This window comes from Acanthochromis polyacanthus, chromosome 10, assembly GCF_021347895.1.
Source record: "Acanthochromis polyacanthus isolate Apoly-LR-REF ecotype Palm Island chromosome 10, KAUST_Apoly_ChrSc, whole genome shotgun sequence".
Classification (NCBI taxonomy): domain Eukaryota; kingdom Metazoa; phylum Chordata; class Actinopteri; family Pomacentridae; genus Acanthochromis; species Acanthochromis polyacanthus.
In genome coordinates, this window is record NC_067122.1 from 15,406,343 (window position 1) to 15,539,724 (window position 133,382).

The window sequence follows — 133,382 nt, forward strand, 5'->3', positions numbered from 1 at the left end:
TTATCACCTATGTGTCCTCTCTGCTCATATTATAGCAATGAAGTGTTTTATTTTTATCCATCAAACCGCGTTTTTTTTGTGTTGTGTTTTCTTGTTTAATTATGTAAAAACTTGACCTGGTAAAGTCTGAAGTTCCACCAGCTAAGACGGAACCTAAGGCTGTCTTGTGCCTTTGCTCAGATATGATTTATTCTCTAGCAAGAAAAGATTTGAATAATTTTTACTGAAGGTAATCTCATGTTTAGCCTTTGGGAAAAGGGTAAAGGCAATCTTACTTGCTTTGCGAGATTACTCGGCCACGGCAGCACTAATTTAGATGCAGGGAAAAATCCAGCAGTGGAGCAATTTCCAGGTATCAAGTCTTCTATCATGTCCAAAAGACATATTGATTTATTGGATAGAATGAGCCCTAAGCCTGTAGACCAGCTGCAACTCCGAGGCAATTAAAGGCATATCCCACCTGCATGGCACACTGGTGTCCACAGATAGAAAAGATGCTGGGAATGAGTGTATGTTCAGGAGGGCTTCAACGGTGTACACTTTTCTATAACACCGATCAGTGTAGATTGTGCAAGCTGAGATACAACTCTAAGTAACAACCCAGTGTTCTCTTTACCTGTTGGCGGAATAAGTCAGGCAAGTAGTCGGAGAAAGAAGAAAGTCTGACACATATTAAAAGTATATCTTAATATAAACATTTTATTCAGTGCATTTTTGTGTATACAACAAATAATAAACAACTGGAAGTTATCAGACAGCCACAATGTCCGTCTGTGTATGTTGTTTTATCAGATTTAGCCTGGTAGTTTGGAACACATGATCCAACATGGGTTAATACACATAGCCTATATCATGCAGCCCTAGACCAGAATTTCCCTGCTTTCTCCCATGCAACAGATAGGTTCACCTAATACAAACCACCTCCAGAGGAAACCAAGAAAAGAAAGTCTCCCAGAAGCATGTACCAGAAAGAAGTTATGTAGCTGAAGGGAAGAGTACATAGCCCACAAAAGGGGTCCTTTTTGTACATATTTGTGTTTGTACATGCCCTGTGCAAGAAAGGGAAGATGTTCATTTTTGTATGCTTTTGTCTTTATTCTTTCACGTTTACAAATATGACGTGTCCTATAAAATGTTAAGCCACCTAAAAGTCCACAGTATTCTTTTTTTTTAATATAGAAAATATTGTCACCACAATAAGTTACTCAAACACATAACAAGCATCCTGGGAAAGGGGGTTCTCACCATAGGAATATGGTGAACTGTATCAGTCAATAGAGGTCGACAAAAAGGGTTGGCTGGGGGAGTCGAAGTATGACACAAGCACAGAGGGAGGAAACGGATCACGAGGACAAGAGCTAGAGACATTGTGACACAGTGGTAACAGAAGGGAATGGGGACAGAATAGTCGTTTCATACCTCGGTCATCGAGCATATCAGCTAAAAGCACAACATGAAGCACGCTGCCAACTCCAAAGTATTTAAAATCTTTTCCTTTGTCCATTGTTCTTTTTTCCCCCAACGAAATCTTTGCTTTCTTTCATCAAAAATGTACAATGAAAAAAAAATCCAGCTTTGCCTTTATACTGGCTTGGTTTTCAGCAGCTTAAAGGGACACTCTTCGTTCTGTCTTTGGTTTGCTGGAACCCTTTTCTACAATGAACAAAAATACAAATACTGAACAATGGCAAGGGAAGAGAACAAGAGGGGACAAAAAACAAAACCAGTTATCAAATAAAAAGCTCTCAGCTAATTCAGAAAATTAGCGAAAAACAAGGTGCAGCTGTGGCATCTCTAAAATGAAAAAAAAAAAACAAAAAACAAAAAAACGGAAAAACTGCAAGAGAGCCACACTGTCCCTCTATATTTCAGGTCAGTTGAACATAGGCTTCATTTTCCCATGCTAGAGAGCTCAGTCTCTGAGCGTGTGCACTAGGACGCAGAAGAGCTACCATCTGGCTGGCCACAGTCCCAGCAGCACTAGGCTGTGCCTCACCAGGGAGTTTATAGGCTTTGTATTCACAGAAGCATGGATGAGACAGAGATCAGGGCTTGTTCTGTACCACTGCAGCCTTGTAGACCAGCACCATTTCTGGCTGCCCTGAACACCTGCACGTCTACCTTCCCATCCCTGTCTGACAGATGCACGACTGCTTGGTGTTTGCATGACCTAAGAAAAGTTATCGTCCACAAAAAATTAAGTGAGAACAAAATAAGATAAAGATGAGCTAACTGGTATGCGATCATCACCAAAAGAGAATGACCAAGATAATAAATAAATCTCAAGCCCAAAACAAAAATTCTCATTCATTTCTTTTTGAAATTCATAATGATCTATGTGCTGTTAATTCTTACGACTGATGCTTTTTTTTTTGTTTTTGATGATGACTGACCAGGATGGTACCTAGCTGTTTTTACTGATGTTGTCTGGACGTTTTATGTGTGGTTTGTTGTCGTCGCTAGTCCTGAACCGCTGATCGGAGAAACAAGTCTGCTTGGATTCACGCTCTGCTAGAGGTAAGGTTTCGTGGTTCGGCCCCAGGCCTGGGTTTGGCTACCGGGTTACGTCGACTCATTCTGGCTCACGGCTTTTCCTCCGTTGAGGACGGCTGAGGCACTCCGACTCTTGGTGGGCGTGCCGCTGCCAGAGCGTGAGAACTCTGTCAAGTCATGAAGAGATGGCTCTCTGTACATCGCCACTGTGGAAATGCAAAGTAAGGGACAATCAGAAAAACTGACATTATACGTTAAGCACACAGAACAAAATTATAAACAACAACTGTGACAAATATAGACTACATGCAGGAATAAAAAACACTTTAGTGGAACTCTACTCTTTTCGGGTGTTTAGGATATATCCTGATGTTGTGTAACATGATATATTTTAACTGCATGACAGTGTCTTTGCATTTAATAAGCTAGTTTCTTAATAGCTGTAATAAGTCAGCCTGCAAAGCTGTCAGTTTATTCACACTTACAGCAACAATTACATTTTCTCTCTGGTGGTCTTTATGATTTAGGCCAGGTCTCTGGGGAGACCATCTCAGACTTCTCTCCTGGGTGAAATACTCCTTCAACTGGTGAACAGTCTGCTGGATCACTGTCCTTCTGAAGATCCATTTCTGGAGCTTGAATAATTTTTAGGCTGATTTCTTCACATTTGCATCAAAAACTGATCTTTTACACTCCAGAGTTTATGGTTCCATCAGTAAATACTAGTTCTTCAAGAAAGAAACCAGCACAGACTCTGATGTTTCCACTTTCTCCATACTAATTTTCTACTGTCGGGTCCATTTAAGTGAAATTCGGGCTCATGCAAAAATAACACACTTTCAAAAGCATGTTCTTTTGCAATTTTTATCCTGACTGTCTTATTCTTTGAGCTTAAGAATGATCTCTTCTGTATCCTCCTCTCTATTTGCTGAGCTCATTTTGCCATTTTCTGATACCACTTTAGAACTCAAAACATTGTTTAATCTTTTGACTTTAAAAGCTGAGCTGAGACCTGAGAGTTCACTTAACGCATTCAATTTGATTGTTTTTCAGGAAACTAACATATTAGCAAATATTGAATTTCGTCTCATGTTAACACCTTTTCACCTGGAAACAGCCTCTCATGTTGTGTTTGCACTAAAATAGCTTCAACAGCTGCGGCTGTAACTTCTTCAAAAGAAGCATTTCAACTGAGAAAATATACCATGTATGTAAGAACTCCAAACCTACCTGTACCATTTGTCCACGTGACTAAACAGTTGCTTCATTTTAATGTCTTTTAGTTTATCACCTTTTTTCAACTTAGATTACTTTATTATATCAGCTAATTATACTAATTTACAACTTAGTAATTTAGTAATTGTTTAACCTAAATGCCATTAACTCACCTTTTTATGTCAGTAGTAAAGCCGACAATTAACAAACTTAAAATAATTAAGGTGGAGCTGTTGACATGTCTGTTAGATTGACAATTAGATCATCTCCAACTGTGTTTTAATTCCATTTACTGGTATGCTCACATTATTACAAGATTTACTGATTTGTTTTAGTAGAACACATTTGTTTAGAGCTGTGCTTAATGTGTTTTTCTATGGCTTAAATATCGTTTTTTTTTTTTAAATATATATTTTGTGAACCAACCTCATGAACCTCACAGAAGACTACCGGACTGTCCAATTACTTTTTACAGCCACTGTCTAGTCTCCTGCAAACTGCTGAATCAAGAGATCCCAGTGGACTAGCTTGGTGCTGAAGTTTAAAAAAATCCCATATTCAGAGCACAGCATTATAAATTCAAGACTTGCTAGTGCTTTAGCTTTGCTGTGTATGCAGTATTGGCCCAATCTGCATCTCAGCAGCCTCCTTTTCAGAAGAAATATCAGTAATCTGAGGTTCACGGTCTTTGGTTTCAGGATGTTGTCAACAACCTTCTGCCTAGAATGCTATTTGATGTTCATTCCTGAGGGAGTCTGTGGCTGAAACAGCAAACTCGGGCCTTCAGACACTTCACTTAGACCAGCATTTTTTTGTTACAGCAGCAATCCAGAGACCATCCTTGTGTACACACATCAATCATTGGCAGGATTTTGCTGGAAAACTGCTGATGATCAGTGTCGGTCTTGCTAGTGACAGTACTGTAGGATTATAATATCACCTCAACACAATGCTGCTTTTCATTTTTAAGCACTAATCTCCAAAACAACTTGTAATTTTTCCTCCACACAAACCTCCCCTTGTTTTCTGCGACAGACGCCTCTTGACAGACTACACGCTCTCCAGATAAAGGCAGCGCTTTGTCTCTTGCATCGGAGCTTCCTGTAAGAATTTTAAGAGGATTTTCCTGTTTGGGTTTGAATGACGGGAGCTGAACTTGGTTCATCCAGAGGAAGACAGAATGAGAGGCTGTGGGCTGAGCCTCTCAGACTGGAACCAGCAGAGTAGTGAGTAATGCCTGGAGGAGATGCCATCACCAATGCAGAGACAGCTTCTTAATTGGTGCCCTGTAACACCACTGCCTCTGAATTTTTATGAGCTGCTGGAACAAATTCTCCTTTATTTCTCTTTCTCTCTCCTTACTGCGTGGAGCTCTTTCTGAGCCACTACCTACATCTGAAATTTAAATAATGCAAAAGATTTAATAAATATTGTGCATTACTGGCTCATTTGAAGTTTGTCCAAAAGATGGGGTATTACGGCAAAAGTATGTTTTCAGTTAGTTTTTCTCCTTTTGGATTTGTTGTTGGACATCATTTTTCTACTTTTAGATAAAATGCACAAAAGGCAGCTAAGGGCCATGGTGTTTGGTATCTGTTAGAATTAGCGTCTCACCCGGCCTATATCTATCCCTGTTATTCAGCTTCTTCACTTTCTCAGTATTTCTCTCTCAGCATAAAGCAAGGCAATCATTCTTTGGGTATTGCTCTTAAGTGTGTTTGAGACCCCCTGGATGCCCCGTTAAATGAAAGTGAAAAGCTATTATAGCGATCTCAGAGGGCAGATATGGATTCTTAATAAGATGCTGGCTGGAGAAGCTCTGCCAAAGACGCAAGAAGAGGCAGCAAATGGAAGAAACGAGAAACTTGACTCCAAAAGTGGAATATTCAACACTGCAATTACTTTTGGATTACTGAATGAAGCCCTTGATAGAAAACCAGGATAGTTCCACAAAAATATAGAGCACAACTTTCACTGCCTTTAATATGACGACGATGGATCTGACCAGAAATATTTAATGTTAAAAGTCAAGTTTTGTGGCTTCAGTGAACAAAAGAATAGTTTTCACTGACCTTCTCTGTAAAGGATGATTTGCATCTTAACAACTGTGCTTATTGATTCTGATACCAATTTTTAAGAAACAGATGGGTTATTGCTATGACAACAGTAAAATCCTCCTTTCACATTGATACATGAACAATAATAATAATCTAACGAATATGTTATACTGTATTATCTGCTAACAGTCACAGGAAGCCTTTTTATTCTACATATTCTATTTTTTTACCATATTTTCCTGAATATACTTTCACAGTAAGTAACTTTTTCAATGCAAGACTTTCACAGTGTGGTAGAAATACTCCTACAATATGACTACTTCTTCCAAACAAACAGCAGTTATATATGAATTAAGATATGAACTATGTTTCTAACTAGTCAGGTTAGCCCAGCCACAGTCTAACTGCCCTTTAACAAATGTGGTGACGTAGGTTAGTGGGTGTGTTGTGTGAAGTGAGTCTCTCCCAGTGTGCGACAGAAAAATACCAGCAGAGTGTGAGAGTCATAGCGTTGCTACAAAGTGTAATAAAGTTAATGTAGTCAGCTGCACTGTGCGTCAGTAAACTGAATAGTTGCAGAGAATGTTGTGTTTGTTGTCACAGAAGAGAAATAAAGACTGGCTCTTCCTGTAATGGTAGTACACCGTCCTCCTGTTTTCTCTTCAACAGATTAATTGTGTCAAATGTTACTAGCAGAAATGCAGAGCTAGAGAAGGTAATCGTAACCATAGCGACAGTGGTTTCTTTTCTGGTTTCTTCAGTATTTTGAAGTGTAGCCTTGACTTTTTGTGTTGTCTAGGATAGAGACACAACAAACACCTTATTAACTACAGGTCTGACATTCTCAGTAAATCTACTCAACGATTGGTGAGCTGTTAGCTATTAGCAGGCGAACAGCACAAAATGTATGATGGCCTTCTTAAATGCTACTGCTGTTCTGTTTGGATGCTTGAAACTAATTAGTGAGATTTGTTCAGGAACCCATGAGCAGACTTAAAATAAATATTTCTTAATGATTTCTTTGTAAGTAGAATGTCAAAGTGGGTCTTCAATGTCCAACCTTATGTAATAATATACTGTACTGATAATTATATTCCTAATTAGTGTCATCATTTTAAATCACAATATTCTAAAACAATTTGGTGTGCATTTAAGTAATGAAGAGATAATTCGGTGTTTGTTTTTTTCATCACTGTAATGGACTGCATTGTTGTTTCTAATATTATGCACACCCAGCTTCCATACAGAAGTTGTTAAAAAGTTGGAATCATCTTTAATGTAACGCACTCCAATACAGAACCCCATTGTGGCATCAATAATAAGTATAAATTACTTTTCTGACCATGTTAGCAAAAACTGAAAATCTATAAGTTTTCTGTAAATAACAGTTATGATAGAACTGTTGTCTTGGATTGCATTAGATTAACCAGGCATACCTCACAGAGGAGCCAGTTCACGTATGTCTGCATATTAAAATATCCTTTTTAATAATGGACAGTTGGACTTGTTTTACCTAAACAGCAGGCATCATGATGTGCATGTCTGTAAAACGGTGTATAAAAAGGGCCAGATGGTGGATCCAAACTGTACTCGGCAACCAACAATCTAAAGAAACTGCCCTATTTTCTGTATTGTTTGAGTATTTTGCTCTTCAAGCCTTTTATATCTTACCGAGAAAAAAAAGATAAAAATAAAAAAAAAACAGACCCAGAATGTTCTTCTCTTTTTCTTCCCTGAACAAAACACAGACTCTCTCTCTGTCTCCTCTCTGTTGACAGGTGAATCTGTGTCTTGTTGAAGATGAAAGGACTGTGGCCTTTTCAACAGAGAGAACAGAACCATTTCTCCCCTCTCTCCTCCCTGTTTCCTCTGTTGTCCAAAGCCACACTCAGCATCTGGATGGGTGGGGTTTTCTGTGACTTTAATGAAAATAAAGTCCTGTCTGCTGCCATTCAAAGCATTTGAACATGCGCCTATTTGCAAACAATGGCTGAACCTCGTTTTGCACTGTGTTTGCGGCGAAGTGTGACCGGCCAGAGCAAATTACTGAATAGGCACATGTCAGCATCTCTCTGGAGAATGTTAAATGGCGTAGTCGTGTAGAAAGCAGCTAATTTAGTCTTTAGCTAAAGAATCTCCATGTGGCCCTCAAGTATTAAGCGGATGAAAAAGAAAATGAGGAAATTTAATCAGAGAAAAACTAGTTGTTCTCAGGTCTCCTACTGTGAGAAACAATTCCCTTGCCAACTAGAATAGCCAAATGCCTGAATAGTCAGAGAGAAGTTTCTTAACAGATTATGTAATTACAGCAACTTCATCCTTGATGCTGAGAATTGCATTGTTTGAGCAGCCAATATGCTGTGTTATAACTGCACGACGATTCGCCAAATGCTTTTGGAACCCCACCAGCGCGCACACACACACACACACACACACACACACACACACACACACACACACACACACACACACACACACACACACACACACACACACACACACACCTTTTCAAAATCCGATTGGCTCATAAACATACTTGACAAAACGTAACTGCTTACGTTTTTTGAGTCTAGGAGTATGAATACACTGTTCCCATCTGTAAATATCACATCTCCCCCTTCTCTATGATTTTTTTCACAGCTTTGAGTTGCTATTAAGAACAGCTTTGAACACATGAGTGGACAACACATTGCACAAACCAGCTCTGATTGAGCACAGTCTGAATACTGAACAGTGAAATGTGAAAGAGAATCCAGCTTGCTGCCTTACCTTTTAGAGGTTTGGGTAGGAAATGGGCTGCTGGCTTGTTCTTCTTGACATGATTCCCCTTCATGATTTCTCCTTCCTTGTTCAGTCCGAGGTACCAGCCCCTGCCCGACTGCTGCTGCCGGTATATCATGGAGGAGTATGTCACATAATAGTTCTCGAACACCGACTCCTTGAATTTGCACTCTGGTGTAAAGTGTTCCTGGAGGAGGGAGGACAAGATACAGTGTACAGTTGTTGTTGGACAGTAGTTCACAAGGTTCCAAGAGTCACTGACATCCTGTTATGAATAGAAGCAGCTGAAATGCAACAGTTCATTACTTGAGAGTGCAATTTAATAACGGTACATTGCGCTGCACATCCAACACACACTAAGCCGCGCAGAGCGAAGGGACAGTCTCGGGGCTCAAGTTCCTGCTAATGTTCTAAATCTATTCATTCCATTTACTGTAGTGAATAATGTAGCACTTTATAGCATAGATAACAGTGATATGAAAGATACAGAGGAGCATTAATGAAACATACTGGCAAGATGAATAGTGCATTCTCATTTGGTTCCAGCTGTTAATTATGTATGGGCAGTTCATTATCTTTGAGTTTCGTCCATTTAAGACTTTGCTGGACAAGAGCTTTTACTACTGTCTTTTGACTTCTTCTGCTTTGTGTTCAATGACCTTTAAACTACAAAAAATGATTAAAATGCTTTCAAAAGGTGCAATTAATAGGATTACATGCAATCCGTATGCACTTATCACATGCAAGGTTGCCCATCTATCTTTTTATGTCATCAAGGCACCTCCTTGTCACTTTTGCTGATGTACTGGTTGCAGGTTGACTCCTTAAAGACATGCAAAATTCATCTTCCAGACTCCACACTGTGCAAGAGTTCACTCGCCCTTTCTGTTAGAATCCCAAGTTTCAATGGGATTTTGCCATTAATGCTGCAACGCTGTGACTGAGGTTTATTTCCCCTGACGCAAGATTTTGTGTGGGTGTGGCAGTGTATGTGTGTGTGTGCGATTAGGTGTCTGAGTGTGTATGTTTGTTCAATTCATGGAGCTGCTTGGGCAGTGTGCCTGCAAAACAGAGTACAAAACTAATCACTTAGAAGACAACCGTCCCAGAGAGAGATTGAGCGACCGTGTGTAAGACGGTGCATGAGGCAACTAAAGAGAAGTGAAGTTAGTCAGCAGTGAATTATTCTGCTTTAAATTCTTCTTCAGAGGACAGTTTGCAAATGAAAATATGCAGAGTATATGCAAACAGCACCGTAAAGCACAGTTACAAACAGCTGGAATAGCTAGTGGCTGGGACTCACAACGCGTATTGTGAGCTTTCTAAGAAGAAGACGTGTGGATACCTCTTTCAGGTCTCACTGGGCTCAGTGCTAACCTAATTAAAAAACCTCACATTGGTGGGAGTGAAGACGTGTCCCCCGGGCCAGAGACCTGCTGTGAGATCATGACAAACAACATGCCACTACCAGGCACAGAGTCATCTATAACAGCCTCTGTTTTTTTTTTTTAAACAGTTTAACAGCGTCACTCTTCATGTGCAGCAGTAATCGGACTTCAAAAGACTGAACGAGGAACGAGGCTCATGTCTGATGATGTGCTTTGCTCTTCTATTGAAGCCTTTGTATGCAACACAGCTACAACATACAAAAGCTATGTAATAGATTGGAAAATGTTGAACTTGTTAAAAGACCTCCACCACTTTGTATTACACCTTTTGTCACATCAAGACACAGAGCCCACTCGAGACACAAAGCCTACACCCACCTCTGGTAGCTGACACTCATTTATCATCCCCTCTCCCTGATCTAGCCGTCACAGACCAGCCCTGACAAAAATCTCTGACAGAAACATCGCTGAAGTGACAGAAAGCTTGTAACAAACCATCTCTGTAGGAAACATCCTGTTGGCTCAGTCCCAGTTCTCTGTTAAGCCTCAACATCACAGGGGTACCAAAAACTCAATTTGAATTACGGCTAAGCTCATCAAGGGGGCTGCAGAACCATTCGGCAGCTTATAGTCATGGGTCAGTAAGAAATCTGTCCTCCATATGATGCTCATTACAGACAAGACTGCTTTTAATCCACTTAAACAAAAGCTGAAGGGCTGGACAAGTAAAGTGACGATGCATTCACATAAACGTTCATACTTGTATCCAATCTCTGTCCTTTAGGTGCTACAGCGAAACAGCAGCAGTTGCTAGTGCAGGGAAAATAACATGTATGTATGTATTCATGTATTATGTAGTGCATTTATTTATTCACCGATTGCAATTGTTCCTCCTGACCATAAAGGCTACTGGGTCATTCCATCTAAATCATTAAATTTTTAGAACAATTTCTGCCCAACCATCTCTGATTGTCTGAAATTTTTATAGCATAAAATATGGATATTTATAGAGATATTTGTGAAGTTTTAGTCCGCTGTGTCAAATACAAATGGCCCAGAAACCCAGTTTACAGACATCGTTTTGCACATTTAAATTGGAAGATGTGTCTGAATGAGTAGAACTACTCAAGGTAAAAGCTTGAAATTTCCACAGTTCAATAATTTCATTTTATTTTATAGTTAATATTTCCTGAAATAGTTTCGTTCAAACACAGCCTCAAATTTCAATCTGTTAAAAAGCCTGCTAAAAGTGGGTCAAAGGGCAGTTTTAAAGGGAAGTTATCTCCGTAAGTGCTTGATATATCAATTTAAAACTTCACATATGCTATTTTAAATATCAGTTTAGGATTAAAAGTTTCAGGGGAATCGGAGGTGGTTGAGCAGAAGGCCACTGACGATTGAGATGGAGCAACCCTGCTAGGAGAGCCTTGAAACACTTTGTGTTAAGTGATGGAGGACAAAATCCACAATTCTTCAAGACTCCTACCTGCCATTCATTTCTGCTGTTTGCAGACATTTTAGTCCACTGATGTGTCAGCCTGTCCATCCAACAATATGAAGGCTGTTGTCCCATGGGCCATGAAATGTAGATGTTATCTGTACTCATATATTAGATATCTTGCTATCCATTTAGCAAATCATATTTTAAAGGTGTCAGTGATATTAATGACCTTTTGGCGTTTCTTTGTCAGCATGGTCAAGACAAATATTAAATATTTTGCTTTGGTATATTCTGAAATGAGCAAGAAAGCAGAAAGCTAGACATTTAGGACATTCAAGCAGCATTTCAGCCTTTGCTTCGGTTAGAGCAACATATCTGTAGTCTTCTATTTGCATATAAAGGGCCTATTTAGGAAGTTTTGCAAATCCCTAAACAAAATGAAGTAGATGCCCATTACAGCCCATTACTGGAAGATTTCTGTTGCTTTTCTTCTAGATCTTGGAGAGGATGCAAGACATTTTCCATGATAGACATCAGTTTGTGCAGCATCTTCCTCTCCAAACTGTTGACAGCTCCAAAGTAGGTCCAGCACAGAGCCTGTGTTTGTGATCAGTGTATTCAGTTTGTTTGCATCACCAGTTCTGATGTTTATGCCCGCCAGATTTCAGCAATATTGCACTCGCAACAACAAGAGTGGTAAAAAAAAAAAAAGAGACAAAGATTTGCAGTGTCTTGGTGAACATATTAAAGGACCTAAGCATCCTCAAAAATACAGGCTGCCTTGGCCTCTAGTTGCCTAGGCAACGCAGCATTGTCCTTCCAGTGTGCTGTTGAGATACACCTCTAAGTTATTTGTATCCCTCAAATTATAGTTTTATGGAAAGAAAGTCAAGTCAGCCTCAGAGTAACTGTGATCTGCGTGTGCACAGCAGCGTTCTTTTTCTGTGTGTTAGAATGGTAATCTAGTCTTGATGACAGGGCCTGTTTTTAGCTTTTTTGAGGGGACCTATGCACAATGTTGTTTGGCTTCCACCCATTCAAGCACTCATGATTACACGCCAAATCTGCATCATATTCTATGTACATATAAATGAAACCAAATTCTGCTTTTGACACATGAAAATTTATTTTAATTAAAGGACATTAGCTACATGATTAACATCAAAATCAAAACAAACATGCCACTTATAAAACATTAACCAATAAAATACCATATCTGCTATGGAGTTATTTGTGATGCCGGTGCCCTCCCTCCACTAAGCTCTGTCTGAATATCCGAGGCGCTAACACCCTTCAGCTCAACAACATGCCTGATGCTGTGAAAAGGGGGAGGGGGTGAGAAAGCTCTCCAATTAATGTTGAGGAGACACTGCACAGAGAATGTAGTAGCATCACGCTCTAACCAGCTAAAACAACACGCCATTGCTCTCAAAGTGTGCACACAGCAGACTTATGTTTGAAAGGCAGTGAACAAAATTAACCCTTTTAACTACTGAACAACTGTTATTTTACAGGTTTTCAATGATTTGTTAACACTCCACGTGTCTACATTAAAAATACGTAATTTTATAAACGTGAATTCATTTTTTTAGAATGTTTGGCCATCAAAATTTTTTTTTTTTTTTACTGTATTTGAATTAGCAACAAAAATGTTATTGTTCAATATAAGACATTTTCTAGTAAAGTCATGGGAAAAAATGTGTAATTTATATATTGATTCTACATAGAAAACTGTACATGATGTCCACATCATGAATCTGCATTTATTGAAACAATTATTCACTCTTTCACAAGCTGTGGCCATAAAATGACACTATATTACTGTGCTGAAATCAGGTAAAAATATGTGTATGTTTTTACAGGTAATTGCTGCTACTGTCACAGTTTCACAGATTTAGTAATTGTATGTTACATTATTCTACCATTTTAAAACTTTTTTTGGCGCCCTTGCTGCCAGATTGTCACTGTCACTTTTTAAAGACATATTTTAAAAATAATAATAATGGTACTCACATGCACAGAAAGCTTAGGTCAAGCTGGAACAAGAAGCATGAATATTTTTTCCATGTTGCTGATGTGTTGTTTTTACTTTTTTGATCACACAGTAAACTGGTTTCCTAAGTTTTCTCTCTTCTATCCTCTGGAAGACATGTTTTATTTGTAATATTTGGTCTTCCGTTGCTTTCTTAATCTTTTCCTTCCTTAATTGTTGATTTCTCCAATGTTCACCTCCATCATTATCTGAGTGTGTTCTGCCTTTCTTGCTATATGAAGTCTCTTGCTCAGCCTGATTAGCAGCAGCACTTCTTAGAGAAACTGGGCAGCTTCCATCTCAGTTATGCACGAGCAGCAGTTGGAAGCAAAACAACAGGCTGCTCTCGAGCCAGGAGTTCTGTTCTACCTCTAATAATGAGCTTATGTGGATTTGGCTGGTTACACTCCTCCTGGAGATGAATAAGAGTCTATTGATAAACAGACACATACAGATAGATACAGGCACAGTTAGAGCCAAGATGGAGGAGCGGCTGCTGGCCATTACTGCTGTGTTGGAGTCGGTCTCTGGACAACAGGCTATCTCAGACTGACACAAGGAGGGGCCAAAATGGCAGGGGATCCCCATTTCTATTCTCTGATAGACAGAAACATTCAGATTCTTTTGAATGGGCTCCAGTAGCATCTTCTTCACTCAATAGCGTCTCTATTGTTCACTAAAACCAATCTCCCGGTGAAAAAAAAATATCACATCACTTTAATCATGACTCCAGTGCCAGATGGAGCGAGGGGAAATCACTTTAGAAATAAAAAAAAAGGAGGACACTATCTGCATAGAAATAATATCTGTCTTGTCATCTCCCTCCCTGCAATTCTCTATGGTGGTTTGACTAAATGGACTTTTAATGATCCCATTACACTACTTGGGCTTTTCCTTGAAATATGCAGCTATGACAAGCCCTTGTCCAAACGACGCACAGCTGGCAACCTCGCTCACATAAAGTCTAGACAAGCAGTTTTGTAAATATTATCACATAAGTGTTAGTGTATATGGTGCTTTAAGGTGCTGATTCTCTTTCATGGAAAATGTGATGAAAGCTCTGGCGTGTTTGACACAATAAAGATTTAAATGAGCTGCCTAATTACCCCTGTTGTATAAGTCTGTTACCTGTTCTTTGCCCTCTGTAGCTGAGAGAATATTTGCACTGCTGGCGGCTCTGTAAAACCTTTCTCCTCATTTTATAGGAATGAAATAGGCAAATTCAGTCCATCCCTATTCATACCTCTTTTCTAAAGCTTCTGTGTCGAGGGTGAGTAATGTTTTTTTATATATATATATATATCTGACTTTGTAGACCTGTCTGCCTGGTAGACAGGAGCAAGAAAGAGAGCAGAAGGACAGAGAATTGAAAGCTTTAGTGTCTTCTATTCATGTTTTATATCAGCTTCGGTGTTTAACCTAATACAGTGCCAGCAGTGACATCTATTTTTACCTCCCACTTTCTATTAATTTTACAGGATTTGTTGGTATTCACAGGGTGCCGCACATATACCTGTGTGGATAAAAGGTGTTTCTTGCAATTGAATTTGGATTCCATTGTACAGTTTTCATTCTAATAAAAACTATTTTCACATCCAGAGTTTACAATTTAATGCCATGAAAATACTTGCAAAGTTAAAACAAGTATATCTAACGAGACATCAGGACATATCTTGTGTGAATTAGAGCTGTAGAAGCATGAAACTTCTCCTAAGATATTCTCGCATCCGTCCTTCTCTTCTCTCTGCTCTTTTGACATTTTCTGTAGTGACAGGAATGCAAATGTTGTTTCAGTACAGTGTGTTCACTAGAATGCAAACAAGCTTATACAAATGCATAAAAAACATCTTCAATGTCAGTCTCTCACCTCCCGATGATGCTTATTCATGCAGAAATGCCTTAAACACAAATTAATTTACACTTGCATCTTATCTCATGGACAAAGGTCAAGCGGAGGCAGAGAATAGTCCCATGTTTTACAACGAAGGGGAATCCCGACAGAAGTTATGGCCCGAGCTCTTTACAGTCAAATAACTGCCTATAGGAAGGCGACATTTAAAGGCTGATGAAATGTTAAGCATGGTGTGCTGATGATGTTTCCCTGCCATTCATAAAACACATGGACTTTGCATGCTTGCACGGCCCAACTGGGAAACCTTTTGTACTTAAACACACAATTATGCAATTCAACAGCGGTAAGGGTAACTGTAAAATGAATATTCCATTAGCAAGGCAGTTATGTCAAGAAAACACTATCAATTATGATGCACTCTCAAACTGTATTCTGTTGGCTTCAGGGGAGTAATTACAGCCTAGCACTGCTTTCCTGATCCAATCAGCAGGAGGAGAAATACGAACATAATGGATCTGATCTCCTCTGTAAAAATATTGGCCAAATTTTTCACAAGTCAAGCCAAATCAATGCTGCGCACGGCCCCATGCGTATTCAGCTGCCATATCGAAACTGAAATGACACCAATTATGCCAATACAATCAGGGCTGAGTGCTGTTCTAGTTTCTTTGCAGCCACATTGCTACTTGTGAGAGTCGGAAACACTGGCCAGTGAAGACAAATCTTGCAAAAGCTGACTTTTCAATGCCCCGGTCTTTTCAATGGAGTGGAAGTGGATTAAAAGGCACATTTTTTTTCTTTTGCTAAAGATGAAGCACACTCATAGGGTTGGGTTGTTTGGGAGAGCTTTAATCTGGTGGAAAAGACCCTTGCAAATACCAAATACAAATAGGCACACCCACACACGGTACACATTCACTCCAGGAGCACATACACACACAACACAAAGTAGTTAATGACACAGCTCAGTGGAGTGAAACCTTACAGCAGCGGTTATTTACCAAAGGCATTGTGCTTGCTAAATAGCTGAAAAGGCATGGGTGTGAGCCAGCTACATATCCAACAGGAGTGGACTAAAACAAAGATGCCTATTCCACAACAATATACAGACTTTTTTGATACTGTCTGTAATTTTATTTGTGATTATCCCACAAACAGACAAGTAACATGCTGTTGTTTTATTCTGAAGAATAAAATACATGCTTTTACACCTTCCATGTTCATTATACAGGGCTGCAGTGACTAAAATGAAGCCTTGTTTTGAAGGGAGATTTAAACCTAGACTTAAAATCGGACAGAAATACATTAATTGACTAAATAAAGTGCATTTTTTGTCTTCTCTTGTGCATTATTCAGATTAACTTTCTTCCATTTCAGACATTTAACTGGTGCTAAATGCATATCCACAGTTGTTTTTTTTTTTGTTTTTTTTAAATTGACTGGCATTGTGTTGAAACTTATCCAGAAATCTTTCCATATACTGGAGGACCACTGTAAGGATTTAACTGGCACAGCATTTTGGGCGCAACAGTCTGTAAACCTCAGTGTTCCTCTGATAAATATCTCCACCCCGAGAGCCTTTAACTCTACATTGTACACACACACTCACACAGAGCAGTCTAGACGAGACTCAACTGGAGCCTCAGTGACTCACACTAATTCAAGTATGACCTACCAGGAAATTAATAACACCACTTCAAAGGCACCTCATGAGATATGTGCACACCACTTCGCTCAGGATCTAAAAAACATACTCATAAATCTAAAAACAAATCAAAAAGCTTGTTTGAGTTTTTTCAATATTAAAAGGGCAGTGAGTTGGTTACTGAGTTTTTGCAGATTGTCTTGGATAATAGATAATGCTTATGCAGTTCTGATGCAAAACTTGCTCGTCTGCTTTTGTAAAAGTAGACGGACAAACAGGAAAATAGAGGACAGTAAAGTAAAATACATATTAATTGGTTCTTCCTCTCCCACACATTGACGCTGATGGATGAATATATTTTCACTGGTGCATTTTTCCTCACCCACACATGTGCACTCTTTTGCTCACTCCTCATTTTTCTCACACTCTCTCTTTTTTCTTGGTGTATATTTTCTGCCCCTAGATGTACAGAACCCACAGTTATGTACAAACAAATTCACACACACCAGATGTATATGTGAGGCAGCACAGTCTGTGCTCGAAAAGCCACTCAGATTAATGCCATCCAAGTAAATGTTTAACATTACAGTAAACCTAAACATGAACATACATTTACTGTATAATTTAGTGCACATTATAATTTGCATCAAAATTGTGATTTTTTTTTTTTAAAACATGCAAATCACGAGTCCTTTTTTTATTATATTCACTCACCATTCAATCACATTTCCATTCATTTATGCACTTACGTACACACATGTAGAATAGTGGGAGAAATGTTCACCGTAGAAGCAGCACTGCTTTCCCCACCCAGAATACGTCATCTGTTGTCTCTCTACTGTTGATAGGGATTCTCCCCTCAGTGCTGACCTGCTATTGGCTGGCTTCATGTGTGGCTTGAAGGCAGCACTTTACCATAGCAGCAATCCCAGCAAGACAGGCGCTAATAGGCAGCCAGCTTCACATTCAGTTCAATTCTCTCTCTAATTTAACTGCAATAGAAAGCTCTACAACCCATCCCCCCACCCCAACTGCATTTTTCCAATTTAAAACACATACTAGTGTGTACTAGGGCTGGTGTTTACAACCGCATAGATGATATAATGTATGCAGCCAGCAGTATTACATTTCAGACAGTAGATTTTTATGCTTGATTTACCCTTCTCTATTTGACCAAAATGATTTCAACCAAAAGCACAAGAGAATGAAATCCAAATTCATTTTCATTTGTTTCAAGATGAGCTTGGAGGAAAGGATATATTCATGATTGCAATGAACAATCTGATTCTAGTATTCTCTGAATCCTGGTTCTAGTTTTTTGCTTGTAAAATCCACCTTTATACTAACAAATTCCACGTATGTATCATTAATCAAAAAAATGGCAGTGAGGTAAAGTTCAGCTACAGAGTGTTATTTTTTCAGAGCAGATATCAGAAACATATTTGAAACCTCAGATCATCGTAATGCACACAGTAAAAGAGAAAAAAGCATTAAAATGTAAAAACTAAACAAGCAATACAAAATTAATTAAGCTAATTAAGCTGCTTTTTCACGGTGTCTACATTGTTAACAGTCATAAATTCCTATAGGAGTAAGTTGAGAAGCCCAGCTAAGAGAAACACAGCGACTGTAGCTCACTAATGCGTACAGTCCTTGGACTAAAGGGAAGCTCCGAGTGCAATCATGAGGACCTTAATTTTGTAGCTGATGAGAGGACGCTTTTTCCTTCGTTTACTACAGATCACTAAATATGTGAAAATTCTCTGTCTCATCTTGAGATGGGTCAATTTTGAGGTCCTAAAGAGATGCATAGCAAAACTGGGTATTATCTGCATGGGAGTAATTAGGTATAAATTCAAAGTACTTAATTACTAAGCATATAATGGGCAAACAAAATAGGACCCACATTATAACCTTGTGGTACACCGCTAGACAGACTGTGACAATGCATAATTAACAGTATTCAAGGGTGATTTTATCATTTGCTAAGAGACATTCAACCACTCCAGGCAGTCTTACAATTTTTCACGATCCACAGTATGGAAAGGTACACCGAGATTCCAACCTTGACTATTCTCCTGCATCTCTGTGCATTCTGATTTTACTGGAGACTCAGCACAGAACTGTTTCAGGGAAGTGCAACAAATGGAAACAAGTCTAAACTTCAACAAGAATATAATGTCCATCTACTCTTGTTTTACGCTGCCTGACATCCATTTTTTCCCCCCTAAATCTTTGGCAGTGAAAGACAGTTAGAAATAAAAGAAATACTTGTACTGCTGCTGTTCTCTGCATGTATTTCCTTTGCCAGAAGGACCCATCTACTTTAACTGAATCCTTCGACTTGCTTCATATGCTTCATTACTGACACACATCAAACTCATTTCATTAAAGTCACTCACTGGGAGCTGTGGACTGGCAAAGATGTATGTTAAATCAGCATATAAGTGTGTGTGTGGGAAGGAGTTGAAGGAGTATGTTTTATTTCAATTATTCCTGTATATTCCCCTCAGGCAGCTTAGTGGGAGCAACACCCATGGATCTGTTGTCAAACAATCGCTACACTAGTATGTAATTACAGACAGACCATGCAACATTTGCAAAAGGCTACCGTGATTATGTTGTCATTCTTCTAGTCCTTCAAATCTTACATGAATGAGCTCTTTGTTTTTAAACATAGTTATCTAGAAAGGACTTTTCTTTTGATAGAAATGAAAGAATAATTTAATAATAGCATTACATGGACAACAACTTAGAGCTCTTGTGTCTGGGTTTAGTGTGTCAAATAAAAACAACAAAAACAGCTGTGATATGTTTCAACAATTTGCAGTATAGGAAAATACAGCCAGTTGAATTCAAATTATTGACTGAATGCTATTGATCCCTTTTAGAGACGACAACTAATTTCTCCAAAGAGAAGCATTGAGAGTGGACCAGGGACAGTCACTGAGCTAAAAAATACTGTTTAAAGACTTCTATTACAGTGATTCAATGATTTTAAGTCATTTGTTACAGTGATTATGTAAGCAACAGTGTGTGACTAAAGTCTTTTACTTACATTTAACACTGAATAAGTCTGTCTGTTTGCACTGATTCGGCTGCAAGTAAGGTTCAGGTTACACTTCATTATCAGTGGCTCACAATTTAGCTATTCTGCGAATAACTGCATTCTACCTTTATAACGCTGCTTCAGCAGTTCCCAGCAGATCAGTCTCCTGTTTAGTGTGCCTTGTCTTTTGGTGCTGTTGTTTTTTTGAACATATAATGGTCATGCATTTTATTATTTAGAAACTGACTTCTTTTATGTGTCCTTGTTGTTTGTTGAGCTACCTCCTATTAAATCTGACTGTATAACTATTTGAAAATCACTGACTTAAATGCCTTTCATTTAATTAACGTGAAGTGAAAACATTAAACCTATGATGCCAGATAAATGACTGAAAAAATAATGTTTAAAATTTTGCATTTCCAAATAAAAGTTGCACTGAAAAATAAAATACAAACATGTAAAAATCTGTTTTCAACAAAAGGTTAATTTTCCACAATTGTCTGTCGTCAAAAATTTGATTGCAGGCTTAGTGTTTTACTTCATTTAGATTTTAATGATTTTTTTATTTTTTTTGCTGAGTTTTGTAATCGCAATCAGCAAAAATTTTCTTCATGCCAATCTTTTTATGCAGTGGTTTTCTGTTTCAACTGCTGTTCACTGTTTTGGCAAGGAAGGAAGGTGTTGATAGGAGGAGTTAGTGAGAACTTGATTTCCATATAATCTGCATAACATTTGCATACTGCAAAAAGAGCATCTTTCTTCCTGACTCCCAGTCTGCCTGAAGCATGCATGTTCTTATGTGTAATGCATCCATGCTGGTGGAATCTGTCTGACAACATTTGACTAAATTGGGATCAAATGTAAAAGAAAGTGAGTGTTTCTGTGACTTGCTGCCGAGTCTAAAGGCTGCTTGTAGCTCTCAAGTTTGATCAGAGCTTATTGCCTCTGCCCCCTGCTGCTGCCACCTGCCCTCACTTACTTTACAGATGGGACAGTTGATCTCAAATGAGTGTCAGGCTGCACAACTATGCAACTAACCTCCATGAGTATAAGTAATGATTTTAAGTGTTTTTCTTAACCATTGTGTTTTTTCCCCACATAGATTGGGCATGGACTGGGTTAAAATTTACCTTTAGCCAGCTTAATAGTGTCAATCTGGTTTGTTAGCAGCCTGCCTTGTGCTTGCTGACCCTACTGCTCATGCTACTGCACTAAACCCAGATGTGCCGGGGTTGAGGCTGCCAAATATTTTATATGTTTACTAAAGCTTGTACAGCAGCAATAACACTGGCCTATAACATCTAAGGGAATAGCAAGACTACACCGGGTGAGAAACTTAGATGCCGTTAACCATACATTAACTAACAAAGACAAATTTTCTAACGTTAGCTCTTGTTCAAATGCCAAACCTGCAAGCTGTTAGTTAGGGATATCCTAATCAAAAAATGTTTTGCTCCTGATTGAATCCAAGTTATTTAATACTTAGTATCTGCTAAGAGTCAATAAATTTTTCTAGATAATATGGATAATAATTTAGATTAGCTGTCATACTTGGTTGTTCCATCAGGAGGAGCCTCCTCTGGGTTATTACTGTAACGACTCAAGGAGGTGGGAATTTACCATTTAGAAGTTTAGCCAATAAAGGAGCACTGTGACAAAGACTTCTATGGGCCTTACTGACTTCAGGCCAGAGAACAAATGTTACAAATAGTAGGAATTGATTAAGAAAAGTTTTCCTACATCCCAGTAGAATATCTGATGGTCCTTATTGTGGCTTTTTTTAAAAAAAAAAATTCTGCATAACGACAGATTTAAACCAAGAACTTGGCGTAGTCTTTGGCTGATACTCATCAGTTTAAAAAAAAATCCTGTGATGGAAACCAAACCTAACTGTGGGATGAAGCTTGTTGCATACATGGTAATAAACTTTAACCCAGTTCTGCTGTATGTGAGAACAACAACAGTGATAGAAAGTAGACTTACATGCAGCTAGGAAGTTACCTTTGAGCTCAAAGGTCAACGATCTTGTCAGGCAGAAAGCTTCAGACAGACAACAGGTCAATAAAAACAACATCTGCTTCACAGTATATAAACTATGTCTGGGTTATCACATTCTCTTCAACCCCTTTTCATCAACATCTACCACGGTATATGTATGTAACATCCAGGCTGCAGCATTCCACACTGAAAACTCCAGCTTTCTGACAGTGCTCACCTCATTTCATACAAATGTTCCACCAAAACATTTCACCTGTATTTTGCAGGAACACTGTTGCTGTTCCCTTATAGAACACTGATAATGAGGTGCAGCCAGACCATTCTGCAGAACAGAATGGTCTGGTTGTACAAGACTGCCATCGTGGTTTATGAAACTGACGAGTGAAGGATGAGTCTGGCTGTGAACTCGAGAACATTACATACAGCCATAGAGCAAAGACTGGTTAATCACATGGTAGTCACTCCCTAAAACCTGCTGTATCATCTATTTTACTCTTTAAGGGACCACAATTTACAAAAAAAAACAAAACAAAACACCATACTGTTTCAAATGAGACTTGCAAAGGGGGATTGAGACCCTAAATTCATGAGAAAAATGTTTACTGGCAAAACAAATCATATCAGAAGTAATCATTTATTTTATTAATTTCTATGCAGTCAGACTCATTTTTGCAGATAGTGGAGTTACCCCGTGCTGGCTGTTAAAATTGAGGATGATGGCACTTCTCGTGCTGGTTTCGGGCTATGTCCATCTTTTAAATATGTTCTACAAATAAAAATGAAAACCCCTCTTCCTGAAAAGTAAAAGTCAGCATGAAAACACTTACATCAAAATGAAGTCAAGTCTTGCAAAAATTCTTTCTGTAAATATGTTAAATAGAACTTTTTTCTTGGAAGATATGATTTGTTTTTATTTTTCAGAGAAACTTTTTTTTGTGCCAATGCTTTTTCAGTACCAGTACTTTTTTTTTTCACCAAAAGTGTCGCATTGCCATTGTTTCCTTTTTCAGTTCAGGTTTTATTTTCAATGCCAAATTTTATTTTCATTCCCAAAATTTCAAGTCGCTGTTCTGGCTCTGTATAAATCTGTTTATTAGGGCATGTGTGCTTGAGAGAGTAAAATCAGAGCAAGAGAAGAGGAGCCAGAAGGCTGTTTTGTCTTCTTGCCTTATCACATTACTGCCCAAGTGTATAACAGATAATTTGTCAGTAGCAGCTGCAGAAAAAAGTCACAAGATCATTAGGTTTTGTTGTTGTTTTGTTGCTTGTTGCTATCAATCAGGAGACCTTTACCGTACAGAACAATCTTTAGTAATTTGACTATAAAGACCGTCTGTCAACAGTGAATGTGTTTGTCTGCATGCCCTCTTGATGCACAATCAACCAGCCTGTCAGTCTTTGCACCGATGCCTGCCACACAATGCAGTGGTGGCATTTGGGGGAAAACGACGAACAGGGACATTGTTCGGCCCGCAACTGAATTATTCATAACCTTGCACATTTAATCAAAGATGAAGAGCCAGCTGCCACCATCAGATATCTCACTCCTTAGCCTGCTTACACAATTCTTGACTTTTTTTCAGGGCATTGAATTAGATCAGAAAATAATGTTCTCTTATCAGACGTACAATGATGTTGTGTCTGAGTGAGAGTAAATCACCTATTTCCACATATAATAGGGACAAAAGAAAAGCACATCAAGCCAAGTAACTTCTATTATATTAAAGCGTCTATATTTTCTCTCTTGTGTATTTGTTGTATTCCTTTGACCTGCTCGCATTTTACAATTCACATGTCTACCAGAGCACCAACATTCTCTCTGCATACACCTGGACTAGAAGGTCAGTCTCAGTGATTTAGACCAGCATCCCATCCAACACACATTTGCTCAAAAACAAAAAGTATATCAAAGGAGACACTTACTGATGTGTACAGGAAGCCCTCACTGTTCATAGCCAGATAAAGTTTGGTCTGCACCCCCTGGATGGCCACCACTCGCAGCCCCACTGGAATAAGGTTGAACATGGCTGGAAAGAAAGAACACAAAGAATGAAAGGATTAACAAATGGGAGTTTGTTTATCACACTTATTATATATATATATAAAATAAACAATTCATGCAGTTACTAAAAATTGTAATGTGGCTAACTATGCAGCATTCAAAAACGAGGTATTATGATAGTTATTAGTGAACTGTATCTCAATGAAAAGAAGAGTGAGTTGTCAAACTCCATCACTAATACAGATACAACATAAGGTCAGGGAAACACTATCTCACAAACAAATGCACAAACTTAGAAGGTAGAAAGAGAAATGATGTTAACAATTATCAGTATATTGTAGAATTATACATATGACTTGAAAACAGAGGCTTTTAAAGTGTTGCAGCTTCATGTAAATCCCTGACAATACCGGCTATGTTTTCTGGAAATTGTAGCGCAGGAGGTGATTTCAAACTGTTCTTGGTCAGATAGTGAGATACAGCAAATAGTGCAGGACATCTGGTGGTGCATTTGGTACTTTTAATCACTGAGAATCTTTCCGATAAAATAGCTACATGGCATTGGCACCCAACAAAGCCACCGTATGCTTTGTGGTTTTAGCTATGTTGTCGCAATGCCGTTTTGTTGCACATCTCGCACTAACACACACACACACACACACACACACACACACACACACACACACACACACACACACACACACACACACACACACACACACACACACACACACACACACACACACACACACACACACATAGCCAGCTGAATGGAAGTTGTTTTTCTCAAAGTGCCAGCGGCGGCCCAGCTGGTCAGTGAGGTACATCTCACCCTAATTAGTGTCGCCTGTACAGTATGTGAGTGTGTGTATTTCATAAGGTACTGAACCCACAGGCTGAATAGAGGGAAGCACATGAACGTCCACCTGAGAGTCTTTTTTCCGTTCCAAAAAAAAGGGAAACTTCAGCTCTATTGTACTGACTGTTCCATGATATTACTCCCAGACATTAATGTCATCACCACTGCTGTGAATTTTTCTCGTGTCCGTTTATAGCACCAAATACGGTAAATTATGTCCACAAAAGCGTCCTTACAACCCTCTTGATTCTCCCTTTAGAGTGTTAGGAATGTATGCTGTTACATTATAGGGACTTCTGTATTTAGGCGCATGTGAGAAGAGAAAATCTCACATTGACACGTCAGTTAAGCTGTGAGTCAGTGTGTGCTCTTACTATAGGTCCTCTTGTCAACCACTTAGTAGATCCCTATCTGCAGGCTCCTTTGAGCAAAACGTACTATAGGGGCTTTATGTTGGACTGTTTCATTTGCTGTTATCGCCTGAACACTGCAGACCTTCCTTCTCATCAGGCTTTCATTGTAAACAGCGGCCAAAGGACTGCATAATATAGTTATCTTGTGGAGTAAGCTGGTACTGCCAGCATTTTCTTGGTTCAGTGTGACAACATTTAGTACCTAGAACCGCTCGTTCTCTAGTCGTCTGTCTTTACTTGCTCTCTAACTTTTCCTCTCTCTCTGTTTGTTTTTATTTCTGTTTGCTTCTTCAAAAGCCACCTGAAGGGTCTTCTTATATTCTCATCCCTGGTGACTCATTTGAAATAATATATTTTATAGTATACAACGATAATGACAAAGGAATGGCAAAATTTTGAAGCGATTTAAAAAGCCAATGATTTGTGCTTGTTTGCTGTTTTAGAATGACTTGACTAAAGACGAGCAATATTTCTAAAGCATCTGTCAAAACAAACGCTGCCTTTGTCTAGCCTGTAGTATAATACTGAATAGCAAGCATTCTTCATTTTGTTCCTCACTTTCTTTATTTATTTGTTATATAATCAGACCTGCTGTTCATTTCTCCTGAACAGGGTTTCTGTTAACTGACGCGGGTTTTGAGCGGTGGAGGGTCTGTCACTCACCCTAAATTCCCACTTTCAGGTGCAGTATGGTTGAGTTTGCAGTGTTATCAAACTTCAGCTCACACTAAAACTGCTCCATCTCTCAAACACATAGTTAGTGACAGTCACACAATATTGCAGCTATCAAAACGTGGCTCCCAGGGGAAAGTCAAGCATCTCTGTCTTGAAGCTTTTGAAATGACAGTTTGGCGAATCTTCTCTTGGAAAATATCGTTGTCGAAGGTGCCTGTTTCTGACACTCGATGCTACTAGTAAAGTCTCAGACAGAGGACCTATTATTTGCAACCGCCACAGTATTTTTGAGATGTATTTGACAGTAGTCATGTGCATTTATTAAGCTGACACACTAATGATAGACAGACAGAAACAATGACAGTAAATATTTGGGTCGTTCTTACTTTCCTGAGATGCACAAGGAACGGTTAAGAATAATTATTTATTAGCATAATTACTTAACTAGTTCACAGCAAATACATCCTCAATAAATGTTTGAATGGTCTCAAGCCACAGACAAGTGAAAGCAAATTACTATTGCAACTGAAGACGACACCAGAGCAGCTTTTTCTACTTTTTCTTATGTTCTTGAATACTGCAATGCGGAGGCTCAACAATTTCTTGCCAGGAATTCAGGTTACAGGGTACAGATGGCACTATCGGCAAACTTTCTCCACAGCCATTGTACAGATTGATCCATCTCGGCTCTGCTGTAAATAGAGCTACAGGGAATGTGAAGAATTGTTTTCATAAGAAACCTCTCCTCACTACTCTGGTACACCAACAAGATTTGCAGTTTTATACATGTATAAATTCAAATCTGTGTAAATACATTTCGCACTATTTTTTCCTTGTTTGTAGCAAGGTTTAGATTTGATGATTTGATGTCTCCCCCTCTCTGAGATATGTCGCTACGTGAGCAGTACTTGTCTCTATAATTGCACCCTTCTCGCTCTGCATCGCTCTCCAGAGTTTTCTCCCTTGACACTCCCCCACCACGATGCGCACGTACACGTCTGCACTCTACTTCATTTCAGAGGGATTACCAGCCGGTGCACTGATGGAGATTTTCAAGAGGGGAAACTCAATTACTTCCTGGCTCCTAGAAACACCTGAGCACACTGAAGAGGATGACAGGGCACCCACCCACTTGCAGACCTTCCGTAGTGCAACACAGACACATGGAATAAGACAACTGAAGAGGCCTGAGGGACAGTTTTCACAATTGCATTCGGCCTGTCTCCGTGCTTCAGTTCTACCTACTAACAGCCGAGGAGTCACGGCGAATTCGCTGTGACAATAAACCTGAAGGTTCCTAACAATAGCTAGTAGCATTCCAAACGTTTGTCATATCTGTTACTCATTCTGGGAGCTGCATGCCTGCAATTAGAGCAGCCTGAAGCTGACAATATGACAAAGCATTAGAGCCTAAAAGTGACAAAGCATTAGAGCCTAAAAGTAAGCTGTTGTGACAACATTGCATGGCACTTCTGTAGTCTGATTAGTGTCAAATTACAGTGGCTCTTTGGTTGAGGAAGTTGGATTACTTAAACAAAACAAAAAAAACAGGCTGAATTTGTTAAATAATGTAACACTGATGTATTCAGCTGCCAGGACTTTCAATGTAATTTGGTTGCACAGCAAATATCTCATCTCAACTATACATTAGTAGACATATTTCTGTTGTCCACAGTATCTACAATCTTGCTGACTATGAATTGTTATATTTTAACAGATTTTCAAATCTTTGCATTTGAGTCTATTTACAAAGACGAGGGTTGAAAGCCTTGAAAGAGTAACATCTCGGACAAGAGTGAAAATGGACTGCATTTTGAACACTGAAACAGTATCCTCCTTCTTCCTCAGTTGCCTCATAGTTCTGTCTATACCCAGTGGGTTTGCTTACTTGTGATGCAACACAAGAAAATAGCTGATACTGTATAAACTGGGAGAGAAATCAGTGGGATTTTTTGAGACTTGGATTTGTTGTTTCTGACATTGTTTTTTCCCTAATGAAAATGTCATGAAAATATCAAATGTCTTTATTGCTGCAGCCAAGCGGTCAAAGTCAGCCTGTCGTCTGAGCTAACTCAAAGCAACGATCAAATCCTTACTTCTATGTGTGTGTGCACACATTTGAGAAGGTCCTCTCCCACCATCACAAGACACCAGTAGCTCCAAGAGGACTGCGCTCTCCGTCACCATGGAGACTAGCGCACCCAGCGCCTAACAACGCTATTTTTGGAGCAGTGCAAAGAGCTTCACTCTTTCTCCTTTTTCTATTCAGCAGCACTCTTTAATTTTCTCCTCCTAAACTACTTTGGTGCCAATGCAGGCCAATTGCTCTGCAAGTCTGCTGAAAAGTTAGTCCATGTAGACATGATGGGTGGGGTGGTTGCTGTGTAAAGCAGAGTATAATGTAAGATTTAATTTCATTATCATTGTATGGTGTTTAACTTTGTTATTTTATCTAGGAAACACATTCATCAAAGTTACAAGGTGGTGATCTACAGAAGACATCCCGCTCTCACAGAGCGGCTATTTATACTTGAAGCACACACAAATAAATGCAGAGGTACTAAATCAAAAACTCCCAGAAATGTTTCTATCTGCTTAGTACTAGGATTACACGATATGTATTACCTGAAACCTGCTTCAGTTTGTCATGTACATCTTATTCTTCCTCAGTATTATTCAGAATCAAGTGAATTTCACCTTGGTCTCTACCACTGCAATGTTCAAACCTTTAGATAACATCTAGTATTGATTGCACTGACTAATTACAAGATGCATTTCTGCTGCATTTTTACTAGACAAGTGCTTAAGCTGTTACTCTTCCATTGATCTTCTCTTTAATCTACTGGAAAACAAAGCGCTGGTGGGTGTTGTGGCAACGATAGAGATGCATCAATACATAGTATAAGGCAAAACAGGCTCTCACCACTTAGGCAGTGTGTAGGAGAGTAAAAAGCCTGTCATGATCTGTGTTCAAGTTGGTATAGAATGACTTTGACTGGATAAAATTAAACAACTACTCAGTGCATCACCACTTAAATGCAATGACATAGACACACATAGTGTCTTTCTCTGCACTGTGGACTACTTAATAACAGATGTGCAAATAAAAACAAACACGTTGGAACATTTTGAACGCTGTACAGTGTTAAATTCAGAAGGAAATGAAACTTAAACTACTGAAATATAGAAGTGCTCCACTGCTTCTCTTAAAGTAATTAAAGGGGCATGAATTTGATGCTGACACTTTGTTAGATGGCATAGCTTGTGCAGGCCTGTCTGCACTGCATGAAGTTTACAGTCAGAGTAAAAAATTAACTCTGAACTACAGTACATCAAGCCAATGGATGTATAGTAAAAAAAACACAACAATGGAACCAAATATTGGATTTAAACTTACTGTAACCATTGTCCTCCTCCTTTGTTCCATCAATGGTTCCATCTGCCTGCAGCTGCAGGTGGAAACCTTGTCGACTGTAGAGCTTCGTCACAATCCCCTTCAGCTGGGGCTCTGTGGAAGCAGAGGGGGAACACAGACAAGAAAATACAAGAATGAAACCACAGACTGTTAGGCAATGTCATTTGTAGCTTTCTAATGGGGCAGTTTGAAGCTTGAGGTTTACTGCTTCACATCAATTCAGCAGTTACTGAAGCCACAAAAATCCATTTTAGTCAAAGAGTAGTAAGGTTGAGCAGAGGTGGGACAAAGAGGAGCACTTAGGACAGCTGATCGTGATGGACTGAGACACTTCTGTCAGTCACGCAAACAGAACTCAAAACAAACAGCAAAGACAAGAAAAAGAAGATTCGCCTGTGTAGATCTGACCCCTCATGTGGAAAAGAATGTCATTTTGTTGCAGCTGTGTGTTGCTGGATAGCTTTCGAGCTGGAATCATTAGAAGAGTTGCAGTTTAAGACATTTTCGCACTGCCTTGAAATGTCATGGTGGTTCCCACTTAATGGAATCAAAGTATTTCAATGGCAAAATACTAAGAACTAGAGTTCAATCAATGCTGCTGTCTCCACAAGCAATGACTATTGGCAAACTGTCTTTTCTCTACATTGGAACAGAGGTGACTAAAAAAAGTAGCCCCAGTTGCTTGGCAAGAGATAAATAAGACTACAGATGGACAAGAGCCAAAAGTATCCAAATTAAAAATGGCTTTGGGAGCATGTGGTGGCTCAGTGGTCTGCAGTGGCTGAGGGAAATTTCCTGCATGTCACCTCTCTTTATCTCTCCTTGCTTCCTGTCACTTTCTACTGCAATAAAGGTGGAAGAAAGGTAGACAAGGCAATCATGGTTTTTAAAATTATGTAAATAAAAATGTCAGCTTTATTGAAATCTGACTTCCAATTCACACAAGAATATAAGTGAATTAATTTTGAAAGTATAAAGCTTACTAAAATTATCTGGAAATGGGAGAAATTCAACTTGTCAACAATAGCTGTCATATTTAAAAACACAAACAGACTAATGATAAGGATAATGATAATCGCATTACTGTTAAAATGGGCAAAATCTGAACTGTTATGTGCAGCAACAGCAAAAAAACAAGCATCAGTGGGTCTAAAAGACAATAGTTTTAAGTGTTAGTGTGGGTTAGGCTGTCTGTGTCACATCGGTGTACGATAAGAGCTAAGTGCTCTCCATTTCTCTGGTTACTATCCCTAGTGGAGTGTCCTTTACTGTGGTTAACCACACCTTTCATCTATCCTTTCATCTCACTTATCTCACAGCACTGCCAATTCTAGTATGCTAAGGTTACTTGTGCTGCACAGAAAGTTCATCCAGCCTCTAAACTGGGGATATTGTCACGATTTTGATGTGAAACTTCGATCAAGTTATGACCCTTATGCAAACCAACAGTAGCACGAAGCCTTGTGTGCATCATTTCTACAGCTGCACACACTCAGACAGAAACACAGCAGAACATGATCATGCACGCACAGCATTATATGACAATGCACCAAACCGCATATGGACAATACTGTATTTCCTAAAGATGGCAGTTCTGTGTGCTTTTAGCGAGCTATCATGTGTAAGTCACACACAGACAACGCCTGCTTCTTGGCGCTCGTTGCTTCCTCCACAGTATAGAAATGGAAATTGGAAGTGAGAGGGGTGCAAAAACTGTGGGATAGTTATACTGTTACATAAACATGCACCCTAACCATCAGGTGTATCATACAGAGTTATAAAATAGCTTGAAAATGAATAATGTAGAAAAGATGGAACAAAACTGTGGGGAAAAGGAGAAAACATAGAGATGTATATTGTAAGACTGTGTAGTCTTTATGTTGTCAGACATCAAGATACTGACACTCCTGACAAAAGGTAAGCTTTGGGCCTGACTACGATGTGATCAAATCAGCTTTTACACTGGATTTGTGAGGGAGTAGGTGCTTTAGGCACTTCTGTCACTGCAAAAATATGAGTAAGAACGATCACACCAGACTCACACTCACATGTCTAGAAATACAGCAACTCACTGTGCTTATTGTAAGAGTAGAACTATACAGTTACAGTATTTCTAGTTTTATTTCTGACCATCAGGTACAGCTTATTTCTTCTTACCTGCCAATGTTTTTTCAGCTGGATAAATTTCAGCAACAAAGAACTTGGCAATGCTATGCGGGAAATATAATTTTGGAGCTAATTGTGAGATCTGCTTAAAATTTTGAAATAAAAGTTAGGACCTGCTTATTTAAATGTGTGTGCCAACCTGTACCTGTGTTAGTGATTATGAAACTATAAGCTGTTTAAGCTATTCTCTCCACAGCATAAATAGTATTAATCCATTTTGGAAATGGATATTACAAAAATTTGACTTTGATGAAGTGATTATCCACTTTCATTTGAACAATGAACCATGGTTTGTAAGTTACAGCAAAGTTTAAGGTGATTCACTTAATAAACATTTGTGTATATCTAGTCCCAGCGTGGATTGAATAAAGGGACAGTGAAGGATTAGGCATCCGTTTAATACATCCCTCAGCGCCAGAGGTGACTTCTCTGTGGATAAACTTGATAAGGAGCCTCATTCTCTCAGCAACTTTGCCAGAGTCATTAATCTTTCAGGGGAATTGAGCAGCACTTAGTACATGCTATCTTGTTGCACTGATTTTTCAATATAATGGCACCTTAAAATAGATGAAAAGTTAGCGATCAAGAGGATAAGAGGCTGATGAATTCGTACAACAGACCTGGTCGTCTCCTTCGCCTCTTCTTGGAACCAAAGAGTTTGACCCGTGAGAAAACGTTCAGTCGGCTGGGTTTTTCACAGCTTCCTTTGGTTTTACTAGGGCTGCTAACGCAGCGGCAGGCATTAGACTTCTCCCGCTCCCTCGCCTGCCTTTTCTGCCTGATGAGGGAGCTGGCAATCGCTGCCGCCATAGCCAGTTTGGCAGCGCTCTGGAGAAAACTTCCAGAGAAGCGTGAATATAATCACCCCCTCTGAATCCAGAAAACTGGATTCTGAAGGAAAATGTCCAACAATCTGAGGCAACAACGATGCGTAAAATAAAGAATTTGCAAAGTGCACTCAACAGTGTAATGGAATAGTCCCAGAGGTGCGGTAAAGCCAGTTAGATAATGTCCAAATGAATCATTTTTGTCATGAATTTAGACGTTATTCAGGAAATGTCCGTTGTATCTCCGAGAAAAAAATGAAATGTAACAAAAAATAAAAAGCAAACGTTCCACTCGAAGCTTTACAAAGACTTTGACCACAGCACGCTGCATGTTCCTCCAACTGTATCATTTTCTCTGTGGCACAACAAATACGCACAAACCCAGTCCCGGTAAGCGGTTTTGCATCCCCCCACTACACTACATGGCCGCGCACATGGTGGTCGTGCAGGCAGACAGCCGTGAATGGAGCTCAGCGCGCAGCCATAGGATGGAAACACCTGTTTGCAGACGCCGGCAGAGTGTTTGCGCTGCTCTTTATCTGGTTTCTCTGATCCCTTGCTGAGAGGAAGACACTTAAAGCGAGCTTTGGAAACGCAACGCAGAGGACGTTCACGAATCACTACGGAGATTCCATTTGTGTTTCTCTCTTTTGTTGAAGCAGTGCAGCGCAAGGTGATAGCAGGAGGCGCCTCATTCTGGATCAGGATCCGAGCGCAGCGCAAACACAAAGTCAGCTGTACTGCTGAGAGCATCCCACCTACAGCCTGGAGAGTAAGCGGTGGGGAGGAGGGAGAGGACGGGGAGTCTAACCAGGGAGACACAAACTCAGCCAGTGCGCACAGTTAGACAATGAATATCTGCATACAGGCTGTCAGGTGCGATAATTCATATTAAATATCAAGGGAGGGGGGCACGGATGGTGTGGGGGCGGGATGGTGGAAAAATGGAGAGAGAGGAGTGCTCAGCACAGATTTATGATCTTTTATTTCACAGGAGTGGACAAAGTCCCGGAGGGGGGAAAAAAAGCTAAAAATGATGCAGCTCAGTTGTATAAGCTGCTTGAATTTTGGAAAAAGAATTTCCAGATTTTTATTCTAATGGAAAGCTGCCAGCTCTCCACCGTGTAGCTTTGATTTTCCTGTTTTAGAAACGTAACTAACGATAAAAACTAAACAAGTGTCAACTCATTTTGCTGCGAGTGTTAATGTGCTTAAGACTGACTCATCGTTAGAGGTCAGCAGTGATGTTAATGAAAAAATGAATTTGATGCAGCGGTAAAATAAAACGGCCTGATACAGATGGATTTATTAAGACGCCATATAATTATATGTATAGGCTAAATATTGTCAGCAACGTGTTATCTACACCTTTAAGACGTCTGCCAGCGTGTATAATAAGAAACTACTGATAAATTATGAATTTGCGTTATGAAAAGACTAACTTTTAAACGTGTTTTATGTATTTTTCAGCAGCTCCAGACTCCAGACCAAAGGTTATGTGATTTTCAAGTCTGATTTCCAGCCTCATCGCTCACCTGCTTTCACTCAACTGAGCACATTTAACAGACTAACCAATGGTGCCATCTACAGTCCTTAAGCAAAATTGTCGCTGGCTTTTTATTTATTTCCCCTTTTCTATAATGAAAACGAGAATTGCAAGTAACACATGTAAATATGATGTGTGTTTTTGTTTGTGCTGATTTTGCATCTTATGCTGAAATATGAGGTTAAATCTGAAATCTGCCTCAAAAGGAGTGCAGTAAATCCATCGAGAACTATATAAAACTAAGTAATATTATTATTTTTTAAAAATCTCCACGACGTGTTTTAAATAAACACAGTCGAATCGTTTTCACCAAACAGGGTCAAAACTCAGAGCAAATCAAGTTAAAGTCGTCAAAAGATTAAGAAAAAAAAGGAAAGTCTTCACTTCAGCACCATGGACAGCTACAAGAAGATTAACTCCAGCAGAGTAACGGCTAATCAACACAATAAATCACGACAATTATCATTATTAGAAGCATTGCAAAACATTTTAAAGAAAAAAGATGACTTGGATTTAATTAAACTTCAACATAATTCGAAACAAAGCCAAAAATAAGTGGTGCTTAAATTCCAAACCAAGCCCCGCAGCCTACCTGACACCGATTTTCTCAAGGGAAAAGTCATATTTTCTCCACAGCAAACTCCACAGCTGTGACTCTGGATACTTGCAGTGCTGGAGCAGTGAAGTGAAGACGAGCAGACTATATTCAGCAAAGTTCAAACCATTGTCAGACAACTGTCAGAGGCGTAGTGGAGGAGAAAAAGCATCGAGGCGTGGCCATCAACGGGGAGATCATTACAGGACATTAACGACATGCCATTACGACTCCTAGAATGCTCATTAAACATTCATTTCGAGGTCTTGTTGATCCGGCAAACACGGGCGTGTATTCAATGTATTGCTGCGCCCGGAGGAGGAGGAGGTGGGGAGCGCAGATTGGAGCAAAGTGAACGAAAATTCAGCCTGGAATTGTACTTCCTTCTTGGGGGCAGTGAAGACTTTGCTCTCATATTACAAAAACTGATGTAAAATGATCCGATAATGCGTTGACTAAACCGGTTATACGGGCCTGTCCACTTTCCACTGAAAAATATCGACGAGCAATCCAAGTGAGACAACAGCCTACATTAGACAAAGTGTTTTTCTTATGGCAATTCGCTGTTCTTTGTAGCTGGAGGCGCAGTTTGCTCAAATCTTTCAGTTAACACTGAGATTCACAAACATAAATAATTGCTCTTAAATTATTAATAATCCGCAACACAGAACAAACCATAAAGTTTGCTCTCGTGGTTTTCTGATGCAGATGTCTTTCTTTTTCGTCCATTTATGTGGGTAAAGTTTGGAGTGTCTCTTTGGATTAATTACAGACGGACCTCAAAATCAAATCAGCTTTTACTGATGACATCTGGAGTCTAAACTTAAAACTCTGAGAAATACAACAGTGTAGCATCGCTGACTGTGCACAGTTTGAACACTAGATGGAGCAAGTAGACTGGACATAAAGAACACCATGCACACTAAAGGAAAAACCTGAGTTTCTCTCAGTAATGTTCACATACGGTATTATTATTAAAAGTAACCTTTAAAGCAGTTGATCTAAACTTTTGAAGATTTAATATATATATATATATATATATATATATATATATATATAGTTTATCACTGGTTTAAACACATTAAATTAGATACTGACACTCTCTTTGCTGGTTGACAAAAATATATTTTAAATGGAGCTGTATAAAAATCTTTTATTTTAAGTACAGCTGTAGCAAAAAAAAGACCTCATATCTCAGTAAAATCACTATTATCCACTATTTATAGCTCATGTAAATACTAGTATTGGTTTCTGAGTGACTTCAAATTCTCAAGCTAAGTAGAAAACAGTGTAGAATCATTTACAAATACCTCATCCTAGGAGGTTGGAACAACAAATCAATAAGTTTACGCCTGCAAAAAATATATATATTTCACTTAAAGTAATAATGGAAGATGCTGAGCAGTCAGCCGTGCAGCTCATTTCTGCTCCTGTAAAAGGTTAATTTATTTTAGTACTTCTGTGTGGTGTGACTAGATGGAAATGGGAATTTTTCATGGGTCAATACCAATATATTGATTTACAAGGGATGTGGCTGAGATGGCATAAGGCACACTTCAATGATAAAAGCATTTGTTTTCCCATTTGCCATCAATGATGCGCTCCATATGGCTCTCCGTAATGGTGGAGAGGGGGTGACCTTTTCCAGAGCTGACTAACCTTTGACCTCACGCATTCTGAGAAAATGTGGCTGTAAAAAGGTTGTTTGAAGGGTGGAGTGGGCTTTATAGAAGCATTATCTCAAACAGGTAGCGCCATAGGATAATGTAGAAGTCACATCCATAATTTATTCATTTATGTGTTTATTTTTTTGCTGTGATGAGATGAGAGTGTTTACAGAGTCACAAACTATTACTTGTTCAGTCAACACTGCATAAGTTTCCCATTTCATTCCCTCCTGGATTTCACTGGATATGTAATTCTACGTACTAGAATGACTGAGATACAAGCTTATTTTTGATCAAGTTCTATGTGGAGCTGTTTCTTCCACTTACTGTGGCAGCATAAATCAAAGATCGTAATGTAGATTTCCCCCCCTCCCAAAGTAACATCAGTAATCTGTCCAATCTAGTGTTCTTTTCCTTAAAGATTATTTTTTGCTTTAGTGCCTTTATTGAACAGATAGTGAGAGTGAAGATAGACAGGAGATGTGAGAGACCGATGGATGTACCACTGAAGGGCCAAAAAACCTGCAGTCAAACCAGCGAGTGTGCTGCAAAGCATATTTTTACCCATATATTACACACCCTAACCAGACCTACTGCTTTTGGTTAATACTATCAAACATGTTGCCAATGTTGCCTTAGCTCTGCAGTGGTAGGGAAATGGCAGATGTAATTCAGTAGGTTGCAATGATAAAGAATTAAACTAGTCTTACATCACTTTAGGGTAAATTTGCATAATCTGACTTTAACTAAACATATCTGAAAATCATCTTGCACATCACATAATGTGTGACATGACATATAAACTCAATAGTAGTGCTCCTTAGAAAATGCAGCCATTCATACAACAGCACAGTTGACAGCATCTCTGTTTAATGGACATATTATATTCCTACTCCCAGATACGTGTTACGACTGGCACATATTCAACCTTTATACAATCAGATTTACACTGCAGCATACAATATCCCTGCCTGGTACCATCTAATACCTTTACTTCTGCCATGAGCAAACACAGACAGACAGCTCTCTCCCCTAATCCCAGGTTTTGCATCAGTTGTCCCTCTACTGATAAATCCATGCCATCGCTCAAGCAGACAGTGTGGCCCTTCAGGAGGACGACTGGGTTTATCACTGACAGTTTGGAAGACAGAGAGAGGTGATGAGAGTTAGGCTGCATTGTACAACAGTGACACTAATCAAGCATATAAGATGATACTAAAGAAACTACAAATGTGTCTAAGCCTGATAATGTCCCTCCTCCTGTTAGTGCTTTTCTTAGAAGCAACCGAGCTATGATAAGGAAGGTAGAAACAAAACGGCACACAAAGGAACAAATGGAACCAGTAAAAATAACATAAAATGAATAAAACAAACCAGACACCTTTATATTTATCCTAATTCTGGCAGTATTATTTTTGTTTGGAAGTCTCAGAAGAAAATATAGCTCTAGTCTCTCTCTCTTTTTTTTTTTTTTTTTGCCTTTTTGCAGGACTAAATTGGACTATGGCTATATTTGACTCATTTGAAGTCTGGATAGACTCAAGAACAATGGTGTCAGAAAAACAAACTGGCAGATAGGGGATAACACAGCAATCTATGTTTTTTTTTTTTTTTTTTTTTAATCCAAGTTCAAAACAGGTTTCTGTCTCCAAAAAGACACTCAAATAGAGAGTGACCTTCGTAACCAACACCTATAGACACAGCTAATAAGACCAGCCTGTAAAACACAAGGACACGTACAAACACAAAAACTGCCGGTGTGTGTGTGTGTCTGCGGTTTGGTTGCTTGTGTAGCAGTGTGCCATGGGTACATTAATTACTGTAGTGCCCCAGAATGCCAGTCTACTGTGGCCTCCCGGGGGCACCTTCACTGTGCTGTGCTCACACACATACATCTACACAGTGGGAGAAGAGTGAGAAAATAATTGAGAATAGCTACAAGATTTGACTGCATCCATCATCATGCAAATGCAATATGTGTAGCGTGTAAAATAAATTCTGCCCGAACCACAGTGTTTGAGCTCACAACATGCATACTAAATAACATTTTTATGCACTATATTAGAATGGTTGCATTAACAAGCCAAGACTGGATTTGCATTTCATGCAGTACAAATTTTAAGAGTAGTGGAAGTAGGAAAAAAGGCTGAGGCGTATCATCTACTTTACCTTATGCAATGAAGTGTTTGAAGCCTTCATACACACCTAAACATGCAAGGACCACTGAACTTAAAAAGACCCAAAAGTTCACCTTCTGCCCTTCCATGTCTGTCCACTAGAGAGCAGAGCACCAGAGAAGAAGGCAGAGATGGAATGCCAAGGTTGAGCACTACCATAACCTTTGTATTATTGAATATAACTCAACAATTAAAGCTATCTCCTCTTATTAATAGCTCAAGGCTGTCATGATAACACCCAGGGTTTAATGAATTTTTAAAATCACAGAGAAAATTGGCCTCCAAGGGCAGACACTGAATAAATGGGGTGGCTAACCTTGCTTGTCGTGCTTAATCGAGGGCAGAGTTGCACGCCAGGATTGTGCAGTTGACTACATCAAGATATTCAGTGTCACACCAAAATATTATCTTCACATCGTTGCAAACTGAAATAGCCTAGATTTGTAACCTTTTGATACAGAGTGAGGGGATAAAATTAAATTCTATCGGGGGAAAGGAATGATATCCTATAAGCTAAAAGGGTTGCTGCTCAAATCAGCCCTTTGGCAACGTTCTGCTGGCTGTCTGCTCTTTGTGTGTGCGCGGGTACAGTAAATCCACTACAACAGCAGCTTGCAGCATGCTAGGCCACCAGTGCCATAGTGATACCACGCGTTACCATGGAGACTGCACATACGTAAGAGGGTGTGTGTGAAAGATAGAGATAGAGAGGGGAAGAGAGAGCGTATGTGTGCCGAGAATGGGGGGTTGGGTGTTACAGAACAAGAAAGCACCATTTACTTAAGGTTCCAGCAGAGGAGGGGGCTACAGCACAGTCATGGCTGACTGGCAGAGCCGTGGCAACGATCGTGTGATCTGTCCCTTTCAAACCAGAGAGCTGTGTTCATTGCATGAAAGCAAGGAGTCAGTAGACTGAAACAGGAGGACATGATTTCCAGTATTTCTTCCTGTAATTAATTCAGGATGATGTCAACCACAAGGGCTCATCCAAGGAGCAGCTTCATGTCACAACATTTTATGCAGGAACACTGAAATAATCAGTCCATAGTAATGACTGATTTCATCCTGAGTCTGAAGTGCAAAAATGCTCTATTTTTGGAATGATTACCATCTATTGACAGACTTGTTTTTAGACTCGGGGGGGGGGGGGGGGGGGGGGGGACTTGTATTTTTAAACATCAGTGCAGTATTATGAGATGATCTCAGAGCTGAGTGCCAGTCTGCACCTCATTACGCCACCACCTCTTCTATCTCCATCCCACTTTAAACTGCTAAAACTAATTAGGAACAGGCAGAATGCCTAGCAATTGCCATCTAACCTCTCACCTTTTGTACAACAACTGTCTTCAAAGTCTTTATCTGCTGATTAGCATTGCCATATTTTCTCTCACACAGAGGGAATAGCTGCAGAGCTTTTTTGTTACCCTAGTGAAAGAACACAATTCCATTTCATATATCAATAAAAGCTAAATATGGCACTGAAACACAGAACTCAAGCAATTTCAGGAGCTGAGCATCTGCCAGACACTTTGTGTCTGTTTTTTTTTGATAATGATACAAATAGATGACGAGGTTCACTGCTGAATAATTTGCATCCATTAGGTATTTATTTGCAATCTGGACGTGCACAGCTAAGTGTGGGTCATAAAAACAGTTATGAGCATCTCTAAAAGCAGCATTTCAGTTAATCTTCATTCATGTGTGCCTCAACTAGTTGCACAATGTATGAAATAAATCTTTTTGTTACCTCAGTTGTTTTATTTATAGAAAAAATGCTGCTTGTCATTTTTTATTATTATTATTTTAACAAAGAGGGATGTAACATTCAAGTTGCAGTGGCCAGTTAAACAGTAACACTGAACATGTTTGTCTTTGGGATTAGACTAAATTAGCTGTGCCAGGTATGTGCTTGATCTACCTGTAAAAAAAAAAAAAACAACACAAAATTGAGCAGAGTAAATGCACCAGTGAATATATTTACACTACTTTGGCCTGTTTGATTTGTTCGTTTGACTCCATGTGAAGCACATACTGTACAAACGTGCATACATACTGTGGGCTTTCACATTCTTTGGCATCTGCTCCATTGTGCTTTAAAATGTATGTTTGCGCCTATGTGAATATATGTGTGTGTGTATAAGTTCCTAAACTGTAATGGCGTGGAGAATTCTCAATCACAGGCACCAAACGGTGTGTGAAATGGCCAGAGTTCAGACGGCAGCCTGCTCAGAATGACTAATGCTGCACCAGCACTGTGCTCTCATTACCCTGCCACATACAAGAGTGTGAAACTACAGGCTACACAGGCTCCCTATTTCTTCTGTCCTCTAAGCAGCTGACCCTTACTTCTCCTCAGACTTCAGAGATGGGGATTGTTGGGGATACTACTTTAGTAAAAAGCCTCAGACCTTGAAGCTCCAATCATACAGTTAAGAAAAAGCTGATTAACAAAGAATGGCATGCCTTGTTTGCCCCCCACGTGCACTGAGCCGTAATATGGATATAATGTATCGGTTATTAAAAGCAAATTGAAATGGAATAATTTTCTGCGTGCATAGGCCGTACTACCACTGCATTTGTGCAATATGTGTGGATGTGTCTCCATTGCATGACCCTGCAGTTCTCCGGTCCCACAGGGGGATTGTGAGTGAATCATAACTAGTGTTGTTGTAAGCCAGAAGGAGGTGGTTAAAAGCCCCTGTGACTGATTGCTGTGTACGGAGTCCTAGACAGTGTGAATATGTTAAACAGCAGAAGCTCTCACAGAACTAAAGCCACGGTATAATATTGATTTAATAAACAGGGCTCAGTTCAGGTTATATGGAAAGCAGTTTAGTTTGCAGAAGAAGCAAAGGACCAAATCGAAAGCAACTCAAGAATGCACATTTTGTACATGATATATTGTACACAGTTGTTCCTCATGAGCCCTGTTTCTAGATTAGCTGTGTCACAAGGCCTCCAATGCCACATTACCTTTCCATCAGCCAGGTAAGGCAGAACAAGTGTAAGATAAGATCATGCAGCATAATGAACAATATACACACATTTATTTGTGTATATAGATAACTCGATAATCACACACAGATACATACACCAGTGTACCCACAGGCAGCCAGCCCGCCAAATCTAATATGAGTCTCTAAATGCCTGTTATCAGAACAACATCCAGTGTCTGTCCTTGCCAGCATCACAACAGGAGTTAGCTGGAGGAGGAAATCAAGTGCAGGAGACGGTCCCTTGCCAAAATGGATGACTGAAGAGTCACATGTGTGAATCATACACGGTGAGTCAGTGGAAGCCCTTTGGTGAAATCTGTCATGGTGGGAAAGCTACAGAGAGACAGTGTTTAGGAGTTGAAAGGCCATAAAAACAAAATCTCTTTTATTCTCTTTCAAATAATCCCTCCTCCGTTACCCAGAACACACCCATTAAATGGGCTCTCATCACAGTGAAGAGGGACATCTGGTATCAAAGAGAAATCAGCGACGTGTGCTGCAGACTTTCTGAAAGTTTGTATTAATAACGCCATGCTAATTATACCCCGTCAAGCAAGAGTAGTCTTAGTCCCAGAATACAGTAAGTGCAGTGATGCTGTCCTACATATCCCTTCCAGTATGACACATCAAGTCAGGGGATGGAATGAGATTAAAGTCATCATCTCAGACACCAGCTGGCTTAAACTGTCTGCTTCTTAATGGAGACACAAAGCAAAGCTCTGAGACTGGCAAAGGAGCACAAGGCCGTGTTTGCTTTTTTTAAGAGTTACTAACTTTGGGCACATTGTCATCTTCAGCAATGGATACTTCCCAAAATGATGATGAAAGCAAAAAATGTATGGTGTCTTGATTTAGAAATGGATAAAAAACAGCCGTGGTGTTGATGAAAGCCTTTTGCCGACTGATTATTTTCTAGGTAGTTGCCATCCTGTAGCAATGATTTGTTTTGGTTATTGCCACTGATCTTCACCATAAACCAGATCTCTGTCCTCAGAATAACCCCATCACTGGTCTCAAGAAAAAACTGTGAATATTATGCAATGAGGTCAAATGTGCAGTGCAGTGAATTGGATGTGAACATTAATGAAGCTCATTTTAGTCTAGCCACACACTCTGGGCTTCTCCTGAAACCGATGCTTGTCCTCAAGGAAGGCACTGGGTGTTTGATTTCCCTGGCAGGAAAGTATGACGCAGTGATGTTTCATGATGCTCCCTGCTGCAGATTGGAGAGACGGGGTCTATGCAAAGAATGCTTCTTCAGCTTTTGTGTATACAGTATAAGATTGAATGATTGTATGTGGATCCTAAATCTATGGCGCCACACTGGATGTTAAAACGATTATGCATATTAACAGAAAAGACTGGAATGTGTGTAAACACGGCAGTGTGATTGCATGGTCTCACATTGGCATGGTTTATTTTAGTATACTTAAAAGCATTAGGTGGAACAGATCGACTAAGCTGGAAATGACACGACAGGAGACATGAGTCAACTGATGGGAGTGGGTGGGTAAATAGGTCATGTTCCCTACCCAACGCAGAGTATCCCACTTTTCACTTTCGTTCCCTGTGCTTGTTAGGGAAGTCGGCACACAGAGAAATCAATGGAAGCCTAATGACAATGGATGGGAGTCGACCAGTGTTTGGAGCATAACAGGTGGGAGGAGCTGTGCAGAGCTGATAGAGAACCCCATGGAGGTATGAAAAGGTAGAACAAAACACAGCAGTAAAGCAGAGATGGTTCTCTGTGTTCTGTAGCGGGCATGTGGTATGAAATGCAACACTATTTGACACTATTACAGAATAGCTAAGACTTATAAAATCATAATGAAGCCTGCAGTCATAATACAACGTTATCTAATGTCTTTGCTTACATTACATCGGAAGTGACTCAGGAACAGAGGTTATACAGACCATCTAACTAAAACAATATAAAATTCTTAGTTTATTTGGGGTGACACTGCAGATACTAACTGACTAATAAATTATCTCCATATTGTTATTTAAATGTTAGTGTGCGGCATTAAACTCCTGCCCTTTCTGCTTGGAAAAAAGTGCCTGAAAACGTTATTCAAGTTCAGCCGTTCTTCACAAAACCCTGCATTGGCACTGTATGTATATTGATGGCAAAGAACATTTCAGTATAATTTGCTTATTTCATGCCTTTAAGTGCAGGCATGACATTGACACATTAACATGTGATGACCAACAGTTGGCTGCTGAGTAGTAATGAATCCATGAGCAGTATGTTGTTAGAAATCAATAAACAGTTCAAATATAGATTAAAAGCACTACAAATGCTGTACTCAAGAACAAACTGAAGCAACATAACATAAGTAATGTGTTTGCCTTTTTGTGTGGCAAGACACGGTTTATTAAACACATATATAATAAGGGAGCTGCAGTCGCACAGCTTTTTTAAAATGTTTTATGAGCAAAAACAGAGGCTATTTTGATTCTACTCTATTTGATTTTTAAAATAGGGTGATTAAAAACATCTTATCTTTATTCTCTCTTCTTACTCTACATTTGAAAGAGTCCTCATGCTGGGGTTCGGACAATGGTTGGGCATTTTCATATTCCGTTGTGAACCATATTGTGCAGAAAAAATAAAAATGCACATTGACCAGCACCTGGACTTTCAGGTGGAATCAGCCATCAGGTGGACTTTCAACTTTAAGAAATTCAGAAACTTCACAAAATCATTTCAGTTCATTGACAACTTCAGCATAAGTAGATGCAAAAACTTGTACTGATTGCAAGCACGAAATAGCCACAAATGGAATGACTTTCAGAGACAATAGCTAATGAAACCTGGATAATTTTTACACTGGAAAGTACAGAGGTGAATAAGGACTCTCTAGCTTGTTGAGGCTGAGTGTTTTCCTTAGCTCCTCCTTCTACCAGGCAGTCAAATCACCCCTTGTGTCATGTAATAGATCAGAGGTCATGCTTTAAAACGATTGAATGATTGCACTGAACCCCTTGCTACCGACTGAAGGATCAGTGCAAATGACTGGAGGACAGATCATATTACTAAAGCTATGGTCCCCAAGCAGCACAGCTGCTGCTGTATTTTGTGTCTGGGGCTCAGTTAGCAACAGTAGCTGCCACAAACATGCAGTCATACTCAACAAGTGAGAAAAAGTTGGTCCAAGTGCTGCTCAGTTTGTCTCAGTACAGCTGTGTCAGATTTATACTGTCTCTAGTCATGACCTGTGAAACGCAGCATCATCCAGGGTCAATGTGTGTGTTCGCAATTGAGGAGATAACATGAGGAGATTAGGACATATTAACCAATGCTTTGGCAGTCAGGAGCACAGATTAGAGCTGGGAGGCTGCGTGACACTGGCCTGTTGTGATGATGGTTTACGTGTCATCATCTGCACCGCTGAAGGACTGCCTCACTGTCTGCCTGATTGCTACCCATTACATCATACTGAACATGCATCACAGCCCTGTGACATCCTACACACACACACACCAACAGAGCAGAACACGTGTGATATTCACCATTACACTGACGAAGTGTCTTCTTATTAAAACACACAAGACACATATAGTAGCCATTTTTTTGTTCACCATTTAGCATCCTGATGCATCATGAAGCTTGAAAACTGAGTCTTTTGGTTTTGTGTTTTTCTAACTATGATTGTGAGAGACTGAGAGAGAAAAGGAGAGACAGCTGTCGATGTATGCTGGCAGGGGCTGATGACATGTGCGATGTCTAATTATCTCTCCAGTCAGTGGATTAGCACGCTAACACTAATGGCTGCCATAAGGCCGTAGGCCCCGACAAACACACACAAACACAGTTGAACAAAACTCAAAAATGTAGATCAGATAAATTCATTCAGGCTATTCTTCTAATAGGAAAATGAGAGATGTGCTGTGTTTTGGGTACTGATAATTAAGGGGCTTGGTGCCATATAATATGGTTTGGAGGGGGAAAAAAACAGGAGAATGAGGTGACAGCAGAATGCACTGAGGTCAGGAGGAAGCTTTTGGGAAGCATTTAGCAGAGAGATCCATGGATGCTGTCTAAGCTGGACAATGCACGCATGACTGCTCATTGGTAGAATTTATAAAATCTGCCTTCACTTGACTCATTGTGTGCATGTATGTGTTTGCATGGCAGCTTACATTCACTAGCAATTTACGGCTGAGGTACAGCACAGCCACACAAATGCAACACCTCTGTGTTGTCGTTTATTCAGCCCAGTGCACCGGCCTGTCCCGCTTGATTGCTTGTATGCGTGCTGTAAAATTAGATTTCAGTCTATGATAATGACTCGCGGGCCTCCAGTTCTTGGCATACTGATTCAAGGCACCCGACTGAGGATGTGTGTTTTGTATGCGCGGCAGGGAAGGTGAGGAAGAACGAGGCCATGTGCGACACAGGCGCTCTACACCTTGATGGAGCTTGTTAAAGTAAAGGGCACGTCACGCCATACAGGCCAATTGAGTTACTTGTATCAGGAGTCATACAAAAAACAGCCACAGAAGGTAATGGAGAAGCACTGTACACCTTAGTGAACAGAAAATCATGCTGGAGGGAGCTGGAGAAGAGAAGAGGACAACCAACTGGAGAAGAAAAGGCTTTTTCAGACACTGCGAAACTTTTATTTTTATTATCTAACTGTTTATTATCTAACTTATTTTACAAAGACTTTGACAGTTACGATGTTTTAGGAGGCTGCTCTGCATTATTTAGTGCACCACTGAAGCTTTTATTGTGAAAAATTAGCTTTTCCTGTTTGAAATCTATCTTTTTTGACATATAGTTCATTTAAAAATGGGATGAATTCATGCTGTGATACTTATGCAAACCCTGATTTCAAAGAGCTATGGAGGGTTAAGCAAACAATCACATATGAATCACAAGCAGAGGTGCAAAATGCCAACGCAAACAGGCAATATGATATATTATCATAATCACTGAATATATAACTTGGCTCTTTTAGCTGTTTTCCTTTTTCTGTAGTTGCTGTTGCAAAGTTGAGGAGGAGATTGCAGAGCATACACATCACTGAGTCGGCATTAAATTAGATAAGGCAACTGTGGAATACCCTGGACACTTTCCAGACGTTTAACCACCATTGAAAAGGAAGTAAACAAAAATCTGTCTCTTGTGCAGCACATAAAAATACAACCCAAAAAGGGAGACAGGAGTGGGAAAGAAAGAATGTCTGGCTGGCACAGCATTTAACACTACTGTTTCAATTCCGATCCCACTCTTGACTAAATGTTCTTGAATGTCAGCTTAGCAACTTTTCTGTAGCATTTGGCAGCATCAGCGTACAGTACACGCTCTGTATGTGGAGGACAGCGCAACTTTTCTAGTTTTTAATCTTGGTTTCGTCTGGCTCCCTGGAGTAGCCAAGTCGTCTCGGGGGCTGGCAGGCGACATGATGGGAAAAATTGGGTGCCTGTTTGAATCCGAGCCAACATTAGCCTTGGCTGGCAGGGCGGCACATTACTTGGTTTCCCCTGAGATGAAAATGTAAGGGTTTTACATAACCCTGCCAGCTCCCAAGATGACCCTCCAACTGTCTGCATGTGTCAGAGCCAAGCTGGCTTCGCCCACGTGGTGGTCAGACAGTTCTGGTGTTGCCTGCACAGAAATCAGGAGCTCTAAGGAGCGTTTAAAATGTTAAATGGTCACAGTGGAGTTATTAGTGTCTTTCTGACAGTTATTGGTGTCATTAGGGCTCCACAAGTGAGTTCACTCACTGTTTCATACCAGCTAGCACAGGGATTCCAGTGGGATCTGGTTTGATGAATATTTTTTATCAACCACCATTCTCGTTGGAACAGATCCAACAAACATGGCTCAACTGTCAGTAATTACTGAATACAGTAGTAAGGAAACTGTGACAATGTAGTTGTGTTACTCAGGATTCAGTCTATTGTCTGAACTGGGGAGCAGTGACAGACTAATGATGGACTTTTGATGCAGATGGAGAAAAACTACATTTTTTGGCCAACACACATAATGTCAACAAACACAGGACTCCTTAAATCTGGCTACTACTACTGTTTCTTTTTTTGTGAGTAGGACATCTCAGTTTAAAAAATGAGACATTATGGTTCCTCTGCTGAGCAAACTAAGCAATAGTGATGCAGAATATAACTGATCTCAATCAGATCTTTGCTATTCCTATGACTGACCTATAGAAAAGTGCCTGGATGAGGTCTTGTTTCTAATACGCATCAACAGGATGCAGAAAATTTGCTAAAACAAGCAACTTAATGCCATCAAAATAAATCAGAAAATAGTTGAATTTCTGATATATATTTTTTTGATTGCTGCTTTTTGTCTCACAATTAAGTGCACAGAATACACATCCATTTTGTTTAAGCCTCAAGAGTAAACACTAAAGGAAATGAAGAGGGGGCAGTCTCTGCCAGTGAATGTCTGTGTTGTGACTTGGGAAGAGGAACAAGCTGTTGAATAACTAGCAGTGGCATGCTGCAGTGTTGGCAGAGGACCAAATACAGTACACAGTATAGTGTGGAGCCTATTGACGAGGACTGGTGTCATGTGAGCTACCAGACAGTAGTGGGGAAATATTGGTAAAGTAAAGCCAGAAAGTTAAACCTCCAAGATTTCCATGTAACCATTTTTTATTAAATGTACACTGAATGTTTCTTTTCTCCCAAACAAGCCAATATGCGGGTCTACTTGTATTTTTTGTCTTTCTCTAGAAATATTAATATTAAAAAAAAGGTTTGCAATTTGTAATGGCTTCCGACTGGTCTGGCAGCACCTGTCACTCGGTCAGAATCAGCACCTGAAAGTGGCATACAATTCTATAACTATGCTGCTGAGAAAAATTGACCTTCAGATACACTTAATCCCAATGGAATTAGGGATGCATGAATACAGCAACTAAATTCCGATTATTTAGTTTGATTTGTTTGTCCACTATTGAGCAACACATTGACGTTCTCCATTCTGGAGCTGTTAAAGAAATGATTAATGATGCGATGTTAAATTCACAAACCGAGATCTGGCCTGTTTATTATTTAAAGTATTAAGACAAGCATTTGGAAAGAGGGCTGGGTATGAGGGCAGGTGTTGTGGATAAGCTATAAGGACACCAAAGTAGCTAAAAGATGCCAGAACTGAAACTTTCACCAACCAGGAGTCATTGCAAGTGAGGGTATAAATAGAAAGAATATGATTTTATGCTTCTTGAAAACAGGATGCAGCTCTTTTTTTTTAACCGTTAATGCATTACTTCAGTCTCTTCTTCTCCCCAGTAAGTGACAGTAATGTGTGTATACCTGTAATCTGCATCCTGGCAGCTGTCAGGAGCCACTTTGCTAGCCTCCTATTAATGTTGTGCTGACTCAGCAGTGTGCCTCATTACCCCAATTAAATAGCTTAACGTTTGTTTACTCTGGGGAAAAGTTACACGCTGCTTGTGTCACAGTTACTTTACCCTGACTTCTCCACTGATTGTTTAGCTCAGATTTAGAACCAGACTGTAGTTGTATGAGGACTTTTACCGAATAAAAACAATACAACAAGTCCATTAGTGGCATAAGCTGGGATTTTAGTGTCAAGCTGGGTGAAGGTCCGTCAGGTCTGAGTCAGGCAGTGGGAGTGATGGAGACTATCTACATCAGGAAAGCTGCTAATGTGAACATGAGGGATAAAATACACGGGCTGCGATGTGGAATATAGAACAACATGTTCCATGTAAGCATGTTTTTGTTGCCTGGGGTGTTATAAATATGATTATATTGATGTAATGAATTAACATTTAGCGAGTGTTTTTTTTTAAATTAAAAGTAGCCTGAAAAGAAGCAATGAGAAAATATAACATATAATATAGTCTGGTTAAAGATGCATTCTGCTCTCTTCCGCTTTTCCTCCCAGTCTCTGCAGCCTTCTTAAGTGACAAGCTGTATGCAAATGATGGAAAAATCGTGATAAGGGAGATCATTTGCTGCATGTACTATATTTATGAGAGCGCTGTGCAGTTTATGGAGAGCATTTGACAGTTCGGGTTCATTTAAGAGAGATTTTTTTCAAATATATGACGCTACAAGTTCAAAATAATCTTTCTCACACTGTGGCTAGCACGGTGCAGATCTACAGTATTTGTAGTATGACATGGTGCGTATACATGTAGTATGCAGGACATGTAAATTCAGTCATACCGGACCAGTGCACTATATTTCTGAACAGCACACTCTCAGTCGCTGGCTCCTTTATATCACTTTGTGTGGCTGTTGCTAAATTTGCCATGAGGAGAGGACCCGAGGTGTGCAGGCAAATAAGGGAGAAGTGTTAATTAAATAGACAATGATGGAATGTAATAAGCCAGGCAACTTGACTCTGCTTCATTTCTCTGTCGGTCTCCAGAGTAGTTTCTTGTTAATGTTGTCATGCACACCCACTCCTGCTGTTTGCTCCTGCTTTTAGTTTAAGCCTCAGAGGAGTCAGAAATGAACACTGACTCAGCATTTCTGTCCAAATCTGAGAAAATATGGAAATGGAAATATGTGCTTCTGTTGACTTATGCAGTAAGCTGCTAACTACTTTGTGCTTACAGATGGAAATATGTCTCACACCAATAGAACATGCATTCTGCTTCTCGTTAGCATTTTGTAATAGACTTTGCTCCAACACTTTAATATAAATTTGCAATGTAGAATAAAACTCCTTCATACATGTGGGATTAGTCAGATTGGTCTTATTGTGGCTTTAATTTGCATTCATCTTGTTGTTGTCTGCTAAAAGAAATAAAAGTTTATACTTCAGGTGCACTCTCTGTCCATCTGGACTTAACTAAAGACACAAGCAGAAGTTTTATATAATGCAAAACTTCACACTCATGCTCTTACAGATGACCTGAGTGGTCAGGTAAGCACAGCAGAACGTACAGTGCTGATGTGACATTGACACTTTCTTGCTAGCCTGCTCTCTCTAGGCACCAAATCACATTATCATACACATGATTTATTCATGCATAGGCTATTTATGTATCGACTTAGACAAACAGAGTTGTTGCTTTCGTGCAGAACGACAGACGGCAGGGGAAAGAAAGAAAACTAAACTAGCTACTGTTGCAGTATGAATGCATCCTGTGGCTACATGTTTTGTGTCTTGTCAACATTGCAGAAAATGTGCAGGAACCGGCGACACACCACAACAGGATGCTTTGGTATAAGCAGCAACACTATCCTCCTGAAATGTAATTGCACCGTGTCAACTTTGCGGTGAGTCACGGCCATGCATTTTACTTTGGATGTGGAAAATTAATGGTGCTACTACTCATTCCTCTTGCACCTCTACTTACATTTTCTTGGCTGAGTGGACAAGAGATGAATTATTTTGTCAATAAGGCTGAAACAGATTAGATAGTGGCCTGAATGCTGAGCAACACAGGTGCAGGACCTCATTCTGTCTCTATGTGACGCATCACATTACTGATTTAGCTACTTTCTTTCTGAGCTCACTGTTGGTTAACAACAAAATAAGCTAATCGGCGGATAAAATTAGCTGAAGTTCAAATATCTACAATAAAAGGATAGAAACTAAACGCTGCCCAAAGGGTCAGAAGTCAACATAACAGGTTATTGTGTAACAAAATTGTGAGTCATATGTGATTTGCAGATGAAGGATCGAACAAAAAACTATGACCTGAGCCTTTTAAGGAAATGTTCTCAATATTCAAGTCATATTTTAAACAATGTTGACTTTCAAATAGGCGTTTAAACTAGCTGAGCTTGATGTAATTAACCTAACTGTTAATAGTGGTCATTAACAGGATGTTTCCAACAAAATTCTGTGCAAAATTCGTCATGATCTGAAACTAATGTGATGTTCAACCATGCGATTCAATTAAATCAAGTAGATATCTTATTTTCTTAAGTTCTTTTTATGTTTCTATCTGTCTGTTACAGATCAAGAAAGAAAAAAAAATGTTGTGTTCTTGTAATTTTATATGGGAAGGAGTGCAACTTTGGGAGATACCCAGATGAGTTGACAGACTGCTGAGGCCTCGTATTAGCTTCAGATAAACCTTCAAATATATTTTTCCACAGAGCGATTTTATTTCTGCAATGCAGTCAAATTTCTAAGTGGTTTAGCATTTTAAAACTCCTGTAATCTAAACCCAGTTACTGTGAGACAAACTTCCTCTTGTGTCTGCCACGAAAGCCTTCAAGTCAGTGCAGAGGAGGTCAAGATATCTGAAATTGAAAGTGAGGATTCAAATTTAAGGCTACAAGTGCACAATATAGCTTAATTCAAGTAGAAATATTCCCCTGAGTATATCTCCTCTAAATATCAGACATCCTACATAAGCCTTCTGTTTCTGTGTTTACATCTCTATAAGAATAGTTGTCTGTCTGTGTAGCCTGGAACTATAAACACAAAGTCTTGCAGCCGTTTGAATTATAGATGGATATTTACACAGATCTGCCTCCCAGGCACTGCCTTTTGTTTCTGCTAAAGAGAAATAGAACAGAGCCAAAGACAGAAACATAAGCAGAGGAAACTGAGAGGAGGATTTGAGAATGAAGAGAAAAATGAATCAGGAAGTAGTGAGACAGACTATGCCAGAAAGCAAACTGTGGGATTGACAGCAGGTAGACACAGGCTTGAGGATGGAGGAAACGTCCGAAGCTCTTGGCCTGAGGTGAACATGTGTCTTTATGCTCCCTGCAGCTCAGCAGAGATGAACTGATATGATTTGAACTCATCCTCCGAGGTGCTACAGTCTATCCACGTGCTGCCGACGTGTTACTCTGTCAAGCATATCTCTGGACATGTGAAACCAATATCTGGCTCTCTGTATCGGCCTCTTCAGTGCAGCACTGGGATCAGAAGAATTAGAGATTTAGGAGGCTGCTGTCTCTTTCAAAGCTGCTTAATGGAGCTCAGTGTTCATACCTTTCAGAACAGGTGTCAACAATCCACCAACTGCACATCCACTCCAGCTTCTCAGTGACACTTTTGTTTTCACTACTTAGTGTAACAGCCACCATTAATCTGTCCCTGCTGTAATCTCACCATATGGGGAAAACAGACAACCAACCCATTTCTGACTTCCAAGCTCCGTTGAACTAGCCTAGCCGCGCTAGACAACCCACGGCAACGAATTTAATTCTCTGCCAGGGTCGGTCTAGTTACCCTCGGTAAGCCTCGAGGTTGGATGCTCCTAAAACTGGCCGACGAATCACCATGAAGTGTAGAGTCAGAAGGCGGGCGTAACGAAGTGACGACAGAGGCGCGACGATTCTGACAGAAACAACCGGAAACAACTAGCCTAGCCGCGCTAGACAACCCACGGCAATTAATTTAATTCTCTTTCAGGGTCGACAACAGTTGTTGAGCTCCATTAGCACCGACTCTGAATAATCTTTCTGTTAACATGTCTGTAACATACTTGAGCTTCCCCCATTGACTGTATAAATAAGGCTTCACCGAACTCCCGCATCCTCTGATTTCCGGCACTCTAGGAACTACGTCAGCCTATTTGTTGCGCTGATTGGTTGTATACCTACCCAATTGCTGCAGAGTGATTTGAAAGACAACCTTTTAGCCCGCCTCCCTCCCTGTCGAGAGTTCCTAGATCCTTGCGTCTTCAGACCTGGGTCTAGCGCAGCTAGGCTACCATTGAACTATTTTTATAGCAAACTATTCTAGAATCAGTGAAAATCATTAGTAGGTGCAACACAAAGGAGTTGGAATGTTGTTGCCATGGTAACAGAGTGACAAAGCCAACATTCCCGCTTAAATCTCTCAAAGTATGCAAACTTACATCAACAAAGGCACCACTTTTTCGAAGTTTTCTGAGGTATATGCAAATATATCACCGTCTCCCCGAGTGTGTTAGTTTTTTAATGTGTTTGTTACTCCTTGTGGCAACTATATTAACAGACCATTCGACACTGTGTGTCTGTGTTTCCTGCTCCACAAAGGCTCTAATACAGTTTCCATTTGCATCAGCATTAATGACATCTTCATGAAGCACTTACGTAACAGCTGTAGTCTCCCCTCCTTCCTTTGTAAATTCAGTCACGTCCAACTGGAGCTGCAGACAAACTGAATAATACATCTGTACTTCTCTAGCCAGACCTCTGCTAGTATACCACTGCTTTATCTCACTCTCCCTCCCTCTCTTTCCTCACAAGGGCAAGTACATGTGCTCGACTCCTTCAGCGGGTGAAAAGAAAACTATCAACAGGTTAACTCACATCTAAGAGCAGGGAAACTTTCAGATACAGCAGAAGACAGACCAAAACATTGCAGAAAACATATCAGTAGTGAGAGAGTTCATCTCTTACCTATCAGGAAGTCTGCAAAGGAAAGCAATATCTACAATCTTAGCACTCTATTGCGGGACAGATGATAAATGAGGTTGTCAAAGAGCCTGAGTGCCAGACAGAGCAGGGTATGGTAGCATGCTTGGAGTACAAAAGTTTTCTATTTTTTCATTTTACTGCATGTCTTAAGTGGACAAAGGCCACTAGCATAAACAGTATGCAGCTATATTTTCATGCTGCTGCAACCACTAAAGCGGGAGAAGGAAACATAGGTGGGGGGAAGGTGAAGGAGGGAAACTAATATTAGGTAGGGAGAGAAGGAAGGAGATAAGGAAGGAATTAAGCAGTGGGCAGGCTGCAGCCACCAAGACCAGAGAGCCACAGGCAGAAGCAGAGGAAGCAAAGGGAACAGGACGGGGTTTGCTGACTTGCAATCTGGAGCTGAGCAGATCACTCTTTAGTCATGAATATAATACATAATCTTCTGGACAGGAAGATAAAAGAGTTTTGTCTTTTTTATTCAATGAGGCCAGCTAAGGTGAAAGCACATCCTGAAATTGCCTAGTCATTGAACTCATTAGGGCAGCAGCTGCCGCCATCTATAACCCCTTTTCTTTTTGCGCTTTGTTTTGGTCTGTGCATGCGCCTCAGGGTGGCAATGACCGAGTTAATGGTTCGGGGTAGGGAGGGGTGGGCAGGAGCTACAGATGCTATGCTCCTCAGTTCAACATGAGGGGTATGCAGGCAGACACGCACACACACAGTCACACAGTCATACAAACACACTGCTCTGGACTAAGCCCATGGAGAGACGCCGTCCTACCCGTTCTTTGCAGGGAAGCATTCCCCAGTCCTGCACCATGCTCACACACACAAGCACTCACACTTGCATTCGTGCACTGACACACACATGCTGGAAAGGGGCAGAAGCATACCAGATGCTCTCTAAAAATGGGACAGGAATGAAAGAGAACTTAGTTCGGAGGGGCGGAGAACTATCAGTTCACACAGAATATGAGAGAGGGGGGAAAACAAGACGAGAGTGGGCAGGGAGAGATGAGGAGCATCAGCAAATCAAAACAAGGAGGGGGTGCGAACAAACCTTCGGGCTCTGCGCTCTCTTTGTGGACAGCTTGCTTCAGCGGGCAGCAGAAGATTTCGTGACACTTAGCACGAAAGGGGGACCCTTTACTCCTTATATCCGCAGAGTGGATGGAGTCCTGCCGTAACATAATGTACTCCTGGGTACCTGGGGCAGCGTCATCCTGGACTGCGGTGGTGCCATAACAGAATGAACTGGGGTTAGAAAGCTCACCACACAGAAAACAAAAGAAAAACAACAACAGCAAAACCACAAGGCTAAAACACGGGCAAATCAAAACACATCAAACATTGGCAACAGCAATAGCTTTAAATAACGGTACTATAGCACATACTGACAGAGAGAGCAGGGAGAGAGAGAGACTAGAGGAGGACCAAAGAGAATAAGAAATAAATAGACAGGCTCAGATCAAGAACACTAAAAACAACTCAAATTAAAGAAAACCAAATTATAAACAGTGGGGGCTCCTTTAAAAATGTCCTTGGAAGCTGAAAAGGAAAAGTGTTAAAATAACACAAAGAAACGATAAAGGGAAAAAAGAACAATTGTTCAACATCGGTGTTATGGCAGGCTTTTAGCAGGCACTAAACCAGGAGATGCTGCACTTAAATGAGGTGATAGTATAGCTGGTAGAGGAGTATAAAGTTGCGGGATTGCAAGGCAGGCGTGCAGTCTTCTACTGAACATTCCAGGTAACTGAAACTCAGGTCAGGTGGTGATTGTGGCTCCTCTGTTCACCACATATCCACCCAGTTTACTGTATGAGTAGGCAAGCAGATGCAAACACATGCACAGGCCTCCAGGTCACACTGGAGCAGGAAAGATTTGCTTTCATGAAGTCATGCTTACTGTAAGCGACGCTAGCTTCTATAACATCGCTCTGCGTTTGTCTATAGGAATTCTGAGATCCTGTGAAAATCCCGGTGTTTCTTTCTGTCTGTATGTGTTGGACCTATTTGCATCTGTCCTCTTCTGGGCACAGTCCCTGCTTGGCTTCGATCATTGACCTATTTTCTCTGTGTTGATGGATTAGCTACAAGCGAATCAGCCCAAATAAACTGTATCTTCTTTTCCTAATGGATTTGAGTGCCATGCCTCTCTCTGACACATTTATGACTTAATGAAAATGACTATAGCGAAGACTGGTAATCAGTGGCCTCTATCAAACCACTACAATGCTTAATCCCTCTTTTATTCATGACATGTGTGACCAACATAATTATTTTCAATTTTCAGTACAATTTAGCTCCCCAGAAATATGCCATCATGAATGATATTAAAAATATACACACAACTCTTTTCCCCATGCATATAGTTATTTATGATGACCTGATATCAACTCCTCTCATGCTCCGATAATATCACAAACTTGTACTGCATGTAAACTTTGGTCTGCCGTATTCAGAGGTCTGAAACATGAATGGAACACAGCGCTGCCTTAGTTTCTACTCCTGGAAAATCACACTAAGCTACTAAATATAAACTAAAACATTACATACACAGACACCTACCACACACTGACTTCAGTGCTGTTGTATTTTTACACAGGGAGCACAGTGTCTTCTTCACATAAAAAAGATCAAGAAGCACACATGCTCTGTCTTTGTGACTAAAACACAAACAAAATACAGTTAAAAAAAAACTGCCAACAAATCGTAGAAGCGTCACAGGGATCCAAGTTAGTATTGCTTTTTCATGTAGATCTAGGAGCTACTGGACACTATGTGTACACACAAATGTATAGAAAAAGCTTGACAGTGACAAATGCTGTTTGGGAATCCATCCATCCGTTCTCTATACACCGCTTTATCCTCACTTGGGTCGCAGGGGTGCTGGAGCCTATCTCAGCTGACTCGGGCGAAGGCAGGGGACACCCTGGACAGGTCGCCAGTCTGTCACAGGGCTACATATACAGACAAACAATCACATTCACACCTACGGGCAATTTAGAGTAATCAATTAACTTCAGCATATTTTTGGACTGTGGGAAGAAGCTGGAGTACCCGGAGAAAACCCATGCATGCACAGAGAGAACATGCAAACTCCACTGTTTGGAAATAAGATATCTTAAAGCAATTATTAACCACTGAAATCCAAAGCCTCCTCTGTCTCTGTTTTATATGTAAAGAAAAAAGACAGGATTGTCAAATTTTCAACTAAAGTTCTGTGAACATGATGTGTGTGACATAACGTTCAGGAAAAATAGCCAAATAAAGCAATAAATCATGATATTAGATTAAAATCAATTTATTTTACATCCTCTTTAAGAATTCAACAAAATTAAAGTATCTGTTTTAATGATATTTGTTTTTTAAAAAAAAAGCTAAAAACTTTACATGAATGATGAAGTCACATGACAACAATTGAGAGATGCTGACTGGGTTTACACAGAGCAAAGATGAACATAGTAAAAATGCACCCAGCAAAATATCAGTTTTATGTAGATTACTTTTCTCCAATATTGGCAATACTTCTGTGAACTTGGAAAAAATTGTAGGTACTGATTCTAGTTAAGCCAGCAAATAATGAAAAAAAAAAGACTTCATGTGTAACTGTGTCAAACTGCAGAAGACATTTCTGAGTTCTCTCTAATCCTAGTGATGGTTGTGCCGTCTTCTGGGAGGTGCAGGACTTTATATTCTAGTTAAAAATGAGCCCACATTGAGTACAACTGTGAGAAGAGCAAATAAATTGGGTTTAGACGTCTAAACATGATCTCAGTCCTCGATGTACCATATGTAAATATATTGTGCAAACATTTTACAGACTTCAGGTGTTTAGATTCTTATCAGACAACACCATCCATCTGAAAGGTCTCAGATTTATTTTGCAGCATAGCAACAACCTGAAACACGGTCTTTTAGTCACAAAGAACACTGAGTTCTACAACAGGTAATTTTCCCCCCACAGAGCCCTGATCTCAATAAGCACTGTGTAATAAAACACTATGTTCCTGTACAATTAAGCTGCACCCTCAATTACATTTTAAGGCAAACACACTTATGGCTCCACCTCCGTAATGAAAGCTTTCTGGCTCTTTTCAGCGTGGAAGTATGGAAGTATGTTGTACTGGCATTTACTTACTACTAGTTTTGGACAAAATATATCTCTTTTAAAACGTAAATGTAAATGAGGTTTAGTTGTATAGGAAGGTGATTTTTCTGAGAAAGGGCTGCAACTCTGTAGAGTCAGTCTGGGATTACATGATGAGACAAGATGCTGTGACAGAATAAATACACTGAAGACCTTTGGCTTCCACGATAACGAAGAACAACCTGCCTCTAAATTACTAAGAAAGCCAACCTCACTCTACTTTTGGTAACTTCTGCACACTACTGTATTTTTTATGAATGAATCTTGGAATAGTTTGACTACACTGACCTACTGAATATCAATCTGACTTGAGTGGGCAGAAAAAGTCAGCAAACTTCTGCTCTTTATTGACAAAAACCAACACATTCACTATTAAAGTAACATTATTCAAAGCTGTCTTGAGAAAACATGGAAAGGGAAAAATATGATTGCTGTCGAAATTCCACCAACATTTTTATCTGTTTCTTAAACATCAAGGTCTGGATGCACCACTCTATCGTTTTGTTATAGGTGAAATAAGAAAGGACGTGACATCGTCGTTTGCTCAAAATACTAATGAGTGGAATTGTTTTGATGCAACATTTGCATGTACGGAAATGAGCACTGTCAATAAAATGGATACTCCACTGAAAAAACCGAGCTGCCTTACCGCACGATCCAAATCCTCTGCAAAACTTGAAATTTTCAGTGTGGAAGGTTGCTTGCCCAGAGGTCAGCATGTATGTTATGATTCTGTAGAACCCAGACCTGAATCTTAAATAACTGAACTTGCAATAGAGAACTGCAGAAGAGACAGATCAGGTGAAAATGATGTTCTTCTGATAAAAAGGCTGAACTTTTTGCACTCTATAACCTCCACAGTGCTTTAGCAGTGCCAGTAATCTGGGCCATAGGTCCTGAAGACAAACTGAAGCCTGAATGCTAATGTGCCAACCAGAAATAGTTTACTATCCTGTATGCTTGTTTGATGCAATCCTCCCTTCCTCCCTCTTGTGTTTACTCCATAAAACACACAAACTATCCCTCACCCGGTGCAATTAATCACCACATGCCTTTTCTCCTACAGGACCTATCAGTATCTCTGTGCTTCTTTCAGACTCCTGGATACTGTAACCTGCTACATTAGCACCCTCCACACCAACAAAAGATCCTGAAAACCCAACACATAATATCCATCGCAATCCCTTGCCAAGGAAACCACAGCAGCACTGAAAGCTTAATGGTGCTTGGGAATGACAGAGACGATGGAAGTTTCCTTCCAGGAATATGACCCCATTCTCTGCTCCTGAGGCACAGAGGTGCTGCTACTGTATTTGATTTAGTGAAATTCAGCTAAGACACTCTGCTCCTCTTAAACTGCACATAAAACAACAAAAAAAACTGTTAACCTGTTCCCATTTCTTTTTTTTCTTTCCAAACAAGCTCAAGAAAGAATGAATACTCTGTTACATCACCGCAGGCGATAAGGCACACTGAAACCACATCTTTGTCAGCAAAGAGTCAAACTTCAAACTGCCTACTGGCATTAACACATTCTGCAGCTGTTTTCTTGGTGTCATCCTCACAACCCTGTCTGCTCCTGTTTAAGTTTTCTTAACCAGGATCGCCGATGAGGTAGAAAATATGAGCCTGTGTGAAATCCAGGAAGAACAGACTCTCGAAAAAAACTTCAACAAATGTCCAATTCCATCCAGTGGAATATAAATGAGCCAGCTAATTGTCAGCTCAATAAAAATGAGTGACAGCGGGGCTACAAGGACAATGACTGGAGAGGGAGGTGGGCACCATCTTTTACAACTTTCATCCTTGCCCTGGCGTTGATGAAGAGCACATACTGGTGCTGAAGGAAGCCTGATGGATGCTGCAGCAGGGCCTGGGACCTCACTCTCTATCAGACCAGCCACTCAGAGTGAGGTGTCAACCAGGTTCATGATAGTTGGTGATCTATAGGCCCTAGTGCTACCACACTGGACCTTCAGCAGACGGCAATAGATGTCCTTGCCTCTCTGACAGGAGTAAATCTCATACTAAGGAGAAATGGGTACAAATAGAGAAGGGGGAGGTGGGGAGTCGGGTGTGTCTTGCTTCGGTTAGTTGCTCACCTATTTAAAGCCTCTTAACAATGACAGGACATGTTTAGGGTTTATGGCAACAGTATGGCAGATGTGCTATCTGTGTGTAGCGTAAAGCAAGTGAGGTGCAACGACCATGCAGTGCTTATGTTCAAATGTGGATGTTTTTTATGGGACAGGAGGAAAGCTAATGTGACAAAGCATCATCAGTGACACCCAGGCTCACAAATACCACCTGCCTCATGTTCAAATGGGGTTCAAGGGCATGTTTAATCAACTGAAGCACTGTCAAGTGCAGAAAAATGAACCACTCTTATGTATGTGGTGCAATTTGCGAAATTTACTCAAGTCACGGCTTTTATACATCAAGAAGGCAGAGCAGATTCATCACAGCCTGACGAATAGCATACTCACGAAATTAGAATCAGAATTAAGCACAGAAACAGGTCTGTAGCCTGAGGTTTGTGTTTCAGAAATAGCCTGGCCTCAATGTGGTTTTACAAGGAGCGGAATCTAGCACATTGTCTTCTGGGATGCCTTCGGTTCAGCGTGGCTCCATCTCAAGAAAGAATAGTTTTATTTTGGTTGTAAGTCACCTTGCAGGCAGCAGAAAAAGTAAGTCGAGTTGAATTTGAGGTTTTCTTTGAAACGCAGAATGAGCTTGCATTTTTAGTCATGCTCTCTCATCCTTCTGAGCTCATTGTTTGTCACTCTCTCTATCTCTCTTTTTCTTTCTCCTACTTATTCTACGTTCTTTCCCGTTTCAACCAGAGCCTTTACGGTCTGATATGGTATGTTTGAGCAAGCGTTGCCACCTTTTGTAATCAACACACTGATTGCTAGATAGCTGCTGCAATGACAATTTAATAAATATGAAACATTAATTTCATTGCCTTCATTTTTGGTTTATCACTCAAATTTTGAATATTGTTTCATTTTGTACTTATATTTTTATATTTAATTATTAATGCCTTTAAAGTGTAAAGAAATGTAAAACAGCAAGCATGTTTTCAAATAAATGCTTGCATGCTTGTGGGTAGTATATTCAAACTTATGTCAGGGTCTAATTCCATTAGTATAAAGAAGGTATGATCCATAAAAGAGCACAAGGGAAACAATTTTCACTAATGTTGGCAATTACTCAAATGCAGCACAATACGGCTCCAGCCCTGCTGAAGCAATTCATTTATGCCAACGCACAGTATGTAAGGAAGCTATGAATCTGCCTCGGAGGGCAGCTGGCTATCTCATTTTATTTATTCATTTAGAAATTAAGTTGTATGGAGTGGCAACATCCTCAATCTCATCTCAGACCTGAAGTACCTCATGGCACCCAGATAAGGGGGGTCCACTGAACTATGACTGAAAAACAGAATTTGATACAGCTCCATCACGAATAAATGTAACCTTTACTCAGATTTTATGTGTTTTCAGGACCTGGGATATACTCAAACATATTGAGGCTGACCTTGGAGGCACATTCAGATTATATAATGGAGGGGGAAATATGGACATGGAGCTCTTCTGAATAGAACCACTCCTACTCTGAATGATTGTCCCATACAGTACAGTATAAGCCCCATCATTAGAGGTTTGGTTGGTGTTTGTGACTACATGTGTCTGCGTGGTGTGCTTGCAGAATCGAGGAATGAGCAGGTAGGGGAGAGCAAGAGTAATACTTTTGCCTGTCAATATGGCATGTCTGCAGAGGTGAATGTTATGAAACTGCTGGTGGTGGCTCAGTGATAGATGCATACAGCACTCATATGAAAAAGTACTGAACCAGCATCAAAGAGTGGCCTTGCAGAGAGCCCATTTCGCCTCATTCTGACAGTATCCTGAGCTTCAGGATTAGTAGTCCACACTCACACTCATGTGAGTCCCCTTGATGAGTCAGAGATATACTGTATGTAGTATGCCATCTGTCTATGAGCATGTTTGTGGAGGGTTGGTCAGGGATGGGATGTACTGTATGTGTACAATGTCACACTGAAAAGAAGTCACTCAGCAGCACTGGAGATCATCCATCCATCCATCCATTCTCTATACACTGCTTTATCCTCACTAGGGTCGCGGGGGTGCTGGAGCCTATCCCAGCTGACTCGGGTGAAGGCAGGGGACACCCTGGACAGGTCGCCAGTCTGTCGCAGGGCTACATATACAGACGGACAATCAGACACACATTCACACCTACGGGCAATTTAGAATAATCAATTAACCTCAGCATATTTTTGGACTGTGGGAGGAAGCCGGAGTGCCCGGAGAAAACCCACGCATGCACAGGGAGAACATGCAAACTCCAGGCAGAAACCGGGGATCTTCTTGCTGCAAGGCGAAAGTGCTAACCACTACGTCACTGTGCAGCCCGACACAGAAAATAACTTTCCATAATAAACTCCAATGATAATATAGAGAGAAACTATATGTTTTTACCAATCAGTTTTCTTTAAAAAAAACAAAAAACTATGCTTCTTGTGATCTATAATCAAATAAAACAAATTGCGCTTCTGACTTTAGAATTGTCTCACCAAATGCAAATGTATATTTGTCATAAAACATTACAACACTGTGAAAATTTTTACATATCCTAGTTATGGTCATAGTGCAGGGTACAGAGTGTCTGGAGCAGGAAGGGTTAAGGGCCTTGCTCAAGGGCCCAAACAACAGCATCATTGGGGTTTGAGCCTCCAGCCTTCGGATCAGTAGCCCAGAGACTAAAGCGTTGAGCCACCATTGCCTCAAATAGAGTTGTTTACGTGAACTTATTATTTAATGTCCACAGGAATACTTGGCTTTCGCTTTTTTCTGAGGTTGTTCTCTTTGTTTTGCTGACGTGATGCAACCGCACTGGAAACTGCTCATCCTTTTATCTGAAGTTCCATTTAGAGGCCTGAATGCTAAATATAAATGAATACAAACTACTCTTGTTTCACCTTTTCACACTGAAAACTGTTTGTAACTGTTAGTAATGGGGCTTTAAATTCCTGCAGTTCATCAGCTGCTTTGAAAATATGCCAAGTTGAGAAAAATAAATATGAAGAGACTATTTGGGTCTAAGCTCGCTCACTCCCTCTGTTTTCCTGGCACACACACACACACACATACATACACACTCACACACACACACACACACACGCGTACACACACACACACACACACACACACACACACACACACACACACACACACACACACACACACACACACACACACACACACACACGACACACACACACACACACACACGACACACTGCCACTTTTTTCCTCTTCTTTTGTCAATATGCTGTTGTGGGTTTTTTAATGGCCGAGTGACAACATCCACCGCACATGCAACAAAACATGCAGACACTTGTGAAGAAGCTTGTTAGCATAAGAACAATGAAAAGCACAATGATTTTCATGGCAGTGAGTCAGACTTAATTGCTGGGACCTACCACGGTAAAATTCTCTTTTATTTTTTATTTATTTAATTGACAGTACGTGGCCACTGCAGGAGAATGAAACGCTGACAAAAGACAAAAACCCATGAAAAGAGCACATGAACATTGCCCACACACACATAAAAATGCACGCATTAGCCTATAAAACATTCTCACACACACACACAACCTCCATCCCTCTCATGAATTCATACGTGTCGTGGATATCGTGTCAACAGACAGGGATCAAACGCTCCTGTTAGTGCAGATAAATGCTAAAGATCCCTTTCAGTGCAATTAACAGCTGACAAGAGCGAATAGGATTGTAAAGCATATACTAGTGCCTGGTGATCATTAGGCCTTTGAGTTTAAGAAGACTGAAACATTGTGGGAGGAGGTTCAAGTGTAATAGGATCAACAAAGCCTGAGCAGTGAGTGACACCAAGTAGCTTATGATATATCATTTATCAAATCCGCTTCAGAGTCACGTATGATTCGTGTGTTCTATTCATGTCGACTCCGTGCTCGCTGCTGAACGTTATACAGTAAGGTTACGAGGATGGAATGACGTGTTCCTTGTCCATCACGCTATGGTTTGAAGGCATTTGAGAACAAATTTTATGATGTTCGGTTCGTCTTCAAGCAGGGATTTTAATAGGAAACATCTGTCGTCTTTTATGCTTAAGACGATTAGCACGTGTGGTGTCAACTGCCTCCTCCACAAAATTATTATGAACTAGTGAACTATATGCTTGAGGCCCCCTTGGATTTGCAAAGATTTACCGAAGGACTGACACTGTTACAGTGGATATAAAACAATCTACATGAAATCATCGTAGTCAATTCTGAACAGTTGGCAGTGTTTTCTATGAAAATCAGATTTACCTTGTTTTCCGGTTAAAACATACATTTTGTGATTAGTAGGCTATGGAGCCTTGTAGTGATTTTAATTTAATGAAAATGGTTGTTTGTAGTGTTACCACCTTTTCATTGCTTCATATTTAAAACCAGAATATTAATTATGTTTACCATTCAGAATGTGAAATCACTGAAACAAAAAAGTGGCTTCTGTTCAATATGACATCCGTAAAACTACTGAACAAAAAAAAAAGGATACCATTAAAGAAACAAGAAAGGAAGTCAGACATTGCTCAGTTTATTATCTGCAAAAGCTGGTTGACTGTATATTGAGGGTGAAGCAGCACATCTTTTACTTAATGCTGAAAAAATGTGTTCTGTATAGGCTTTAATAAAACTCTCAGCAAAAGTATAAAGAATGAACCACAATGGCAAATTGTTGATTCAGTAGTAGATTAGGAAAGATGCTTTGCTGGTATTATGGAGAGCTGGGCTCTACTTTTCTAAAATCCCACTTGATCGCATAGCACACAAGTAAACAGGCTCACAATATGTGACCTTAGCTGACAAAGACGGACTGGGTGAGAGAAAAACAGCCGGCACTGCAGTAGTGTGTAAACCGAAGTTTAAAGTTTGCAAAAGTCACAACTGTGTCCTTCACTGGTCCAGTGGTAATAGTGGCCTTAGAAAAAAATATTCACTGCCAACAAAACGCTGTCGTCTAGCGAGTTGCATAACAGGAGTCAATCTCAGTGCGAGACCTGCAGCTCAGAGCCAGAGAGGCGGTGAGTCCACACTGCTGGATCATGAAGCCCAGCATGACTGTCTGCCAGAGATGCGCAATAAACCCTCTGTAGAACCCGGTCTGTAAGAAACCAGCCATTAGCAGTGGACTAGAATCAGAGTTTCACATCAAATGTTGTTTAATGAATAATTTTAACCCACTTAATGTGTGCTTTCCTCTAACCCCAATAAATAATATTACAAAATGGAAACAGTATACTTGTTTTCTGATGTAGCAGGACAGCAGCAACAGTCCACAACTCGACTCTCTGTGTACTTACTCAGTGCACGGCTCACTAAGTGCACAGGCCAATTTTACTTCCATCCGTTGCTGAGAGTTAATGTGGGGTCAGCACATCCTACTTGAGCTGCTTAGGAACCTCTGTCCTCTCTGACACTGAACATGTAACACAATCCTTCTCTCTATACATCCTCCTCTTTCACATATCGGCCTGATTTCACGAAGCACCGATGGAGTTGAATTAAACTGAGGCAAAGAACAATGCAGGCACAGAAGATTCAGCAAACTTTTAATTCCCAAGCAAAGTCTTAAGCGCCACTAAGCTTTCACAGGTTGTGACAAGCTTCTTAATTAATTACTTTTCCCAAAAAAAGTCCTTGATCCAAGAACACAGTAGTCTCTGGCAAGGCAGATATGGGGGGCAGCTTCTTCCTGTGCCCCCTGCCAACCAGATCAGATCCCAGATGGGCATTGAAACCTCTCACGCTTCAGTTTATTAATGCATATTTACAGACTTTCCCGTTGTTCGGCTCAGAGAGGCAGCAGAGGGAGAGGGGGTGGAGAAGGAAAGTGGAGACGGATGGCATGTGCACAGTCTTAAAGAACAGGAGTAAGAGGTGGAGCAGAGAAAAGGAGGTTGACCATAAAATGCCATTAGTATGAGTCTCAGCACTACAGAGAATTTACTGAATATTTGCAGCAAACGCAAACATTGCAGAGTCTTGAAGTCTTTCATTAATGGCAGATCAGTGTTTGTCGGAAAAACAGCAGCAAAGAAGGAAATGAGAAGAAAGAGATTGTTAGTTTTAAAGTAGAAAGGGAGAAATATCAGTGTTGTTTTGTCACACATTCTGCTGCTGCCTGATCTGATCCGATCACTTCTTTGGATTTACTAAAGCTGACATGGCATTACGATGCACGATATTTTTTTGTTGTTGTTGTATTGATTGACTCTAGAACGATCAGCTTTGGGAAGCATTCCTTAGCAACAATCTCCCTTTTGATTAAATTAGCATATTTTTATACTTTTAAAAACATCAATGTTGTTGATTTTGTGTTGGTTTGAATATTCAAGTCGAGCTCTGAGCTTTTAAGTTGTTTCTAGCTCATGATTTTTTAAATGTGAGTTTGACATGATGCTTTAAGAATGTTTTAATAATGTCTTCATAATATTAAAAGCTTTCTTTATACAAGTAAATGCAGCCTGTGCGATGTATCAGTATAGACAATAAAATCCAGTATTATTTTAACAAGACGATAAGAACATAGAAGAACAAAATTGAGAGGACTTAACAATAGCTTTATACAATACAAGTAAATAACATAAAAATACAATTTCCAGAGTAAAAAGATTCCATTGGTATTATGGCTAACCCTCCTGCTATATTAGCAAGTGATGAACACACTGTCAGTTCCAATTGACCCAAGTCCCAACTAGCTTGGCCTTGATGCAGGATTACATAAAGGATTGAAATCCAGGCATTCAGAGAGAGGAGATTTAGGAACAGCTAACGCCAACGCTATCTGAATCATCAAATATACGGGATTAGTGTTTGATGGCTCAGTTTCCTGATGATGCATTTTGAGAGGGACAAAATCTCTTAGTCGTTTTGCTTGTGTTGATTTGGGAGAAAATCCAGGCATTTGTTATGCTTTGTGAAGGGGACTAAAGCAGGAGACTGTTTAAAAAAAAAGAGAGAAACAGGAGAAGCAGGAGGGTACGATGTTCTGTTCCCATCTCAACTCTCCGACGAACTGAACTGGAACAAATAAGGTTATTCCACAACAGTAGTCATTGTCTAACTTCAGTGACAGGAGACCTCAGTGATCCAACTTATTCCCTTGCTCTTCTACTCCTTGCATGTGCAGTTATACTTAAATTAAATGATTTTCACACATTGCATTGAAAATTTACAACCCAATCCAGTGTTTTGAAAAACTCTTTTATAAGTAAAGATGCCAATCCTTCATGCATTTTTCAAAATGTAATTTACTGTAACATGGAAAATTTACTTTTTTGAGCGAAGACGACTAGTTAATCTGACTGAATCACATCCAGAAGATATAAATACATCTTGATGCTGCAAATTGGAAAGTTTGGATTAACTAGAAGATAGATTATGTAGTAATTTTTGGTTTTGCAGACTCTTGGCAGTTGCTGCGGAAATGTTAAATCTCTCATTGAATTCCCTCCTCATCTCGTCGAAGAAACCAAAGCACAACGGATCCATCACTTTAACACTATTTTGAATATGGACTGAAAACATTTTGCAAGTCTTGTCATGTGACAATGGCCAGATCCTGTTCACTTGCAGCTGTTACCCTCCACGAACGTTTCCTACCACATCGGCCAAGTCATCCCAGCTGTTTAACCATCATGTGCCCAACACACTCCCCAAACCCACATACTCAAATGGTCAACCAGAAGAAAGCGGGTTCATGCAGACGGTGAAGGGTGACCACTGCTGGCAGTCATTGTTCAAAGTAAGGCCAAAATAGTTGTCCTCATATAATACAGTACAGAACAACCCAATGGGAGATTTGGTGCTCAGTGCCTCCCTAGATAGGAATGTATCAGGAGACAGAGAGAACAAACCATGTCAGCCACCATACTGCTATGTAGAAAAATGTCCCGTTGAAGTTGATGTACTACAAGATCACTAGAAAAGCCTTGCAAAGGTTTTATGTGTTATTTCGACTCTTATTAGATCTAAAATTAGATACAGATCCACTATGTTCCTCTTTTTAACACTTTTATGCTGAACCAGTCTGAATTTGTCTATAACCAATTGCTCTTTTTTATGTCTGTTGTATACATGAATCTTTTAGTGTCCAACACAAGATATCCACAGAAAAGTTGACTGTCTCACTTTGTCACCCCGTCCGAAACACTACACGACCTCTGAGGACGATCTGCCAGAACAATGGAAACGGCAACCTGCTCTGTGAGTTCTGTCACTTTGCAGCAGTCAAACTTGAGCTGCAGCACGTAACACCCACGTCACAGTACGACAGCAATGACTCCAATATCTGCCCTGCTGTTTACGGTGAGGTCACAGTCTCTGGTCATCTTGCCTTTCATGTTTCTCAGAACAGACCCGTGTAGGCGGCCTTGTCTTGGGAGTCCATCTGCCCAAAGTGCCCTCAGGGCATCTGGAGACTATGCATGTGTGTGCGTGTGCTTGTATGTCTATTTTTGTGAGGACCATTTTGCGTTTTTGTCTCGAGAGTGAGGAGTGAGTGGGACTTTTCTTTGGAAGTAAGGACATTTTGGATGGCACTGTTTGAAAGTTCAGACCTGGTTGCAGTGGTCAGGTTAGAATTAGGTGTAGGTTCAGGTTAGGGTAAAGGTTGAGCTTTGACATTTAGCTGTGACGGTTAAGAAGCTAGGGAATGCATTATGCTGATGAGGGTCAAAGATAAAAGTACAAACATGAGTGTGTCTGTGTGTGTTCGCTTCTTTCTCTGGATGTGTAAATGCACGTGTTGACAAAGCCATCATCCAGATTTTACAATGCCATGACCTATAGCTTGAAATCATTTGTGAGCATTGTCTTACAAGCAAGGTTATCTAATGGCATGAAACCCTGATTTGTATAAAACTATCACACAGGTGCTATGATACAGATATGTTGCTAGTTCAGTTTTGGACAGAAAATAAAACTAAGCACTAATGTTTTATGACCCCATTAAGCACTTGAAGTCAAAGGACAAACTGTTGGGTATTTTTAGATTTTGTGCACATTTGTACATTCAAGTCTGTTTGCTGATGGTGTGTGTGTATATTCCCTGGACAATGTGTGTTTGTTTAACCTGCCTTTCCCAGTGAGCCCCCCATGAGACATGTACACTGCACAGGTCTTATCTCAAGTGGCAGTTTCCCAGATTTAACACTGATTCACTCCAGCAAACACTGTCCAAACACATGTGAATGAAAGCACATTTTCCACCAACTTCAGGGCACAAACTTCCCGCCTTCAAGTACTTCAAACTTCAGCTGACATCTGTAGACATAAATTGATTGTGCCCACCTAGAATGTATTTAAAACAAGAGCCAAGTCCTCTTGAGGGGAGAGATATTGCATATTTTAGGAAAAAGGTCACCAACCGCTTCCAACCAAGCGTGAGAATATCGCTCTAATCTTTCAAAATACAGTGTGTTACAAGCAAAATGTTTAACATGAAACCTTAAAAGCAAACAAATGTTCTGAATGAAAGCTGTGCGATAAATAAAGTATGGCTACAAAGAGCTGCAGTTGAGTGCAGTTCTGGTTCTGACTCCCTACCAAGTTGTGGGCCTGTTTCTGTGAGTGTTTGCCGGGGATCGGCCGGGCATTAGTCGATGCTACAGGACCAGCATTTTACAACTACACGGAACCCATTACACAGTTGAGGAGCGCAGCAGAGGGAACGAGGAGGGGAGTGTAGGATTTAGCTTCATACCAAGACATGAATTATGCAGTCGGGCCATCCAGATATGTAGTTGTGTATCTTTTATAAATGTCTTACAGAGGCAAAGCAAGTTTAGATAACATTTCCTTCTGCCACTCAGTGCCACACATCTAGAGGGAAAAGAGAGAGAGAGAGAGAGTGGAAGAAGGAGAAGGGAGGGAGGGTGTTTCAGCAGAAGCTTCCAGCACAACCCGTGATAAAAACTGACATCCGAGAGCGATGCAGCCAAAAGAGTTCATTCCATCCGTCTTATGCGGGCACTGCACTTGAAGGATTTAAAAAATGATACATGGAGTAGAGTTCTCCCTCCCCACTCACTTTGATCCCAAGTGAGGGTTTTACAAGAGTCGTACTTGGTCATAAGCATAAATAGGCCAAAGGGCACCATCTGTGCAACTGTGGCATGGATGGAGGGGGGTCATCATGTTAAGTTCTGCAGTGGGTGGCCAATCAAAAACACAAGTGCTCTAAGTGGTCACTCGTTTAATCAAGTGTTGCAGCCTGTGATTTTAAAGAAAGTTCACGTGTGAGAGCTCCACGGAGGACCACGCTGCTGCTGTGTGAGTGTTCGTTCCTGAGTGCTGAGGCATCTGTACTTCCAGGTGTCTTTGTATCGACGAAGTGAAACAGAGACAAAAGAGAAGGAACGACAGTGCGCATGTGTGTGTCCAACGCTGAGTCAAGCTCCAGGCAAGGTTTACTATCTGGTGTTTACAGAGGCCCTGATCAGAGGGATTACAATTACACAGGAACTGCTTAAGACAGCTGCTTTACTCAGCGTTATCAAACCACCCACGCTCGCCATGCGCTGACACCCAACACACACACACACACACACACACACACACACACACACACACACACACACACACACACACACACACACACACACACACACACACACACACAACAAGTGGTAAATGGAAATCTACACCCGTTCTGGTATTTGCGAGCACTTGTAAAGGCAACAAGTGACTATCCAGGGTGCTGGTAGGTTTATTGGTGACATTTCTCCAGGGATTCCTGACAACCGGTAAGTCAAAGTGTCTGAAAAATAGCATTATTTTTCAGTGAAGTATCAAAAGTCAGATTGCTGTAGTACAGTTTCCTCTAGCTGTTCCACTTTAAGTGTGACAAAGCCCTTCAATTAGATATATATATAAAACGCAGAATACTGGGTTTAGGGGACTCGCGTCATAGTATTTGATTTATAGTTCAACATCTGCCGTGTTTATGTTGTTTCGTTCACTGTGACAGAGAGCGTCGATCAAGGTGAGCATATGGTTTGCTGTGGAAACGGTTTTGATAAATGCGCGTTACCGAGAAGCGGGAGAATTTCCTTAATGATATTCTAGCTATCAACAATATTTACTGGCACTGGAAACAGAAGCAGCTGACTCATCACAGGTCTTGTGGTTTGTATGTGGAGTCACATTATCTGCTAATGTGCGGTTACATATCTGAGGATTTGCACACAGCAAATGCATGGTATTTAAGCTGCATGCATATGATAGGATCCTCCTTAATTCACCACTCTGCGGTATTCCCTGCTCGTGTGGGCGATAAGCCATGAAAAAAACATGTTTTAATGAAAGAATAGCAATGCACTTTGATACCCAGAAATTGTGCAGCTAGGTTTTGATTTGGTAACTAACTGAAGCCTATGTAGCTAAACTGTCTTACCAGTTAAACCTAACAACTAATGAACTGATTATTTGCTGTATGTAAAATGTGACAGCTATCAGTTTCAACAGCTCCACATCTATCCAATAAATCAAGCATATGAGGAAGATGAGATGAGGTGACAAGATGTGAACATTTTTTTCACCACTGGAGAAACGTAAGTGATATAATGAAGTAAACCTACAGCATTGGGGTTTCAGGTTATCCAGCAACTATTTTTAACATAACACAAAAGCTGCCAAAGATCATGTGAGACTGAATGACAGCTCCAGGGAGGAACGTAGTGAGGCAAAGGAAAGCGCCAGTTGTTGATGATCCCCATGTGAAAAGAGTTCTGTAACTGAAAACCGCTTGTTACCCTGCTACTCGTTTTCCAGAACAGTCTACACTGCGGGTCTACAGGAGCAGCTGGAGTGTCAGACCGAAACGCTCCAGCTTCTTTCTCTTTTTGTTTTCATACGACTTCATTGATTTCATTTATGTATTCACCCATTGATAGATTGCTGATGGATGAATGACAGATGGAATGAACCAAATATAGTTCCTTGCTCACCCTCGCATCCCCATCCTCCTGCACAGGAAGATTACTGCACTCTTCCCTCATTAACGGGCCCACAGCAGCCTGGGCGTTTGTGTGTATTTGAACAGCCAACACTGATGAGCAGACAGCAAGGCCACAAAACACTAAACTGCTTCACAGTGTTGCAGATAATTGCCATGACAACATCCACAACCATGACAACGTCCACAGCTTGAAAGAGGAGATGAGATAGAATAGCTGGAACACAAACACTGCAATGTTTGCAGTGTTACATAAATCGACCCGATGAAGCAGTTTTTCCCATGGGATACGGCGTATAAGTGTGTTCGATACCTGTTTAATGAGGAAACATTGTATCAATTGAGCATTAATTGCTACATCATAACTGTCTGTTCTTATGAATATGTTGTTGAGTAGCTTGTGACTAGACTTCGCCTGCCAATTAGTGTCAGAGTTCATTCTTTTCAAAATGCTGCAACACATCCTTCAAAACATAAGGAATTACTGCACTTGCCATAACAGGATTCATACGTGATCAGCTATAGAAAGGTGTGTATGTTCTTGTCTTCACTGCAGAAAAAAACATGTACATCACATCAGCAAATACCAGAAGTAAAAGACAGTTTGTCTGCTGCTACTCTGCAGTAAAATCCTTGACAACCACACTATGGTACATTTAATATTTGATGGTCTTATATGAACAGCAAAGGGCTGTTTGCGGCTGGGTTTGATTCAATCACTGCAAAAGTGCATTTGTGCTGCATTCTAGGTGTAACAGACTGAGAGCAATGAGAGCAGATGTTGCTTTATTATTATTCTTTTAAGATTACTCTAAAAAAATATTGATGAGTATGCACAGACCAACCACTACTTCCTTATTATATAATATGCGCAAAGAATTACTGACCAATCTAAAAGCAACACATTTCACTATAAACTGATGTTATTGTGCATCTAGTCAGCCATTTGGTGGAGATAATGAGCTTACTCAATAGTTTTATAGGTCAGTTTACACTAACAGCAATGTCCTTTTGTTTTTACACAAAACCACGCAACACACTGGAAACAAATGCCACACTGCTGCACCAGACCAATGCAAATGGCACAGAGAGAGAGAGATTCTTGATACAGCATCCATTTCCTCATGTTATTATGGTTGTATTGCTACAGGGCCAGATGTCCTATTCATCTGAGATGAAGAGATACTAAGAATAAACCCAATATCCTCAGTGCTTCACGATATTACAGCATGCAGAAACTTCAGGAGTGCAGCGTTTCAAATTATGCAGCATGGCTCACATCACATGTGATCATCATTAACCACAGTTCTTGCTCTGAGTCACAGCCAGAATTTGACCTCATCCATGGCACATTGTGCAGATCAGTGGAAGTCATTACCAGCTCCAGGTCCATCATTACCAGGCTCGCTCTCTTTTTTTATGTAAATGCTTCAAGATCAGCTTCCATGGTTGGATAAAATAATTATTCATAATAATAATTATGAAATTCAATATTTTAGATTTCCTTTATTATGCGATATAACTGCAATTATGCCAATAATCAATTTGAAGTTTCTGATTTAATGGATAAGTGATGGTCCTAGTTGTATTATTAACACTGCAAAAAGTGCCTGTTGCAATTATTTTATTTGGAATACTCTTAAACATTCACTCCAGTGATAAATTGCATTTCCGTTACAGCTGTAGCAGATGGTGGATTAATCAAGTAGTTAATAAATTAATCTGCTGATATGTTAACACTTTACTACACTGTTGTATGTCAAACAAGTTTTTCAAATGTAGGAAATTCCTGCTTTTCTTGTTCTTACATTTTAGTAAATTAAATATTTTTGGGTTATGAATTGTTCTTAAGACACACCAAGACATTTGATAGCATCATCTTGGGCTTTAGGACATTATAAAAATTACACCTCCAGTTTATAACAATCTTGTGATGTGTGTATGTATATATATATATATATATATATATATATATATATATATATATATATATATAACTTTTAAAGTGAAACTGAGACAATACAGCATTACACTTAAGCTGAGTAGCATTCTTCTTAACAAATAAGTGCCTTTATTTACTTAAATTAATGAATTACAAAAAGATGACAGATTTGTTTTCTCAAAGTTTAAATTAATTTATCCAGTGTGGATTTCAGGGTTGTCACAGTCAGTAAATCCTCATCATCACATCATAATTGTCTTTCAGCCAAAGTTGTGGTCACAGCTGAATAGTATCCAAATAGCTTTTCTTTTCTTTTTTTGAATTCTACAACTAAATAATAGAAATTCTAAAAGAGTGAGAAAAGATCAGGTGCCCTTTTTCACACAACAGACGTCTGCCGGCAATCTGTGGTAAATGGCTCCATTAAGTTGTTCCGAGCAGAGGTTGTTGTTCCTGTGCTGTTCCCTGCATGGAGACTTTACATCACAGCCCTTATCAGCGTCAGGGCAGTAGACCTCAGCCAGCAAACACAAAGATGCTACCGCTGGCGATGGTACGAAGGAGCTTACAACTGTACGCATCATTTTCACGGACTTACAACTGGTGCTTTCCCCTGTACTCTATCGAGCTTAAATCTAATGCAGACTGGATTAGCCTCTGTCCTTCATATGACCCAACCACAAACACTCCATTATGGCTTGAGGCCCTAAAACCCATAGGGACCTGAGTTCAGTACATAAAGCACCTTTGCTCAAGTGCAATTCCCTTAACTGAACTTTTCCATGTAACTCTGATTACCGGGGTACGTCAAAAAGCCATTAGGGTCAAGTAGCCATTCTACGCTGTGAGCTTTTTGTGTCCTTCTTATCCTGTGTAGTTTTCATTGTCAGTCACTGTGTCTGTATAAATAATGAGAAAAAAACTGGACGTCAGAAAGGCAATTTAATGACGTAACTTGTACCGGAGCACAGCATGAGCTTTACAGCCAGGTTTAATAACATACGCCAGGAAAACTAATCAACAAAGTGAGCAGCTATGGTTTTCCGTGACCTTTCCTGCTGCTGGCCTGCAGTTTCACTATCCACAGGGGATTGTGGGTAGAGCAGCGAGAGATGATGGGAGGTGTCTGTCAGGATAGTGCCAACCAGAGACAGAAGAGGCAGACAGACAGATGGGTATAGACAGAAGGAAAGACAAGGCAACCTGGAAGAAGTAAGACATAGAATGACTGAAAAAGAGAAACAGACCGATTTCTCTCTTAGGGGAAAACTGTCTTTTGAGTATGTACAATATTCACCCAGAGTATCATTGTTCCATCTATGTACCTAAATCAAATCCAGATTTTAAGAGCCTGCAATTCAACAAGATTTCAAAATCTCCTGTTTCTTGCAAATGACCTTTGGAAAAAGAAGATGACTAAATATAACACCAGGCTACATGACCCCAAATACCAAATTCCTTTTCTGCCAAGTTGTAGAACCCACTTTTTTGTCCCACCAGCTGTCACACATCGGCACCTCAGGGGTCATCATGAAAAAAAGGCACCATAACTAGGTAATGAGACAAATACCCGAAGAGCAATCAGCACCACATCACTGCATCCATCATCATTCTCCTCATCCTTGGCATGCCTTCAGCTTACTCGGTGCCCTGCCTCCTGACCTGTGCCATAAACAGGTGTACCGACACTCTGTAGGAGCAAAGCTGTGAACATGGCACTCCAAGGATGAGAGCATGAAGACAGCTTAGCGACCAATCAATGCCTTAAATAAATCTGGTTCTGCAGTGCAGCAACTGACCACAACCTTGGGGTTTGACAGCTAAAATGGATGGTGGGCTGACGAGATTGTTGCAATTAAGCTTCTGACCTTAGGACATGCGCTAATGTATGGAGGCAGGAAAAGATATAGTGCACTGTATGTGCTGTTGAAGCTTAAAGTCAAAACAAAACATGAAAATTGCATTTTTAATCAGTCAAAACGATTTTTTATCAGAAGGTTAATTGTGTATTTTCTAGTTCGGTCCCTTTTTGTCCCAGTTTGCAATGGATAAATCCTTCAATTAATTCCCACTGTTACAGCAGGGTGAGGTGCAGGCTGCCAAGCGTCTCCTGTGACACATATGGACACACATTTGATCCCTCGATGCGTTCCCATCTGCAAACACGGACAAATGCATACTGTATGACAGGGTGCCGGCCAAGCTACAGCTACTCCGCTGCGTATTTAACCTTTTCCAGAGAGGGTGAGAATTTTCACAGCTAAGCCACCTTGGCTCCTGAAAACTATTTTAAAATTAAATATTTGGTTGACACTTTTTATTTTTAATCCCCCTATTTATCTCTTACGAAGCGTGTATAAACAATGATTTAAAATGATATTGTGGTTGTGGTGATAAGGTCACAGCTACAAATGAGGATCAGCGTCTTTGTGAACAGCTGTAACTACCAGACACAGACCCAGGGGCCCAAAAGGTCACAGGGCGTGCAGTGTGGAGCCTGCATTTGAAATTGCTTTTAGGATCTTTTTGTTGGATAGGCAATCAAATGATTAAAGAGAAACTTGCTCACATAATAAATAAAAGCCACAAATCAAGAGGGGCATTTTTTGTTTGCAATCTACAGAGAATAGTTTGTCGCTGCTTCAGTCACGTTTATCTCTCACTTTTGAATAATTCAGCAAACAGGTGAGATCATTAATTAACTAATCCACATATTCCTATGGCATCATAAATTTCCACAACCACGAATGGACATGTGTGGGCAACACAAAGAGACTGTGCTGCTCAATGCCGATGGGACATTTCCAGAGTTGCATGCTGTGTGTTACCGCACTTATACATAGTCAAGCCTATAGCCTACATATTGACCTAGATGGGAGAAAGGGGGGCAGCGAGAAGACTTAAACACTTTTCTCTGTCTGCTGTCTCAGTGGAAGCGTAGAGTCCTCCTTCTCCGACATACTTAGCCACTTAATGGGGCCTAGTAGATACGTGTTTGTGTATGTATGCGTGTGAGAGCGAGGCACGTTAATCCTACCTCAGCTGCCACCACCACGACCACCTCCTCAGCCACACAAGGCTCATTCGAGATGTGTTCTCGTTACAGTCAATTGCCCAACACGTGAGCCAGTGAATTGGCAGAAGAGGAAGGCTTCATAAGAAATTGCCTGCTGCTTTCAGCCTTTTTATAAAATGAGCTGAGCGCTGCAAATTTCTGGGTAGAGAGGGTGAGAACTGTCATAGCATGTAAAAGGCATAGTCCTTTGGAAGAACTTTTTCTTTGTAAGGTTAAAATGGTCAGTTTGAGCTTAACTGTACAAAGTAACTGGGCTAGTCGGATCTGGTCTAATCTGGGCCGGGTTGTTCTGGGTCTGTCTGTTGACTGTCCCCTGCTCAGCTCTGCCAGTCTGCACCCACAGGGCCTGTTATTTTGGGAGCTCAGCTGAGAAGAGATGACAACATCATGGACTGCTTAAGCTGCTTACATTTCCTCAAGCACTCCCAGTGCACCCTGGGATCTACACTCTGGTGTTGCTCCTGTCACTGTTGCTCCACATGCATTGAGCGCATGTGAACAGGCATCGTGTTGCACGTCCACGCACAAAGCATTTAAATCTGCACAGTTACACAAAGAAAAAAAAACATTTAATGGTTACCGTCAAATAGAGGGATGCCAGAGTGTGAACCATGAGGACAAGATTGTGGAGCTTGAAGATCAGATAATCTAAGAGATGAAGTGGCAGAAGTGGGAGGATGGATGTGTGTGTGTGTGTGTGCATTTGTGTGCGTAGGATGTTTACAGGTAAGAAATGCAGGTTTCTGATGAATGAGAGCCCAATTTATCTGTGCTTTAGAGACTTTTTTTCTTTAACTGCAGATATCCAATGTTAAAATGAAAATCTTCACAAGCACGTAGATTTTTGTGTTTAACTTTATGGAGTATTTTGCATGCATTCAACCTAAACTGCGCTTTCATTTTAACTTAAATTCAGTAGTGCTATTTTATTTGCTTGTTCGACCACTCTGGTTGTAACTTTCTTCAGCTGTAGCAAAGAAACCTGCAGCAGCTGCTTTTTCTTGATAACTTCATGAGTTTTTTTTTTAATTTATTTTGTAAAAAAATGCCAGAACCATTTCTTGACACAACAGAATCAAGTGACCATTAGTACTGAATACAAAGGGTTGCATCATCAGAGCATGGGTATTACAGAGTAATTTGCAATAAAACTAATGTTTGGAAGCAGCAATTTCAGCTGTGCAGAATTCAGTCAATGCCTTTCTTGCACAACTGCTCTACACTTGCTTGTTAGCAAATCTGCTCAATAGTTCCTACAGTGTCTGATATGCTATGCAGAGTGAAGGTAATAGGTTAACAGGGTTCAGACTGTGAACTGTCAGCACAGTCCTGCTTCCTTATGTGAGCTGATATTTTAACAGCAGGCGTCATCCCGCATGCCTGGCACAGTCCTCCGCAGTTATTACAGGTCACCCTGCACCCATACAACCAGCTCTGATGCAAACAGCACAGACAGGCCACCGTAAAACTTCTGGCCCAGGATATTACAAGCTCATTGGTCAGCAGAGTGACATAAAATTTGATGACATGAAATCAAAGTGTCGCTGAGAGAGGAAGAGGAGGAGTTAAGTATGTGCATTATGCTGAATCCAATATTGAAAGAGAAAGTTGGAGTGGAAGTGATGGGAGGGAAAGTAGACAGGCAGAAAGGTTTTCTTTCTAAAAAGGAAGTACTAATGTGCTGCTAGAAGTAGTTTGGAGAGATGACAAAGAAATGAGTGGTGGGAGGAGAGGTGAGGACAAAAAGTCTGAGGAGATGTTTTTCGAGGGCTATAGAAGTGAGATTGTTACTGGAGTGTTTTTCTTCTTTTTTTAAAATCTCAGAATGATAAATCGGTAGAGTGTCATTGGAATACACTCGAATAAGGTGTTCACTCTTAACTCCAGCTACTCATTTGTCGAAAACAAGTCTTGCTTTTTGTGCTATGTAACCCTCAACTTGCCTGGCTACACAAGGATTAAATTGAAGGAGAGATAGACAGTGAGATCAGTCACAGGTTATCTGTGCAGACATTCATCAGCATTCAGACTGCTGCTGGCTCAGACAGCATCCTAGAGCACAGCACGCTTCAAAGTGGAAGAGACAGAAAGAAGTGAGAGGAGAAAGCAAGAGAGGCTGAGCAAAACCCTCCAGCCAGAAGAGTCACATGAAGTAACCTTACAAGACCGCATGCACGGGCCTCTGCCATGCAAATCCTGTGCATACATACATTAACAGTTGCACAGCTTGCACAGGAAGATAATTATAAAGCTGCATATGTAAAGAGCGCGTGCTGCTCACATGTGAACATTGCTGCATTTTACCTTGTAGGAAAAATGCTAGCTGTGTTTTTTTTCTGTCTTTCTGCTACATCCTGAGATAGCTTTGCTTGTACTTCATTCTCTTATAAGCGGCCTCAGGTTTGGTTCTAACTCATCGAATTTTGTGTGCAGTGACAAAATAACTGAATCCATGTTTATTTAAAATGAATGCAAACACAACCCTCTGTCCTTGTTTGACTGAATTCATTTTTAGAAAACTGAGAAGCATCTCTGTTTTCCACAACAGCGGAAAGAGAATGACCTTGTGGAGATTATTCTGCATGTTACCGCATAGGGTGACTTCATTCATGCTCGAATATTCATGTTACCACACACGCCTGCAGCTGCATGCAAATGTATTTATATCCTCGCAAGCATATGCACACAGTATGCATACAGGCACAGATTCTCCTCATATGATTACAGACTCAGACAAGCTCACGCTCAGACTTGTTTCCTGTAATGTCTTCAGAATAAGCTAAAATTACCTGACTGCTCTTGTTGCATGTATTAGATGACATGCAGGAGCAGGGGGCCCCTCAGCAGCCCCACACTGCCCACACACAGCAGATGGGAAAGCCGTTAGGTCTATACTAGTTCCCACAGCCCCTGGCTCTGAGGGTTTGCTTTTACATAGTCTGAGGTAAAGGGTCAAACTTAAACCTTCCTTCTGCAATTCCTTCCACTCCTTGTTAGTTTTAAAGGCATTAGAGGAGATTTAATTTCCTACGACTTTGAACGTAGCATTCGCATGCGCACATACAACCTCTCCCTCACCCTCCTCTAACCTCGCCCCTCTAAACATTTATGAAGAAACGCCCCCCTCCAGAAACTTGCGTAGGACTCGTGAAGTTGTCTTTTACGGCTGGGTCCCCCTGGATCTTTATCTGCCATTATGTAAAAAAGATGAGCAAAACAAGTCGCCAGCTAACTACGAAGCTATACCAAAGCAACACATACAGAAAACACGTAAGTCCAAGGCGTACGTAATCTACGTAACTAGGGCTGTGCCGGAAGATTTTTGATTGACAGGAAAGGGAGCAAACCAAACGCCTCAGTCCGAGCGCTTTGATTGGCTGATGTTTTTCAGGTCCTGCTATGTCCACAGTTATTTATTTATTTATTTTAGTCTTTTAGAGACCATACATACAAGTCCACTAAAGGTCAGTATATTCATTTTATGTGAATCAGACAAATTAAACAAAAAAAAACATCCTCCATAATGCCTTTAACATCCTCATTTATTGGGGTCATTCCATGATAAGTCAGTCAGTCCCTGTCACCGACCTCCTCACAATGAACAGGGCTTTTTTTTTGTACAATAACTGTAATATTTTAATGATGCCATGAAAAAAAATATTACTGTCATACTAAAAATATTTCCAAAGTTGCAGGCAGGCCCTCATAGTACATAGGGAAAGTTCGAAGTTCTCCACTTTTTAATTCACATTATTTTTAAACTTCTTTCAGCCCTCGTAACTTAAAAAGTACAGTAAAGAACAATAAGTTCAAGATTTAAAAAAAAAATTCCTTTAAAAAATGCAACCAAATCAATTTTTTTCTATACCCAACTTTGAGCATCAATATCATTGGACAATTATTGGAAAAACTGCACTATGACATAGAGTAAAAGAAACAATCGTTGGTATCCTGATTGTGTCATCTGTTTTCTGATCATTCACTGGAGAAAATACTGAAAAAGTGTGTTTAGGGTAAACTTCTAAGGTTCATATCACCATGTGGGATAGGTGGTTGGACAAAACAAATCATAGCAAATGAAAGGACTCATTTTTACCTACATTTTGATACGAGGCTCATCTTCAAGCCATGATTCTGTGTCAAAATATGTATCTGTGCGGACTCACAGCAGACTTGAAAGGTATCTGCAGAAGTGAACAATGCTGCACGATTGTTATGAGAGGTCTTATGAACAATTTAAGATGTTCTGATAGTTGTCAACAGTGAAAACTGAGTAGCTTTCAGGTTGTGGGACACAAAAGTTTGAAAGTCAGAAGTAAGATTTTGGATATTGACTTGTACTTTGTACTTTTTCAGTGGTTTGCACTGTTGCCTTACAGCTAGAAGATCACCAATTCACCTCCCGGGATCATACTGCATGGGGTGTGCTGTATGATTGGAGTTGGGTGTCCCCTGCCTTCTCCTTAAGTCAGCAAGGATGGACTCCAGCCCCCCACAACCCCCCCACCCCCCCACCCACCAACCCAGCGACCCTAATGAGGATTAAGCGGTTTATAGAAAATGGATGGACTTGTACTTTTCCATATTTGTATACTTCTGGACGCCAGTGTTCAACAGCGTGACTCCGTTTCTCCCTAAACTTTAATGCTTTTCACTTGGAAGAAACCTGGGATGTCTGTAACCTCCACAAGATCCTTCAGAGCACCCACACGACTGCCTGTTAACAAGCCCCAACTGACATGATTCAGCATCATGTACGGCAGCTTCAGCGATGCCTGTTAGAAAATCTGCCACCGTCGGGTCATTTTTCTTCCATTTTTCTGCTTTCATCTCCCCTTCAATCAGCAGGCAGGGTGCCGTGACACAACCACTCATTAGTAAGCAGCAGTGGGCAGGCGGAGATCGCTTTGCAAAGACAAACAACTTAATTACTGGCGGCACAGCTTTAATAAGTTCAGCCCAAAATAGTTTGAAAAAGCGAGCAAGGAACATAACATCACCGGCACTGTAATTATGGCTGGGCTGGATTTTGATTTCAAATTTAAAGGGGAGGCGACAATTATTATGTTGCTGCTTTCACTCTAATGCTTGTGGTCTGCCGAGTGTGATGTCAACAAGTGTTTATATTGTCATGTTTATGAGCTCTCAATAGTTTGAGATTCATCTCTACTGGGCATGACTGTATAAACTATTTCCACATACAATGATTTACGTTCACGTTCTGACTGTAAGGAGCAATAAGAGCAATGTGCTGTGCTTCCTTTACACTCCCAGCCATGTATCTGTCTCAAAATGTGCTACAAAGAAGAGAAAACAGAGAGATGATTGAATAAAACACTTCTGCACCCCCTACACACCTGCTCGCATATGCAAATATGTACACATCCCACCAGGGTTTTCTGTTTTTTTTCAGAGCGGGATGAGCAGAACTGGAGCAGCAGTCATATAATCCACCATTATGTATTAGCTTTTCTCATCATTCCACTGTCTCTGCACTGTAGATTGCAGATCACTGGGGCCAGATTTATGCAGGGCAAATTTGTACTGCTTCTTTCATTGAATTTGGGCATGCAATCTGCTGTTAATTAGTGCCTGATTATTAAGGTAGTGGCTAATTACGCAATAAGGGACTGGGACTGCTTGACAACATCCAGTTCAGTGGGGTGAATGTGTATAAGAAGGAAAAAGCGTAGGAGAAAAATGCTCATTTTTTTATGTTGTATGATAAAGTTAAGATGTAGAAACATTTCCAAAGGTCACAATTCAGTCTCACATGAGAAACAAATGTTAGGTTAATTTTGGCCCGTAAATATAGTGAACTGAATGCGAGTCGGCGACCTGAGCAAAGAAATAAAATACAAATACTGCACTTTGGAACTATGAGATGTAACTTGATAAATTGCTATTAATGTTGATTTTATTTACATACAGTTACAGCAGTTTGCATACGCCTTAAAATTGAGTGTTATTTCATTTTCCATTCACAACATGAATATACAGTGAAAACATTCCATAGTCCTCCAAATGGTTTTAAAGTAATGCAATGGCATTACGTTTAATGAAAAAATCTGCTGAGCCAGTAGGCTGCCGCAGCGATTAGTGTGTGGGTTTGGATTCCCGTGTGGGTCAGGTCACTTGCTGCAGCAGGGTTAGTGGTTATCGCGGAGTAGGCAGCTTGATTAGCCTACAGGGTAAAAGGAACCCAGATACTTCCAAATGTGTGTGTATGTGAGCTCATTTGCATGTGGACTGTATGGGTAAGGGGGTATTAATGTGGCGCCCTTGCCAAGACAGGATGGAGACCCAGAGCCAGAGATAAGTGACCGGTAGAGCAACTCGCAACGATACTGAGCAGCCATCTGTCCCTCCGAGCTTTGCAGCGTGGAGCGCCGAGCACCCACCCACCCACACAAACACTCTCAAACACACCGACTCTACAAAATCACCCAACACATTAAACTGACAGACACTGTTTTATTTGCAGTGCATTTTGCACATCGTGCAACGAGTTCTCCTCTGAGCAAGAGCACAACTCGGAACCAATGAATGAACAAAAAAAAAATGAATGGATGAATTGAAAAACTCCTTTTACATTTTATGTGAATGGAAAGAACATTTTACATTCTGCCACTAAAGTAAAGAGATTGATTTGATAATGCATTTTAGCTATTTTTTTGTGCACGGAACAGGCAGATGATGGCATTGTGCACTGTTTAAATGGAAAGATGTCAAACTGAGAGTGACTATTTTTGGTTCTTTCTTGTTTTTAAGACAAAATAAGAAAGCAAAGAATTGCACAATGAAGTTCCCTGACCCGACAGACAAAACAGTATTTTTTTTGTTTGTTTTTTTTAAAATGTTTTTCTGTGTCTCGCAGCCAAGAAGCCATGTAAGTGTTTTGTTTTTGTTTTTTTAATGGGAATGATGACTGATTTTAGAGAAAGTGTGAGGACTGCCTCCACACAGTGTTAACAACACATTCTGTTCATCCTACCAAAAAATGCCCACGAGGTCCAAATGCGGTTTCTAAACAGACACACCAACATACACAGTACATCAAATCACTTCATAGAAGAGAGCGTCATGGCAGCTGCATGGACTTCTGCATTCACACATTCAGATTGGTATTGTTTGACAGGTTATTCATCTTTCTGGTATCAAGAAGCCTTCTGAAATATCAAACATTTAATTTTTACGAGGATCTGCTTGTGTTTACCTGTGACATGTGCGTGAAGGCTTACTATTATCGTGTGGAAATATGTGAGTGCATGCGAGTGTCGGCAGATGTTCACATTTCCTAAATTATTCACGGCCCAGTGTGGATGTGTTACATTTCAAGCGCATGAAACCAGATGTGAGTGAGATTACGCCATGTTATTTTGTAGATTTACAGACAAATGCTACCCTGCAGCAAAGCGTAGAGTAGAGTAGAGTCGAGAGTAGAGAGTAGAATCACTTTATTCATCCCAGAAGGGAAATTCAGTGTGTGTATGAGACAGAGTATGACATCCCTCTGCCTCTGGTCAGTGTAGGTTTAACTCAGACAGACAGGAAGCAGGAGAGAGGTTTTGGGTCTATACTGGCATATGTGGACACCTGCATGTCTTGTTAGGACACTAGGGTTGCAACTTATTATTTTATTATTGAATAATCTGGCCATTATTTTCTGTTCAAGATGACATCTTAAAGTAACTGATTTTGTCCAACTAGCAGTACCACAGACAGATTTCCAGTGGTCAATAGTATGAAACCTAAAACAAGCAGTAAATTGTCACCATTGCAAAGTAGGAACCGGCAAAAGCTTGGGTTTATTGCCTTAATTCTGCAATTAATCAGTTCTCTGTGATTTAGTCAACTGATGAAGGGACCAATTGTTCTCTTTGCACCAAACACACATACAGGCACCTCGAATTTAACAAAAGAAGCAATTAATGGAATATTGTTCTGTAGAAAAAGTAACTAACTTTTGGTCTCATTAGCTAGAATTGCCCCCTTTATGCAAAACACCTACAAGAGTTTATTTCTGCTAGTTGTCCACCAATCTCTGACGGCAGCTTGCTGAAACTTTTCACCCGTCTACCATGCAATTCTTTTTTCAGTTGCAAGATTTTGGATGCACTGCCTGTTTCAAATCCCCCACAACAAACTGTATGAGTGGAATTCAAATATTTCACTCCAGGCCCTTCCCTCCATTTCTCCTTTGTGATCTGTTCTTTGGTTGATTCGCTAGTGTGCTTAGCATCATTATCCTGTTGAAAGGTCGGCTTCCAGTTGACTTCATCTTCCAGCACTCTTTGACATGATGCAGAGTTCTTAGTTGAATCAATGACTGCGAGCCCTGCGGTGCCTGAGGCAGTGAAGCAACCCAAACCATGACATTTCCAGCACCATGCTTCATAGCTGATCTGAGGTTCTTCTCCTACAGAGCTGCCTTTGGTCTGCACCAAACATGTCTATTGTCACTGTGACCAAACAACTCTATCGTTCATTCCAGATGTCCAAAGCATGTCAATCCAAAAGGCCTGTTCTTTGCCTTTATGTTAACCCTCTGAACCCCAAGCAGCAACACTTTCCCCACTGTGGGCTCATTTTTTACTGCAATATAAATTCCTGCACCTCTATGGAAACAACACAACCTTGCACAACACTGTTACGATGCTATGAATCATAGAAAAGAAATAAAAACTAAAGTTGAATTTCTTCAATTTTTCTATCTTTTGATGTATTTTACTCAATTTGAAAAAAAATGGAATCAACATATCCAACATCTTACCAAGTGCCCACAAGTGATACTAGAAAACTCACGTTATAATTTTTCGTACCATAGATATTTCACAACTAACATTTTTATACATGCTAACATTTTCCATACTTCTCTCCTATCTGCTCAGTGTAAACACAACTTGCATGTCAGCGCAGTTCAGTCAAAAAGTCCCCCTATATTTGTCATATGACTGTTAATGAGAACTGAATCAGTCATAGCTTTTGGTTGTGCCAAAGAGTCTCGAATTAGAGTAATTATTTTTTAACAGGACATCTAGTATACAGTGATTTTGATCAAATATCACGACGTTAAGCTTGGATTTGATTCAGCCTCCTCACAAAAAGTCACGTCAAGTATGAATTGGTCAAGGTCCACAATGAAGATGAAAACTGGGGATTCTTTCTGTTTTTACAGTTCTCTGATAAAACATTTGGTGATTTTGTAAAGACAACATGCCTTTCTAACACACCAGTAGGTTTTGTGGTTCAGAGGGTTAATTGGAAAATTGTAGTTTTGCTCTAAAGTTGTTTTTGCAGAGCAAAGACTTGATTTTTTTTTCCTGACACACCTCCTATGCAAGTCATTCTCTTTGTAAACACAACCACTTTGATACCAACAGCTGCAAGAGTTAAATTTTGAGGTTCTTGGAGGCATGTTCTTCATCAAGTGGTCTGTTTTTGTGCTAAATTTGCAAGCTGGTCCCGGGCGAATTGGCAGACGTTGGATATGTACGCCACTTCTAGATGATTTTCTTTTGAGTGGAATGATTCATTTCAAATTATTTTAAATCTCTTCCCAGACTTGTTGGCATGCACAACTTTCTTTTCTGAAGGTCTGAGAGAGCTCTGTAGATCTTGGTGTACCGACACAGTCATCACACAGTCAAATAGAAAAGAGAGCGACAGACTCTTAATGTCTGGAGTTAGACAGACTGTAGCTGTCTAATCATTCAGACACAGTATGTGTTCCATGTGACTGATCAGGTGTTGTTCTATTACGAAAATGACCACAAAAGGTCATTTTTTGTGCCATTTGTCTGAGGCACTTTGTTTATTTATTTATTTGGTTGGGACAGTGCACATTAATGAACGCCTATTTTGCACCAATGGACGTAAATATGCCGGATTATAACAACAATTACGTCCGCAGTCTCTAGGTAAAAAGAATAAAAGACACAACAGTGATACATAGTACAACTAGAAAAGCACTCAGAGAGTGCAGACCTCCGCCAAGGATAGAGAGGAAAACAGGAAACCCATGCAATAAAGGATCATGAGCAGGAATCAAACCTGCGTCTCTGACACGGTTCTGTTTATGGATCACCTTCTTAACCAGTTGAGCTATCTGGACACCTTGCTCCAATTTGTTGGATGACATACTGACCTGTGATGTTTTGTCATATTTTGGACCACATACTAAAAGAACATACCAAAAAACCAGAATCCAGGATCCTTTCCGGATTGCGACCAAAATTAAATCAGCTCTTCCTCTTACCATAGTCTACATTCCCTGAAAATTTCATCTGAATCTGCCCAGGCGTTTTTGCGTTATCTTGCTAACAGACGGACACACAAACGCCGGGTGTCACATAACCTCTTTGGCGGAGGTAATAAGTCACAATAAAAGCACATTGCAAAAAGTGCACAAAGAAAACATAACAGTGAAACATGTAATAAAACATAGGACATTAGCTCGCAATAAAAGCACAATAGTTCAAAGTAAAAGGACATTACAAAGTGTATACAAAGAAGTTAAAGGTCAGTGGTCACAAGATTGGTTCACTTTCAGCCACTGTTTAAGGTGAGATTTGAAAGTTGGTAACATGGGACACTCCTTTATGGAGAGTGGCAGCCTGCTCCAGATCTTACTGGCCTTCACAGAAAGAGCATTTTGTTTGAAGGCTGCTTTTCTGTGTGTGACCTCACAGTCCCCTTTAGAGGAAGCCCTGGTCCTGAGACCACTGTGAGCCCTTCTTGTCAAAGAATATCAAACGTCTCATTGTCTAAAGATGTCCAAAACGCAATTAATTCCATGACTGTAAACACTAATCATATATACACCCCCTGTCAAAAGTTTTGAGACAGTTTCTAATTTATTTGAATGAGAAAGTGTCTCAAAACTTTTGACAGGGGGTGTATTTACATATATAGAGACAGCCACACTTCACATTCTCGTCTACTGAATATCACTGAACAACGAAAACCCTGCAACGTCTGGAGAAAACACTTGCATATACACAGGTTAACAGAAAAGGAGAGACGTCCTTGAATCTACTGCTACTTGGGGGGTTCAGTACAATCCTTGCTCTGTCAGATATGTTCTAAATGTTGCTGTGATACAAAGGTCTGAATGTGAACAACTGACCACTTGATCACACAGCAGACCAAACACAGAGACACGGTATAAAGGTCAGGAACACAACGGCTGGCTACACAACTACTGAGTATTAGGTATCAGTATTTTATTTAGACCTGGTGTACTCTTCTGCTCTTCTGAAATGACGCATATCTGTGTCTAAATAGAGGAATAAAATCAAAGTGGAATCAGAAATCCTGCTACAAATACTAATTCAAGGGCCCACAGTATGTGAAGGAAGTGAAGCAATTTAACATGGGTCCGTCCTAATTTTCCACCGTAACCTTTAAGCAAAGCTGAAGCATTTTGCCGTTATTGTGGGTAACCTTTTCATCTCGCCCACAGCACTGTTCATCTTCTTTATGGTAGCCAGTTCTGCTGTTATGGATTACTGTTAGATCACTGACTGTCGTCTCTCTCTCTCAGCTGCTTTCACACTCCCTCTCTTTATCCCTCTGCTTAACTCTCCATCTCTTTATCTCTCTCTCTCTATACTGCAGTGTACGCAGTCACTTGTCTCCCCTAATTACATTGAAAATGATGTGATCATTCACTGCAGAGAATCTCTGGTGACATGTGACAAAACAAAAAGAAAAATTTGTCAGGTAGGAAACTGAATCACACTACAGTGCAGCTGAAGGTACTGACTGTAGAACTACGGCATCGGATCAACCATTCCTTCAGTATCAAGTATTAACTCAAAATACAGCTTGTAAAAATATGTTTTGGCTCTGCTAATATTTTCTTTGTTTGTTTGTTCATATCAGAGATGTATGAGAATGCTTATTCTGGTGCTAATACTGTGATTTTTATTGCTAAGACTTTGTGTCAAGGCTGGTTTGTCTGTAGACATTTGGCGTTGCTGAGGTTTTTGTGGTTGTCCATATTGTAGTGCAGTGAAAATCAATCAGCTTGCATGACACTGTTTCTGAGTGTTGATTTGATACTCTTCTTTGGTGAGTTATGGAGGTTATATTCTGAGTCAGAAAGTAAAACACCGCAATCTAAAATCAGTGCACCAAAGTAAAAATTGTGCAACCAACATGTTGCCTAAAATATTCTCTACATTCACAAAATTTACCCTGTTAATGCTGCAACACATTATTGGATTACTGGATGATGATGAATTAATGTGGAGGCAGCATTTGACTGCTGCAGTTGTCTTGGTGGAGCTAGATTAAACTACGGTATACACTGCCGAGCAATGTGATCCAAAAATAAAGCTCTCAAATGACTGTAGTGGAGAAAAAGTTCATTGCTTCACTCTGAATTGTCAGGAAGCACAAGTAAAAAGTTGCCCAAATTGGACGTACTCAAATAAAGTACACAAACCTTAAATCACTACAAGGGACCATTTATTTAATGACACAATCCCGCCTTTTATTTTCTAATCAACTGTGCTTCTCATGGATTCTCTCTGGCTTAGAGCATGTGTTTGCTTGAGCATGTGTGACGATGTTTCCAAGAGTGCATGTAAGGAAGGTACCTCGGTATCTACCACCCATGACTGACGACTCCCATGCTTATTGGGGCTTTGTTGCCGTGGCAGCGTCTCATTATGTAAATGACGTCTCCCTGATGAGAAGGAGGCAGGCGCAGCCGTGATGCTCACTGCTCCAGACTGTGTAAAATTGGCTTCAGGGACCAGTGAAGGATCGTTGCTATATTTAGCAGTCATCTTAACAATGTCTTTCTTCTCCATTCTTTCTCACATTCTTGAAACAGAAGGCCCACTCACATTTAACACTTGCTTCATCTTTTTTTCACACAGCAAGTACTAAAACATGACTCCGTTTAACACACAAGCGCACACAAAGCCAGACTCCCACGTTTCAGTTGTGAGTTTGACATTTTACTACTTCAAGGTTTCGTGCACTGTGATTTTAACCGTCCACCATTTTATCAGAAATTCTTTTATCTTCCTCTCTCTGTTGAATATTTTTGCCCTGAATGTATTACCCTTCAATCCTCTGTCCTCATCAATGCTGAATGAATGAGCTTTCTCTGAGGAGCGGTACTAATGGCTTTCTGCTATAGATCATCTTTCATATTCCAGCTCCAGGGAAACTAATACTAAGTGCTCTGGTCATTCCTCACATTAGACGTGGGACAAAGACGTGAATCTGTGTAAATATTTCAGATTTAAAATGACATGCAGTTATAGCAGTCATAAAGGTTTTTCAGCGGTCTCTAAAGACGTCAGTGATGATATCCATCTTAATTACAAACCTAATCCACACCAGTATGAACTTTGACCTCCTCTTCCCTGTCAGTCAAGACACTTGGAGGCTCAAGCAAACACGTTATTTCCTGCATCCTCAGCCTTCTCTCGGGAGAACGTGTCCACATCCCCATTGTACTGTAGCGGCTATTCTGAGTGAGTGACCCAGAGATCAATGTAGTCAATAGTATTATCCTCTAGAGTGCACTGCAGCTTGGTGAGCGTAGAGGAGTCAGTCAGGACCTTAATTAATGAGCAGCGACTGAAATTGCTTACTCTTCTTCACGTTTCACAACAGCTACATGCTCGTGTCCACATAACTCACCGGCCAGTTACAGAGGGAATACTCACAAAAGGTGGCAAATAGTCTTGTGAAAGTCGGATGCCGCAGCTAAAACACAGGTAAATGTTGAACATTCGAGACTATGACCACTTGCTAAGGAATAGAAAAGGATGGTTGTCCTGATTAAAATTGCAAAAACCATTACAATTTACAATTTGCACCGAAGGATTCAACTGCGCTAAATTACTGATTAGAAAATTTTTCAATGCACACATTTCTGGCTGTCATTTGCATCCCTACAAAACTGGGTTTCTAATTTAAAGGTGGACCTACGATGAAAAATTAATTGTTGAATAAAATTCTGATGGTTAATATAAGCCATTCTGGTTTAACAAAACGATACGTTTCCTTTAACGGTCTTTGCAATACAAAAATACAAAACTTCAAGTACAGTTTAAACAAATAGCAGACATGGCACACTAAAAATAAAAGCAAAACAACTATATCCTTAAACCTGAACCTGTTCTGCTCATTCTCCACTCAGTGTGGATATCATTAACAGAAACTGCTGGCTGCTATTTCGTTCATGCTGACACACACTCCACTGGCACACAATGCAAAGGAAGAGGCACAGTTGGGCATTCTTCTCAGTAAGCACACCCAGAGCACTATCAGCCACAATGAAGAGCGGATCAGGCCGTATAAAGCCATTTCCAGCCTCTACAAAAAAATACAAAAAAAAAATCAATTTATCATCCCCAATCTACCCGTCCATGAGGTCAGGTCAGGATTTTGCCGCTGTTTTCCACACCGATGTTTCTTCTCATAGGCGCTGAGCACTGCTGAGGTGGAACACTGATGCATGCTGAAGTGTGGCCCTGCCTGTAACTTGCTTGTGAAATCAGCTGCAGGATTGGTAGAGAGCAAGAAGCGGGTAATCCTGTTAACTATTCTCTGCACGTCTGCAGAGGAGATGGTGGTCTGCTGCTCCGGTGTCTTCCTGGTGAATTGTACAACCTTGTCCAGAGTTAAGAAACTGCCAATCACAAATCTGCATTCCGCTCAAACCTCAGGCAATCATTTGCCTTCACCATCAGCACTACGGAGCCCTGCTGGCCAGTTAAACGCCGTCTCCCAGGCCCGCTCTGTTCCAGCCTGTAGATCCTGTTTATTACCACTGGTCCAGTCTTATCTCCTCCCTTTCTTACCTCGCTCTAATCCCCTTTATAATTTTCACCAACTTTAATTAGTTCATGTCCAGAGGAACTATTAATCCTTAGCATGATTTAAAATATAGAATGTATATAGAGAAACCTTTGAACACTACATGGTTTTAAGACCTTGACGGAAACATTTCACTGGTGTCACACTAACCAGAAAATGCCCCTCTCTTTAATCTTGAACTTACAGTAATTTAATATGTGCTAGTTCCAGCCCTGCTAGGTTCTGCTGCGGCTTCTACTATAACCTTGGGATACCGTGATTGCTCCTGTGACCTCTTTCTGCCCTCAACCTCAAATTGCTCTCCAAAGTGTCATACATGGCTGGTTGTAGTGGTGTTAAAAAAAACAATCAGCAATCTAGGTTTCACTTTCTGTATGCATGCAACAAACGTGATGAAAATGACTTGATGTATTTGCTACATCTTCTACATGCCTAAACAAAAACATCCACTTGAAGTTTTTCAGACCTTTAGTGGTGCCTTATGTTTGAGAGCTAAATGAATAAGACATCTCTGCAATTTAGCCCCCGAAGAACTGCATGTGGCACATAATGTACACAATCTGAAAGTGAGCTCAAGGTGGTGTGAAGGCTTCCAGACAAATGAGTCAGTGCTGCCACATGCTCAGTTGAACAGATGAACTCTTCCCTTCCTCAGATGGACTAACAGCATTTGATCTGCGGTGAGTCCATTAACACTCAGAGTTGGATTGTCACACGCCTGGCAAAGGTATTATGTGTGGAGGAATTGATTCTATTTGCCATTTGTCATCTCCATGCGATGAGTATAAAAAAAGAAACTACACAATGCCATTTAAGGTCGCTCCCTTCGGAGAAGCAGTAGAAAGGAAGCCAGATAAAGATACAGTTAAAGGGGCAGGTTCAGGTTCTAATGGCAGAAATGGAATATAATATACGTAAATGTGGTTTCATTCGTTTATCATTATGTGAAAACAAGACTTTTGTGGTTCTCTTTACCTTAGAATAAGTCTTTTATACCTGCAGAGGGAGTCCACCATGTTGTGCCACCATGTTTCTACATGAATCCACAACAGGCAAAACAAACAGGGGTTCTAGAGAGGCTTTTTCGTGTTACTTAGCATCCACCATAGGTTTTTGTCAAGCAGCAGTCAACAGGGTTAATAAAGAAGTATAAAAAACTGCAGTTCACTGAATGGCCACTTGAGGCTGGCTCCAAAAGTGAGTGAATCTCCATAGACTCCCATGTTAAAATGCCCAAGTTTACAGCAGACATAATCATGTTTACTCTCTGGTGCAGGAAACAGTTTTGATCTTGGTAGGTAATTTCCTTGTTTATGACAAATGTACATGTCATGAAATTATATAGAGGTCATCCATTTAAATTATATTAAGCCCTAAAGTTATAGATAATGAAGGGAGTGGCCATTTTAAGTGACAGATGGGTGCCAACAGAGAGGACAGTCCATTGCTCAGTTACGTTTGTGTAGCTCACCTCAGCTCCATGCCACCTCTTTGCTCATTACACACTGCAGAGGGTTCCTCCATCTTCATATATGGTAATTTGTTCTCCTACATGCTTGCTAGGGGAAGTGCCAAAGGATATCCAGGTAGTTGCCTTCTGCAATCTCACCACTAGTTGCCGCTAAATCCTACACACTGGGCCATTTTTTGCTGATGTCAACATTGTCTGATTTAGCAGATAAGAGGCCATTGTAAAAGCTGTCATGTCCTCCACCTCCTCTCCCATTAATGCTCTGAGCCAACATAAAGACTGGTAACCTTGACTTGGTTTACAGATGTGAACAGATATAGGAAAGGGTCAAGAGGTCCCGCATAGCTGACATCAGTGCAAAGCCTGGTGTGACATAGTTTAAATATGCAGCAAAGTCGGCCACCCTACTCTGACATATTTTACCGCGCTGGTCTTGCGAAGGGATATAATAGATTGTTACTGGTCAGTTTGACACACATACTCACAATTATGGGGGATTATCTTGTGATGAGATTAACTACTTTATCAGGGAGTGCATTTCTCAAAGTAAAATTGCAGTAATCCAAAACAATCCACAGGTAGCACATAATCCCATACCTATTTCTCCAAGTTCTAATCCACACCATTATTTCGATGAAATCATTCAGGTGTTGGAATTAGATTATTATCATGAGCCATGTTCAACATGAGTGGAAAACAGACAAATCTGAAGCAGACCATGGAGAGGAATCATTAGCTCAGAGTGCTCAAACTGGGGTTGGCCCTAATGATATCCAGTTCAGTGATTAGCACCACTTTAAGCTGGCTCTACTTAAGTCAATAGAAAAAGATATTTTACATTTTTTAGGCCCAAATTTGAGTATCAAAATCAAATACTCTTGCTTGTCCTCACAGCTACAGTGTCACGAATGCATAAGAAAAACATGTTGGCTTTTGAGATTACAGTAACACATAACAGTATCTGCTACTGTCTAAGAATTCTAATGTTTGCCATACAGCAGCTGTATTCAGCACAGACTCAGATGTTTTAACATCCACAGCCTTTTGATTAATGAGAATTAAAACTCTTTAGTCCCTCTGAGTGACAATGTTTAGAGAGGCAGCCAGATGGCCCGACGAACTTAACGTCTACCAAGATGAGTATTACCACATTAGCAAATGACAAGGATAAAATGATGCCTGAGAATCACACAAAAAGGTGAAAAGAAGACCAGAAAGAGCTGAAAAAATAAAGCTATGCAGGGACACCAGTGACATATTTTCACTTGTTCTCTGGACCGTCAAATTAACAACCAGAAGAGGCATGTTGCAATAGGAAGTGAGGAGACAGCTCACAATCCACTCACCTCAGAAGACATGCAATGTGGTGGATTACCAGCAGCAAGCTGACTAATGCATCAACACTGAGAGTATTTAGAGATTTTAGAGGCAAAACACTTCTGGCAGTGATGATGTAAGGCAGACCATGTGTGTCCATTTCAAAGTGGAGAAATTAATAAGATGAAAAAATGTGTTTTGCGTGGAAATGCATTCTGCAGTTACAAATGGGTGACAATTGAAAGGAAAGCCCAACATAAAGTGTTTTAGTAAATTGCTGGGCCACAACATAATTTCAGAGCAGCTTCAATATGCCTTGGCATTCATTCTAGAAGGTTTCTGGAACTCTGCTAGACCCTTTAGCCTTAAGTCCTCCATAGTTGTTTAATTGGGTTGAGATCTGACGACTGCAAAGGCCACAGCATATGATTCACACCATCATCAAATCATTCACTGACCCCTCGTGCCCTATTAATGGAGGCTTTATCATCCTGGAGGAGACCACTTCTATCAGAAATGTTCCATAACAGGATAAATGTGATCACTCAGAACATCTTTGTATTGATCTGTAGTGACCCTTTCCATCTAAAGGGACAAATGGGCCCAAACTGTGCTGTCCTCAACAGCACAGCAGAGCCACCATATCCCCTCAGTGTAGGGATGAAGAGTTTGAGGCTTTCCTGTAATAAGTCAACTATCTGAATATTTTACCCCTAATTAGTCAATAAGTAACCACTTTAACATTTCAGTTTCTAAAATGTGGTTGGCATTCTTAAAGGAAGGCAGCATTCTTGTCAAAGAAAAATACAAACCAAGAAAACACCGCAGGTCAGGACCCAGAGTCCAAGGCATCAATCACAGGGCACTCAGGGTCACTCAGAAAACCACGCTGACAGAGGAATTGAGGAGACGGCCTCTCAACATTCTCAAACAGCAATCAGCACACAAGTCAGCAATGGAGAGTGGCAGATCACTGATGCCACTCACGGATCTGAGTGGCATTAGCCTCTGCTCAGGAGGTGAGCCTGTTTCCTCCAGGCAGTGTAGCCAGATCTGCGTCAGTACCAGGAAAGCATCTGACAGGAAACAACTCCTCCATCCTGACACGGCAAGTATTTCCTCTAGAACATGTCCTCGCTATCTCTGATGTTTACATGTGGCAAACTATACTGAAGGGGAAGGAAAGAGTGTTGACTTGTGGAGTGACTGCAGATTTTTTTTGTTTGTTTGCTTGAACTTCTTGAAGGAAGCTACTAACTTAAAGAGACAGACATTATATCCTGTTCTAAAATGCCCTGCGATTCCAAATAGTAAATGCTGACACACTGTGACATTATGGTACAAGTGACTAAACATGTCAGAATACACAGCAGCTGTATCAAGTGCTAGTTCAAAAAGTTCACCATTTAGCATGAGCTGAAATTTGTGTTAGTGGCTTTAAAGCTCGTGTCCGGAGTTTGAATCACAGCGTCTCCCAAAACACTGTTGGTCCCACCCTCCCTCCCTCTGATTTCGCCCCTTTATTTGTGCACGCGCGCAGTATCTGAGAGGAGTGCCCGGAGTGCTGCAGCATCTCGCCTGTTTTGCTGTTTTCCACTCTTCTACATTTAGTACATTTAGTAAATAATAAAGGAATTACGTTAGAATTCTGTATTGAGTCTAACTTGTCCTAATACCAAAATAACATGAATCTGCTAGGACGAACGAGTAAAGTTTCAATATGTGATTACACTCGTGTATCCCTCTCGATGACGTTGTTTATCAAACTTAGTGCATTTACGCGTGTATATGTGTTACATTGTTTATTTATTTCTACCTAGAGTTCAGAATTGCATGACTCCTCTGACGAAGAGTATGTCCCAGACGCCCCAACATCTTCCTCCAGAGGTCGGGCATCTAAACGAAGCCGTCAGGCGGGCTATGGAGGCCGTGGTCGGGGAGCGACGCAAGCACCCCGAGCCAAAAAACGTCCTGCAGTCTCTTGGCCTGACAAGCCGTGGGATTGGTAACTTTTCTGGAAGTTGCTGATCCCTGATGCTCTCTCCTCCACAAGCAAAACAAATGTGTGCGCGGTTGAGTAGTGCGTAACTCGCCCACCTCTGCATGGGCTTGCTTGATGTGCGCGTAACCGTTGATTGACAGCATGACAAAGCTGAAGCTCGAACTTGATTGGTCGGCAGCGACCGGCGCTTTTTAGAATGACATGGGGGTCTATGAGAGGAAGGCGGAGCTCATGAATAAATTTTCATATCGCGTCATACTAACTTTATATTATAGTATCGAACTAGATTAACACATTTAAGCTTTGTTAAAAAAATGATACATAAATTGAAAACAAACGAAAATTAGTTCAAAAAAAAAAAAAAAAAAAAATTGAAAACAAACGGAAACTCCGGACACGAGCTTTAAGAGAAAAATACCTGAAAATCCAGTGAGCTTACTGCATTCAAGGTTTATTTAGAGTCATTTTCCAAACCCTGAGATTTGAATTTGTTGACCCAAACATGAAAAGCTCTTGCACTTACCAGCTGAGCTCACACATACCTAACCTGCCAATGTGTGTCACTGCAACATCACACGAGTTTTAATAAAGCCTGACGGTGCATTTATTGTGCCTGAATGATTAAACTTAAACTACTCCTTCCCTGACCATGAGCAATTTAAGAGACAACCCAAAGAGCTGGCTGTTAGATTGAGAGATCTTAATGACACTGTAGACAGTGTGCGGTTTTGCTGATGAGATTAAAGCAGGTGTCAGTGTTGTGGAGGACAGAGCTGCCTGCATTGTGATTAATGAAGCAGATTCCAACTCTCTCTGGGTATCTATTGATTCAGTGCTATGGCGGGCCTTGCGCTGAATTAATCTGCCAGCAAATATGCAAGACTTATGCCTTCTGCTGCGCTCGGACCTGCAATTTGAGGCGGACATGAATCCACCGGCTGACACTTGCAGCCCAAGAGAGGAGTCTATCAAAGCACAGCACCGAGATGAAGTGTGAGGAGGGTGACAGAAGTGCAGTCAAAGTTCTTTACCCACATAAATGCAGTATTTATGAATCACCGGCAAGAAATCAGAAAAATGGCAATAAGATGTGATCATACAACTACACATGTTCCTATGTGAAAATGTAAAACGGAATGGACGCTATCGGACTGGATTGTAATACAGTCATGAGGCAAAATTGTTGTAGTGCAAGTGTCTGCATAACTGATGCAACCCTGATAAATGCATATGCACAAGAGTAATCTCGCTGAGGTTTCAGGCCTCAGGAGCTTATAAAGCCGAGAGAGAGTACGTCATGCTTTGACACATCACTTTGTCTGCCCAAATTAGCGTCACAAGGACAGGGGAAAACTAACACAACATAATTCACTGGTGTTGATAGTGGAGCTCTGATACACACCACGTCCTTCTACCTTCAACCTTTCTGTCTGTCTGTCTCTGTCTGCCTGTCTGTGCATGCTTCCTGTTTTCACATGGACTTCTACAGAATACACTGCTGGTCCACCTGAGTGAGGGAGAGAAGAGCTCTGTTGCAAAACTCAAACTGACTAAGCCCACAAAAACGCCATGTGACAAAAAGTGATTTGGTCAGAAGGTTGCAAGGTTTTAAAGGATGGGTTTTTTGATATCATTACGATTAGGACCACCACAGACAAAATACATTACTTTGATATAATTTTTGTTTGAGGGAAATGACATCTGGGAGAGCTTTCTTCCATCTGGTTTCTTCTCTGTTAATCCTTTTCAGGACTGGAATCTGTCCCAGCAGACAAAGTGATGCCTCATCAGTACTTTAATAACTTTTCCTAACAAAGGGATAAGTTATTTTGGGTGTTTCTGAACCTTTAGTTGAGTTCTTTTCCTAATTCTACTGAGATGTACCGTAAATGTGGATTACAATGAATCTGCTTCAGTTACATGTTCTGAAAGCTGTCATAATTGAAGAAGTTGACACAGCACTAAAATCACAGTTACCACATACACTTGTGTGTAATTTTAGCAGCAGGAGAGTGCAGTAATAAGAAATGTTTTCCAGATGAGAAGAAATAAAGGTATCACTTTCATTCTCAAAAAGCAGGACAGATATACAAGCTTCTGCAGGCCGACAGCTTGCAGGGAAAAAAATCTGCGGAGGCAGGTGGTTCCGGTTTTAATGGACTGTTTCCCTGAAATAATTTGTGGGACAGGTGGTTGCCAACATTGGCAAGGTCAGTAGTGATTTTCCCAATGCAATTCCCATGCTCTCGTGCCATTTAAGTGTCTGATGGAGAGCAGCTGGCACCAAGTGACCCTCTCAGTGATGCAGAGAGCAAACTGTTTTTTTCTTTTCCTAAAATTGGAAGGCAGCAGAGCCACGCCAGTTTTTGGCTTTTGAATGTGCATCTACAAAACTAGAGCAAGCTTTGTTGAGTGTTCTTGGTTGAGGCAAAGATGTTTTTATTTCATCCAAGGGTTTTTGGAGATGCTGCGGAGCTTAAAAGAATCAGCTGTTTGCACATGCTGATGACTTCCAAAGGGAGACGAGAGGGAAAGTTGAGTTGGAGGTTAATCTTTATATCGGTTCTTTTGAGCATTTTGTACTCTCTGTACTGTCAGCAAAACATAGCTGGCTGGTACGTCTATCCTGAAATTGGTGCATTATTTCAGTTTTATACGTTAGTTGTCAGGCACTATACACAAAAAACATTCAGCGCATACAAAGAGATGCTCTCTACCAGATTTAACCACTAGAACTATACTTCTGATCAGTATTTTCTGATCACAAAATGATCAAATTGAAAGAGTTTGATGGAGAGCAGCATGCGAGATTACTGAGCAGTGAACATAGCTGCATAAACATCTTCACCTCAATTTTTGTGGCTCAAATAAGATTTACTTTTTAGGTATTTTTCTATCAAGGCTGGTATTGATTTTTGATCATATGTGCCCGCACCGAGGGTGATTCAAAGGATAGCAGCCTATGATGACTTAGTATTTTAATTGTTCATAATCCATTAAGAATTGAATGTTAAGGGGGAAAAATAGAGAAAACTTTGAGGATGTGTTTATCATCTCTACAGTATATATCAGTTACAGTATCAACAGACCTGTAACTCTGCTGCCAACATAAGCCAATTAGCCTTTCTGATTTGTTGTGGGCACTTTGAACAGAGACAGCAGGGGAGATCCAATTGTACCTGCTGTACAGTAAAAATAAACAGGGATTCTGCAGTGGGCACGCTGCCACGCGGTGTAAATGCTGGTTCTTATTTTATTACACCCAGACACAAAAAAAAACACGTGTTTATTAATTTACATGAAGCTATCTTTGGGATAGAGTCCTTAATCCTGTTACCAATAAAGCACACGAAGACAATAGAACATAAAAGGGCATTTTTTGAGAGAGAAAATCACCACCTATATTCTTCTAGAAAAAAAATTACTGACGCAATGAAATTGCTTTCCTGTCAACTGCCACATTATTTATTTATTATTTATGTGTTCATTCTTCCAGTTGTTTCATAGGAGACCCGAGCCCACAGGGACAAAGGTGCAGTAATGTGTGTGCCGGTGCGTAAAGTGTCGTGCACATCCCCAGTGTGGATGGTTACGATGATTAGTCCCGACAGGTTTCTCTGGCAACCCTGTCTCCAGCTCTGTCTCCATAGCAATGCATATGCAGTTTACTTCCTATTTTTCTGAGGTTTTGGGTTTGTTTGTTTTTTTGTTCTTTTACGCCATAGGTCATAAGGTACGACACCGATTTGGGATCCGCGCTTCTGGGTAGTACAGATGTGACGAGGACGCGCGGCTCAGTCTGCGGATACGAGAAACACAAAGGGACCTTTCAACAGGATGCCAGTGACACAATCAGATCTCACCGTCGTCATTTCAGCGCTATAATGCTTCACTTTAAAGAATCAACACATGCTGTGCCACTGTAGCCTACAGGTCTGCAACCAAATGACTTTTCGCTTTGCCAGATTATTGTTTGGGTTTTTTTTTTTTGTTGTTGTTGTTTTGTTGTTGTTTTTTTTGGCAAATCAATGCAAGTAAAAGCATGTGATCTCCAGCCAAACACATCGTGCAGCATATAGGCCTACAGCAGCAAAATGCTTCACATCTCAAACAGCAGAATCCACATGCACTGATCTGGGAACGCTTCAGCATCCAGTGGCTGCTATTGTTTTCAGTCTAACCTCAGCACCATGCAGGGGATGAATGGTAGCGCTATGGAGAGAAAAAAAAAACCCTGTGATTTTTTGGGGGAGAAAGCAGTCTGTGCAAGGCAAGGCTCGCCTCTTACCCTTGGAAGCATCCTTGTCTTCTTTAGGCTTCGCCACTTTTCCGCTCATAGATCCCAGTTTGGATGTGTAATTCCCGATTTAGATATGAATCGAAATCCCTTTAATTGCTGACTGTCCTCAGTGAAATCCTTAGCAGATGTTCCAGGTGCTGAGATAAGGGCTCTGTGAGGAAGAGAAATATTCATCAACATTGCATTCCCCCCCCCAGAACACAAAGCAGCGTTGGGCCACAGAGCGAGACAATGGACCGTGGGAGCTCCACGGGGCTGCAAGGAGGTGTTTATCAATAAGGTATCAATGAAAGCATCCAACTACTGAGGCTCTCCAGACACACACTCAACGCTAAGCGATAAAGAGTTTCACACTGTTTGACCAAACACCAAGAAACCAGCCTCTGGAGCACGTCTATGTGCGCACAGTGGTGTCTAAAAGCAGCCTCTAACCTACCTTATCTCCTCCACGTTTTCTGCTACATCAATGCACATTGATGAACGGAATCGCTTCCACCATGGATACTGTTCTGTTGCATACAAAAAAAAAAATCACGACCTACTCTACTGTGACAAAGGAGAGGTAGCAAAAAAAAAAAAAAAAAAAAAGGAGCTGCGAAATGGAGCGCAGTTTCTTTCCCCCCCTCAAGAGCTCCTCAGTGAAGACAAATCACAACGTCCTATCTAACAAACCCCGGGAGAAATGCCATCCAGTTGCAGCTTCTGCGACCAGCTTGTCTTGTCTGAGGCTCCTTTCCCCCCGCTGTCTCTCTTTCCTTATGCTGGAGCTTCTGAACAGGCAGAATCAACAGGATACACAACGTGAGAGCGCTCCACCCGCTACAGCGCCGATTCACACAGTGGACGTTTGTTTGTTGACCCCGGAATCGGTGCTGCGATGACAACGAGCCGCTCCGTCCATGGATGCAGTCAGTGTGGAGAGCTGTGTGCGTCGATGCGGTGCAGAATTAAAGCAGGAGCTGGTGCTGCATGTCGCACACCATCTTGCTGTTGCTCTCATTCAGTCGCCTTTGCAGAGCTGCATACGTCCCCCCCACCACCACCACCATTCACATCCAGCCTGCGCAATTTTCTGCACATGAAGTCTCAGGTGTTTGCTTGGACTTTGAAGCATGATGAGCAATTTGCAGTCAACATAGAAACCGCAGGCTGATTAGAGTTACGCTGTACATCAGTCAGTTTGCTTAATTTGTTCAGGTAGTTGTTGCACGTGGATGTGGAAGGAGAGCACTACAGTGTTATGTAAAACACCATTAGATTGCCAACTTCAACTTCTGCTCAGTTTTGGGTGTTGAAAAATCACTTTCAGAACGTCTCTCATCTTCGAGTTTTTGGGGACACTTTGAAGGTGCTGCAAAGTTTCTCAGACAGCAGGTTTTAGACAGAAATATCCACCTTAAAAGTCTCTTCATCTTGCAATACTGAGCCTTGTCTCCAAAAGAAATATATATATAGTCATAAAAGGAGGAAAAATACAGCACTGATGTAATTGATGTTTTTTGTTGTTTTGTTTTTTTTGTTTTTTTTGCAATGCTGTAGCACAGGAGGCTATTTATGTCTGTTTCAAAAACACATTTAGGATAAGTTTAATAAAAGTAATGAGGCAATAGAGCGTCTGCGGATTGTAGCCATGCAAAAAATCCGGTCTTACTTGCACTTATTTTGCAGTGTCTATCCCCAATATTAATGTCATCAGCCCACTAAAAGGATGAAGGGGAAATGCATTTTGGAACAGAACAATTAAGCAAGAAACATGTTTTTTTTCCATAACTAATCTGCTGGTGACTCTGGTTGACAGCTCACTGTGAAGTTCTCACTCAAAATCTTTTCTTTTGCAAATCTTCTGAGACTTCTTCAAGAATTGCCTTCTAAACTAAAGCAACTACGCAGCAGTATGGCATGTTGTCCATCATAACAGTTAGTTTTTAGCATTGCAGCTGACATTGATAACTCCATTGACTCAAGATTTATCGCCATTCTTGACAGCATGTTAGTGTTCAGAAATGTGTTTGATTTTGAAGTTCATGTTGGTAATGTCAGTGTGAAGGGTCCTTACCTTCAATACCTGTGAAGATGAAGCCTAAAAGCTACACCTCATCCTTCATTTGTTCTCGCATTAAACTCCGGATAGTGACTGAGCCGCGCTCACAGTGCAAGAATTGTTTTCTGGTCTTGTAATCCAATTTTAAGGACACTTTAAAGATTCTAGCTGTAAGTGTTATTTCCAGCAGCCTATATTCAGAAGTCGCAGTCCGATTTTTGCAGGTTTTATATCACATCTCTTGGCCCTGCAGGTCTGCAGCACTCTGTGGCAGCAGAGGAAAAAGACCTGCGGGTTGAGGGTTACAAGATCTATATGGTTACTATTTTTAGAAGAAACTGGACCCCCTTCCAACTTTCTTCACATGCTCAAATCTTTGTGAGACGTTTAAGGCACACTGCAGCCTGTTTGGACAAGTGGTTTGACCTGAAGTGGTGAAATTATTGCAATATCACCACAGCTTTTATGGTGTGTTCAGTTATATTATTTCTTTCTCTACAGGCATAAAGCAAACTGAACTCAAGTTAAATGATAAAAACACGTTTATTCAACCAGTGTCCAATGTTTTAGACTGAAAAGGAATATAAATAAGATATTTTCATACTGTCACAATGTAACTGTTTCTGTCATGCTCCAAACTACTGTTGAGCTGATTGTTTTACCATTAAGCATATGACTGTCTTAGAAACCATAATTTGCATAATTTCCTGCACATTTCTGAACATCATGAATACTTCTTTTCCTCTTTTTAACACTTAAAACTCCTCAGATTTAATTTGCTTGCTGTTTATTTGCTCTGTAACACTTGCTTTCTTTCTTTCTTTTTTTTTTTAAAAACTTCTTTCAGCATTGTAATGTACCAAACCACCTCATCAAATTCCTCCTATGTGAAAATCTACTTGACAATAAAACTCATTTCTGAACCTGATTGGACTGTATATGATATTTTACAGTGTGTACAGTTCAAAGCTTTTCATCTGTTTCTTATTTGTGCCAGTGGTTAATTCTGTAATTCATTGATAGATGCCACTGATTCTCTGTTAGTGTGCTTGTTACTGTAATGCAATCACAATTAAAAGCTAAAGAGAACTCTCATTCACTGCCACAGCATCATCTGATTAGTGTTTGGCTCATTTTTGTTAAAAAAAAGGGGGATGTATGAAGTGTAGAGCTGACTGGCATTCACTGATAGTGAGAATGTTATTATTTTTGTTGGTGGCTGTCTTAGCAGCACAACAAAGTGAAGAAGACTGTGAATCAATAGGAGCTGACCACTCAGTAGCTGAAGGGTCACAGAGGTTACACTGGGGGAAGAAGAAGGAGGGGGCCGCTGGCTGGATGTCTTCATTGAAGATGCAATCACCCTCCCAGCAAAAACTCATGTTATCGCATATACATATACACATTACAAGCACTGAATGAGTTGCAAGCTTAATCTCACTGAAAATCTGTTATAATTTATTTTAAAATAACTACCTTCATCTTTATATTTTGGGAATTTTTCAATTATCGTGGTGGCTAAATACAGTAAAATAGTGCTCTGTCATAGATAACAGTTGGTGGTATTTTTACAAAACACAGGCACATAACTTATCATCATTTGCCTGATACAACATTATTTAACACTGAATAAAAATATTTAGCACTAGTCTGTCAGTGTTGAGCAGCTAAGCTTGAAAAATATAATGCAGCAACCGAGCAGAAATGGATGATGTGGTTGTGTGGTGTGGTCAGGATATGTTTTATTTCAACATGCAAGCCTTAAAGTGCAACTAAATGTTTTACATGGCACTTTAAGTGTCTGTGGGAGACTAATTCTAGACAACTAAAAATGTTCATTTACACCAAGTGGACATGAGCGTGTATGTTGAGAATGAGTCATAAAGAGTGAGAGATAGCAAGAGTGTAAATGTCAGTGGGTTGTGTTCCCACTGTGTCCATGGCCTGTGGCCCCCTTTGACCTTTCCAGCAGGGCATCACGCTACAGTCCTACGTTCATCAGCAGCCTTTTTAGAGCAAAGCCCTGGAGGCTGGTTGGTTAGGTGCAAACATACTCCTGACTCACACTCTGTCACCTCTGATGTCAGATCACAGGCTGTGTTCACAGAATAATCCTGAATCACTTCTTTTAGTCTGCTGATTGCAATATTTCAGCTAGAAAGTAAGTGATCACCCTGCACTCATGTTGCTTTGCACTAATGCATGCAAATTTGGTATATATATTTATATATATGTCAGGGTAGAGACTGCGATTTGGTAGAATTGGAGTCTCTACCCGTAGAGCTTTCTCTTCACATCGTCTTCTACCTGGACTGGTTTGGTCGGGAGCATGTGCAACAAACGTCTGATAAACTGCACTTTAACATCAATGAATGACACTTAAGTTGTTAAATGAGACTGAGTCTGGATGTGCTGCTCTGTCATTAACTCCTAAGTTTAGCGCAAGTTTAAACAAAAGAGGACAGTTCAGATAAGACTTGAGAATGAGCTTATTTTGAACAAACATCTCAGACTTTCTGAGCTTCAGCACCTCCAGCAAGAGATTTTAACAACAAGCAATTCAAGAGATCCAGAAGCTGGAGAGAGTTAGCTTTAGCTGAGCCAAAGAACATGTGGGACGCTAACCTAGCAAACATTTCAGACTTTTCTCTGTGAATTCTGAGAAATAATTTACTATTTAATGACAAAGCTACACATCTGATCTCAGTCTCATTAAAACAGACTTTAATTCAGTGTCATCCATCCATCTTAAAGTGCAGTTACCCAAAATGTTTGTTGCATGAGTTCCAACAAAACCTGTCCAGGTAGAAGGCCACTTTGACAAACAGGAAGTGGAAGGTTCCAAGCAGATTTATAGAAGGGGGAACCGGACTGTACTACGTGTGGTCAAGTGTAGAGGGGTGTTTTTTGGGTTTTTAAGGCTGACAATGATTATTAGTGAGACATTTAGAGGAGATATTCATTTGCAGTAAATGAAAGTATTTAAAATCTTGGAGTTAAAATTAGAAGAACACAAACTCTAACAGAAAACTTTGTTGATACGTTCTTGTTTTGTTTACAGATGTTAAGTTAAAGGAGTTTTATTTGTGACGTATAACCAATCAAATCACTCCAGAAGACAGAGCGACCACAGGTAGATAAAGGTTCAGAGCCAAAGTAGTGACGTGCTATACTATGATGTTTTTTGAGAAACATGCTATACTATGATGTTTTTTGAGAAACATGCTATACTATGATGTTTTTTAGACGACATGCTATACGATGACATTTGTTGAGCGACATGCTAAACAATGACATTTTTTGTACAACATGCTATACAATGATGTTCTTTGGATGACATGCTATACTATGATGTTTTTAGAGCGACATGCTATACTATGACGTTATTCGAGGGACATGCTATACTATGATGTTTTCTGGACAACTTACTGTACTATAGGCTTTTTTAATTGACATATTACTATGATTTTTTTGTTTTAGTTTTGTTGTTTTTTATGCAACATAAGAATTTCAACAGTTTTAGAAACTAAATATATTAAATATACTTTTTACTGTTATGATGTACAGCTCTGGCAATAAATATACGACATATATAGCTGGTAGGAAACAGCAAAAATATGTTGAAGAGCATATCAAGTAAAGTGAGGATGATGCAGAGTCGACAGGTGGAAATTGGCAGCTGGAAGCAGTGGGCTGGAGGAAGGTCAGCAGCTGCATCCCACAGTGGACATGATGGAGACTAAGCCAGCTGGTGGGACAGCAACCGCAGACCTGAAGTATCCGGCTCTGGAACCAGGGACATTCGGAGAAAGAACACAAGGAGAAACAGAGTTAATGTAATGCAATAGCAGTATATATATATTCAATATAAAGGTAGATAGAGAAGATAGGGAAGGGCTCAGTGCATCAGGAGAGTTCCCTCAGCAGCCTAGGCATAACCAGCAGCATAACTAGGGGCAGAACTAAGGGACGTCCAAGAGGAAGCCAGATGTGCCAATGAAGCCTCCAGCTGACCCCTTCAGGATCACCCGAGTCAACCCTAAATATGAGCATTGTCAAAAAGGAAGGTTTTAAGCCTGGACATAAAAATAGAGAGGGTGTCTGCCTCCCAAACCCAAACGGGAGCAGGTTCCACAGGAGAGGCGCCTGATAACTGAAGGCTCTGCCTCCTATTCTACTTTTAGAAATTCTAGGAACTGCAAGTAAGCCTGCAGTCTGAGAGCGAAGAGCTCTGCTAGGAAAATATGGTACCATCAGATCTTTAAGATATGATGGAGATTGGTTGTTAAGAGCTTTATATGTCAGGAGAAGGATTTTGAATTCTGTTCTAGCGTATAAAGGAAGCAAATGAAGAGAAACCAGTATAGGAGAAATATGATCTCTCTTGCTGACTCCCGTCAATACCCTGGCTGCAGCATTTTGGATCAACTGAAGATGTTTGAGAGAGCTATTTAGACAACCTGGTAATAAGGAATTACAGTAGTCAAGCCTGGAAGTAACAAAAGCATGGACTAGTTTTTCTGCATCACTCTGAGACAGGATGTTCCCGATTTTTACAATATTTCTCAGGTGGAAAAATTAAGTCCTACAGATTTGTTTTATTTGTGAGATAAAGGACATGTCTCGGTCAAAAATTACTCCGAGGTTCTTCACAGTAGTGCTGGAGGCCAATGTAATGCCATCCACTGAAAGCAAGTTTCTGAGATGTTTGGGGGGGCTCCAAGATATTGATCCATGAACCGATAATGACATCTTATCAAGAGGTGCTTATCGTGTTGCCTGTTTACTTCTACACTAGGTAGCCAAGTAGTTCATTAATATTTAATGTTGATGGAATATTTATTCTTTCCACCTTTTTGAAAAGCCTGCATTTTGCAATCGTATCGCAATAAAAGTAGGTATTACACTATATTGCATAGTGATTCTACTACAAGAGCAACTTCATGTTCTCTGCAATTAGATGGGAAAAAAGATGCAAATATTGGTATCTGAAGTCAGCCAAAATGAGGTGGAAAACATTGGTATATCAGTAAAAATCCAATTTCCTGCATCCCTAGTCATTCTTGTAGCATGCATGAGCAACCTCATATCTGAAAATTGGAAAATCACTGTTTTGGACCAGTGATTATAAATTTGTTTGAGGTGGATTTTTTTTTTTTTTTTTTTACCAACTAGAAACTAAACTACTATGATCCCAGCAATTCTAAAACTTACCACAAGACAGCTGCAAACAGACAATACTCTTTTCATCTTTTCCTGCAGGATTACATTGCAGATTGCCAGGGTACACTGTTTGGTTGAGGAAGTTCATAAGGTGGGAGGATTGTAGTTACTTTTGTGCTGTTAAGTGGGTTAATTGTTATTTCCTTGGGTGCTATGTAAGTTAATAAGATGATGGAGACTAGATATTCCAGGGAACAACAAAACACTCAAGGCAGCACAATGACATTTAGTGAAGATATTGCATATTTTGTCTTCGTCTGCGTGGGTTTCCTCTGGGTGTTGTGATGGATAAAATAGTGAGGTTATATACTGTTCGTATTCTGTAATATGGTAATGCAATCATAATGTATGCCTCAGTTATAAAACTTGTTAACACCGATCAGACACAACAATAAAACCACTGAAGTGAAGTGTGTAACATCGATCGTCTTGTTATAGTGCAGTGTTCTGCTGAGAAACCTTGGATCCTGTCCTTCATGTGGGCGTTGCTTTGACACATACTACCCATTTAGACTAAGCATACCTCCCCCATGGCAATGGCACTCCCCCAACCACAGCAGCTTCCCCTAGTTAGCCGATATGCCGTACCACTCCAGTTTCCAAACTCACCTGACTCAGCTGCTGTCAATCAAGTGGTACAGCAGGTTGGTCGATCCTCGCCTCCTCTGCATGCCGAAGTGTCTTTGGGCACAACAGTGAACCAGCTGTCAGGCGTACACTTTCTATGGCAGCCCTTCCACCATTGCTGTGTGAATGGAGAACAATGTAAAGTGCTTTGTAGACAGACGGATGGACAGATGGATGGATGGATACTTTATTCATCCCCTTGGGTAAATTCAAGGTATCCAGTAGTCCACATATGTTATATCCAAGATAGACAAGAAAATAATGTATGAATGAAAGAATGTTCAATAAAAGTGCAAATCTTGCTGGTGGAAGGAATTAGGTCCCAGAAATACTGGTATTTACAAAAAAGCTGATAAAATTGTTGGTATTAAATAGAGCATTAGAGAAGTACAAAAAAGCACAGTGTGAAAATAGAGCTAACAGGAACCTTATTGGTAAGGATTGTTGGTTTTATTGCACAGTTAAGTTGAGTAACTTGAGTGTGGCAGCCATCTTTTTAGTTCATAATCCACTGCCCTTAACCGAGGTTTTATGATGCCTGATGGATATGGGGACAGAACCAGACTATTTTCCATTTCAGTCCAGCTGAGAACCTAACAGGCTTGATCCATAAACGCCCCACAATGCAACCCATAAAACCCAAACGATCCTCTTCTAACGTTCCAGTGCCAGACACAACCTGAGGTTCATGTCCCAGTGGTTCAGAGCTGTTTTGGCTGCACAAGAGGGACCAACACAATGTCAGGCAGGAGGATTTAATGCTGTGGCTATCCAGTGTTTGCAACAGCATGATTCTACTATTTCAAAGGCCAAGGTTAATTTGTACAATACTATAAATAAGGCCTATATAGCACACAGTGATATACTGGCCTTACTATATATTTTGTCAGCTTTTAACCTCCATGCATTTCAGTGATTGTTGATGATTAGATGTTTTCTTTTAAAGGAAGTTATTGCCCCAAGCGCATCATATTTTTCGTTTCATAAGCTTTTGGGAGCTACAGCCCAGTTCTTTTGCTGGAAGTGTGTATTTATCATGGCAGTTCAAAATCAATTTCCAATCGCACGGAGCAGCCACATGCTCCACTTGACACTCTGTGCCAACTTTTAAATCAGTTGCATGCAATGATAGAACCACACTGGAGCAACAGAGAAGGAGCTGTTTGATTTGCAGTTTGGCTCGACTAAAAATCATCCAAGGTTATTTTGTGGAGGAGCCAGCTTGGATGTAGGGCTCAGTCCCAAAGTTCATTCTCTGGGACAGGCAGTGACGTGTTGGAGGGTGATTAATGCTCCAATATTGTGCAGCTGGGTTAGTCATCTGAACCCGATTGTAGGTGTTAGCCTGATTGGAGCTCTGAGAGAGGCTGATAAGGTAATCAGGCCAGTTCTGTTCCAGAGGTGCTGATGATAGCGAATGCAAGCTTGTATAATGGAGGTCAAGGTGTGTTTGGAGAATTTGTCTGTTGTGTCACATAAATGGGATTCATCCCAAACGATCCCTTTTGGGAAGTTATTAGTGTAGATTATTACAGTTAAATGTGGCACAGGTTAGTGTCATATGTGCACTGTTCACATGTTGATGATAAATGAATATAATGAATAATAATGTAGCCGAGGACCAGAGGTGGGATAATAAAAGTCAAGGACTGAAAATGAGAATAAAGGACATACAGGTGTTTGTGCATTTGTGTGTATGTGCCCATAGGTTCACACATAGAAGTGATGGATTTCATCAAACACTATTAAAGGACTGCTGCGTCTGCTTATTTCTCTTGAAGACTCAAAGAGCTCATGCACACTGACCTCGGTTTCAGAGGTCAGGATGGGGTCAGCAAGTTATTTCAAAACTAAAGAGGTCAGGGTCAAAAGGTGAGTTATGAAGTCGTATTTCTGTCACGTCTTCCTATAACATGCCGCATAATTGATTTGGCCGTTCCCCAGATTGCATTTTTATATATCTCATGTCACAAAGTCAGGGTGTATTTCAGCTGCTGGACAGATGATCTAAATGGATTTGGTGCAGCTGACGCACATGAAGTCTTTATCGCTGCACTTGCAGGTGAATAATTAGCGCCTCGGCATGTTTTGCTACTTAAACAGTACAATTATGCAACTGATGCTATGAAAAACACATTTGACTCATTTCTACGTCATTCACTCTGTCCATGCAGCGTTTTACAAATTCATTTTTGACATTCATGCAAAAACAATGGGCTTCACGGGCATTTTTCTGACCAGGAGGGATGGGAGCTCCACTTTTCATTAACGGTGAATGAACATCCCTGAGCCGGCAGCATCTGTCAGCTCGCTGCATCACGGCTCACAGAACCAGAAGTGGATTTGAGCTCTCATTTCTTAGGAACTCACAAATACTGTCTTTCTGGGTCACTATTGGCAAGAGAAAGCTTGACTAAGTACACAGACTCCTTCAACCTTTACTGTAACTTATTGTTATTCATCTGTCCCACTTACACATGTAGTTACTTTAAAACGGTTTTGCACGTGTCATAAGACTATCTTTAAATGATGCATTTACAAATTCAGCTAAACCTATGAATTCAGTAGAGCAAGCATTACTGGCTCACTGTCCAACTAAGCTTTTGCTGCTTTAATAAGTTTAGATCAAAACTGAAAAACACTGGTGGAGCATTTCACTGCCGTTTGTTGACTTAAATTTTTTCTCTTCATACCAGAGTACAGTTATATAATTCCGTCTGAGAGGCCTCCAACAGTCTCCTTAAGTCTATTGCCATGTGTCTGGTGTTGTAAGGCTGTAAATCTAAACACAACCTCTCCTTCTTCAGAAAAATATAAAAGACAATTGGTAAAATGTCAGAGCATTTGCCACATGGGCAAATGGGGGAATGGGTGTGAAATGTCCAGCTTTCAAAGCACAGAAATGACTGTGCTAATTAACGGAGCGAGTCGCTCTGAAATATCACATTAATGTCAATGACTTTATCTGGGGAGGGGGTGAAGGGGGCGGGGTTGTGGGCAAGTGCTCTGAGGGCTTCTTTGTACAGCTCCCTGTGGATATTACTGTACAAGCTTACAAGGCTGGAAGGTTGTGAGAAACACCCACTAACACAATTCTGCTCTCAGGCATGCAGTTTCAAACAGATGTAACATTATTCTTTATTTACCAGCACAATATAGCTTCCTGCCCCAGGATTCAATATGACAAAAATAGCTGTCATAATCCATTATAATGATAACATCATTCAGAGATGTGAATTGCCTAGAAGAAAATTTATCTTCCCTCCAAGAATGACTGAAACCTGCACTGTTTATGCGATAGATTAATAATTTTCGCTACCTTTAAAATCTTAAGCGTAACTATAACTGACGTTGTAGGCAAAATGGGCAAGCTGTTTCCCCTCGTTTTGCCTACAACGTCAGTTATAGTTACGCTTAAGATTTAAAGGTAGCGAAAATTATTAATCTATCGCATAAAACCTGCACTGTTTATGCGATAGATTAATAATTTTCGCTACCTTTAAAATCTTAAGCGTAACTATAACTGACGTTGTAGGCAAAATGGCAAGCTGTTTCCCCTCGTTTTGAATCCAGATGCTAAAGTAACACAACAGTCTCCTGGACTAAAATAACCTTTTGCTTCTACCTGATATGCTGAGATCACCAGAGAGAAGCAGTCTGTGGTGAATCAAGTACCTAGCACTTCCTCAGGCTTCAGTTCCTGCACTGGATCCTGCAGCAAATACAGCCAAGAATTTTCTAGAAAATTACATCCACTACATTCCCTCAGCCGGTAAAGTTAACTAGTGCAAACAACCGAAGAAATGCATTGTATAATTTTACTTTGAATGCTTACAGTTTCTGTATGTGCAGTTTTGCCACGTACAGTTGATTTCTCTCTTACAGTTTCATTGCCAGTCCTACGTACTGACCCAGGTAAGTAAAGCAGGCAGACACAAAGTGGTAAAACAGCACCATCCAGGTTATTGCCAGTTCTAATTGGGACGTTGGCATCAAAAGGGAACTTTATCCACTCAGCTCATCTGTCTACTAAGCCCGGAGGCCCTTCTAGCAGTTTGTGCTGGTCTGTGCAGCCAACGACGGAGCAGCTCTCACGCTCAGCTCTCAGCTTCAACGTAATGCTAAAAAAGTTCTACACTTGCAAGAAAAATCTGACACATCTTATCAAAGGCAGTTCTCAATCAACGATGGTGGGGGTAGTTTACTTCTAATAAGCCCTCACTTGATGTAAGACGGGAGGTCAAATCTGAACAACTTGTCGAATCACATGTTTTCTGACCTCCACAGCCCCCCCCCAAAAAAAAAACAACAACAAAAAAACACTGAATTGTCTTATTTTGTTTATCTGTTGACAGATACATCAGAGACCCAAGTGCACATACATAAGCACTAGAAAGTGAGATTTTTCCCCCTAATATTCCCCCTTTAACCGCAGCTCATTTTGCTCACACTGGCAGTGGACTAATTAATTAATAAATGTGGCTGAGAGGAGAAAGGGTGATCATAAACCATAGATAGACCGCATGTCACCAATCGTATTTAGCTTACAGAGAGCGTATCTCCTACTCTTTGCTGGCATTTCTGTGCAAGTACATGCAGTATGTTGGATTATTAACATTTATATGTTACACCCTGAAGAAATTCTGTACTCCTGTCATCTGACCATAACACCTGGAAGGAATAGCTGATCTAATTAATCTCCATCAAGTCTTTGTTGCCCCAAGATATTCTCATGTTATTAGCTCTGAGTCCTTGAAATGTCACCCTGTACAAGCTTGCCAATACTCTAATTGTGTACAGATAATGTTTCTTAAATGGTAAACAGGAGAAAACACAGAGACTAATAAGTTATGAGGTCATCCTGGAGACTGATGGAGTTTCTGCAAACGTTTGACAGCAGCGATACTGTGAGTGCTGATTAACACAGCCAAATGATGATTTGTGGATTGTTTTGTATCTAATCATAATCGTAATTATTGAATCGTAATTCATGCTTAAATGGTAAATAATAAAAAGTTATACCGATCAGCCACAACATTATGACTACTGACAGGCGAAGTGAAGAACATTGATCATCTTGTTATAATGCAATGTTCTGCTGGTAAACCTTGAGTCATGTGGATGTTTGACACGTACCACCCAACTAGACATTGCAGTACAAACAACCCCTCAACTCCACATGGCAACAGCAGTCCTTGCTGCAGGACAATGCACCCCAACATACTACAAAAAACTGCTCAAGAGTGGCCCAAGGAACACGACAGAGCTAAAGTGTTCACTTGGGTTCCACACTACCCAGATCCAGATCTTACTGAGAATCTGTGGGATGTGCCAGGATAAGTCTGATCTAGGTAGGTCCCACTCTGCAACCCACAGGACCCACAGAATTCACTGACACCATCCTGGTACCACAGGACATCCCCAGAGGTCCTGTGTCCATGCCCCACTGGATCAGAGGAATTTTAGCAGAATAAAGGAGACCAACACAATATTAGGCAGGTAGTCATAATTAGGGATGGTTCGATCCGATCCGCTGGATCAATATCGAGTTCGATCCAGGCCAAAATGACTGTATCGAGCATCGGAGTTTTATATTAGAACTCGTTCGATCCGATCCATAAGCCCAATCTATCTCATATATCCTCATCTTCACTTTTCCGCGACATGCCGTAACACAGACGAGCTGTTGCCATGGTTGCCTTATGCCCGTGTTTTCGTCACGTGAGCAGAGAGTGAACAGAAGCCTGGAGAGCTGTGGTCATCTCTTCCGTGTGGAATTACTATATGCGAACGGAGGAGAAAAGAAAAATAGCTGAGTGCAACATTTGCAAAATGAGTGTCTCAAGGGGTGGCAGCAAAACCGGACATTTAACACAATGAACTTAATAAAGCATCTGCAGAAGCATCGTGGAAAGCAGTACGGAGACTTTTTACAGGCGAGTGCAAAACAAAAAGTGAACCGCAGCAGCCATCGTTGCAGGAAGCACTACAGAAGAGTACAAAACTCGCTCCAACGCCAAAATATAACAGAAAATTGTCGAGTTCATTTTTCTGGATGACCAACCACCTTGTGTGGTGGAAAATGTGGACTGTTGTAGTATTTTTCGACCCCCCGAAAAACAGACTCCCCCTTGGCATGAATGCGTGCGCCTTACGTTTCACTCTGTGGCCACTTGACGGCTTTTCTGTTGTACGTTTACTGTTTTTTGTTGTTGTTTTCTACTGTTTTTCGGGTTAAATGTGATTAAGTAGCGATCTGTGGACATGTTTTCGTGTTAAATATGATTAGGTGACAGGTCTCTCTTCTCATCCGCACCAGTGTCTAAATGGCATCAGGGGGGATCCTACGCTGCTCTCAGCTTCACTGGCATGAGAACATTACGACAAGGTTTAATCGCCAGATATTATTTATATTCCATCAGTATTGTACACGTGTCAATAAAATAATTGTTCACTGTGTTTTACATACAGTACAACATCAGCGGCTGCATGCAAAAGAAGAAAGACACGAGATTGCACTATCACTGTTTACCCTTGTTTTTCTGTTTTTGTTTTGAAATCAGGTGTATAGCCTAGATTTTTATTGTTTTGATTGTGTGTCTTGAGAAGCCATGTGCAACTTACTGAGTACTACCTACATTGTTCTAGTGGAGATGCTATTATTTTATGTTAATTCCTAAAATTATTTATTGCAGCCTTGCAATGTCATTGAGGTGTAATGTGACTTTTCTGTTTATACACTGGGATTATTTAGTTTAATTTAAATATGTGCACCAAGTTGCAGTTTTATTTCAAACATCTGAATGGTGCAGCTGGGTCTGTTGTGTTTACAACGCTGTTAAAAGCGATGTGAGCTTTAAGTTTTAATAAAGCCACAGCAGTTGTTGTCACATGTTTTCCTTCTTTCTTTAGGGGACCAGAACAGTTGTTGTACAATGAACGTGGTGTTTTTAGATGTCAGTATCAAGCAAATTACATCCATGTATTATTAACAACTTTTAGAATGACAAAAAGAATCATATCGGTATCGGTATCGGCCGATCCTGAAGGCTGCAGTATCGATATCGATATCGGTATCGGATGTGAAAAAGTGGTATCGAGCCATCCCTAGTCATAATGTTATGCCTGATGGGTGCATGTTCATAAATTTGGAGATTATTTATATTCATATAACTGATTGTCTCTTCAAACATTACATCATTCACTTATTACTGCATATTTGTCATTGCACTGATTCTTCCAAATGATTCTGCTTTTGTTTGCGCTCTACAAACACTGAAGGTTTTACCACAGCAAAACACAAGCTCTGTGTAAATGACAATGTGTCCCCCAGTGAAAGACTGAGGTCCGGGCTGGCTCCTCTGCCTCACTATCACAGCAGATACTGCACAGTAGCAATCAATAGCACTGAGCAAGCATCAGAGTTTTTATTATCTACAAGGCCCTGACTCCATCCACCACTGTAGTGACTAATCTAATTGGAGCCGACACAGACTCCCCAGCTATGCTGTGCTGCCAAGGAAAGAGAGAAGACAGAGATGTCAGGGAGATCTTCATAAATCAATAGTCAGTCACAGACAATTTTACTTCCTTCTATCCATTCATGCATCCACAGCCTCTGTCTAAAACAGTGTACTTAGCCTGCTCCTCTCACAAGTCATCACGTCACTTCTAACAGCTGAAACCATTGTTTCTATTTTCTCCTGCACATGCTATAGTCAGCCAGTTCAATGGTCTGCATCCACCCTGCTTTTAAACTAGGCCGAGAGACTATATGTGGAAAGTATACCACTGGTGCTACCAAGCCCACAGATTCTCCACAAGACTCAGCAACAGACTCACATTTAGAAGTATGACTCAACGAGGGCAGTGCAGGGAGCACATGCACTAATGTTTTGGACTAAAGTGGGAATATCTGTGAGAAAAATCACCCCAGAAAGCTGTGCTGAAAGCCTGTTATTCAAGGCATTGAAAGTCAGGAATAATATTGTGAGTGAGAACATTGTACGTAGCTACTTTGAGCTGATATCCATCCTGGCTGGAAAAGATGGAGAAGTTCTCATACTGAGCAGACAGTGTTAATTACGCAAGTATGAATTATTCAGCCTCTAAACGATTCAGTGAAACATAAATGCCTCCGGTCAATAGTTGCCAACACTTGAGAAGGCTTTGGACTCCCTCTGGGGGGATTCCAGATCCAGTGATGGGCTGCATCTTATATGCCAGACCACAAAATGACACCAGAGTTAAATCTTCAGCTGGCACGCTGAATCAGCGCCCTTCACCACTGATTGCATCATCTTCTTGAGGATTTATTGACCATACTGAATTATTAGGAAAGGGTCTGAGGACTACTGGTATAAAGAAAAAGTCTTCAAAGTTTGCACAAATGCAGGTGATCTTCTAGAAATGTCTTTTTACGTTGTTATTATTCTAATGCAAACATGCAGACATTACACACATAAGGCAAAAATGTTGAATAGCGTGTTATTATAGAATAAACTTAAAAATGTCCACACTTGGTTCAGAAAAACTGGATTATTTTTGTTCTTATCTCAGCTGTGCAGCCAAAAATACAAACTCTAAACTTCACTGTGAAATGACGAATCCTGAGGGAAGAAACTCACAGTTTTCGATTCAGGAGCAGCTGGTCAGAGTTCTTTCAATAATCTCTGAGTGTGTCCTCTGTGAGTTGAGCACGTACTTGGTGAATCAAAAAGCCATCATTACTTCAAGATCTAATACTACAGTTCACCATGGCAACAGGTAGATAGAAAGCAGAGGCTCCATTTTAATCCAGTGTAGCTGAAATACGAATGTGTGACAACAGTGCACATTAACATAGTAAAAGTAGCAGTGAAAGAACTGCAGTTAGTGAGTTAACACCACACACTGGGTTTAACATTTTACACTCATTCATCATTCAGGACTTTCTAACCTACTGGAATCTGACTGCAGATTATACATTTAATATTTAAATGCATTCAGCTGTAACTTGCAGCTCATATTAATTTTTTTATTCACTTGTGATTATAACTTGATATTCTGACAACATTTTGATTATTTAAAAAAAGCATCCACTTTAAAGTTGACGATATTTCAAAATACATTAAATAAAATAAGTGACATTGCTAAAACAAGCTAAGCCTATTTGCAGCAAGTATTCAAAAGCTCTTTTCATTTGCACTCACACATATTCTGATGCAATCATAAGAAATATGAAAATGACAAATTATTAATTTTAGAGTAATGCTAATTTAGCTTCAAAGCTTAACACAGTCTGTGTTGTTGTGCTGCTGCTTAGTTGTGGTATAGTAAAATTAAAAAAAATTGGCAATTGTCCACAGAACCACCGAATTCTCACTAAACCTGCTTTCTTGAATACAGCCAAAGTTGGATTTAAATGTTTTTGACATATGCACAGATTTTTAAATCTTTGATACTATTTTTTTAACGCCTCTCAGTCACACATTTGCAATTGTTTGCAGGACTGATTCAAGAATAAAGAGGAAATTTTTAATCAAGTATTCCTATATGGTCCGTGTATATTTTGGCAATTGGATTTTCCGTTCTGAAACGGGTATTGAAAAACAAAAAACGAGTGGTTATTTGATTTTCGTTTTAAAAGACAACTAAAATTGAAATAAAAGGCATTTTTCCTTTTCATGATCAAAAAGGGATATACAAAATTTTTATAATGCTTTGATTTTCATTTTATATTCAGAATAACAAAAACTAAAATCAGTAAGAGATAGAAACGAAAAAAGGTCCATTTTTTCATTTTCTGAGACCAGAAGTGGTTATCAAGTGTGGAGCCAATCAGAGTACGATGCATAGACTGTATAGAATATTTTTTTCGTTAGTTTTCATGATCAAAATGAGAGATCAGGTGGCCGATCTTTAAATAAATCAATACTGAATTTTTTCAGTAGAAGTGTCGTAGTCGTTCAACATGTCGTTCAAAAAAACGTCATAGCATGTCACTTTAAAAGCATCATAGTATAGCATGTCGCTTTAAAAACATCATAGTATAGCATGTCGCTTTAAAAACATCATAGTATAGCATGCCATTCAACAAATATCAAAGTATAGCCTTTGGTCCAAAAAGCATCATAGTATAGCATGTCATTGTAAAAACGTCTTAAAATAGCATGTTGCTCTAAAAACGTCATAGTATAGCATGTTGCTCAAAAAATGTCGTAGTATAGAACGTCACTCAAAAAACGTCATGTAGAATATACCTCCTGCCCTTTTCCTGTCAGGACACACTGTAACATCAAAGCGCAGTCTGCATCAGCCCAGCCTCTGGCTATTGCCACCCAGTCAAACAAGACAAAAAATGAGTCTGGGTCTCTGTCATTAAAACTACGGCAATAATCTCAAATTATTTACATCGAAAGGACATGGAGCTCTCCTCAGATGCAGCAGCAATAACTGACTTAACCTCTGACATTTTAAGGATTTATTCAAAACAACTACAGCACAGGACAATTTTACACTGGAACACGATCTGTCAGGCACCACAAGGCCACCGTGTGCACCCGGAGGATCACCCCGAGCCGGTATGGAGTTCTCCCACTATCTAATGGACCAAACCCCCGCTATCTAAACTCCTCCCTAGTCTTCATGCAACAACAAGCCGCGGGTTCTAATGCACTGTTGACCGCTGGTCCGGTTGGACGATGAACACGCCAGCAAGCCTCCCGAAACCACGGACATGCTCCCAAGCAAATCTTTAACCGCACGCGTCACAGCACTACCAAGCCCCACGCAACGAACCCAAAGGGGAACTCTGCTACAGCCTACAAGGGAAAACTCCACACCATATGAAAACAAAACACACGAGGATACCTTCCCTGACTCTCCTGCTACACGTGTAAACAAAACTGCAGACGAGGATCAACGCCGAGTCCACAGGGTAAGTAAACTACTATACAAAGATATGGCTTAGGGATTACATTAACAGTATACCAACCAACTTACCCCGATCACCAGCCAAAATAAACTGTGCTCTTTTCCAAAGTCCCTGCAAACGCACGTAAAAAACGTTTAACACTAATGTAAACATGGAAACAAAAGGAAACAGGTGCGTCAAACAATTTTATGCACGTGCACTCGCCGGCACAAAGCACCAGTCAACAAACTTCCAGTCTGAATGCACCAACAAACAGACAAACAAATCACAGATTTGCCAAAAGCGAAAGTTCCTAACAAATATTTTACCATTAACTTAAGTAGTAATCATTAAATCAAGTCCGGACCAAGTGAGTGCGCATGTGTGTCTACTTTCTGTAACACAGCGACTGCTATGGCCAATAGCAGCCAATAGCAAGTAGGTGTGCTTGATTTATTGCACTGGGACATTTCCCACAACTCGTCAATAGACGTCAACAAGCGCCGCTTGCGCCGGGACGGGGCGAGCAGTAAATTACACTTGAAATTCCACATGTTCTTGTGATTGGCTGAAAAACTTTAAACTGGATTTACAGCGGTTATCATTGACAGATGCATATTTTAAATAAAAACGGAGAGAGGCACTACAAAACAGTCAAAAAAATTTTGTCAAGGTAATAATGCAGAGGAAAATAACCTCTTTGATTAAAAGAAAAGACAGAGATACTGAAGATGGGTTACCACAGAAAATCAGAAACTAACTGCTACTACTATAACTACTTTAGGCCTCTGTGGAATATATTTTAGGTGATGTGTTTTGATGTTTAGTTCCAATTTGAGTGTTTGCTCTTGACCTCATGTCTGTTCTTAGAGCCTTGAATTCTGGATGTTTATCAGTGTTTCAATTAAAGCAAAAAGTTCACCATATTTTCAAGTGTTATTAATTCCTACCTATTCCATTGGCCTACAGTAAAATATTAATTTGTTTGTGTTTTAACTTTGCTATTTTAAAATTCATGAAGTTAGCGCGAGACGAGGGCTTTGGTTATAGTACCGGCAAGAATTTAAAACTACTTTCACCCCTGGAGCCAAGACAGGTCACTGGAAGCCAGCATATATAGAAGAGCTGGAGCAGCGGGCCCAGGTGCTCTGCATCTGTGGTTTTACCTGGCCAATCCTAGCACCTTGGAGAGAACAGATGTGATATGTTCCTCTATCAAACATATACACAGGGCCGTCAGAATAGCATGTCGCTATTAAAACGTAATAGTATAACATGTCGCTGAAAAAAACGTCATAGTATAACATGTAGTCCAAAAAAACGTTAGAATTTTGCATGTTGCTCAAAAACGTCATAGTATAGCATGTTGCTCTAAAAACGTCATGGTATAGCATGTCGCTCTTAAACCGTCATTATTTAGCATGTCGCTCATAAAACGTCATAGTATAACATGTCATCCAACAAACATCATTGTATAGCATGTCGTCCAAAAAGCGTCATAGTATAGCATGTTGCTCTAAAAACGTCACAGTATGGCTTTTGGTACTTAACAGGCAAACATGTAAATATAGTGCACTTTCACCAAGGCTTTCACTGTCAGAGTTAGTTTTGTAAAAGGAAATATGTAAAATTAGACTTTTGACTGTAAATATGAAACATTTCTTGTGAAAACATGACAAAATAATCCAGTGTTTCCTTAAGAAATGATATCTTTAAAGGTAGTTGCTAGAGGTACGGACCCGTACTTTCCATTTGCCAATCGGATACACGAGATCTGGTCACGTGACTCCCGGTAGACGCTGGAGGTACGGACTCGTAGCATCGGTACTACAGGTACGGACCCTAAACCTGACCCTAACACTAACCCTAACCTTAACCTTTGCTTACCTTTCAACAGTTTACAGTGGTTAGCAGCTTCTTGAGTCGCGAGACTCGCGTACGGGTCCGTATCTGTCTGGCAAATGGAAAGTGCCGTATCCGTAGCCCACACGCTACGGGTACGGGTCCGTATCTGTAGACACTACCATCTATAAAGGGTAGAAAAGCCTCTGAGACAGCATTTAGATCATCATGAGACGCTAAAACTGTCTGATGAAACTCATAGTAATGATATTCTTTATGGCAGACTAGCAGAAGTTCTGGTCCTACCACATACATTAGGAACTCTGAATAGAAACTGCATTGAAAAATGGCATTATGCACACAATGTCCACAAAGTATATGATGTTTTGAGATGCTGAAAGAACTTCTCTTAAATGGTGAAAATGAGGACTAGGTAGCTTTGTTCTTTTATTTTCCCTATCCAGTTCTATTCTGATCAAACTGGCAGTCTTCCAGTCTCAGAAGATTAGGTTAATATACAGAAATGATTTGATCTGATAACCTGTGGTCTCGTTCCTCCCCAACCCAAACACCAGAAATGCACCGTTGAGCCTCACCTGCTCCGGTTTTCTGCTGAGCAGGGCCAGGTGGGATCCCTCCCAGGGAGAAGGTTACAACACTGAGTCCTCCAAAGTCCTGGTTGGGGTGCTGGATGACTCTGGGGTGGCTGCTGTCCACTTGGACCACAGTGCCCGAGCCATTCTTGACTATGTGGAGAGTGTGCCACTGGCCGTCCGACAGCGCTGCATCTCCCACCGTCCGCTCCACCTTCCCCCCGACGCCGGCATCTGAGATGTAGTGGACATTGCCGTTTCTCAGCTGAGAGAAGAAACAGAGATGGAGGTTTGGTTAAGTGCTGACAGTAAACTCTAAGTACATATGAGGTGCTTTTTGGTGGCTCCTGTAAAAGCTTTTTTGCCTGAGTGAAAGAGACAAACAGAAGTAGCCTTGACTCGACGTACAAATATATGAAAAACCTTGACGCTCTCCTACCAAAGCACTCAAAATCACACTTTCTTTTTTGTTTTTTTCAAGTAAGAATGTAGTAAACATGTTTAAGATCCCATGCTGTGCCAGACCTTGGTAAGATTTTACTTGTGACTCATTTTGTTTGAGACTCATTATCTTATCTCAACCTTAAGACCAAGCCTGTCTGCACTGACAGTCCTTTCAATGACATTTTAACCGTGTGAATGTGTTATCTTTACTCCTCCAAGGAACGCAGCGGAGTTATGTGATGATCGGTGTGCGTTTGTCTGTGAATCCATCTGTCTGTCTGTCTGTCCATGTGCAACATTACTCAAAAATGGACTAATGATTTGGATGAAATTTTCAGGGAAAGTCAAATGACACAAAGACGACCTCATTAAATTTTTGCAGTGATGCAGCTTATAGTCTGGATCTTTGTTCAGGATTTCCTATTGCCAGATATAGCTACCAGCACAGCGTCGCTGTAACCATGACAACAAGTGAACACTGTGTCAGTCACCTGCTGGCGAACACACGATTGCGATCCTACTACAAATTGACTGTGATTTATTAGTTGGAAATCATACAAGGAACAAATGATTGAAATGTGGAGTGTTTCTGAGTCCCGTCACTCCCTGCTGCCCGCTACATATTTAGGTCATGCAAAATAACAAAGCCCAGTCAGACAATGGTGAAGCTCCTGATGTTTCACAAAGTCTTCTTCACGTTCAGCCGTCAGTCTTATTTTGAACACAAATTCAACTTTCTGCCCTTCTCTCCTTTCTTCAGGAAACACTGTAAGAGCTTGTCCCCAATGCAGCTAGGTGCTTCTAAGTTTAGACACATCCATTGCTTGACAGCAACAATGTGGAACCGTTTTCTTTCATCTTTACGTGAATTTTTAGACTTTTCGTAAGCGTCGTCGTCATATTAACAAACCGCTTGTTCGATAGATGCTTCTTGTGCAGCTGGAATACGTCATAGGTTAGTATGTCCTCGAAAACATGACAAAAACGTTGCAGTTTAATATGTTATCCGTTACGGCCGTGGCCGTATTTGTTTTGGTTTTTTTTGTTGTAGTTTTGAACTGTTTTATTGTCTGGGAGTGGGTGCTCTGTGGTTGCGTGTAAATCTTTGTGTGTAGGAGGCGTGATTGGTGGACGATGCTGATTGACTGGTTGTCATTTCAAATCCTGGCGGCCAGCAGTGATGGAGGAGCCACTGTGACAGCAGCACCCCTTGTGTGTCTCCCCAGCCTCCAAACCTTTGAGAAATAGATTAGAATAGCGGAGTTTTGTTGTTAGGTTTAGTAGGTCTCTTTTTCGCTTATTGTGTTTGTTTTTGGATTGGATATTTTCTTTTGTTTGAGAGCAAGAAACGCCTCTTTAGTTTGTATCCTTCTTTTGTTGGTTTTGAATGAACAGCCCATGCAGTGGCCTCTTTAAGTTGTAAATATATTGTAAAATAAATATTCCGGTATCTTTTTTTATAGAACTTGTTAGACTGTTGTTTCTTTTGGGGACTGGGGAAATATTCGGGGTTTTTTTCTTCTTTTCTTTTTTACTTTATGTTGTGCACCCTACCCCCGAGACAGGGGCATAACACATCTAAAATGTGACAAAAATGTCATAGGTTAGTATTTCATCCAAAATGTGACAAAAATGTCATAGGTCATAGTTAAGTATGTCATCCAAAATGTGACAAAAACGTCATAGTTTAGTATGTCGTCAAAAATGTGGAAAAAAACGTCATAGTTTAGTATGTCGTCAAAAATGTGGAAAAAACGTCATAGGTTAGTATGTCGTCCGAAATGTGACAAAAACATCACAGTTTAGTATGTCGTCAAAAACGTGGAAAAACATCATAGTTTAGTATGTCGTCTGAAATGTGACAAAAACGTCATAGTTTAGTATGTCGTCCGAAATGTGACAAAAACATCACAGTTTAGTATGTCGTCAAAAACGTGGAAAAAACATCATAGTTTAGTATGTCGTCCAAAATTTGACAAAAACGTCATAGTTTAGTATGTTGTCCAAAATGTGACAAAAATGTCCAAAATATGATAAAAACATCATAGGTTAGTATGTCGTCCAAAATGTGACAAAAACGTCATAGGTTAGTATGTCGTCCAACAACTGAAAAGAAGGTGCCCAGGTAGCTCAACTGGTTGAGCAGCTGACCTATAAACAGGTTTGTGTCAGAGACCCAGGTTCAGTTCCAGCTCAGGGCTATTTACTGCAGGTCTTCCCTTGACAAAGTCTCAATAGAGTCTCTCACTTTGATGTAGTTTTTGTTCCATTATTGGTGTTTTTAAGGTTTTTCTGTGTGTTTCTTCAACTTTTCTTCAGTTTTTGTATTTTATAATAAAAATATCCTACCCCAGGCCTTGTTTTTTTCTTCCAAGTTTAGTATGTTGTCCAAAATATGACAAAACACCATAGTTCAGTATGTCGTCCAACAAGTGAGGAGAAGGTGCCCAGGTAGCTCGACTGGTTGAGCGGCTGATCCTTAAACAGGATTGTGTCAGAGACCCAGGTTCAATTCCAGCTCAGGGCTATTTATTGCAGGTCTTCCCTTGACAAAGTCTCAATTGAGTCTTTTACTTTGATGTAGTTTTTGTTCCATTATTGGTGTTTTTCTGTGTGTTTCTTCAACTTTTCTTCAGTTTTTGTATTTTATAATAAAAATACCCTACCCCAGGCCTTGTGTTTTTCTTCCAAGTTTAGTATGTTGTCCAAAATGTGACAAAAACGTCATAGTTTAGTATGTCGTCCAAAATGTGACAAAAACGTCATAGTTTAGTATGTCGTCCAAAATGTGGAAAAAACGTCATAGGTTTGTATGTCGTCCAAAATATGACAAAAACACCATAGTTCAGTATGTCGTCCAAAATGTGACAAAAACGTCATAGTTTAGTATGTGGTCCAAAATGTGACAAAAACATCGTAGTTTAGTATGTCGTCCAAAATGTGACAAAAATGTCCAAAATATGATAAAAACGTCACAGGTTAGTATGTGGTCCAAAATGTGACAAAAAAGTCATAGTTTAGTATGTCGTCCAAAATGTGACAAAAACGTCATAGGTTAGTATGTGGTCCAAAATGTGACAAAAAAGTCATAGTTTAGTATGTCGTCCAAAATGTGACAAAAACGTCATAGGTTAGTATGTCGTCAAAAACGTGGAAAAAACATCATAGTTTAGTATGTCGTCCAAAATATGATAAAAACGTCATAGGTTAGTATGTGGTCCAAAATGTGACAAAAATGTCCAAAATATGATAAAAACGTCACAGGTTAGTATGTCGTCCAAAATGTGACAAAAACGTCATAGTTTAGTATGTCGTCCAAAATGTGGAAAAAAAAGTCATAGGTTTGTATGTCGTCCAACAACTGAGGAAAAGGTGCCAGGTAGCTCAACTGGTTGAGAGGTTGATTCCTAAACAGGTTTGTGTCAGAGACCTAGGTTCAGTTCCAGCTCAGGGCCCATTACTGCAGGTCTCTTCCCTTGACTAAGGCTCTATTAAGTCTTTTGCTATGATGTAGTTGTTGTTCCATTATTGGTGTTTTTCTGTGTGTTTCTTCAACTTTTCCTCAGTTTTTGCATTTTATAATAAAAATATCCTACCCCAGGCCTTGTGTTTTTCTTCCAAGTTTAGGATGTGGTCCAAAATATGACAAAAACGTCAGTTTAGTATGTGGTCCAAAATATGACAAAAACATCATAGTTTAGTATGTCGTCCAAAATGTGACAAAAATGTCATAGTTTAGTATGTCGTCCAAAATGTGACAAAAACGTGATAGTTTAGTATGTCGTCCAAAATTTGGAAAAAATGTCATAGTTTAGTATGTCGGCCAAAATGTGGAAAAAACGTCATAGTTTAGTATGTCGTCCAAAATGTGGAAAAAACGTCATAGTTTATTATGTCGTCCAAAATGTGACAAAAATGTCATAGGTTAGTATGTCGTCCAAAATGTGACAAAAACGTCATAGTTTAGTATGTCGTCCAAAATGTGGAAAAAACGTCATAGTTTAGTATGTCGTCCAAAATGTGACAAAAATGTCATAGGTTAGTATGTCATCCAAAATGTGACAAAAATGTCATAGGTTAGTATGTCGTCCAAAATGTGACAAAAACGTCATAGTTCAGTATGTCGTCCAAAATGTGACAAAAACGTCATAGTTTAGTATGTCGTCCAAAATATGATAAAAACGTCATAGGTTAGTATGTCGTCCAAAATGTGACAAAAACGTCATAGTTTAGTATGTCGTCCAAAATGTGACAAAAATGTCCAAAATATGATGAAAACGTCACAGGTTAGTATGTCGTCCAAAATGTGACAAAAAGTCATAGTTTAGTATGTCGTCCAAAAAATTTGGAAAAAACGTCATAGGTTAGTATGTCGTCAAAAATGTGACAAAAACGTCATAGGTTAGTATGTCGTCAAAAATGTGACAAAAACGTCACAGGATAGTGTGTCGTCCAAAATGTTACAAAAACCTCACAAGTTAGTATATCGTGCAAAATGTGACAAAAACGTTATAGTTCATTATGTCGTCCAAAATGTGACGAAAACATCATAGTTTAGTATGCCGTCCAAAATGTGACAAAAACATCATAGTTTAGTATGTTGTCAAAATGTGGCAAAAACTGAGATTCAGAGCCATCGAACTGGTCGAAGCTGTCGTCTAGACTGGACTGGCTTGAGGTCACAGGTTTGCTCTTATCAAAGCTGGTTTCAGCAGAAGAGAAGACAGGGCTACTATTTGTGCTGCCGTCCTCTGAGGACAGACTGACCGCAGGAGCTGATAACATGATTCTCTGTTTCGCAGCGACACAAAGAGAAACTTTTCTCCTTCAGTGGTCCGAATCGACAAGGCGTTGGATACCAGCAAAGCTGTATTCTTTTTCACTATGTAGATGCTGGAAAGTGGAATCACTACCTTCGTGTCTTTAAGCAAAACTGAGGCATAGAAACAGGCATTGGTGTCCATGATGTACAGTCGACCATGGTAGGACACTTCCTTCAGCAGGGCACAGATGTACGCATGTATCAAGTCTTCAATTTCATGAATGTCTGGAAACAACTTGTGGAATGTCTTGTTGTGCTTAATGAAACTACTTTGTGTGCCAGTACTCTCCGTCTTCTCAAAGCCTTCGCTGTCAACATCAAATGTCTGCAACCTGACAGCTACTTGTATGTAGTTTAGTATGTCGCCCAAAATGTGACAAAAACATCATAGGTTAGTATGTCGTCCAACAGGTGAAAAAAAGGTGCCCAGGTAGCTCAACTGGTTGAGAGGCTGATCTGTAAACAGGATTGTGTCAGAGACCCAGATTCAATTCCAGCTCAGGGCTATTTATTGCGGGTCTTCCCTTGACGAAGTCTCTATTGAGTCTGTACTTTGATGTAGTTTTTGTTCCATTATTGGTGTTTTTAAGGTTTTTATGTGTGTTTCTTCAACTTTTCCTCAGTTTTTGTATTTTATAATAAAAATATCCTACCCCAGGCCTTGTTTTTTTCTTCCAAGTTTAGGATGTGGTCCAAAATATGATAAAAACATCAGTTTAGTATGTGGTCCAAAATGTGACAAAAAAGTCATAGTTTAGTATGTTGTCAAAAATGTGGAAAAAACGTCATAGTTTAGTAAGTCACCCAAAATATGACAAAAACGTCATAGGTTAGTATGTCGTCCAAAATGTGACAAAAACGTCACAGGATAGTATGTCGTCCAAAATGTTACAAAAACCTCACAGGTTAGTAAGTTGTCAAAAATGTGCAAAAAATGTCATAGTTTAGTATGTCGTCCAAAATGTGCCAAAAACTTCATAGGTTAGTATGTCGTCCAACAAATTAAAAAAAAAAAGGTGCCCAGGTAGCTCAACTGGTTGAGAGGCTGATCTATAAACAGGATTGTGTCAGAGACACAGGTTCAATTCCAGTTCAGGGCTATTTATTACAGGTCTTCCCTTGACGAAGTCTCTATTGAGTCTGTTACTTTGATGTAGTTTTTGTTCCATTATTGGTGTTTTTAAGGGTTTTCTGTGTGTTTCTTCAACTTTTCCTCAGTTTTTGTATTTTATAATAAAAATATTCTACCCCAGGCCTTGTTTTTTTCTTCCAAGTTTAGTATGTGGTCCAAAATATGACAAAAACCTCATAGGGTAGTATGCCGTCCAAAATATGGAAAAAAATGTCACAGGTTAGTATGTCATCCAAAATGTGACAAAAATGTCATAGTTTAGTATGTCCCTCGAATAACGTCATAGTATAGCATGTCACTCTTACACCGTCGTTGTTTAGCATGTCACTCAACAAACGTCATTGTATAGCATGTGGTTTAAAAAAACATCAGCATGTCGTTCAAAAAACATAATATAGCATGTCACTCAAACAACGTCATAGTATAGCATATCACTCTAAAAAAACATCGTAGGATAGCCTTTGGTCCAAAAAGCAGCATAATATGAAATGTCGCTCAAAAAAGGTCAAAGTATAGTATGTCGTCCAAAAAACGTCATAGTATAACATGTCGTTTAAAAAAACGTCATGGTATAGTATGTCGCTCAAAAAAGATCATAGGATAGCTTTTGGTCCAAAAAGCATTGTTCTATAACATGTCGCTCAAAAAACGTCATAGGTATAGCATGCCGCTCCAAAAGCGTCATAGTATAGCATGCCGTCCAAAAACGCCACAGTATTACATGTCACTCTAAAAACGACATAGTATAGCATGTCGTCCAAAAAACATCATAGTATAGCATGTCGCTCAAGAAACATCATAGTTTAGCATGTTGCTCTAAAAACGTCACAGTATAGCATGTCACGCTTAAACCGTCATTGTTTAGCATGTCGCTCGACAAATGTCATCGTATAGCATGTCGTCCAAAAAACATCATAGTATAGCATGTTTCTCAAAAAACTTCATAGTATACCATGTCGCTCAAAAACATCATAGTATAGCCTTTGGTCCAAGAAACGTCATCGTATAGCATGTCACTCAAGAAATTTCATTGTATAACACGTCACTCAAAAAGTGTCATAGTATAGCATGTCATCCAAGAAACGTCTAAGTATAGGATGTCGCTCTTAGAATGTCATAGTACAGCATGTCGCTCAACAAATGTCACAGTATAACCTTTGGTCATGAGAACGTCATAGTGCAGCATGTCCCTCTAAAAACGTCATAGTATAGCATGTCATCCAAAAAAATGTCATAGTATAGCCTTTGGTCGAGAAAATGTCATAGTATAGCATGTCGTCCAAAAAAACGTCATAATATAGCATGTCGCTCTAAAAACGTCATAGTATAGCATGTTCCTCGAATAACGTCATAGTATAGCATGTCACTCTAAAAACATCATAGTATAGCATGTCGTCCAAAGAACTTCATTGCATAGCATGTCGTACAAAAAATGTCATAGGTTAACACATCACTCAAAAAGTGTCATAGTATAGCATGTCATCCAAGAAACGTATTCGTATGTCGCTCTTAAAATGTCATAGTACAGCATGTCTCTCAACAAACGTCACAGTATAACCTTTGGTCATGAGAACGTCATAGTGTAGCATATCGAGATAGGAGACAGTAGGGCGCAGGCTGACCACGCCCTGCGTTGAGCTATCGCTCATCTTCAGCAACACAGAGTTCAGGAGTTGCAATGGTGCTGTGGCTCTGTACCAGCTCTTCATGAGCAACAATCTTCAGGACACCTTCTCAGAGACTGTGTCTCTCCTGAAGATCCTCATCACAACTCCAATGACGACAGCTAAATCTGAGAGGTGCTCAGGGGCGGATTGAACGTTATTTCAAGGGCTGGTCCACATGTGGGCCGGTGCGCTGGTATTTATTAAATAATTTTGTTTATTGGGCACCCAATGCCTGTATAGCTCATCGGGTTAAGCAGGTGACCCATGTACAGGGGCTGGTCTCCAACGCAGCGACCTGGGTTCAATTCCTGTCTGTGGCCCTTTGCTGCATGTCTTCCCCCCATTTCCTGTCACTCTTTCACTGTGACTATCACAATAAAAAGGCAAAAAAATAAATAAACAATTTTGTTTATTTATCCATATGCGGCCGAATGGGATGAGCGTCCAACCATTCATCAGCCCTGTACAGGCACGCAGGCCCACATGCGTCACACACACACGCATGCTCAGCCCCGCACGGGCCCTGGAGGTGCTTCTCAACACTAAAAAGAATCAAGACCTTCCTCAGGAACACGATGTCGCAGGATCGTCTTAATGCACTGGCCATGCTCTCTATGGAAAAGAAACTTGTCAGGGAGACCCCAGATTTTAACCATAGAGTCATTGAGAAATTTGCATGTCTCAAAGACAGAAGAGCAAAACTTGCATACATACACACACACACACACACACACACACACACACACACACATATATATATATATATATATATATATATATATATATATATAAATCATATAGATGTACAAAGCAGAGAGAATAAAATGCAATGTAAATGTAAATTCTCAAGTTAACACAAGAACATGACATCCCTGCCCCAAACCATATTTACACATGTACAAACGTTTTACAGCTAAAACCGATGGAAGAGGACTGTTTTGCAGAGCTTTTTTCTTGTGCTCCCTTTCTGCAGGTCAAGACAGGTAAGTTTGGCAATATGGTGCAGCCTTATCTTGAGAAACACGGACACAACCAATGACAACGAGCTGGAATGATGGTTGTCGATACCAAACTGTGTTTCTTCAATGTGTTCAACAAGCAGAAAAACCACCTCCATTCCAGTCTCCTCCCAGATGATGTGTATGACTGTTGACACCTTTGGAGCTTGCTTTGTTGAAGCCTGGCGAATCACCTTCTCTGCAACTCTCAGCACCTTATAATAATAATACTAGTTATTAATATTACAATAATACATTATATTTACATAGCACTTTACACAGTGCTAAAAGACATTTTACAGTACAGAGAAAATAACAAAAAACAAAGCAACTTTAACATGCAAAGATAAAAAAATAAACACGATTATAAAATCAAACCTTCACTGTGCCTTGTGATGGAATCAGTAGGCCGCCATTGTTTTTCAGAGCTAGAAGGTGGTAGCTCTCATCAAATGATGATGGTACAGCATCTCTGACCAAGCTTGCACACATCACATCACCTTCAAAATTAAAACGGAAGATTTGGGAGAGTCTATACAAAGTCATCTTACAAAAGAGGTCAAGCTTGTTTTCTTCCTTCAAATTTCTTACAACCTTTCTTCAACAAAACTCCTATTTTGATGCATATCTGTTGATAATGAACCAAAAGTGCTTAAACTGTGAATAACCTTGTTTGCAAACTATTCTACAGTCAGATGTTCAGTTGTCTGTATTTTTAAGTAAGTGGGTGGGTATGAGCATTAGAGGTAGCTTACTGTTGTTAGGGTGAATTACATGTGAACAATACAGTCTGTGCCACCTGTGTAAAATTCGCTGGTCAATGTTATACCAGTAATATTTGTTTTAGCTTTTCTGTATCAGTTGTAATCTAAGTCAGTGTTATGGAATATGACTTATAAAGTCTCAGTTCACAGACGGGTCAACACCGCCACTAAACATAGCCTAGCTAGCTGGCCACAATTTCGCTAATTTCTACTCTTTATTATGTCTATGGTCATTTAGCTCCATAGATATGTTTCTTCATATCTATGTTTAGCTCCACACTTGCCGATTACCACTTCCGGTCTCAGCAAATGAAAAAACGGACCTTTTTTTCGTTTATGTCTCTTACTGATTTTATTTTTTTTATTCTAAATATAAAATGAAGTCAAAGCATTTTTAAAATTTCGTATATCCCCTTTTTATCATAAAAAGGAAAAACGCCTTGCATTTTTGTATTTTAAAACGAAAATCAAATAACCACTCGTTTTTTGTTTTTCAGTACCCGTTTCAGAACGGAAAATCCAATTGCCAGATAAATACACGGACCACGGATCCCATATACTATACAGTTTACTATACTCACACCTTCAAAAATTTGTTTGCTTTGACTGGCAGTTTTTCTCAGCACAGTTGGTGTTTGTTGTGTGTCTCTGGCTTCAAGGCTCTGCTGCACTGAAGCATGTGATGGATACATGATCCTATCACCAGACCATCACTGCATTTACTGAGGTGTATGGACGCCATCTTGTGGTGGAAAGTTTAACGTACATTTTCTTTGGTTGTCACAGTCCAGGGGAGACATATTCCAAAAATAATAATAAAACTGGACTGATTTATTTTCATCAGAGAAATAGCTGAGACTGACATACAGACCATATTAATTGACAATAAGGACTGACATTTCACTGGATATCTTCAGTGTTCACAGGCAAAGAGGCACATTTGTATAGCACACAGAGCAAAGAATTGAGTTATTTTAAAAAAAGGATTTAATGGGACAATAATGATTTTTTTTGTAGTACCCAATTAGCTCAATGTGTTGATGTTCCCTTCTTATGATGCTTTACATGCAGAGTTAATACAATACATAGAACTAAATATTTTCTTAAAATACATGTTTTGTGTTTGTTGGTTTTGTGGCCTGTTTGTTATTAATTTTCATCTATTGTTTGAGTACTTACAGTGTCAAACTGTATTTCATTGTACCATGGACAATGGCAATAAAGTGATTGATTGATTGATTGATTGATTGACTGACTGACAAATGTCAACGTAATATCTTTTTTAATATTGTTTTGAAATCTCATAGGTTGACAAAAAAGATTTTTGCAAAATCAATCTATCCTGAGCCTTACATGTAAATTCACAAAGAAGGCGTGATGATGAAATCAATTTATTGTTTTATTCGTATTATAGCATCCATTAGGGCAGAATATTGACCCTGATTTGACCTAGTTAGCAGATGGGAACACTGATTCAACCTGAAAACTGTCCTGGAAAGTGGGGTAAAATGAGGGCATAAGTCATGACCTATGATTT

The 133,382-nt window shown here is 40.2% G+C and overlaps 1 protein-coding gene across 4 annotated transcripts; it reads right to left on the reverse strand.

Moving 5' to 3' along the window:
* Positions 1-672: 672 nt before the first annotated feature.
* fgf13a (fibroblast growth factor 13a) lies at positions 673-101,820 on the reverse strand. 4 transcript variants are annotated; one of them, XM_051954563.1, is made up of 7 exons: positions 101,235-101,820; positions 100,787-100,949; positions 54,680-54,847; positions 29,298-29,408; positions 23,875-23,978; positions 8,535-8,733; positions 673-2,699 (listed from the first exon to the last, which is right to left on the reverse strand). In XM_051954563.1, the coding sequence occupies exons 2-7, from the start codon at positions 100,833-100,835 to the stop codon at positions 2,563-2,565; spliced, it is 768 nt and encodes a 255-aa protein (XP_051810523.1). In that variant the 5' UTR covers positions 100,836-100,949; positions 101,235-101,820; the 3' UTR covers positions 673-2,562. The 4 variants fall into 4 exon arrangements, with proteins under 4 accessions (XP_051810523.1, XP_022050584.1, XP_051810524.1 ...); XM_022194892.2 differs by lacking the exon at positions 54,680-54,847; XM_051954564.1 differs by lacking the exons at positions 54,680-54,847; positions 100,787-100,949; positions 101,235-101,820 and adding an exon at positions 34,447-34,586.
* Between the last annotated feature and the right edge of the window lie 31,562 nt (positions 101,821-133,382).

Excerpts from the sequence above, each read along its gene's own strand:
- fgf13a (XM_051954563.1), bottom strand. The coding sequence starts at position 100,835 with ATGAGCGGAAAAGTGGCGAAGCCTAAAGAAGACAAGGATGCTTCCAAG. Across the intron at positions 23,979-29,297 it reads GGAGGAGGACAATGGTTACA|CCATGTTCAACCTTATTCCA; the intron begins GTAAGTTTAAAT and ends CTTTCTTTCCAG. Across the intron at positions 8,734-23,874 it reads AGGGCTTCCTGTACACATCA|GAACACTTTACACCAGAGTG; the intron begins GTAAGTGTCTCC and ends TCCCTCCTCCAG.